Source organism: Struthio camelus, chromosome 5 (assembly GCF_040807025.1).
Source record: "Struthio camelus isolate bStrCam1 chromosome 5, bStrCam1.hap1, whole genome shotgun sequence".
Classification (NCBI taxonomy): Eukaryota; Metazoa; Chordata; class Aves; order Struthioniformes; family Struthionidae; genus Struthio; species Struthio camelus.
In genome coordinates this window covers 3112268-3240770 of record NC_090946.1, presented here as the reverse complement: position 1 = coordinate 3240770, position 128503 = coordinate 3112268, and the positions used below count along the sequence as shown (strand labels likewise).

Below are 128503 nucleotides of genomic sequence, written 5' to 3'. Positions count from 1 at the left end.
CTGTCCCATCTCCAGGCTGGTAGCCCACTCCTTGGCCCTCCCCTGTGTCCCTGCCCCGTCTCCAAGGTCGTGGCCTGATCCTTGGCCCTCCCCTGTGTCCCTGCCCCATCTCCAATCTGGTGGCCCAGTCCTTGGCCCTCACCTATGTCCCATCTCCAGGCTGGTGGCCCGGTCCTTTAGCCTTCCCCTGTGTCCCTGCCCCGTCTCCAATGTCGTGGCCTGGTCCTTGGCCCTCCCCTGTGTTCCTGCCCCATCTCCAGGCTTGTGGCCCGGTCCTTGGCCCTCCCCTGTGTCCCTGCCCCATCTCCAGGCTGGTGGCCCGGTCCTTGGCCCTCCCCTGTGTCCCATCTCCAGGCTGGTGGCCCGGTCCTTGGCCCTCCCCTGTGTCCCTGCCCCGTCTCCAAAGTCGTGGCCCGGTCTTTGTCCTTCTCCTGTGTCCCATTTCGAGACTGGTGGCCCGGTCCTTGGCCCTCCCCTGTGTCCCTGCCCCATCTCCAGGCTGGTGGCCCTGTCCTTGGCCCTCCCCTGTGTCCCTGCCCCATCTCCAGGCTTGTGGCCCATTCCTTGGCCCTCCCCTGTGTCCCTGCCCCATCTCCAGGCTGGTGGCCCGGTCCTTGGCCCTCCCCTGTGTCCCTGCCCCATCTCCAGGCTGGTGGCCCGGTCCTTGGCCCTCCCCTGTGTCCCTGCCCCGTCTCCAAGGTTGTGGCCCGGTCCTTGGCCCTCCCCTGTGTCCCTGCCCCGTCTCCAAGGTCGTGACCCAGTCCTTGGCCCTCCCCTGTGTCCCATCTCCAGGCTGGTGGTCCGGTCCTTGGCCCTCCCCTGTGTCCCTGCCCCATCTCCAGGCTGGTGGCCCGGTCCTTGGCCCTCCCCTGTGTCCCTACCCCGTCTCCAAGGTTGTGGCCTTATCCTTGGCCTCCCCTGTGTCCGGTCTAAAGGTCGTAGCCCTGTCCTTGCCCCTCCCATGTGTCTCTGCTCCGTCTCCAGGCTGGTGGCCCGGTCCTTGGCCCTCCCCTGTGTCCTGTCTCCAAGGTCGTGGCCCGGTCCTTGGTCCTCCCCTGTGTCCCTGTCCCGTCTCCAGGCTGGTCGCCCAGTCCTTGGCCCTCCCCTGTGTCTCTACCCCATCTCCAAGGTTGTGGCCTGGTCCTCGGCCTCCCCTGTGTCCGGTCTAAAAGGTCGTACCCCTGTCCTTTGCCCTCCCCTGTGTCCCGTCTCCAGGCTGGTGGCCCGGTCCTTGGCCCTCCCCTGTGTCCCTGCCCCATCTCCAGGCTGGTGGCCCGGTCCTTGGCCCTCCCCTATGTCCCATCTCCAGGCTGGTGGCCCGGTCCTTGGCCCTCCCCTGTGCCCCTGCCCCATCTCCAGGCTGGTGGCCCTGTCCTTGGCCCTCCCCTGTGTCCCTGTCCCATCTCCAGGCTGGTGGCCCTGTCGTTGGCCCTCCCCTGTGTCCCTGCCCCATCTCCAGGCTGGTGGCCCGGTCCTTGGCCCTCCCCTGTGTCCCTGCCCCATCTCCAGGCTGGTGGCCCGGTCCTTGGCCCTCCCCTGTGTCCCTGCCCCGTCTCCAGGCTGGTGGCCCGGTCCTTGGCCCTCCCCTGTGTCCCTGCCCCATCTCCAGGCTTGTGGCCCGGTCCTTGGCCCTCCCCTGTGTCCCTGGCCCATCTGCAGGCTGGTGGCCCTGTCCTTGGCCCTCCCCTGTTTCCCTGCCCCATCTCCATGCTGGTAGCCCAGTCCTTGGCCCTCCCCTGTGTCCCTGCCCCGTCTCCAGACTGGTGGCCCGGTTGTTGGCCCTCCCCTGTGTCCCTGCCCCATCTCCAGGCTGGTGGCCCTGTCCTTGGCCCTCCCCTGTGTCCCTGCCCCATCTCCAGGCTGGTGACCTGGTCCTTGGCCCTCCCCTATGTCCCTGCCCCGTCTCCAACGACGTCGCCCAGTCCTTGGCCCTCCCCTGTGTCTCTGTCCCGTCTCCAAGGTCGTGGCTCGGTCCTTGGCTCTCCCCTGTGTCCCATCTCCAGGCTGGTGGCCCGGTCCTTGGCCAACCCCTGTATCCCTGCCCCGTCTCCAAGGTCGTGGCCCAGTCCTTGGCCCTCCCCTGTGTCCCTGCCCCGTCTCCAGGCTGGTGGCCCGGTCCTTGGCCCTCCCCTGTGTCCCTGCCCCGTCTCCAGGCTGGTGGCCCGGTCCTTGGCCCTCCCCTGTGTCCCTGCCCGGTCTCCAGGCTGGTGACCCAGTCCTTAGCCCTCCCCTGTGTCCGGTCTCAAAGGTCGTAGCCCTGTCCTTGGCCCTCCCCTGTGTCCCGTCTCCAGGCTGGTGGCCCGGTCCTTGGCCCTCCCCTGTGTCCCTGCCTCATCTGCAGGGGGCACTCCACTATGTCCCATCTCCAGGCTGGTGGCCCAGTCCTTGGCCCTCCCCTGTGTCCCTGCCCCATCTCCAGGCTGGTGACTCAGTCCTTGGCCCTCCCCTGTGTCCCATCTCCAGGCTGGTGGTCCGGTCCTTGGCCCTCCCCTGTGTCCCTGCCCCATCTCCAGGCTGGTGGCCCGGTCCTTGGCCCTCCCCTGTGTCCCTGTCCCATCTCCAGGCTGGTAGCCCACTCCTTGGCCCTCCCCTGTGTCCCTGCCCCGTCTCCAAGGTCGTGGCCTGATCCTTGGCCCTCCCCTGTGTCCCTGCCCCATCTCCAATCTGGTGGCCCAGTCCTTGGCCCTCACCTATGTCCCATCTCCAGGCTGGTGGCCCGGTCCTTTAGACTTCCCCTGTGTCCCTGCCCCGTCTCCAATGTCGCGGCCTGGTCCTTGGCCCTCCCCTGTGTTCCTGCCCCATCTCCAGGCTTGTGGCCCGGTCCTTGGCCCTCCCCTGTGTCCCTGCCCCATCTCCAGGCTGGTGGCCCGGTCCTTGGCCCTCCCCTGTGTCCCATCTCCAGGCTGGTGGCCCGGTCCTTGGCCCTCCCCTGTGTCCCTGCCCCGTCTCCAAAGTCGTGGCCCGGTCTTTGTCCTTCTCCTGTGTCCCATTTCCAGGCTGGTGGCCCGGTCCTTGGCCCTCCCCTGTGTCCCTGCCCCATCTCCAGGCTGGTGGCCCTGTCCTTGGCCCTCCCCTGTGTCCCTGCCCCATCTCCAGGCTTGTGGCCCATTCCTTGGCCCTCCCCTGTGTCCCTGCCCCATCTCCAGGCTGGTGGCCCGGTCCTTGGCCCTCCCCTGTGTCCCTGCCCCATCTCCAGGCTGGTGGCCCGGTCCTTGGCCCTCCCCTGTGTCCCTGCCCCGTCTCCAAGGTTGTGGCCCGGTCCTTGGCCCTCCCCTGTGTCCCTGCCCCGTCTCCAAGGTCGTGACCCAGTCCTTGGCCCTCCCCTGTGTCCCATCTCCAGGCTGGTGGCCCGGTCCTTGGCCCTCCCCTGTGTCCCTGCCCCATCTCCAGGCTGGTGGCCCGGTCCTTGGCCCTCCCCTGTGTCCCTACCCCGTCTCCAAGGTTGTGGCCTTATCCTTGGCCTCCCCTGTGTCCGGTCTAAAGGTCGTAGCCCTGTCCTTGCCCCTCCCATGTGTCTCTGCTCCGTCTCCAGGCTGGTGGCCCGGTCCTTGGCCCTCCCCTGTGTCCTGTCTCCAAGGTCGTGGCCCGGTCCTTGGTCCTCCCCTGTGTCCCTGTCCCGTCTCCAGGCTGGTCGCCCAGTCCTTGGCCCTCCCCTGTGTCTCTACCCCATCTCCAAGGTTGTGGCCTGGTCCTCGGCCTCCCCTGTGTCCGGTCTCAAAGGTCGTACCCCTGTCCTTTGCCCTCCCCTGTGTCCCGTCTCCAGGCTGGTGGCCCGGTCCTTGGCCCTCCCCTGTGTCCCTGCCCCATCTCCAGGCTGGTGGCCCGGTCCTTGGCCCTCCCCTATGTCCCATCTCCAGGCTGGTGGCCCGGTCCTTGGCCCTCCCCTGTGTCCCTGCCCCATCTCCAGGCTGGTGGCCCTGTCCTTGGCCCTCCCCTGTGTCCCTGTCCCATCTCCAGGCTGGTGGCCCTGTCGTTGGCCCTCCCCTGTGTCCCTGCCCCATCTCCAGGCTGGTGGCCCGGTCCTTGGCCCTCCCCTGTGTCCCTGCCCCATCTCCAGGCTGGTGGCCCGGTCCTTGGCCCTCCCCTGTGTCCCTGCCCCGTCTCCAGGCTGGTGGCCCGGTCCTTGGCCCTCCCCTGTGTCCCTGCCCCATCTCCAGGCTTGTGGCCCAGTCCTTGGCCCTCCCCTGTGTCCCTGGCCCATCTGCAGGCTGGTGGCCCTGTCCTTGGCCCTCCCCTGTTTCCCTGCCCCATCTCCAGGCTGGTAGCCCAGTCCTTGGCCCTCCCCTGTGTCCCTGCCCCGTCTCCAGACTGGTGGCCCGGTTGTTGGCCCTCCCCTGTGTCCCTGCCCCATCTCCAGGCTGGTGGCCTTGTCCTTGGCCCTCCCCTGTGTCCCTGCCCCATCTCCAGGCTGGTGACCTGGTCCTTGGCCCTCCCCTATGTCCCTGCCCCGTATCCAAGGTCGTGGCCTGGTCCTTGGCCTTCCCCTGTGTCCCTGCCCCGTCTCCAACGACGTCGCCCAGTCCTTGGCCCTCCCCTGTGTCCCGTCTCCAGGCTGGTGGCCCGGTCCTTGGCCCTCCCCTGTGTCCCTGCCTCATCTGCAGGGGGCACTCCACTATGTCCCATCTCCAGGCTGGTGGCCCAGTCCTTGGCCCTCCCCTGTGTCCCTGCCCCATCTCCAGGCTGGTGACTCAGTCCTTGGCCCTCCCCTGTGTCCCATCTCCAGGCTGGTGGCCCAGTCCTTGGCCCTCCCCTGTGTCCCTGCCCCGTCTCCAGGCTGGTGGCCCGGTCCTTGGCCCTCCCCTGTGTCCCTGTCCCATCTCCAGGCTGGTAGCCCACTCCTTGGCCCTCCCCTGTGTCCCTGCCCCGTCTCCAAGGTCGTGGCCTGATCCTTGGCCCTCCCCTGTGTCCCTGCCCCATCTCCAATCTGGTGGCCCAGTCCTTGGCCCTCACCTATGTCCCATCTCCAGGCTGGTGGCCCGGTCCTTTAGCCTTCCCCTGTGTCCCTGCCCCGTCTCCAATGTCGTGGCCTGGTCCTTGGCCCTCCCCTGTGTTCCTGCCCCATCTCCAGGCTGGTGGCCCGGTCCTTGGCCCTCCCCTGTATCCCTGCCCAGTCTCCCGGCTGGTGGCCCAGTCCTTGGCCCTCACCTATGTCCCATCTCCCGGCTGGTGGCCCGGTCCTTGGCCCTCCCCTGTGTCCCTGCCCCATCTCCAGGCTGGTGGCCCGGTCCTTGGCCCTCCCCTGTGTCCCATCTCCAGGCTGGTGGCCCGGTCCTTGGCCCTCCCCTGTGTCCCTGTCCCATCTCCAGGCTGGTGGCCCGGTCCTTGGCCCTCCCCTGTGTCCCGTCTCCAGGCTGGTGGCCCGGTCCTTGGCCCTCCCCTGTGTCCCTGCCCCATCTCCAGGCTGGTGGCCCGGTCCTTGGCCCTCCCCTGTGTCCCTGCCCCATCTCCAGGCTGGTGGCCCGGTCCTTGGCCCTCCCCTGTGTCCCTGCCCCGTCTCCAAGGTTGTAGCCCGGTCCTTGGCCCTCCCCTGTGTCCCTGCCCCGTCTCCAAGGTCGTGACCCAGTCCTTGGCCCTCCCCTGTGTCCCATCTCCAGGCTGGTGGCCCGGTCCTTGGCCCTCCCCTGTGTCCCTGCCCCATCTCCAGGCTGGTGGCCCGGTCCTTGGCCCTCCCCTGTGTCCCTGCCCCATCTCCAGGCTTGTGGCCCGGTCCTTGGCCCTCCCCTGTGTCCCTGCCCCGTCTCCAGGCTGGTGGCCCAGTCCTTGGCCCTCCCCTGTGTCCCATCTCCAGGCTGGTGGCCCGGTCCTTGGTCCTCCCCTGTGTCCCTGGCCCATCTCCAGGCTGGTGGCCCGGTCCTTGGCCCTCCCCTGTGTCTCTGCTCCGTCTCCAGGCTGGTGGCCCGGTCCTTGGCCCTCCCCTGTGTCCCATCTCCAGGCTGGTGGCCCGGTCCTTGGCCCTCCCCTGTGTCCCTGCCCCATCTCCAGGCTGGTGGCCCGGTCCTTGGCCCTCCCCTGTGTCCCATCTCCAGGCTGGTGGCCCGGTCCTTGGCCCTCCCCTGTGTCCCTGCCCCGTCTCCAGGCTGGTGGCCCGGTCCTTGGCCCTCCCCTGTTTCCCTGCCCCGTCTCCAATGTTGTGACCTGATCCTTGGCCTCCCCTGTGTCTGGTATCAAAGGTCGTAGCCCTGTCCTTGGCCCTCCCATGTGTCTCTGCTCCGTCTCCAGGCTGGTGGCCCGGTCCTTGCCCCTCCCCTGTGTCCTGTCTCCAAGGTCGTGGCCCGGTCCTTGGTCCTCCCCTGTGTCCCTGTCCCGTCTCCAGGCTGGTCGCCCAGTCCTTGGCCCTCCCATGTGTCTCTGCCCCATCTCCAAGGTTGTGGTCTGATCCTCGGCCTCCCCTGTGTCCGGTCTCAAAGGTCGTACCCCTGTCCTTGGCCCTCCCCTGTGTCCCGTCTCCAGGCTGGTGGCCCGGTCCTTGGCCCTCCCCTGTGTCCCTGCCCCATCTCCAGGCTGGTGGCCCGGTCCTTGGCCCTCCCCTGTGTCCCATCTCCAGGCTGGTGGCCCGGTCCTTGGCCCTCCCCTGTGTCCCATCTCCAGGCTGGTGGCCCTGTCGTTGGCCCTCCCCTGTGTCCCTGTCCCGTCTCCAGGCTGGTGGCCCGGTCCTTGGCCCTCCCCTGTGTCCCTGCCCCATCTCCAGGCTGGTGGCCCGGTCCTTGGCCCTCCCCTGTGTCCCTGCCCCATCTCCAGGCTGGTGGCCCGGTCCTTGGCCCTCCCCTGTGTCCCTGCCCCGTCTCCAAGGTTGTAGCCCGGTCCTTGGCCCTCCCCTGTGTCCCTGCCCCGTCTCCAAGGTCGTGACCCAGTCCTTGGCCCTCCCCTGTGTCCCATCTCCAGGCTGGTGGCCCGGTCCTTGGCCCTCCCCTGTGTCCCTGCCCCATCTCCAGGCTGGTGGCCCGGTCCTTGGCCCTCCCCTGTGTCCCTGCCCCATCTCCAGGCTTGTGGCCCGGTCCTTGGCCCTCCCCTGTGTCCCTGCCCCGTCTCCAGGCTGGTGGCCCAGTCCTTGGCCCTCCCCTGTGTCCCATCTCCAGGCTGGTGGCCCGGTCCTTGGTCCTCCCCTGTGTCCCTGGCCCATCTCCAGGCTGGTGGCCCGGTCCTTGGCCCTCCCCTGTGTCTCTGCTCCGTCTCCAGGCTGGTGGCCCGGTCCTTGGCCCTCCCCTGTGTCCCATCTCCAGGCTGGTGGCCCGGTCCTTGGCCCTCCCCTGTGTCCCTGCCCCATCTCCAGGCTGGTGGCCCGGTCCTTGGCCCTCCCCTGTGTCCCATCTCCAGGCTGGTGGCCCGGTCCTTGGCCCTCCCCTGTGTCCCTGCCCCGTCTCCAGGCTGGTGGCCCGGTCCTTGGCCCTCCCCTGTTTCCCTGCCCCGTCTCCAATGTTGTGACCTGATCCTTGGCCTCCCCTGTGTCTGGTATCAAAGGTCGTAGCCCTGTCCTTGGCCCTCCCATGTGTCTCTGCTCCGTCTCCAGGCTGGTGGCCCGGTCCTTGCCCCTCCCCTGTGTCCTGTCTCCAAGGTCGTGGCCCGGTCCTTGGTCCTCCCCTGTGTCCCTGTCCCGTCTCCAGGCTGGTCGCCCAGTCCTTGGCCCTCCCATGTGTCTCTGCCCCATCTCCAAGGTTGTGGTCTGATCCTCGGCCTCCCCTGTGTCCGGTCTCAAAGGTCGTACCCCTGTCCTTGGCCCTCCCCTGTGTCCCGTCTCCAGGCTGGTGGCCCGGTCCTTGGCCCTCCCCTGTGTCCCTGCCCCATCTCCAGGCTGGTGGCCCGGTCCTTGGCCCTCCCCTGTGTCCCATCTCCAGGCTGGTGGCCCGGTCCTTGGCCCTCCCCTGTGTCCCATCTCCAGGCTGGTGGCCCTGTCGTTGGCCCTCCCCTGTGTCCCTGTCCCGTCTCCAGGCTGGTGGCCCGGTCCTTGGCCCTCCCCTGTGTCCCTGCCCCATCTCCAGGGTCGTGGCGCGGTCCTTGGCCCTCCCCTGTGTCCCTGTCCCATCTCCAGGCTGGTGACCCGGTCCTTGGCCTCCCCTGTGTCCCTGCCCCGTCTCCAACGTCGTGACCCAGTCCTTGGCCCTCCCCTGTGTCCATGCCCCGTCTCCAGGCTGGTGGCCCGGTCCTTGGCCCTCCCCTGTGTCCCTGCCCCATCTCCAGGGTCGTGGCGCGGTCCTTGGCCCTCCCCTTTGTCCCTGTCCAATCTCCAGGCTGGTGGCCCGGTCCTTGGCCTCCCCTGTGTCCCTGCCCCGTCTCAAACGTCGTGACCCAGTCCTTGGCCCTCCCCTGTGTCCATGCCCCGTCTCCAGGCTGGTGGCCCGGTCCTTGGCCCTCCCCTGTGTCCCTGCCCCATCTCCAGGCTGGTGGCCCTGTCCTTGCCCCTCCCATGTGTCTCTGCTCCGTCTCCAGGCTGGTGGCCCGGTCCTTGGCCCTCCCCTGTGTCCTGTTTCCAAGGTCGTGGCCCGGTCCTTGGTCCTCCCCTGTGTCCCTGTCCCGTCTCCAGGCTGGTCGCCCAGTCCTTGGCCCTCCCCTGTGTCTCTACCCCATCACCAAGGTTGTGGCCTGATCCTCGGGCTCCCCTGTGTCCGGTCTCAAAGGTCGTACCCCTGTCCTTGGCCCTCCCCTGTGTCCCGTCTCCAGGCTGGTGGCCCGGTCCTTGGCCCTCCCCTGTGTCCCTGCCCCATCTCCAGGCTGGTGGCCCGGTCCTTGGCCCTCCCCTATGTCCCATCTCCAGGCTGGTGGCCCTGTCGTTGGCCCTCCCCTGTGTCCCTGCCCCATCTCCAGGCTGGTGGCCCGGTCCTTGGCCCTCCCCTGTGTCCCTGCCCCATCTCCAGGCTGGTGGCCCGGTCCTTGGCCCTCCCCTGTGTCCCTGCCCCGTCTCCAGGCTGGTGGCCCGGTCCTTGGCCCTCCCCTGTGTCCCTGCCCCATCTCCAGGCTGGTGGCCCAGTCCTTGGCCCTCCCCTGTGTCCCTGGCCCATCTGCAGGCTGGTGGCCCTGTCCTTGGCCCTCCCCTGTGTCCCTGCCCCATCTCCAGGCTGGTAGCCCAGTCCTTGGCCCTCCTCTGTGTCCCTGCCCCGTCTCCAGACTGGTGGCCCGGTCCTTGGCCCTCCCCTGTGTCCCTGTCCCATCTCCAGGATGGTGGCCCGGTCCTTGGCCCTCCCCTGTGTTCCTGCCCCATCTCCAGGCTGGTGACCTGGTCCTTGGCCCTCCCCTATGTCCCTGCCCCGTATCCAAGGTCGTGGCCTGGTCCTTGGCCTTCCCCTGTGTCCCTGCCCCATCTCCAACGACGTCGCCCAGTCCTTGGCCCTCCCCTGTGTCTCTGTCCCGTCTCCAAGGTCGTGGCTCGGTCCTTGGCTCTCCCCTGTGTCCCATCTCCAGGCTGGTGGCCCGGTCCTTGGCCCTCCCCTGTATCCCTGCCCCGTCTCCAAGGTCGTGGCCCGGTCCTTGGCCCTCCCCTGTGTCCCTGCCCCGTCTCCAGGCTGGTGGCCCGGTCCTTGGCCCTCCCCTGTGTCCCTGCCCCGTCTCCAGGCTGGTGGCCCGGTCCTTGGCCCTCCCCTGTGTCCCTGCCCCATCTCCAAGGTTGTGGCCCGGTCCTTGGCCCTCCCCTGTGTCCGGTATCAAAGGTCGTAGCCCTGTCCTTGGCCCTCCCCTGTGTCCCGTCTCCAGGCTGGTGGCCCGGTCCTTGGCCCTCCCCTGTGTCCCTGCCTCATCTGCAGGGGGCACTCCACTATGTCCCATCTCCAGGCTGGTGGCCCAGTCCTTGGCCCTCCCCTGTGTCCCTGCCCCGTCTCCAGGCTGGTGACTCAGTCCTTGACCCTCCCCTGTGTCCCATCTCCAGGCTGGTGGCCCGGTCCTTGGCCCTCCCCTGTGTCCCTGGCCCATCTCCAGGCTGGTGGCCCGGTCCTTGGCCCTCCCCTGTGTCCCTGTCCCATCTCCAGGCTGGTAGCCCACTCCTTGGCCCTCCCCTGTATCCCTGCCCCGTCTCCAAGGTCGTGGCCTGATCCTTGGCCCTCCCCTGTGTCCCTGCCCCATCTCCAATCTGGTGGCCCAGTCCTTGGCCCTCACCTATGTCCCATCTCCAGGCTGGTGGCCCGGTCCTTTAGCCCTCCCCTGTGTCCCTGCCCCGTCTCCAATGTCGTGGCCTGGTCCTTGGCCCTCCCCTGTGTTCCTGCCCCATCTCCAGGCTTGTGGCCCGGTCCTTGGCCCTCCCCTGTGTCCCTGCCCCATCTCCAGGCTGGTGGCCCGGTCCTTGGCCCTCCCCTGTGTCCCATCTCCAGGCTGGTGGCCCGGTCCTTGGCCCTCCCCTGTGTCCCTGCCCCGTCTCCAAAGTCGTGGCCCGGTCTTTGTCCTTCTCCTGTGTCCCATTTCGAGACTGGTGGCCCGGTCCTTGGCCCTCCCCTGTGTCCCTGCCCCATCTCCAGGCTGGTGGCCCTGTCCTTGGCCCTCCCCTGTGTCCCTGCCCCATCTCCAGGCTTGTGGCCCATTCCTTGGCCCTCCCCTGTGTCCCTGCCCCATCTCCAGGCTGGTGGCCCGGTCCTTGGCCCTCCCCTGTGTCCCTGCCCCATCTCCAGGCTGGTGGCCCGGTCCTTGGCCCTCCCCTGTGTCCCTGCCCCGTCTCCAAGGTTGTGGCCCGGTCCTTGGCCCTCCCCTGTGTCCCTGCCCCGTCTCCAAGGTCGTGACCCAGTCCTTGGCCCTCCCCTGTGTCCCATCTCCAGGCTGGTGGCCCGGTCCTTGGCCCTCCCCTGTGTCCCTGCCCCATCTCCAGGCTGGTGGCCCGGTCCTTGGCCCTCCCCTGTGTCCCTACCCCGTCTCCAAGGTTGTGGCCTTATCCTTGGCCTCCCCTGTGTCCGGTCTAAAGGTCGTAGCCCTGTCCTTGCCCCTCCCATGTGTCTCTGCTCCGTCTCCAGGCTGGTGGCCCGGTCCTTGGCCCTCCCCTGTGTCCTGTCTCCAAGGTCGTGGCCCGGTCCTTGGTCCTCCCCTGTGTCCCTGTCCCGTCTCCAGGCTGGTCGCCCAGTCCTTGGCCCTCCCCTGTGTCTCTACCCCATCTCCAAGGTTGTGGCCTGGTCCTCGGCCTCCCCTGTGTCCGGTCTAAAAGGTCGTACCCCTGTCCTTTGCCCTCCCCTGTGTCCCGTCTCCAGGCTGGTGGCCCGGTCCTTGGCCCTCCCCTGTGTCCCTGCCCCATCTCCAGGCTGGTGGCCCGGTCCTTGGCCCTCCCCTATGTCCCATCTCCAGGCTGGTGGCCCGGTCCTTGGCCCTCCCCTGTGTCCCTGCCCCATCTCCAGGCTGGTGGCCCTGTCCTTGGCCCTCCCCTGTGTCCCTGTCCCATCTCCAGGCTGGTGGCCCTGTCGTTGGCCCTCCCCTGTGTCCCTGCCCCATCTCCAGGCTGGTGGCCCGGTCCTTGGCCCTCCCCTGTGTCCCTGCCCCATCTCCAGGCTGGTGGCCCGGTCCTTGGCCCTCCCCTGTGTCCCTGCCCCGTCTCCAGGCTGGTGGCCCGGTCCTTGGCCCTCCCCTGTGTCCCTGCCCCATCTCCAGGCTTGTGGCCCAGTCCTTGGCCCTCCCCTGTGTCCCTGGCCCATCTGCAGGCTGGTGGCCCTGTCCTTGGCCCTCCCCTGTTTCCCTGCCCCATCTCCAGGCTGGTAGCCCAGTCCTTGGCCCTCCCCTGTGTCCCTGCCCCGTCTCCAGACTGGTGGCCCGGTTGTTGGCCCTCCCCTGTGTCCCTGCCCCATCTCCAGGCTGGTGGCCTTGTCCTTGGCCCTCCCCTGTGTCCCTGCCCCATCTCCAGGCTGGTGACCTGGTCCTTGGCCCTCCCCTATGTCCCTGCCCCGTATCCAAGGTCGTGGCCTGGTCCTTGGCCTTCCCCTGTGTCCCTGCCCCGTCTCCAACGACGTCGCCCAGTCCTTGGCCCTCCCCTGTGTCTCTGTCCCGTCTCCAAGGTCGTGGCTCGGTCCTTGGCTCTCCCCTGTGTCCCATCTCCAGGCTGGTGGCCCGGTCCTTGGCCCTCCCCTGTATCCCTGCCCCGTCTCCAAGGTCGTGGCCCAGTCCTTGGCCCTCCCCTGTGTCCCTGCCCCGTCTCCAGGCTGGTGGCCCGGTCCTTGGCCCTCCCCTGTGTCCCTGCCCCGTCTCCAGGCTGGTGGCCCGGTCCTTGGCCCTCCCCTGTGTCCCTGCCCCGTCTCCAGGCTGGTGACCCAGTCCTTGGCCCTCCCCTGTGTCCGGTCTCAAAGGTCGTAGCCCTGTCCTTGGCCCTCCCCTGTGTCCCGTCTCCAGGCTGGTGGCCCGGTCCTTGGCCCTCCCCTGTGTCCCTGCCTCATCTGCAGGGGGCACTCCACTATGTCCCATCTCCAGGCTGGTGGCCCAGTCCTTGGCCCTCCCCTGTGTCCCTGCCCCATCTCCAGGCTGGTGACTCAGTCCTTGGCCCTCCCCTGTGTCCCATCTCCAGGCTGGTGGCCCAGTCCTTGGCCCTCCCCTGTGTCCCTGCCCCATCCCCAGGCTGGTGGCCCGGTCCTTGGCCCTCCCCTGTGTCCCTGTCCCATCTCCAGGCTGGTAGCCCACTCCTTGGCCCTCCCCTGTGTCCCTGCCCCATCTCCAATCTGGTGGCCCAGTCCTTGGCCCTCACCTATGTCCCATCTCCAGGCTGGTGGCCCGGTCCTTTAGCCTTCCCCTGTGTCCCTGCCCCGTCTCCAATGTCGTGGCCTGGTCCTTGGCCCTCCCCTGTGTTCCTGCCCCATCTCCAGGCTGGTGGCCCGGTCCTTGGCCCTCCCCTGTGTCCCTGCCCCATCTCCAGGCTGGTGGCCCGGTCCTTGGCCCTCCCCTGTGTCCCATCTCCAGGCTGGTGGCCCGGTCCTTGGCCCTCCCCTGTGTCCCTGCCCCGTCTCCAAAGTCGTGGCCCGGTCTTTGTCCTTCTCCTGTGTCCCATTTCGAGACTGGTGGCCCGGTCCTTGGCCCTCCCCTGTGTCCCTGCCCCATCTCCAGGCTGGTGGCCCTGTCCTTGGCCCTCCCCTGTGTCCCTGCCCCATCTCCAGGCTTGTGGCCCGGTCCTTGGCCCTCCCCTGTGTCCCTGCCCCATCTCCAGGCTGGTGGCCCGGTCCTTGGCCCTCCCCTGTGTCCCTGCCCCATCTCCAGGCTGGTGGCCCGGTCCTTGGCCCTCCCCTGTGTCCCTGCCCCGTCTCCAAGGTTGTAGCCCGGTCCTTGGCCCTCCCCTGTGTCCCTGCCCCGTCTCCAAGGTCGTGACCCAGTCCTTGGCCCTCCCCTGTGTCCCATCTCCAGGCTGGTGGCCCGGTCCTTGGCCCTCCCCTGTGTCCCTGCCCCATCTCCAGGCTGGTGGCCCGGTCCTTGGCCCTCCCCTGTGTCCCTGCCCCATCTCCAGGCTTGTGGCCCGGTCCTTGGCCCTCCCCTGTGTCCCTGCCCCGTCTCCAGGCTGGTGGCCCGGTCCTTGGCCCTCCCCTGTGTCCCTGCCCCATCTCCAGGCTGGTGGTCCGGTCCTTGGCCCTCCCCTGTGTCCCTGCCCCGTCTCCAAGATCGTGACCCAGTCCTTGGCCCTCCCCTGTGTCCCATCTCCAGGCTGGTGGCCCGGTCCTTGGCCCTCCCCTGTGTCCCTGCCCCATCTCCAGGCTGGTGGCCCGGTCCTTGGCCCTCCCCTGTGTCCCTGCCCCATCTCCAGGCTGGTGGCCCGGTCCTTGGCCCTCCCCTGTGTCCCATCTCCAGGCTGGTGGCCCGGTCCTTGGTCCTCCCCTGTGTCCCTTCCCCATCTCCAGGCTGGTGGCCCGGTCCTTGGCCCTCCCCTGTGTCTCTGCTCCGTCTCCAGGCTGGTGGCCCGGTCCTTGGCCCTCCCCTGTGTCCCATCTCCAGGCTGGTGGCCCGGTCCTTGGCCCTCCCCTGTGTCCCTGCCCCATCTCCAGGCTGGTGGCCCGGTCCTTGGCCCTCCCCTGTGTCCCATCTCCAGGCTGGTGGCCCGGTCCTTGGCCCTCCCCTGTGTCCCTGCCCCGTCTCCAGGCTGGTGGCCCGGTCCTTGGCCCTCCCCTGTTTCCCTGCCCCGTCTCCAATGTTGTGGCCTGATCCTTGGCCTCCCCTGTGTCTGGTATCAAAGGTCGTAGCCCTGTCCTTGGCCCTCCCATGTGTCTCTGCTCCGTCTCCAGGCTGGTGGCCCGGTCCTTGCCCCTCCCCTGTGTCCTGTCTCCAAGGTCGTGGCCCGGTCCTTGGTCCTCCCCTGTGTCCCTGTCCCGTCTCCAGGCTGGTCGCCCAGTCCTTGGCCCTCCCCTGTGTCTCTGCCCCATCTCCAAGGTTGTGGTCTGATCCTCGGCCTCCCCTGTGTCCGGTCTCAAAGGTCGTACCCCTGTCCTTGGCCCTCCCCTGTGTCCCGTCTCCAGGCTGGTGGCCCGGTCCTTGGCCCTCCCCTGTGTCCCTGCCCCATCTCCAGGCTGGTGGCCCGGTCCTTGGCCCTCCCCTGTGTCCCATCTCCAGGCTGGTGGCCCGGTCCTTGGCCCTCCCCTGTGTCCCATCTCCAGGCTGGTGGCCCTGTCGTTGGCCCTCCCCTGTGTCCCTGCCCCGTCTCCAGGCTGGTGGCCCGGTCCTTGGCCCTCCCCTGTGTCCCTGCCCCATCTCCAGGGTCGTGGCCCGGTCCTTGGCCCTCCCCTGTGTCCCTGTCCCATCTCCAGGCTGGTGACCCGGTCCTTGGCCTCCCCTGTGTCCCTGCCCCGTCTCCAACGTCGTGACCCAGTCCTTGGCCCTCCCCTGTGTCCATGCCCCGTCTCCAGGCTGGTGGCCCGGTCCTTGGCCCTCCCCTGTGTCCCTGCCCCATCTCCAGGGTCGTGGCGCGGTCCTTGGCCCTCCCCTTTGTCCCTGTCCAATCTCCAGGCTGGTGGCCCTGTCCTTGGCCTCCCCTGTGTCCCTGCCCCGTCTCAAACGTCGTGACCCAGTCCTTGGCCCTCCCCTGTGTCCATGCCCCGTCTCCAGGCTGGTGGCCCGGTCCTTGGCCCTCCCCTGTGTCCCTGCCCCATCTCCAGGCTGGTGGCCCTGTCCTTGGCCCTCCCCTGTGTCCCTGGCCCATCTGCAGGCTGGTGGCCCTGTCCTTGGCCCTCCCCTGTGTCCCTGCCCCATCTCCAGACTGGTGGCCCGGTCCTTGGCCCTCCCCTGTGTCCCTGTCCCGTCTCCAGGCTGGTGGCCCAGTCCTTGGCCCTCCCCTGTGTCTCTACCCCATCTCCAAGGTTGTGGCCTGATCCTCGGGCTCCCCTGTATCCGGTCTCAAAGGTCGTACCCCTGTCCTTGGCCCTCCCCTGTGTCCCGTCTCCAGGCTGGTGGCCCGGTCCTTGGCCCTCCCCTGTGTCCCTGCCCCATCTCCAGGCTGGTGGCCCGGTCCTTGGCCCTCCCCTATGTCCCATCTCCAGGCTGGTGGCCCTGTCGTTGGCCCTCCCCTGTGTCCCTGCCCCATCTCCAGGCTGGTGGCCCGGTCCTTGGCCCTCCCCTGTGTCCCTGCCCCATCTCCAGGCTGGTGGCCCGGTCCTTGGCCCTCCCCTGTGTCCCTGCCCCGTCTCCAGGCTGGTGGCCCGGTCCTTGGCCCTCCCCTGTGTCCCTGCCCCATCTCCAGGCTGGTGGCCCAGTCCTTGGCCCTCCCCTGTGTCCCTGGCCCATCTGCAGGCTGGTGGCCCTGTCCTTGGCCCTCCCCTGTGTCCCTGCCCCATCTCCAGGCTGGTAGCCCAGTCCTTGGCCCTCCTCTGTGTCCCTGCCCCGTCTCCAGACTGGTGGCCCGGTCCTTGGCCCTCCCCTGTGTCCCTGCCCCATCTCCAGGCTGGTGGCCCGGTCCTTGGCCCTCCCCTGTGTTCCTGCCCCATCTCCAGGCTGGTGACCTGGTCCTTGGCCCTCCCCTATGTCCCTGCCCCGTATCCAAGGTCGTGGCCTGGTCCTTGGCCTTCCCCTGTGTCCCTGCCCCATCTCCAACGACGTCGCCCAGTCCTTGGCCCTCCCCTGTGTCTCTGTCCCGTCTCCAAGGTCGTGGCTCGGTCCTTGGCTCTCCCCTGTGTCCCATCTCCAGGCTGGTGGCCCGGTCCTTGGCCCTCCCCTGTATCCCTGCCCCGTCTCCAAGGTCGTGGCCCGGTCCTTGGCCCTCCCCTGTGTCCCTGCCCCGTCTCCAGGCTGGTGGCCCGGTCCTTGGCCCTCCCCTGTGTCCCTGCCCCGTCTCCAGGCTGGTGGCCCGGTCCTTGGCCCTCCCCTGTGTCCCTGCCCCATCTCCAAGGTTGTGGCCCGGTCCTTGGCCCTCCCCTGTGTCCGGTATCAAAGGTCGTAGCCCTGTCCTTGGCCCTCCCCTGTGTCCCGTCTCCAGGCTGGTGGCCCGGTCCTTGGCCCTCCCCTGTGTCCCTGCCTCATCTGCAGGGGGCACTCCACTATGTCCCATCTCCAGGCTGGTGGCCCAGTCCTTGGCCCTCCCCTGTGTCCCTGCCCCGTCTCCAGGCTGGTGACTCAGTCCTTGGCCCTCCCCTGTGTCCCATCTCCAGGCTGGTGGCCCGGTCCTTGGCCCTCCCCTGTGTCCCTGGCCCATCTCCAGGCTGGTGGCCCGGTCCTTGGCCCTCCCCTGTGTCCCTGTCCCATCTCCAGGCTGGTAGCCCACTCCTTGGCCCTCCCCTGTATCCCTGCCCCGTCTCCAAGGTCGTGGCCTGATCCTTGGCCCTCCCCTGTGTCCCTGCCCCATCTCCAATCTGGTGGCCCAGTCCTTGGCCCTCACCTATGTCCCATCTCCAGGCTGGTGGCCCGGTCCTTTAGCCCTCCCCTGTGTCCCTGCCCCGTCTCCAATGTCGTGGCCCGGTCCTTGGCCCTCCCCTGTGTCCCTGCCCCATCTCCAGGCTGGTGGCCCGGTCCTTGGCCCTCCCCTGTGTCCCTGCCCCATCTCCAGGCTGGTGGCCCGGTCCTTGGCCCTCCCCTGTGTCCCATCTCCAGGCTGGTGGCCCGGTCCTTGGCCCTCCCCTGTGTCCCTGCCCCATCTCCAGGCTGGTGGCCCGGTCCTTGGCCCTCCCCTATGTCCCATCTCCAGGCTGGTGGCCCGGTCCTTGGCCCTCCCCTGTGTCCCTGCCCCATCTCCAGGCTGGTGGCCCTGTCCTTGGCCCTCCCCTGTGTCCCTGCCCCATCTCCAGGCTTGTGGCCCGGTCCTTGGCCCTCCCCTGTGTCCCTGGCCCATCTCCAGGCTGGTGGCCCGGTCCTTGGCCCTCCCCTGTGTCCCTGCCCCATCTCCAGGCTGGTGGCCCATTCCTTGGCCCTCCCCTGTGTCCCTGCCCCGTCTCCAAAGTTGTGGCCCGGTCCTTGGCCCTCCCCTGTGTCCCTGCCCTGTCTCCAAGGTCGTGACCCAGTCCTTGGCCCTCCCCTGTGTCCCATCTCCAGGCTGGTGGCCCGGTCCTTGGCCCTCCCCTGTGTCCCTGCCCCATCTCCAGGCTGGTGGCCCGGTCCTTGGCCCTCCCCTGTGTCCCTGCCCCATCTCCAGGCTTGTGGCCCGGTCCTTGGCCCTCCCCTGTGTCCCTGCCCCATCTCCAGGCTGGTGGCCCAGTCCTTGGCCCTCCCCTGTGTCCCTGCCCCATCTCCAGGCTGGTGGCCCGGTCCTTGGCCCTCCCCTGTGTCCCTGCCCCGTCTCCAAGGTTGTGGCCCGGTCCTTGGCCCTCCCCTGTGTCCCTGCCCCGTCTCCAAGGTCGTGACCCAGTCCTTGGCCCTCCCCTGTGTCCCATCTCCAGGCTGGTGGCCCGGTCCTTGGCCCTCCCCTGTGTCCCTGCCCCATCTCCAGGCTGGTGGCCCGGTCCTTGGCCCTCCCCTGTGTCCCTGCCCCATCTCCAGGCTGGTGGCCCGGTCATTGGCCCTCCCCTGTGTCCCATCTCCAGGCTGGTGGCCCGGTCCTTGGTCCTCCCCTGTTTCCCTTCCCCATCTCCAGGCTGGTGGCCCGGTCCTTGGCCCTCCCCTGTGTCTCTGCTCCGTCTCCAGGCTGGTGGCCCGGTCCTTGGCCCTCCCCTGTGTCCCATCTACAGGCTGGTGGCCCGGTCCTTGGCCCTCCCCTGTGTCCCGTCTCCAGGCTGGTGGCCCGGTCCTTGGCCCTCCCCTGTGTCCCTGCCCCATCTCCAGGCTGGTGGCCCGGTCCTTGGCCCTCCCCTGTGTCCCTGCCCCATCTCCAGGCTGGTGGCCCGGTCCTTGGCCCTCCCCTGTGTCCCATCTCCAGGCTGGTGGCCCGGTCCTTGGCCCTCCCCTGTGTCCCATCTCCAGGCTGGTGGCCCGGTCCTTGGCCCTCCCCTGTGTCCCTGCCCCGTCTCCAGGCTGGTGGCCCGGTCCTTGGCCCTCCCCTGTTTCCCTGCCCCGTCTCCAATGTTGTGGCCTGATCCTTGGCCTCCCCTGTGTCTGGTATCAAAGGTCGTAGCCCTGTCCTTGGCCCTCCCATGTGTCTCTGCTCCGTCTCCAGGCTGGTGGCCCGGTCCTTGCCCCTCCCCTGTGTCCTGTCTCCAAGGCCGTGGCCCGGTCCTTGGTCCTCCCCTGTGTCCCTGTCCCGTCTCCAGGCTGGTCGCCCAGTCCTTGGCCCTCCCATGTGTCTCTGCCCCATCTCCAAGGTTGTGGTCTGATCCTCGGCCTCCCCTGTGTCCGGTCTCAAAGGTCGTACCCCTGTCCTTGGCCCTCCCCTGTGTCCCGTCTCCAGGCTGGTGGCCCGGTCCTTGGCCCTCCCCTGTGTCCCTGCCCCATCTCCAGGCTGGTGGCCCGGTCCTTGGCCCTCCCCTATGTCCCATCTCCAGGCTGGTGGCCTGGTCCTTGGCCCTCCCCTGTGTCCCTGCCCCATCTCCAGGCTGGTGGCCCTGTCGTTGGCCCTCCCCTGTGTCCCTGCCCCATCTCCAAGCTGGTGGCCCAGTCCTTGGCCCTCCCCTGTGTCCCTGCCCCATCTCCAGGCTGGTGGCCCAGTCCTTGGCCCTCCCCTGTGTCCCTGCCCCATCTCCAGGCTGGTGGCCCGGTCCTTGGCCCTCCCCTGTGTCCCATCTCCAGGCTGGTGACCCAGTCCTTGGCCCTCCCCTGTGTCCCATCTCCAGGCTGGTGGCCCTGTCGTTGGCCCTCCCCTGTGTCCCTGCCCCGTCTCCAGGCTGGTGGCCCGGTCCTTGGCCCTCCCCTGTGTCCCTGCCCCATCTCCAGGCTGGTGGCCCGGTCCTTGGCCCTCCCCTGTGTCCCTGTCCCATCTCCAGGCTGGTGACCCGGTCCTTGGCCCTCCCCTGTGTCCCTGCCCCGTCTCCAACGTCGTGACCCAGTCCTTGGCCCTCCCCTGTGTCCCTGCCCCATCTCCAGGGTCGTGGCGCGGTCCTGGGCCCTCCCCTGTGTCCCTGTCCAATCTCCAGGCTGGTGGCCCGGTCCTTGGCCTCCCCTGTGTCCCTGCCCCGTCTCCAACGTCGTGACCCAGTCCTTGGCCCTCCCCTGTGTCCATGCCCCGTCTCCAGGCTGGTGGCCCGGTCCTTGGCCCTCCCCTGTGTCCCTGCCCCATCTCCAGGCTGGTGGCCCTGTCCTTGGCCCTCCCCTGTGTCCCTGGCCCATCTCCAGGCTGGTGGCCCGGTCCTTTGCCCTCCCCTGTGTCCCATCTCCAGGCTGGTGACCCAGTCCTTGGCCCTCCCCTGTGTCCCATCTCCAGGCTGGTGGCCCTGTCGTTGGCCCTCCCCTGTGTCCCTGCCCCATCTCCAGGCTGGTGGTCCGGTCCTTGGCCCTCCCCTGTGTCCCTGCCCCATCTCCAGGCTGGTGGCCCAGTCCTTGGCCCTCCCCTGTGTCCCTGCCCCATCTCCAGGCTGGTGGCCCGGTCCTTGGCCCTCCCCTGTGTCCCATCTCCAGGCTGGTGACCCAGTCCTTGGCCCTCCCCTGTGTCCCATCTCCAGGCTGGTGGCCCTGTCGTTGGCCCTCCCCTGTGTCCCTGCCCCGTCTCCAGGCTGGTGGCCCGGTCCTTGGCCCTCCCCTGTGTCCCTGCCCCATCTCCAGGCTGGTGGCCCGGTCCTTGGCCCTCCCCTGTGTCCCTGTCCCATCTCCAGGCTGGTGACCCGGTCCTTGGCCCTCCCCTGTGTCCCTGCCCCGTCTCCAACGTCGTGACCCAGTCCTTGGCCCTCCCCTGTGTCCCTGCCCCATCTCCAGGGTCGTGGCGCGGTCCTTGGCCCTCCCCTGTGTCCCTGTCCAATCTCCAGGCTGGTGGCCCGGTCCTTGGCCTCCCCTGTGTCCCATCTCCAGGCTGGTGGCCCGGTCCTTGGCCCTCCCCTGTGTCCCTGCCCCATCTCCAGGCTGGTGGCCCGGTCCTTGGCCTCCCCTGTGTCCCATCTACAGGCTGGTGGCCCGGTCCTTGGCCCTCCCCTGTGTCCCTGCCCCATCTCCAGGCTGGTGGCCCGGTCCTTGGCCCTCCCCTGTGTCCCTGCCCCGTCTCCAAGGTCGTGACCCAGTCCTTGGCCCTCCCCTGTGTCCCATCTCCAGGCTGGTGGCCCGGTCCTTGGCCCTCCGCTGTGTCCCTGCCCCATCTCCAGGCTGGTGGCCCGGTCCTTGGCCCTCCCCTGTGTCCCTGCCCCATCTCCAGGCTGGTGGCCCGGTCCTTGGCCCTCCCCTGTGTCCCTGCCCCATCTCCAGGCTGGTGGCCCGGTCCTTGGCCCTCCCCTGTGTCCCTGCCCCATCTCCAGGCTGGTGGCCCGGTCCTTGGCCCTCCCCTGTGTCCCTGCCCCGTCTCCAAGGTTGTGTCCCGGTCCTTGGCCCTCCCCTGTGTCCCTGCCCCGTCTCCAAGGTCGTGACCCAGTCCTTGGCCCTCCCCTGTGTCCCATCTCCAGGCTGGTGGCCCGGTCCTTGGCCCTCCCCTGTGTCCCTGGCCCATCTCCAGGCTGGTGGCCCGGTCCTTGGCCCTCCCCTATGTCCCATCTCCAGGCTGGTGGCCCAGTCCTTGGCCCTCCCCTGTGTCCCTGCCTCGTCTCCAAAGTCGTGGCCCGGTCTTTGTCCTTCCCCTGTGTCCCATTTCGAGACTGGTGGCCCGGTCCTTGGCCCTCCCCTGTGTCCCTGCCCCATTTCCAGGCTGGTGGCCCTGTCCTTGGCCCTCCCCTGTGTCCCTTCCCCATCTCCAGGCTGGTGGCCCGGTCCTTGGCCTCCCCTGTGTCCCATCTCCAGGCTGGTGGCCCGGTCCTTGGTCCTCCCCTGTGTCCCTTCCCCATCTCCAGGCTGGTGGCCCGGTCCTTGGCCCTCCCCTGTGTCTCTGCTCCGTCTCCAGGCTGGTGGCCCGGTCCTTGGCCCTCCCCTGTGTCCCATCTACAGGCTGGTGGCCCGGTCCTTGGCCCTCCCCTGTGTCCCTGCCCCATCTCCAGGCTGGTGGCCCGGTCCTTGGCCCTCCCCTGTGTCCCATCTCCAGGCTGGTGGCCCGGTCCTTGGCCCTCCCCTGTGTCCCTGCCCCATCTCCAGGCTGGTGGCCCGGTCCTTGGCCCTCCCCTGTGTCCCATCTCCAGGCTGGTGGCCCGGTCCTTGGCCCTCCCCTGTGTCCCATCTCCAGGCTGGTGGCCCTGTCGTTGGCCCTCCCCTGTGTCCCTGCCCCATCTCCAGGCTGGTGGCCCGGTCCTTGGCCCTCCCCTGTGTCCCTGCCCCATCTCCAGGGTCGTGGCCCGGTCCTTGGCCCTCCCCTGTGTCCCTGTCCCATCTCCAGGCTGGTGGCCTGGTCCTTGGCCTCCCCTGTGTCCCTGCCCCATCTCCAACGTCGTGACCCAGTCCTTGGCCCTCCCCTGTGTCCATGCCCCGTCTCCAGGCTGGTGGCCCGGTCCTTGGCCCTCCCCTGTGTCCCTGCCCCATCTCCAGGCTGGTGGCCCTGTCCTTGGCCCTCCCCTGTGTCCCTGCCCCATCTCCAGGCTGGTGGCCCTGTCCTTGGCCCTCCCCTGTGTCCCTGCCCCATCTCCAGACTGGTGGCCCGGTCCTTGGCCCTCCCCTGTGTCCCTGCCCCATCTCCAGGCTGGTGGCCCGGTCCTTGGCCCTCCCCTGTGTCCCTGGCCCATCTCCAGGCTGGTGGCCCGGTCCTTTGCCCTCCCCTCTGTCCCATCTCCAAGGTCGTGGCCCGGTCCTTGGCCCTCCCCTGTGTCACATCTCCAGGCTGGTGGCCCTGTCGTTGGCCCTCCCCTGTGTCCCTGTCCCATCTCCAGGCTGGTGGCCCGGTCCTTGGCCCTCCCCTGTGTCCCATCTCCAGGCTGGTGGCCCAGTCCTTGGCCCTCCCCTGTGTCCCTGCCCCATCTCCAGGCTGGTGGCCCGGTCCTTGGCCCTCCCCTGTGTCCCTGCCCCATCTCCAGGGTCGTGGCCCGGTCCTTGGCCCTCCCCTGTGTCCCTGTCCCATCTCCAGGCTGGTGGCCTGGTCCTTGGCCTCCCCTGTGTCCCTGTCCCGTCTCCAACGTCGTGACCCAGTCCTTGGCCCTCCCCTGTGTCCATGCCCCGTCTCCAGGCTGGTGGCCCGGTCCTTGGCCCTCCCCTGTGTCCCTGCCCCATTTCCAGGCTGGTGGCCCTGTCCTTGGCCCTCCCCTGTGTCCCTGGCCCATCTCCAGGCTGGTGGCCCTGTCCTTGGCCCTCCCCTGTGTCCCTGCCCCATCTCCAGACTGGTGGCCCGGTCCTTGGCCCTCCCCTGTGTCCCTGCCCCGTCTCCAGGCTGGTGGCCCAGTCCTTGGCCCTCCCCTGTGTCCCTGGCCCATCTCCAGGCTGGTGGCCCGGTCCTTTGCCCTCCCCTCTGTCCCATCTCCAAGGTCGTGGCCCGGTCCTTGGCCCTCCCCTGTGTCACATCTCCAGGCTGGTGGCCCTGTCGTTGGCCCTCCCCTGTGTCCCTGCCCCATCTCCAGGCTGGTGGCCCGGTCCTTGGCCCTCCCCTGTGTCCCATCTCCAGGCTGGTGGCCCAGTCCTTGGCCCTCCCCTGTGTCCCTGCCCCATCTCCAGGCTGGTGGCCCGGTCCTTGGCCCTCCCCTGTGTCCCTGCCCCGTCTCCAAGGTTGTGGCCCGGTCCTTGGCCCTCCCCTGTGTCCCTGCCCCATCTCCAAGGTCGTGACCCAGTCCTTGGCCCTCCCCTGTGTCCCATCTCCAGGCTGGTGGCCCGGTCCTTGGCCCTCCCCTGTGTCCCTGCCCCATCTCCAGGCTGGTGGCCCTGTCCTTGGCCCTCCCCTGTGTCCCTGTCCCATCTGCAGGCTGGTGGCCCTGTCCTTGGCCCTCCCCTGTGTCCCTGCCCCATCTCCAGACTGGTGGCCCGGTCCTTGGCCCTCCCCTGTGTCCCTGTCCCGTCTCCAGGCTGGTGGCCCAGTCCTTGGCCCTCCCCTGTGTCCCTGCCCCATCTGCAGGCTGGTGGCCCTGTCCTTGGCCCTCCCCTGTGTCCCTGCCCCATCTCCAGGCTGGTAGCCCAGTCCTTGGCCCTCCCCTGTGTCCCTGCCCCGTCTCGAGACTGGTGGCCCGGTTGTTGGCCCTCCCCTGTGTCCCTGCCCCATCTCCAGGCTGGTGGCCTGGTCCTTGGCCCTCCCCTGTGTTCCTGCCCCATCTCCAGGCTGGTGGCCTGGTCCTTGGCCCTCCCCTGTGTCCCTGCCCCGTCTCCAGGCTGGTGGCCTGGTCCTTGGCCTTCCCCTGTGTCCCTGCCCCGTCTCCAACGACGTCGCCCAGTCCTTGGCCCTCCCCTGTGTCTCTGTCCCGTCTCCAAGGTCGTGGCTCGGTCCTTGGCTCTCCCCTGTGTCCCATCTCCAGGCTGGTGGCCCGGTCCTTGGCCCTCCCCTGTGTCCCTGCCCCGTCTCCAATGTTGTGGCCTGATCCTTGGCCTCCCCTGTGTCCGGTATCAAAGGTCGTAGCCCTGTCCTTGGCCCTCCCATGTGTCTCTGCTCCGTCTCCAGGCTGGTGGCCCGGTCCTTGCCCCTCCCCTGTGTCCTGTCTCCAAGGCCGTGGCCCGGTCCTTGGTCCTCCCCTGTGTCCCTGTCCCGTCTCCAGGCTGGTCGCCCAGTCCTTGGCCCTCCCATGTGTCTCTGCCCCATCTCCAAGGTTGTGGTCTGATCCTCGGCCTCCCCTGTGTCCTGTCTCCAAGGTCGTAGCAGTGTCCTTGGCCCTCCCCTGTGTCCTGTCTCCAGGCTGGTGGCCCGGTCCTTGGCCCTCCCCTGTGTCCCTGCCCCATCTCCAGGCTGGTGGCCCGGTCCTTGGCCCTCCCCTATGTCCCATCTCCAGGCTGGTGGCCCGGTCCTTGGCCCTCCCCTGTGTCCCATCTCCAGGCTGGTGGCCCTGTCGTTGGCCCTCCCCTGTGTCCCTGCCCCACCTCCAGGCTGGTGGCCCGGTCCTTGGCCCTCCCCTGTGTCCCTGCCCCATCTCCAGGCTGGTGGCCCGGTCCTTGGCCCTCCCCTGTGTCCCATCTCCAGGCTGGTGGCCCGGTCCTTGGCCCTCCCCTGTGTCCCATCTCCAGGCTGGTGGCCCTGTCGTTGGCCCTCCCCTGTGTCCCTGCCCCATCTCCAGGCTGGTGGCCCGGTCCTTGGCCCTCCCCTGTGTCCCTGTCCCATCTCCAAGGTGGTGGCCCGGTCCTTGGCCTCCCCTGTGTCCCTGCCCCGTCTCCAATGTCGTGACCCAGTCCTTGGCCCTCCCCTGTGTCCATGCCCCGTCTCCAGGCTGGTGGCCCGGTCCTTGGCCCTCCCCTGTGTCCCTGCCCCATCTCCAGGCTGGTGGCCCTTTCCTTGGCCCTCCCCTGTGTCCCTGCCCCATCTCCAGGCTGGTGGCCCGGTCCTTGGCCCTCCCCTGTGTCCCATCTCCAGGCTGGTGGCCCAGTCCTTGGCCCTCCCCTGTGTCCCTGCCCCATCTCCAGGCTGGTGGCCCGGTCCTTGGCCCTCCCCTGTGTCCCTGCCCCGTCTCCAAGGTTGTGGCCCGGTCCTTGGCCCTCCCCTGTGTCCCTGCCCCATCTCCAAGGTCGTGACCCAGTCCTTGGCCCTCCCCTGTGTCCCATCTCCAGGCTGGTGGCCCGGTCCTTGGCCCTCCCCTGTGTCCCTGCCCCCTCTCCAGGCTGGTGGCCCGGTCCTTGGCCCTCCCCTGTGTCCCGTCTCCAGGCTGGTGGCCCGGTCCTTGGCCCTCCCCTGTGTCCCTGCCCCATCTCCAAAGTCGTAGCCCTGTCCTTGGCCCTCCCCTGTGTCCCGTCTCCAGGCTGGTGGCCCGGTCCTTGGCCCTCCCCTGTGTCTCTGCTCCTTCTCCAGGCTGGTGGCCCGGTCCTTGGCCCTCCCCTCTGTCCCATCTCCAGGCTGGTGGCCCTGTCGTTGGCCCTCCCCTGTGTCCCTGCCCCATCTCCAGGCTGGTGGCCCGGTCCTTGGCCCTCCCCTGTGTCCCTGCCCCATCTCCAGGGTCGTGGCCCGGTCCTTGGCCCTCCCCTGTGTCCCATCTCTAGGCTGGTGGCCCGGTCCTTGGCCCTCCCCTATGTCCCATCTCCAGGCTGGTGGCCCGGTCCTTTAGCCCTCCCCTGTGTCCCTGCCCCGTCTCCAAGGTTGTGGCCCGGTCCTTGGCCCTCCCCTGTGTTCCTGCCCCATCTCCAGGCTTGTGGCCCGGTCCTTGGCCCTCCCCTGTGTCCCTGCCCCGTCTCCAGGCTGGTGGCCCGGTCCTTGGCCCTCCCCTGTGTCCCATCTCCAGGCTGGTGGCCCGGTCCTTGGCCCTCCGTTGTGTCCCTTCCCCGTCTCCAAAGTCGTGGCCCGGTCTTTGTCCTTCCCCTGTGTCCCATTTCGAGACTGGTGGCCCGGTCCTTGGCCCTCCCCTGTGTCCCTGCCCCGTCTCCAGGCTGGTGGCCCAGTCCTTGGCCCTCCCCTGTGTCCCTGCCCCATCTCCAGGCTGGTGGCCCGGTCCTTGGCCCTCCCCTGTGTCCCTGCCCCATCTCCAAGGTCGTAGCCCTGTCCTTGGCCCTCCCCTGTGTCCCTGCCCCATCTCCAGGCTGGTGGCCCGATCCTTGGCCCTCCCCTGTGTCCCTGCCCCGTCTCCAGGCTGGTGGCCCGGTCCTTGGCCCTCCCCTGTGTCCCTGCCTCGTCTGCAGGCTGGTGGCCCGGTCCTTGGCCCTCCCCTGTGTCCCTGTCCCATCTCCAACGTCCTGGCCCGGTCCTTGGCCCTCCCCTCTGTCCCATCTCCAAGGTCGTGGCCCGGTCCTTGGCCCTCCCCTGTGTCACATCTCCAGGCTGTTGGTCTGGTCCTTGGCTCTGCCCTGTGTCCGTGCCCCATCTCCAGGCTGGTGGCCCGGTCCTTGGCCCTCCCCTGTGTCCCTGCCCCATCTCCAGGCTGGTGGCCCGGTCCTTGGCCCTCCCCTGTGTCCCTGGCCCATCTCTAGGCTGGTGGCCCGGTCCTTGGCCCTCCCCTGTGTCCCTGCCCTTTCTCCACGGTCGTGGCCCGGTCCTTGGCCCTCCCCTGTGTCCCTGTCCCATCTCCAGGCTGGTGGCCCTGTCCTTGGCCCTCCCCTGTGTCCCTGCCCCATCTCCAGGCTGGTGGCCCGGTCCTTGGCCCTCCCCTGTGTCCCTGGCCCATCTCCAGGCTGGTGGCCCGGTCCTTGGCCCTCCCCTGTGTCCGTGCCCCATCTCCAGGCTGGTGGCCCGGTCCTTGGCCCTCCCCTGTGTCCTGTTTCCAGGCTGGTGGCCTGGTCCTTGGCCCTCCCCTGTGTCCCTGTCCCATCTCCAGGCTGGTGGCCCGGTCCTTGGCCCTCCCCTGTGTCCCTTCCCCATCTCCGGGCTGGTGGCCCGGTCCTTGGCCCTCCCCTGTGTCCCTGTCCCATCTCCAGGCTGGTGGCCCAGTCCTTGGCCCTCCCCTGTGTCCCTGCCCCATCTCCAGGCTGGTGGCCCGGTCCTTGGCCCTCCCCTGTGTCCTGTCTCCAGGATGGTGGCCCGGTCCTTGGCCCTCCCCTGTGTCCCTGCCCCATCTCCAGGCTGGTGGCCCGGTCCTTGGCCCTCCCCTGTGTCCCTTCCCCATCTCCGGGCTGGTGGCCCGGTACTTGGCCCTCCCCTGTGTCCCTGTCCCATCTCCAGGCTGGTGGCCCTGTCCTTGGCCCTCCCCTGTGTCCCTGCCCCATCTCCAGGCTGGTGGCCCGGTCCTTGGCCCTCCCCTGTGTCCCTGCCCCATCTCCGGGCTGGTGGCCCGGTCCTTGGCCCTCCCCTGTGTCCCTGCCCCGTCTCCAAGGTTGTGGCCCTGTCCTTGGCCCTCCCCTGTGTCCCTGGCCCATCTCTAGGCTGGTGGCCCGGTCCTTGGCCCTCGCCTGTGTCCCTGCCCCATCTCCAGGCTTGTGGCCCTGTCCTTGGCCCTCCCCTGTGTCCCTGTCCCATCTCCAAGGTTGTGACCCGGTCCTTGGCCCTCCCCTCTGTCCCATCTCCAAGGTCATGGCCCGGTCCTTGGCCCTCCCCTGTGTCCCATCTCCAGGCTGGTGGCCTGGTCCTTGGCTCTCCCCTGTGTCCCTGCCCCGTCTCCAGGCTGGTGGCCCGGTCCTTGGCCCTCCCCTGTGTCCCTGTCCCATCTCCAGGCTCTTGGCCCGGTCCTTGGCCCTCCCCTGTGTCCCTGTCCCATCTCCAGGCTAGTGGCCCAGTCCTTGGCCCTCCCCTGTGTCCTGTCTCCAAGCTGCTGGCCCGGTCCTTGGCCCTCCCCTGTGTCCCTGTCCCGTCTCCAGGCTGGTGGCCCGGTCCTTGGCCCTCCCCTGTGTCCCTGCCCCATCTCCAGGTTGGTGGCCCGGTCCTTGGCCCTCCCCTGTGTCCCTGCCCCATCTCCAGGCTGGTGGCCCGGTCCTTGGCCCTCCCCTGTGTCCCTGCCCCATCTCCAGGCTGGTGGCCCGGTCCTTGGCCCTCCCCTGTGTCCCTGCCCCATCTCCAGGCTGGTGGCCCGGTCCTTGGCCCTCCCCTGTGTCCCTGCCCCATCTCCAGGCTGGTGGCCCGGTCCTTGGCCCTCCCCTGTGTCCCTGCCCCGTCTCCAGGCTGGTGGCCCGGTCCTTGGCCCTCCCCTGTGTCCCTGCCTCGTCTCCAGGCTGGTGGCCCGGTCCTTGGCCCTCCCCTGTGTCCCTGTCCCATCTCCAACGTACTGGCCCGGTCCTTGGCCCTCCCCTCTGTCCCATCTCCAAGGTCGTGGCCCGGTCCTTGGCCCTCCCCTGTGTCCCATCTCCAGGCTGTTGGCCTGGTCCTTGGCTCTGCCCTGTGTCCGTGCCCCATCTCCAGGCTGTTGGCCCGGTCCTTGGCCCTCCCCTGTGTCCCTGCCCCATCTCCGGGCTGGTGGCCCGGTCCTTGGCCCTCCCCTGTGTCCCTGCCCCATCTCCAGGCTGGTGGCCCGGTCCTTGGCCCTCCCCTGTGTCCCTGCCCTGTCTCCACGGTCGTGGCCCGGTCCTTGGCCCTCCCCTGTGTCCCTGTCCCATCTCCAGGCTGGTGGCCCAGTCCTTGGCCCTCCCCTGTGTCCCTGTCCCATCTCCAGGCTGGTGGCCCGGTCCTTGGCCCTCCCCTGTGTCCCTGTCCCATCTCCAGGCTGGTGGCCCGGTCCTTGGCCCTCCCCTGTGTCCCTGCCCCGTCTCCAGGCTGGTGGCCCGGTCCTTGGCCCTCCCCTGTGTCCCTGCCCCATCTCCATGGTCGTGGCCCAGTCCTTGGTCCTCCCCTGTGTCCCTGTCCCATCTCCAGGCTGGTGCCCCAGTCCTTGGCCCTCCTTTGTGTCCCGTCTCCAAGGTCGTGGCCTGGTCCTTGGCCCTCCATTGTGTCCCTGCCCCATCTCCAGGCTGGTGGCCCGGTCCTTGGCCCTCCCCTTTATCCCTGCCCCATCTCCAGGCTGGTGGCCCGGTCCTTGGCCCTCCCCTGTGTCCCTGCCCCGTCTCCAAGGTCGTGGCCCGGTCCTTGTCCCTCCCCTGTGTCCCTGCCCCGTCTCCAGGCTGGTGGCCCAGTCCTTGGCCCTCCCCTGTGTCCCGTCTCCAAGGTCGTGGCCTGGTCCTTGGCCCTCCGCTGTGTCCCTGCCCCATCTCCAGGCTGGTGGCCCAGTCCTTGGCCCTCCCCTGTGTCCCTGCCCCATCTCCAAGGTCGTACCCCTGTCCTTGGCCCTCCCCTGTGTCCTGTCTCCAGGCTGGTGGCCCGGTCCTTGGCCCTCCCCTGTGTCCCTGCCCCATCTCCAGGCTGGTGGCCCGGTCCTTGGCCCTCCCCTATGTCCCATCTCCAGGCTGGTGGCCTGGTCCTTGGCCCTCCCCTGTGTCCCTGTCCCATCTCCAGGCTGGTGGCCCAGTCCTTGGCCCTCCCCTGTGTCCCTGCCCCATCTCCAGGCTGGTGGCCCGGTCCTTGGCCCTCCCCTGTGTCCCTGCCCCATCTCCAAGGTCGTAGCCCTGTCCTTGGCCCTCCCCTGTGTCCCTGCCCCATCTCCAGGCTGGTGGCCCGATCCTTGGCCCTCCCCTGTGTCCCTGCCCCGTCTCCAGGCTGGTGGCCCGGTCCTTGGCCCTCCCCTGTGTCCCTGCCTCGTCTGCAGGCTGGTGGCCCGGTCCTTGGCCCTCCCCTGTGTCCCTGTCCCATCTCCAACGTCCTGGCCCGGTCCTTGGCCCTCCCCTCTGTCCCATCTCCAAGGTCGTGGCCCGGTCCTTGGCCCTCCCCTGTGTCACATCTCCAGGCTGTTGGTCTGGTCCTTGGCTCTGCCCTGTGTCCGTGCCCCATCTCCAGGCTGGTGGCCCGGTCCTTGGCCCTCCCCTGTGTCCCTGCCCCATCTCCAGGCTGGTGGCCCGGTCCTTGGCCCTCCCCTGTGTCCCTGGCCCATCTCTAGGCTGGTGGCCCGGTCCTTGGCCCTCCCCTGTGTCCCTGCCCTTTCTCCACGGTCGTGGCCCGGTCCTTGGCCCTCCCCTGTGTCCCTGTCCCATCTCCAGGCTGGTGGCCCTGTCCTTGGCCCTCCCCTGTGTCCCTGCCCCATCTCCAGGCTGGTGGCCCGGTCCTTGGCCCTCCCCTGTGTCCCTGGCCCATCTCCAGGCTGGTGGCCCGGTCCTTGGCCCTCCCCTGTGTCCCTGCCCCATCTCCAGGCTGGTGGCCCGGTCCTTGGCCCTCCCCTGTGTCCTGTTTCCAGGCTGGTGGCCTGGTCCTTGGCCCTCCCCTGTGTCCCTGTCCCATCTCCAGGCTGGTGGCCCGGTCCTTGGCCCTCCCCTGTGTCCCTTCCCCATCTCCGGGCTGGTGGCCCGGTCCTTGGCCCTCCCCTGTGTCCCTGTCCCATCTCCAGGCTGGTGGCCCAGTCCTTGGCCCTCCCCTGTGTCCCTGCCCCATCTCCAGGCTGGTGGCCCGGTCCTTGGCCCTCCCCTGTGTCCTGTCTCCAGGATGGTGGCCCGGTCCTTGGCCCTCCCCTGTGTCCCTGCCCCATCTCCAGGCTGGTGGCCCGGTCCTTGGCCCTCCCCTGTGTCCCTTCCCCATCTCCGGGCTGGTGGCCCGGTACTTGGCCCTCCCCTGTGTCCCTGTCCCATCTCCAGGCTGGTGGCCCTGTCCTTGGCCCTCCCCTGTGTCCCTGCCCCATCTCCAGGCTGGTGGCCCGGTCCTTGGCCCTCCCCTGTGTCCCTGCCCCATCTCCGGGCTGGTGGCCCGGTCCTTGGCCCTCCCCTGTGTCCCTGCCCCGTCTCCAAGGTTGTGGCCCTGTCCTTGGCCCTCCCCTGTGTCCCTGGCCCATCTCTAGGCTGGTGGCCCGGTCCTTGGCCCTCGCCTGTGTCCCTGCCCCATCTCCAGGCTTGTGGCCCTGTCCTTGGCCCTCCCCTGTGTCCCTGTCCCATCTCCAAGGTTGTGACCCGGTCCTTGGCCCTCCCCTCTGTCCCATCTCCAAGGTCATGGCCCGGTCCTTGGCCCTCCCCTGTGTCCCATCTCCAGGCTGGTGGCCTGGTCCTTGGCTCTCCCCTGTGTCCCTGCCCCGTCTCCAGGCTGGTGGCCCGGTCCTTGGCCCTCCCCTGTGTCCCTGTCCCATCTCCAGGCTCTTGGCCCGGTCCTTGGCCCTCCCCTGTGTCCCTGTCCCATCTCCAGGCTAGTGGCCCAGTCCTTGGCCCTCCCCTGTGTCCTGTCTCCAAGCTGCTGGCCCGGTCCTTGGCCCTCCCCTGTGTCCCTGTCCCGTCTCCAGGCTGGTGGCCCGGTCCTTGGCCCTCCCCTGTGTCCCTGCCCCATCTCCAGGTTGGTGGCCCGGTCCTTGGCCCTCCCCTGTGTCCCTGCCCCATCTCCAGGCTGGTGGCCCGGTCCTTGGCCCTCCCCTGTGTCCCTGCCCCATCTCCAGGCTGGTGGCCCGGTCCTTGGCCCTCCCCTGTGTCCCTGCCCCATCTCCAGGCTGGTGGCCCGGTCCTTGGCCCTCCCCTGTGTCCCTGCCCCATCTCCAGGCTGGTGGCCCGGTCCTTGGCCCTCCCCTGTGTCCCTGCCCCGTCTCCAGGCTGGTGGCCCGGTCCTTGGCCCTCCCCTGTGTCCCTGCCTCGTCTCCAGGCTGGTGGCCCGGTCCTTGGCCCTCCCCTGTGTCCCTGTCCCATCTCCAACGTACTGGCCCGGTCCTTGGCCCTCCCCTCTGTCCCATCTCCAAGGTCGTGGCCCGGTCCTTGGCCCTCCCCTGTGTCCCATCTCCAGGCTGTTGGCCTGGTCCTTGGCTCTGCCCTGTGTCCGTGCCCCATCTCCAGGCTGTTGGCCCGGTCCTTGGCCCTCCCCTGTGTCCCTGCCCCATCTCCGGGCTGGTGGCCCGGTCCTTGGCCCTCCCCTGTGTCCCTGCCCCATCTCCAGGCTGGTGGCCCGGTCCTTGGCCCTCCCCTGTGTCCCTGCCCTGTCTCCACGGTCGTGGCCCGGTCCTTGGCCCTCCCCTGTGTCCCTGTCCCATCTCCAGGCTGGTGGCCCAGTCCTTGGCCCTCCCCTGTGTCCCTGTCCCATCTCCAGGCTGGTGGCCCGGTCCTTGGCCCTCCCCTGTGTCCCTGTCCCATCTCCAGGCTGGTGGCCCGGTCCTTGGCCCTCCCCTGTGTCCCTGCCCCGTCTCCAGGCTGGTGGCCCGGTCCTTGGCCCTCCCCTGTGTCCCTGCCCCATCTCCATGGTCGTGGCCCAGTCCTTGGTCCTCCCCTGTGTCCCTGTCCCATCTCCAGGCTGGTGCCCCAGTCCTTGGCCCTCCTTTGTGTCCCGTCTCCAAGGTCGTGGCCTGGTCCTTGGCCCTCCATTGTGTCCCTGCCCCATCTCCAGGCTGGTGGCCCGGTCCTTGGCCCTCCCCTTTATCCCTGCCCCATCTCCAGGCTGGTGGCCCGGTCCTTGGCCCTCCCCTGTGTCCCTGCCCCGTCTCCAAGGTTGTGGCCCGGTCCTTGTCCCTCCCCTGTGTCCCTGCCCCGTCTCCAGGCTGGTGGCCCAGTCCTTGGCCCTCCCCTGTGTCCCGTCTCCAAGGTCGTGGCCTGGTCCTTGGCCCTCCGCTGTGTCCCTGCCCCATCTCCAGGCTGGTGGCCCAGTCCTTGGCCCTCCCCTGTGTCCCTGCCCCATCTCCAAGGTCGTACCCCTGTCCTTGGCCCTCCCCTGTGTCCTGTCTCCAGGCTGGTGGCCCGGTCCTTGGCCCTCCCCTGTGTCCCTGCCCCATCTCCAGGCTGGTGGCCCGGTCCTTGGCCCTCCCCTATGTCCCATCTCCAGGCTGGTGGCCTGGTCCTTGGCCCTCCCCTGTGTCCCTGTCCCATCTCCAGGCTGGTGGCCCTGTCCTTGGCCCTCCCCTGTGTCCCTGCCCCATCTCCAGGCTGGTGGTCCGGTCCTTGGTCCTCCCCTGTGTCCCTGCCCCATCTCCAGGCTGGTGGCCCGGTCCTTGGCCCTCCCCTGTGTCCCTGCCCCATCTCCAGGCTGGTGGCCCGGTCCTTGGCCCTCCCCTGTGTCCCATCTCCAGGCTGGTGGCCCGGTCCTTGGCCCTCCCCTGTGTACCATCTCCAGGCTGGTGGCCCTGTCCTTGGCCCTCCCCTGTGTCCCTGCCCCATCTCCAGGCTGGTGCCCCGGTCCTTGGCCCTCCCCTGTGTCCCTGACCCATCTCCAGGGTCGTGGCCCGGTCCTTGGCCCTCCCCTGTGTCCCTGTCCCATCTCCAGGCTGGTGGCCCGGTCCTTGGCCTCCCCTGTGTCCCTGCCCCGTCTCCAACGTCGTGACCCAGTCCTTGGCCCTCCCCTGTGTCCATGCCCCGTCTCCAGGCTGGTGGCCCGGTCCTTGGCCCTCCCCTGTGTCCCTGCCCCATCTCCAGGCTGGTGGCCCAGTCCTTGGCCCTCCCCTGTGTCCCTGCCCCATCTCCAGACTGGTGGCCCGGTCCTTGGCCCTCCCCTGTGTCCCTGTCCCGTCTCCAGGCTGGTGGCCCGGTCCTTGGCCCTCCCCTGTGTCCCTGCCCCATCTCCAGGCTGGTGGCCCGGTCCTTGGCCCTCCCCTCTGTCCCATCTCCAAGGTCGTGGCCCGGTCCTTGGCCCTCCCCTGTGTCCCATCTCCAGGCTGGTGGCCCTGTCGTTGGCCCTCCCCTGTGTCCCTGCCCCATCTCCAGGCTGGTGGCCCGGTCCTTGGCCCTCCCCTGTGTCCCTGTCCCATCTCCAAGGTGGTGGCCCGGTCCTTGGCCTCCCCTGTGTCCCTGCCCCGTCTCCAATGTCGTGACCCAGTCCTTGGCCCTCCCCTGTGTCCATGCCCCGTCTCCAGGCTGGTGGCCCGGTCCTTGGCCCTCCCCTGTGTCCCTGCCCCATCTCCAGGCTGGTGGCCCTTTCCTTGGCCCTCCCCTGTGTCCCTGGCCCATCTCCAGGCTGGTGGCCCTGTCCTTGGCCCTCCCCTGTGTCCCTGCCCCATCTCCAGACTGGTGGCCCGGTCCTTGGCCCTCCCCTGTGTCCCTGTCCCGTCTCCAGGCTGGTGGCCCGGTCCTTGGCCCTCCCCTGTGTCCCTGCCCCATCTCCAGGCTGGTGGCCCGGTCCTTTGCCCTCCCCTCTGTCCCATCTCCAAGGTCGTGGCCCGGTCCTTGGCCCTCCCCTGTGTCACATCTCCAGGCTGGTGGCCCTGTCGTTGGCCCTCCCCTGTGTCCCTGCCCCATCTCCAGGCTGGTGGCCCAGTCCTTGGCCCTCCCCTGTGTCCCTGCCCCATCTCCAGGCTGGTGGCCCGGTCCTTGGCCCTCCCCTGTGTCCCTGCCCCGTCTCCAAGGTTGTGGCCCGGTCCTTGGCCCTCCCCTGTGTCCCTGCCCCATCTCCAAGGTCGTGACCCAGTCCTTGGCCCTCCCCTGTGTCCCATCTCCAGGCTGGTGGCCCGGTCCTTGGCCCTCCCCTGTGTCCCTGCCCCCTCTCCAGGCTGGTGGCCCGGTCCTTGGCCCTCCCCTGTGTCCCGTCTCCAGGCTGGTGGCCCGGTCCTTGGCCCTCCCCTGTGTCCCTGCCCCATCTCCAAAGTCGTAGCCCTGTCCTTGGCCCTCCCCTGTGTCCCGTCTCCAGGCTGGTGGCCCGGTCCTTGGCCCTCCCCTGTGTCTCTGCTCCGTCTCCAGGCTGGTGGCCCGCTCCTTGGCCCTCCCCTCTGTCCCATCTCCAGGCTGGTGGCCCTGTCGTTGGCCCTCCCCTGTGTCCCTGCCCCATCTCCAGGCTGGTGGCCCGGTCCTTGGCCCTCCCCTGTGTCCCTGCCCCATCTCCAGGGTCGTGGCCCGGTCCTTGGCCCTCCCCTGTGTCCCATCTCCAGGCTGGTGGCCCGGTCCTTGGCCCTCCCCTATGTCCCATCTCCAGGCTGGTGGCCCGGTCCTTTAGCCCTCCCCTGTGTCCCTGCCCCGTCTCCAAGGTTGTGGCCCGGTCCTTGGCCCTCCCCTGTGTTCCTGCCCCATCTCCAGGCTTGTGGCCCGGTCCTTGGCCCTCCCCTGTGTCCCTGCCCCATCTCCAGGCTGGTGGCCCGGTCCTTGGCCCTCCCCTGTGTCCCATCTCCAGGCTGGTGGCCCGGTCCTTGGCCCTCCGTTGTGTCCCTGCCCCGTCTCCGAAGTCGTGGCCCGGTCTTTGTCCTTCCCCTGTGTCCCATTTCGAGACTGGTGGCCCGGTCCTTGGCCCTCCCCTGTGTCCCTGCCCCGTCTCCAGGCTGGTGGCCCAGTCCTTGGCCCTCCCCTGTGTCCCTGCCCCATCTCCAGGCTGGTGGCCCGGTCCTTGGCCCTCCCCTGTGTCCCTGCCCCATCTCCAAGGTCGTAGCCCTGTCCTTGGCCCTCCCCTGTGTCCCTGCCCCATCTCCAGGCTGGTGGCCCGATCCTTGGCCCTCCCCTGTGTCCCTGCCCCGTCTCCAGGCTGGTGGCCCGGTCCTTGGCCCTCCCCTGTGTCCCTGCCTCGTCTACAGGCTGGTGGCCCGGTCCTTGGCCCTCCCCTGTGTCCCTGTCCCATCTCCAACGTCCTGGCCCGGTCCTTGGCCCTCCCCTCTGTCCCATCTCCAAGGTCGTGGCCCGGTCCTTGGCCCTCCCCTGTGTCACATCTCCAGGCTGTTGGTCTGGTCCTTGGCTCTGCCCTGTGTCCGTGCCCCATCTCCAGGCTGGTGGCCCGGTCCTTGGCCCTCCCCTGTGTCCCTGCCCCATCTCCAGGCTGGTGGCCCGGTCCTTGGCCCTCCCCTGTGTCCCTGCCCCATCTCCAAGCTGGTGGCCCGGTCCTTGGCCCTCCCCTGTGTCCCTGCCCTTTCTCCACGGTCGTGGCCCGGTCCTTGGCCCTCCCCTGTGTCCCTGTCCCATCTCCAGGCTGGTGGCCCTGTCCTTGGCCCTCCCCTGTGTCCCTGCCCCATCTCCAGGCTGGTGGCCCGGTCCTTGGCCCTCCCCTGTGTCCCTGGCCCATCTCCAGGCTGGTGGCCCGGTCCTTGGCCCTCCCCTGTGTCCCTGCCCCATCTCCAGGCTGGTGGCCCGGTCCTTGGCCCTCCCCTGTGTCCTGTCTCCAGGCTGGTGGCCTGGTCCTTGGCCCTCCCCTGTGTCCCTGTCCCATCTCCAGGCTGGTGGCCCGGTCCTTGGCCCTCCCCTGTGTCCCTTCCCCATCTCCGGGCTGGTGGCCCGGTCCTTGGCCCTCCCCTGTGTCCCTGTCCCATCTCCAGGCTGGTGGCCCAGTCCTTGGCCCTCCCCTGTGTCCCTGCCCCATCTCCAGGCTGGTGGCCCGGTCCTTGGCCCTCCCCTGTGTCCTGTCTCCAGGATGGTGGCCCGGTCCTTGGCCCTCCCCTGTGTCCCTGCCCCATCTCCAGGCTGGTGGCCCGGTCCTTGGCCCTCCCCTGTGTCCCTTCCCCATCTCCGGGCTGGTGGCCCGGTACTTGGCCCTCCCCTGTGTCCCTGTCCCATCTCCAGGCTGGTGGCCCTGTCCTTGGCCCTCCCCTGTGTCCCTGCCCCATCTCCAGGCTGGTGGCCCGGTCCTTGGCCCTCCCCTGTGTCCCTGCCCCATCTCCGGGCTGGTGGCCCGGTCCTTGGCCCTCCCCTGTGTCCCTGCCCCGTCTCCAAGGTTGTGGCCCTGTCCTTGGCCCTCCCCTGTGTCCCTGGCCCATCTCTAGGCTGGTGGCCCGGTCCTTGGCCCTCGCCTGTGTCCCTGCCCCATCTCCAGGCTTGTGGCCCTGTCCTTGGCCCTCCCCTGTGTCCCTGTCCCATCTCCAAGGTTGTGGCCCGGTCCTTGGCCCTCCCCTCTGTCCCATCTCCAAGGTCGTGGCCCGGTCCTTGGCCCTCCCCTGTGTCCCATCTCCAGGCTGGTGGCCTGGTCCTTGGCTCTCCCCTGTGTCCCTGTCCCGTCTCCAGGCTGGTGGCCCGGTCCTTGGCCCTCCCCTGTGTCCCTGTCCCATCTCCAGGCTTGTGGCCCGGTCCTTGGCCCTCCCCTGTGTCCCTGTCCCATCTCCAGGCTAGTGGCCCAGTCCTTGGCCCTCCCCTGTGTCCTGTCTCCAAGCTGCTGGCCCGGTCCTTGGCCCTCCCCTGTGTCCCTGTCCCGTCTCCAGGCTGGTGGCCCGGTCCTTGGCCCTCCCCTGTGTCCCTGCCCCATCTCCAGGTTGGTGGCCCGGTCCTTGGCCCTCCCCTGTGTCCCTGCCCCATCTCCAGGCTGGTGGCCCGGTCCTTGGCCCTCCCCTGTGTCCCTGCCCCATCTCCAGGCTGGTGGCCCTGTCCTTGGCCCTCCCCTGTGTCCCTGCCCCATCTCCAGGCTGGTGGCCCGGTCCTTGGCCCTCCCCTGTGTCCCTGCCCCATCTCCAGGCTGGTGGCCCGGTCCTTGGCCCTCCCCTGTGTCCCTGCCCCGTCTCCAGGCTGGTGGCCCGGTCCTTGGCCCTCCCCTGTGTCCCTGCCTCGTCTCCAGGCTGGTGGCCCGGTCCTTGGCCCTCCCCTGTGTCCCTGTCCCATCTCCAACGTACTGGCCCGGTCCTTGGCCCTCCCCTCTGTCCCATCTCCAAGGTCGTGGCCCGGTCCTTGGCCCTCCCCTGTGTCCCATCTCCAGGCTGTTGGCCTGGTCCTTGGCTCTGCCCTGTGTCCGTGCCCCATCTCCAGGCTGTTGGCCCGGTCCTTGGCCCTCCCCTGTGTCCCTGCCCCATCTCCGGGCTGGTGGCCCGGTCCTTGGCCCTCCCCTGTGTCCCTGCCCCATCTCCAGGCTGGTGGCCCGGTCCTTGGCCCTCCCCTGTGTCCCTGCCCTGTCTCCACGGTCGTGGCCCTGTCCTTGGCCCTCCCCTGTGTCCCTGTCCCATCTCCAGGCTGGTGGCCCGGTCCTTGGCCCTCCCCTGTGTCCCTGTCCCATCTCCAGGCTGGTGGCCCGGTCCTTGGCCCTCCCCTGTGTCCCTGCCCCGTCTCCAGGCTGGTGGCCTGGTCCTTGGCCCTCCCCTGTGTCCCTGCCCCGTCTCCAGGCTGGTGGCCCGGTCCTTGGCCCTCCCCTGTGTCCCTGCCCCATCTCCATGGTCGTGGCCCAGTCCTTGGTCCTCCCCTGTGTCCCTGTCCCATCTCCAGGCTGGTGCCCCAGTCCTTGGCCCTCCTTTGTGTCCCGTCTCCAAGGTCGTGGCCTGGTCCTTGGCCCTCCGTTGTGTCCCTGCCCCATCTCCAGGCTGGTGGCCCGGTCCTTGGCCCTCCCCTTTATCCCTGCCCCATCTCCAGGCTGGTGGCCCGGTCCTTGGCCCTCCCCTGTGTCCCTGCCCCGTCTCCAAGGTCGTGGCCCGGTCCTTGGCCCTCCCCTGTGTCCCTGCCCCGTCTCCAAGGTCGTGGCCCAGTCCTTGGCCCTCCCCTGTGTCCCGTCTCCAAGGTCGTGGCCTGGTCCTTGGCCCTCCGCTGTGTCCCTGCCCCATCTCCAGGCTGGTGGCCCAGTCCTTGGCCCTCCCCTGTGTCCCTGCCCCATCTCCAAGGTCGTACCCCTGTCCTTGGCCCTCCCCTGTGTCCTGTCTCCAGGCTGGTGGCCCGGTCCTTGGCCCTCCCCTGTGTCCCTGCCCCATCTCCAGGCTGGTGGCCCGGTCCTTGGCCCTCCCCTATGTCCCATCTCCAGGCTGGTGGCCTGGTCCTTGGCCCTCCCCTGTGTCCCTGTCCCATCTCCAGGCTGGTGGCCCTGTCCTTGGCCCTCCCCTGTGTCCCTGCCCCATCTCCAGGCTGGTGGTCCGGTCCTTGGTCCTCCCCTGTGTCCCTGCCCCATCTCCAGGCTGGTGGCCCGGTCCTTGGCCCTCCCCTGTGTCCCTGCCCCATCTCCAGGCTGGTGGCCCGGTCCTTGGCCCTCCCCTCTGTCCCATCTCCAGGCTGGTGGCCCGGTCCTTGGCCCTCCCCTGTGTACCATCTCCAGGCTGGTGGCCCTGTCCTTGGCCCTCCCCTGTGTCCCTGCCCCATCTCCAGGCTGGTGCCCCGGTCCTTGGCCCTCCCCTGTGTCCCTGACCCATCTCCAGGGTCGTGGCCCGGTCCTTGGCCCTCCCCTGTGTCCCTGCCCCATCTCCAGGCTGGTGGCCCGGTCCTTGGCCTCCCCTGTGTCCCTGCCCCGTCTCCAACGTCGTGACCCAGTCCTTGGCCCTCCCCTGTGTCCATGCCCCGTCTCCAGGCTGGTGGCCCGGTCCTTGGCCCTCCCCTGTGTCCCTGCCCCATCTCCAGGCTGGTGGCCCAGTCCTTGGCCCTCCCCTGTGTCCCTGCCCCATCTCCAGACTGGTGGCCCGGTCCTTGGCCCTCCCCTGTGTCCCTGTCCCGTCTCCAGGCTGGTGGCCCGGTCCTTGGCCCTCCCCTGTGTCCCTGCCCCATCTCCAGGCTGGTGGCCCGGTCCTTGGCCCTCCCCTCTGTCCCATCTCCAAGGTCGTGGCCCGGTCCTTGGCCCTCCCCTGTGTCACATCTCCAGGCTGGTGGCCCTGTCGTTGGCCCTCCCCTGTGTCCCTGCCCCATCTCCAGGCTGGTGGCCCGGTCCTTGGCCCTCCCCTGTGTCCCATCTCCAGGCTGGTGGCCCAGTCCTTGGCCCTCCCTTGTGTCCCTGCCCCATCTCCAGGCTGGTGGCCCGGTCCTTGGCCCTCCCCTGTGTCCCTGCCCCGTCTCCAAGGTTGTGGCCCGGTCCTTGGCCCTCCCCTGTGTCCCTGCCCCATTTCCAAGGTCTTGACCCAGTCCTTGGCCCTCCCCTGTGTCCCATCTCCAGGCTGGTGGCCCGGTCCTTGGCCCTCCCCTGTGTCCCTGCCCCATCTCCAGGCTGGTGGCCCGGTCCTTGGCCCTCCCCTGTGTCCCGTCTCCAGGCTGGTGGCCCGGTCCTTGGCCCTCCCCTGTGTCCCTGCCCCATCTCCAAAGTCGTAGCCCTGTCCTTGGCCCTCCCCTGTGTCCCGTCTCCAGGCTGGTGGCCCGGTCCTTGGCCCTCCCCTGTGTCTCTGCTCCGTCTCCAGGCTGGTGGCCCGGTCCTTGGCCCTCCCCTCTGTCCCATCTCCAGGCTGGTGGCCCTGTCGTTGGCCCTCCCCTGTGTCCCTGCCCCATCTCCAGGCTGGTGGCCCGGTCCTTGGCCCTCCCCTGTGTCCCTGCCCCATCTCCAGGGTCGTGGCCCGGTCCTTGGCCCTCCCCTGTGTCCCATCTCCAGGCTGGTGGCCCGGTCCTTGGCCCTCCCCTATGTCCCATCTCCAGGCTGGTGGCCCGGTCCTTTAGCCCTCCCCTGTGTCCCTGCCCCGTCTCCAAGGTTGTGGCCCGGTCCTTGGCCCTCCCCTGTGTTCCTGCCCCATCTCCAGGCTTGTGGCCCAGTCCTTGGCCCTCCCCTGTGTCCCTGCCCCATCTCCAGGCTGGTGGCCCGGTCCTTGGCCCTCCCCTGTGTCCCATCTCCAGGCTGGTGGCCCGGTCCTTGGCCCTCCCCTGTGTCCCTGCCCCGTCTCCAAAGTCGTGGCCCGGTCTTTGTCCTTCCCCTGTGTCCCATTTCGAGACTGGTGGCCCGGTCCTTGGCCCTCCCCTGTGTCCCTGCCCCGTCTCCAGGCTGGTGGCCCGGTCCTTGGCCCTCCCCTGTGTCCCTGCCCCATCTCCAGGCTGGTGGCCCGGTCCTTGGCCCTCCCCTGTGTCCCTGTCCCATCTCCAAGGTCGTAGCCCTGTCCTTGGCCCTCCCCTGTGTCCCTGCCCCATCTCCAGGCTGGTGGCCCGATCCTTGGCCCTCCCCTGTGTCCCTGCCCCGTCTCCAGGCTGGTGGCCCAGTCCTTGGCCCTCCCCTGTGTCCCTGCCTCGTCTACAGGCTGGTGGCCCGGTCCTTGGCCCTCCCCTGTGTCCCTGTCCCATCTCCAACGTCCTGGCCCGGTCCTTGGCCCTCCCCTCTGTCCCATCTCCAAGGTCGTGGCCCGGTCCTTGGCCCTCCCCTGTGTCACATCTCCAGGCTGTTGGTCTGGTCCTTGGCTCTGCCCTGTGTCCGTGCCCCATCTCCAGGCTGGTGGCCCGGTCCTTGGCCCTCCCCTGTGTCCCTGCCCCATCTCCAGGCTGGTGGCCCGGTCCTTGGCCCTCCCCTGTGTCCCTGCCCCATCTCCAAGCTGGTGGCCCGGTCCTTGGCTCTCCCCTGTGTCCCTGCCCTTTCTCCACGGTCGTGGCCCGGTCCTTGGCCCTCCCCTGTGTCCCTGTCCCATCTCCAGGCTGGTGGCCCAGTCCTTGGCCCTCCCCTGTGTCCCTGCCCCATCTCCAGGCTGGTGGCCCGGTCCTTGGCCCTCCCCTGTGTCCCTGGCCCATCTCCAGGCTGGTGGCCCGGTCCTTGGCCCTCCCCTGTGTCCCTGCCCCATCTCCAGGCTGGTGGCCCGGTCCTTGGCCCTCCCCTGTGTCCTGTCTCCAGGCTGGTGGCCTGGTCCTTGGCCCTCCCCTGTGTCCCTGTCCCATCTCCAGGCTGGTGGCCCAGTCCTTGGCCCTCCCCTGTGTCCCTTCCCCATCTCCGGGCTGGTGGCCCGGTCCTTGGCCCTCCCCTGTGTCCCTGTCCCATCTCCAGGCTGGTGGCCCAGTCCTTGGCCCTCCCCTGTGTCCCTGCCCCATCTCCAGGCTGGTGGCCCGGTCCTTGGCCCTCCCCTGTGTCCTGTCTCCAGGATGGTGGCCCGGTCCTTGGCCCTCCCCTGTGTCCCTGCCCCATCTCCAGGCTGGTGGCCCGGTCCTTGGCCCTCCCCTGTGTCCCTTCCCCATCTCCGGGCTGGTGGCCCGGTACTTGGCCCTCCCCTGTGTCCCTGTCCCATCTCCAGGCTGGTGGCCCTGTCCTTGGCCCTCCCCTGTGTCCCTGCCCCATCTCCAGGCTGGTGGCCCGGTCCTTGGCCCTCCCCTGTGCCCCTGCCCCATCTCCGGGCTGGTGGCCCGGTCCTTGGCCCTCCCCTGTGTCCCTGCCCCGACTCCAAGGTTGTGGCCCTGTCCTTGGCCCTCCCCTGTGTTCCTGGCCCATCTCTAGGCTGGTGGCCCGGTCCTTGGCCCTCGCCTGTGTCCCTGCCCCATCTCCAGGCTTGTGGCCCTGTCCTTGGCCCTCCCCTGTGTCCCTGTCCCATCTCCAAGGTCCTGGCCCGGTCCTTGGCCCTCCCCTCTGTCCCATCTCCAAGGTCGTGGCCCGGTCCTTGGCCCTCCCCTGTGTCCCATCTCCAGGCTGGTGGCCTGTCCTTGGCTCTCCCCTGTGTCCCTGCCCCATCTCCAGGCTGGTGGCCCGGTCCTTGGCCCTCCCCTGTGTCCCTACCCCATCTCCAGGCTGGTGGCCCGGTCCTTGGCCCTCCCCTGTGTCCCTGTCCCATCTCCAGGCTAGTGGCCCAGTCCTTGGCCCTGCCCTGTGTCCTGTCTCCAAGCTGCTGGCCCGGTCCTTGGCCCTCCCCTGTGTCCCTGTCCCGTCTCCAGGCTGGTGGCCCGGTCCTTGGCCCTCCCCTGTGTCCCTGCCCCATCTCCAGGTTGGTGGCCCGGTCCTTGGCCCTCCCCTGTGTCCCTGCCCCATCTCCAGGCTGGTGGCCCGGTCCTTGGCCCTCCCCTGTGTCCCTGCCCCATCTCCAGGCTGGTGGCCCGGTCCTTGGCCCTCCCCTGTGTCCCTGCCCCATCTCCAGGCTGGTGGCCCGGTCCTTGGCCCTCCCCTGTGTCCCTGCCCCATCTCCAGGCTGGTGGCCCGGTCCTTGGCCCTCCCCTGTGTCCCTGCCCCGTCTCCAGGCTGGTGGCCCGGTCCTTGGCCCTCCCCTGTGTCCCTGCCTCGTCTCCAGGCTGGTGGCCCGGTCCTTGGCCCTCCCCTGTGTCCCTGTCCCATCTCCAGGCTGGTGGCCCGGTCCTTGGCCCTCCCCTGTGTCCCTGTCCCATCTCCAGGCTGGTGGCCCAGTCCTTGGTCCTCCCCTGTGTCCCTGTCCCATCTCCAGGCTGGTGCCCCAGTCCTTGGCCCTCCTTTGTGTCCCGTCTCCAAGGTCGTGGCCTGGTCCTTGGCCCTCCGTTGTGTCCCTGCCCCATCTCCAGGCTGGTGGCCCGGTCCTTGGCCCTCCCCTTTATCCCTGCCCCATCTCCAGGCTGGTGGCCCGGTCCTTGGCCCTCCCCTGTGTCCCTGCCCCGTCTCCAAGGTCGTGGCCCGGTCCTTGGCCCTCCCCTGTGTCCCTGCCCCGTCTCCAAGGTCGTGGCCCAGTCCTTGGCCCTCCCCTGTGTCCCGTCTCCAGGTCGTGGCCTGGTCCTTGGCCCTCCGCTGTGTCCCTGCCCCATCTCCAGGCTGGTGGCCCAGTCCTTGGCCCTCCCCTGTGTCCCTGCCCCATCTCCAAGGTCGTACCCCTGTCCTTGGCCCTCCCCTGTGTCCTGTCTTCAGGCTGGTGGACCGGTCCTTGGCCCTCCCCTGTGTCCCTGCCCCATCTCCAGGCTGGTGGCCCGGTCCTTGGCCCTCCCCTGTGTCCCATCTCCAGGCTGGTGGCCTGGTCCTTGGCCCTCCCCTGTGTCCCTGTCCCATCTCCAGGCTGGTGGCCCTGTCCTTGGCCCTCCCCTGTGTCCCTGCCCCATCTCCAGGCTGGTGGTCCGGTCCTTGGTCCTCCCCTGTGTCCCTGCCCCATCTCCAGGCTGGTGGCCCGGTCCTTGGCCCTCCCCTGTGTCCCTGCCCCATCTCCAGGCTGGTGGCCCGGTCCTTGGCCCTCCCCTGTGTCCCGTCTCCAGGCTGGTGGCCCGGTCCTTGGCCCTCCCCTGTGTCACATCTCCAGGCTGGTGGCCCTGTCGTTGGCCCTCCCCTGTGTCCCTGCCCCATCTCCAGGCTGGTGGCCCGGTCCTTGGCCCTCCCCTGTGTCCCTGACCCATCTCCAGGGTCGTGGCCCGGTCCTTGGCCCTCCCCTGTGTCCCATCTCCAGGCTGGTGGCCCTGTCGTTGGCCCTCCCCTGTGTCCCTGCCCCATCTCCAGGCTGGTGGCCCGGTCCTTGGCCCTCCCCTGTGTCCCTGCCCCATCTCCAGGGTCGTGGCCCGGTCCTTGGCCCTCCCCTGTGTCCCATCTCCAGGCTGGTGGCCCGGTCCTTGGCCCTCCCCTATGTCCCATCTCCAGGCTGGTGGCCCGGTCCTTTAGCCCTCCCCTGTGTCCCTGCCCCGTCTCCAAGGTTGTGGCCCGGTCCTTGGCCCTCCCCTGTGTTCCTGCCCCATCTCCAGGCTGGTGGCCCGGTCCTTGGCCCTCCCCTGTGTCCCTGCCCCATCTCCAGGCTGGTGGCCCGGTCCTTGGCCCTCCCCTGTGTCCCATCTCCAGGCTGGTGGCCCGGTCCTTGGCCCTCCCCTGTGTCCCTGCCCCGTCTCCAAAGTCGTGGCCCGGTCTTTGTCCTTCCCCTGTGTCCCATTTCGAGACTGGTGGCCCGGTCCTTGGCCCTCCCCTGTGTCCCTGCCCCGTCTCCAGGCTGGTGGCCCGGTCCTTGGCCCTCCCCTGTGTCCCTGCCCCATCTCCAGGCTGGTGGCCCGGTCCTTGGCCCTCCCCTGTGTCCCTGCCCCATCTCCAAGGTCGTAGCCCTGTCCTTGGCCCTCCCCTGTGTCCCTGCCCCATCTCCAGGCTGGTGGCCCGATCCTTGGCCCTCCCCTGTGTCCCTGCCCCGTCTCCAGGCTGGTGGCCCAGTCCTTGGCCCTCCCCTGTGTCCCTGCCTCGTCTACAGGCTGGTGGCCCGGTCCTTGGCCCTCCCCTGTGTCCCTGTCCCATCTCCAACGTCCTGGCCCGGTCCTTGGCCCTCCCCTCTGTCCCATCTCCAAGGTCGTGGCCCGGTCCTTGGCCCTCCCCTGTGTCACATCTCCAGGCTGTTGGTCTGGTCCTTGGCTCTGCCCTGTGTCCGTGCCCCATCTCCAGGCTGGTGGCCCGGTCCTTGGCCCTCCCCTGTGTCCCTGCCCCATCTCCAAGGTCGTAGCCCTGTCCTTGGCCCTCCCCTGTGTCCCTGCCCCATCTCCAGGCTGGTGGCCCGATCCTTGGCCCTCCCCTGTGTCCCTGCCCCGTCTCCAGGCTGGTGGCCCAGTCCTTGGCCCTCCCCTGTGTCCCTGCCTCGTCTACAGGCTGGTGGCCCGGTCCTTGGCCCTCCCCTGTGTCCCTGTCCCATCTCCAACGTCCTGGCCCGGTCCTTGGCCCTCCCCTCTGTCCCATCTCCAAGGTCGTGGCCCGGTCCTTGGCCCTCCCCTGTGTCACATCTCCAGGCTGTTGGTCTGGTCCTTGGCTCTGCCCTGTGTCCGTGCCCCATCTCCAGGCTGGTGGCCCGGTCCTTGGCCCTCCCCTGTGTCCCTGCCCCATCTCCAAGCTGGTGGCCCGGTCCTTGGCTCTCCCCTGTGTCCCTGCCCTTTCTCCACGGTCGTGGCCCGGTCCTTGGCCCTCCCCTGTGTCCCTGTCCCATCTCCAGGCTGGTGGCCCAGTCCTTGGCCCTCCCCTGTGTCCCTGCCCCATCTCCAGGCTGGTGGCCCGGTCCTTGGCCCTCCCCTGTGTCCCTGGCCCATCTCCAGGCTGGTGGCCCGGTCCTTGGCCCTCCCCTGTGTCCCTGCCCCATCTCCAGGCTGGTGGCCCTGTCGTTGGCCCTCCCCTGTGTCCTGTCTCCAGGCTGGTGGCCTGGTCCTTGGCCCTCCCCTGTGTCCCTGTCCCATCTCCAGGCTGGTGGCCCGGTCCTTGGCCCTCCCCTGTGTCCCTTCCCCATCTCCAGGCTGGTGGCCCGGTCCTTGGCCCTCCCCTGTGTCCCTGGCCCATCTCCAGGCTGGTGGCCCGGTCCTTGGCCCTCCCCTGTGTCACATCTCCAGGCTGTTGGTCTGGTCCTTGGCTCTGCCCTGTGTCCGTGCCCCATCTCCAGGCTGGTGGCCCAGTCCTTGGCCCTCCCCTGTGTCCCTGTCCCATCTCCAGGCTGGTGGCCCGGTACTTGGCCCTCCCCTGTGTCCCTGCCCCATCTCCAGGCTGGTGGCCCGGTCCTTGGCCCTCCCCTGTGTCCCTGGCCCATCTCCAGGCTGGTGGCCCGGTCCTTGGCCCTCCCCTGTGTCCCTGCCCCATCTCCAGGCTGGTGGCCCTGTCGTTGGCCCTCCCCTGTGTCCTGTCTCCAGGCTGGTGGCCTGGTCCTTGGCCCTCCCCTGTATCCCTGTCCCATCTCCAGGCTGGTGGCCCGGTCCTTGGCCCTCCCCTGTGTCCCTTCCCCATCTCCAGGCTGGTGGCCCGGTCCTTGGCCCTCCCCTGTGTCCCTGTCCCATCTCCAGGCTGGTGGCCCGGTCCTTGGCCCTCCCCTGTGTCCCTGCCCCATCTCCAGGCTGGTGGCCCGGTCCTTGGCCCTCCCCTGTGTCCCTGTCCCATCTCCAGGCTGGTGGCCCGGTCCTTGGCCCTCCCCTGTGTCCCTTCCCCATCTCCGGGCTGGTGGCCCGGTCCTTGGCCCTCCCCTGTGTCCCTTCCCCATCTCCAGGCTGGTGGCCCGGTCCTTGGCCCTCCCCTGTGTCCCTGTCCCATCTCCAGGCTGGTGGCCCGGTCCTTGGCCCTCCCCTGTGTCCCTTCCCCATCTCCAGGCTGGTGGCCCGGTCCTTGGCCCTCCCCTGTGTCCCTGTCCCATCTCCAGGCTGGTGGCCCGGTCCTTGGCCCTCCCCTGTGTCCCTTCCCCATCTCCGGGCTGGTGGCCTGGTACTTGGCCCTCCCCTGTGTCCCTGCCCCATCTCCAGGCTGGTGGCCCGGTCCTTGGCCCTCCCCTGTGTCCCTGCCCCATCTCCGGGCTGGTGGCCCGGTCCTTGGCCCTCCCCTGTGTCCCTGCCCCGACTCCAAGGTTGTGGCCCTGTCCTTGGCCCTCCCCTGTGTCCCTGGGCCATCTCTAGGCTGGTGGCCCGGTCCTTGGCCCTCGCCTGTGTCCCTGCCCCATCTCCAGGCTTGTGGCCCGGTCCTTGGCCCTCCCCTGTGTCCCTGTCCCATCTCCAAGGTCCTGGCCCGGTCCTTGGCCCTCCCCTCTGTCCCATCTCCAAGGTCGTGGCCCGGTCCTTGGCCCTCCCCTGTGTACCATCTCCAGGCTGGTGGCCTGGTCCTTGGCTCTCCCCTGTGTCCCTGCCCCATCTCCAGGCTGGTGGCCCGGTCCTTGGCCCTCCCCTGTGTCCCTACCCCATCTCCAGGCTGGTGGCCCGGTCCTTGGCCCTCCCCTGTGTCCCTGCCCCATCTCCAGGCTAGTGGCCCAGTCCTTGGCCCTCCCCTGTGTCCTGTCTCCAAGCTGCTGGCCCGGTCCTTGGCCCTCCCCTGTGTCCCTGTCCCGTCTCCAGGCTGGTGGCCCGGTCCTTGGCCCTCCCCTGTGTCCCTGCCCCATCTCCAGGTTGGTGGCCCGGTCCTTGGCCCTCCCCTGTGTCCCTGCCCCATCTCCAGGCTGGTGGCCCGGTCCTTGGCCCTCCCCTGTGTCCCTGCCCCATCTCCAGGCTGGTGGCCCGGTCCTTGGCCCTCCCCTGTGTCCCTGCCCCATCTCCAGGCTGGTGGCCCGGTCCTTGGCCCTCCCCTGTGTCCCTGCCCCATCTCCAGGCTGGTGGCCCGGTCCTTGGCCCTCCCCTGTGTCCCTGCCCCGTCTCCAGGCTGGTGGCCCGGTCCTTGGCCCTCCCCTGTGTCCCTGCCTCGTCTCCAGGCTGGTGGCCCTGTCCTTGGCCCTCCCCTGTGTCCCTGTCCCATCTCCAACGTACTGGCCCGGTCCTTGGCCCTCCCCTCTGTCCCATCTCCAAGGTCGTGGCCCGGTCCTTGGCCCTCCCCTGTGTCCCATCTCCAGGCTGTTGGCCTGGTCCTTGGCTCTGCCCTGTGTCCGTTCCCCATCTCCAGGCTGGTGGCCCGGTCCTTGGCCCTCCCCTGTGTCCCTGCCCCATCTCCGGGCTGGTGGCCCGGTCCTTGGCCCTCCCCTGTGTCCCTGCCCCATCTCCAGGCTGGTGGCCCGGTCCTTGGCCCTCCCCTGTGTCCCTGCCCTGTCTCCACGGTCGTGGCCCGGTCCTTGGCCCTCCCCTGTGTCCCTGTCCCATCTCCAGGCTGGTGGCCCAGTCCTTGGCCCTCCCCTGTGTCCCTGTCCCATCTCCAGGCTGGTGGCCCGGTCCTTGGCCCTCCCCTGTGTCCCTGTCCCATCTCCAGGCTGGTGGCCCGGTCCTTGGCCCTCCCCTGTGTCCCTGCCCCGTCTCCAGGCTGGTGGCCCGGTCCTTGGCCCTCCCCTGTGTCCCTGCCCCATCTCCATGGTCGTGGCCCAGTCCTTGGTCCTCCCCTGTGTCCCTGTCCCATCTCCAGGCTGGTGCCCCAGTCCTTGGCCCTCCTTTGTGTCCCGTCTCCAAGGTCGTGGCCTGGTCCTTGGCCCTCCGTTGTGTCCCTGCCCCATCTCCAGGCTGGTGGCCCGGTCCTTGGCCCTCCCCTTTATCCCTGCCCCATCTCCAGGCTGGTGGCCCGGTCCTTGGCCCTCCCCTGTGTCCCTGCCCCGTCTCCAAGGTCGTGGCCCGGTCCTTGGCCCTCCCCTGTGTCCCTTCCCCGTCTCCAAGGTCGTGGCCCAGTCCTTGGCCCTCCCCTGTGTCCCGTCTCCAAGGTCGTGGCCTGGTCCTTGGCCCTCCGCTGTGTCCCTGCCCCATCTCCAGGCTGGTGGCCCAGTCCTTGGCCCTCCCCTGTGTCCCTGCCCCATCTCCAAGGTCGTACCCCTGTCCTTGGCCCTCCCCTGTGTCCTGTCTCCAGGCTGGTGGCCCGGTCCTTGGCCCTCCCCTGTGTCCCTGCCCCATCTCCAGGCTGGTGGCCCGGTCCTTGGCCCTCCCCTATGTCCCATCTCCAGGCTGGTGGCCTGGTCCTTGGCCCTCCCCTGTGTCCCTGTCCCGTCTCCAAGGTTCTGGCCCAGTCCTTGGCCCTCCCCTGTGTCCCTGCCCCATCTCCAGGCTGGTGGTCCGGTCCTTGGCCCTCCCCTGTGTCCCTGCCCCATCTCCAGGCTGGTGGCCCGGTCCTTGGCCCTCCCCTGTGTCCCTGCCCCATCTCCAGGCTGGTGGCCCGGTCCTTGGCCCTCCCCTGTGTCCCATCTCCAGGCTGGTGGCCCGGTCCTTAGCCCTCCCCTGTGTACCATCTCCAGGCTGGTGGCCCTGTCCTTGGCCCTCCCCTGTGTCCCTGCCCCATCTCCAGGCTGGTGGCCCGGTCCTTGGCCCTCCCCTGTGTCCCTGACCCATCTCCAGGGTCGTGGCCCGGTCCTTGGCCCTCCCCTGTGTCCCTGTCCCATCTCCAGGCTGGTGGCCCGGTCCTTGGCCTCCCCTGTGTCCCTGCCCCGTCTCCAACGTCGTGACCCAGTCCTTGGCCCTCCCCTGTGTCCATGCCCCGTCTCCAGGCTGGTGGCCCGGTCCTTGGCCCTCCCCTGTGTCCCTGGCCCATCTGCACTCTGGTGGCCCTGTCCTTGGCCCTCCCCTGTGTCCCTGCCCCATCTCCAGACTGGTGGCCCGGTCCTTGGCCCTCCCCTGTGTCCCTGTCCCGTCTCCAGGCTGGTGGCCCAGTCCTTGGCCCTCCCCTGTGTCCCGTCTCCAAGGTCGTGGCCTGGTCCTTGGCCCTCCGCTGTGTCCCTGCCCCATCTCCAGGCTGGTGGCCCAGTCCTTGGCCCTCCCCTGTGTCCCTGTCCCATCTACAAGGTCGTACCCCTGTCCTTGGCTCTCCCCTGTGTCCCGTCTCCAGGCTGGTGGCCCGGTCCTTGGCCCTCCCCTGTGTCCCTGCCCCATCTCCAGGCTGGTGGCCCGGTCCTTGGCCCTCCCCTATGTCCCATCTCCAGGCTGGTGGCCTGGTCCTTGGCCCTCCCCTGTGTCCCTGTCCCATCTCCAGGCTGGTGGCCCTGTCCTTGGCCTCCCCTGTGTCCCTGCCCCATCTCCAGGCTGGTGGTCCGGTCCTTGGCCCTCCCCTGTGTCCCTGCCCCGTCTCCAGGCTGGTGGCCCGGTCCTTGGCCCTCCCCTGTGTCCCTGCCCCATCTCCAGGCTGGTGGCCCGGTCCTTGGCCCTCCCCTGTGTCCCTGCCCTGTCTCCACGGTCGTGGCCCGGTCCTTGGCCCTCCCCTGTGTCCCTGTCCCATCTCCAGGCTGGTGGCCCAGTCCTTGGCCCTCCCCTGTGTCCCTGTCCCATCTCCAGGCTGGTGGCCCGGTCCTTGGCCCTCCCCTGTGTCCCTGTCCCATCTCCAGGCTGGTGGCCCGGTCCTTGGCCCTCCCCTGTGTCCCTGCCCCGTCTCCAGGCTGGTGGCCCGGTCCTTGGCCCTCCCCTGTGTCCCTGCCCCATTTCCATGGTCGTGGCCCAGTCCTTGGTCCTCCCCTGTGTCCCTGTCCCATCTCCAGGCTGGTGCCCCAGTCCTTGGCCCTCCTTTGTGTCCCGTCTCCAAGGTCGTGGCCTGGTCCTTGGCCCTCCCCTGTGTCCCTGCCCCATCTCCAGGCTGGTGGCCCGGTCCTTGGCCCTCCCCTTTATCCCTGCCCCATCTCCAGGCTGGTGGCCCGGTCCTTGGCCCTCCCCTGTGTCCCTGCCCCGTCTCCAAGCTCGTGGCCCGGTCCTTGGCCCTCCCCTGTGTCCCTGCCCCGTCTCCAAGGTCGTGGCCCAGTCCTTGGCCCTCCCCTGTGTCCCGTCTCCAAGGTCGTGGCCTGGTCCTTGGCCCTCCGCTGTGTCCCTGCCCCATCTCCAGGCTGGTGGCCCAGTCCTTGGCCCTCCCCTGTGTCCCTGCCCCATCTCCAAGGTCGTACCCCTGTCCTTGGCCCTCCCCTGTGTCCTGTCTCCAGGCTGGTGGCCCGGTCCTTGGCCCTCCCCTGTGTCCCTGCCCCATCTCCAGGCTGGTGGCCCGGTCCTTGGCCCTCCCCTATGTCCCATCTCCAGGCTGGTGGCCTGGTCCTTGGCCCTCCCCTGTGTCCCTGTCCCATCTCCAGGCTGGTGGCCCTGTCGTTGGCCCTCCCCTGTGTCCCTGCCCCATCTCCAGGCTGGTGGTCCGGTCCTTGGTCCTCCCCTGTGTCCCTGCCCCATCTCCAGGCTGGTGGCCCGGTCCTTGGCCCTCCCCTGTGTCCCTGCCCCATCTCCAGGCTGGTGGCCCGGTCCTTGGCCCTCCCCTGTGTCCCATCTCCAGGCTGGTGGCCCGGTCCTTAGCCCTCCCCTGTGTACCATCTCCAGGCTGGTGGCCCTGTCGTTGGCCCTCCCCTGTGTCCCTGCCCCATCTCCAGGCTGGTGGCCCGGTCCTTGGCCCTCCCCTGTGTCCCTGACCCATCTCCAGGGTCGTGGCCCGGTCCTTGGCCCTCCCCTGTGTCCCTGTCCCATCTCCAGGCTGGTGGCCCGGTCCTTGGCCTCCCCTGTGTCCCTGCCCCGTCTCCAACGTCGTGACCCAGTCCTTGGCCCTCCCCTGTGTCCATGCCCCGTCTCCAGGCTGGTGGCCCGGTCCTTGGCCCTCCCCTGTGTCCCTGGCCCATCTGCACTCTGGTGGCCCTGTCCTTGGCCCTCCCCTGTGTCCCTGTCCCGTCTCCAGGCTGGTGGCCCAGTCCTTGGCCCTCCCCTGTGTCCCGTCTCCAAGGTCGTGGCCTGGTCCTTGGCCCTCCGCTGTGTCCCTGCCCCATCTCCAGGCTGGTGGCCCAGTCCTTGGCCCTCCCCTGTGTCCCTGCCCCATCTACAAGGTCGTACCCCTGTCCTTGGCTCTCCCCTGTGTCCCGTCTCCAGGCTGGTGGCCCGGTCCTTGGCCCTCCCCTGTGTCCCTGCCCCATCTCCAGGCTGGTGGCCCGGTCCTTGGCCCTCCCCTATGTCCCATCTCCAGGCTGGTGGCCTGGTCCTTGGCCCTCCCCTGTGTCCCTGTCCCATCTCCAGGCTGGTGGCCCTGTCGTTGGCCCTCCCCTGTGTCCCTGCCCCATCTCCAGGCTGGTGGTCCGGTCCTTGGCCCTCCCCTGTGTCCCTGCCCCATCTCCAGGCTGGTAGCCCGGTCCTTGGCCCTCCCCTGTGTCCCTGCCCCGTCTCCGGGCTGGTGGCCCGGTCCTTGGCCCTCCCCTGTGTCCCATCTCCAGGCTGGTGGCCCGGTCCTTGGCCCTCCCCTGTGTCCCTGCCCCGTCTCCAAGGTTGTGGCCCTGTCCTTGGCCCTCCCCTGTGTCCCTGCCCTATCTCCAGGCTGGTGGCCCGGTCCTTGGCCCTCCCCTGTGTCCCTGCCCCATCTCCAGACTGGTGGCCCTGTCGTTGGCCCTCCCCTGTGTCCCTGTCCCATCTCCAAGGTCGTGGCCCGGTCCTTGGCCCTCCCCTCTGTCCCATCTCCAAGGTCGTGGCCCGGTCCTTGGCCCTCCCCTGTGTCACATCTCCAGGCTGGTGGCCTGGTCCTTGGCCCTCCCCTGTGTCCCTGCCCCATCTCCAGGCTGGTGGCCCGGTCCTTGGCCCTCCCCTGTGTCCCTGCCCCATCTCCAGGCTAGTGGCCCAGTCCTTGGCCCTCCCCTGTGTCCCGTCTCCAGGCTGGTGGCCCGGTCCTTGGCCCTCCCCTGTGTCCCTGCCCCATCTCCAGGCTGGTGGCCCTGTCGTTGGCCCTCCCCTGTGTCCCTGTCCCATCTCCAAGGTCGTGGCCCGGTCCTTGGCCCTCCCCTCTGTCCCATCTCCAAGGTCGTGGCCCGGTCCTTGGCCCTCCCCTGTGTCACATCTCCAGGCTGGTGGCCCGGTCCTTGGCCCTCCCCTGTGTCCCTGCCCCGTCTCCAGGCTGGTGGCCCGGTCCTTGGCCCTCCCCTGTGTCCCTGCCCCGTCTCCATGGTCGTGGCCCAGTCCTTGGCCCTCCCCTGTGTCCCTGTCCCATCTCCAGGCTGGTGGCCCAGTCCTTGGCCCTCCTTTGTGTCCCGTCTCCAAGGTCGTGGCCTGGTCCTTGGCCCTCCGTTGTGTCCCTGCCCCATCTCCAGGCTGGTGGCCCGGTCCTTGGCCCTCCCCTGTGTCCCTGCCCCGTCTCCAAGGTCGTGGCCCGGTCCTTGGCCCTCCCCTGTGTCCCTGCCCCGTCTCCAAGGTCGTGGCCCAGTCCTTGGCCCTCCCCTGTGTCCCGTCTCCAGGCTGGTGGCCTGGTCCTTGGCCCTCCGCTGTGTCCCTGCCCCATCTCCAGGCTGGTGGCCCAGTCCTTGGCCCTCCCCTGTGTCCCTGCCCCATCTCCAAGGTCGTGGCCCGGTCCTTGGCCCTCCCCTGTGTCCCATCTCCATGCTGGTGGCCCAGTCCTTGGCCCTCCCCTGTGTCCCTGCCCCAACTCCAGGCTGGTGGCCCGGTCCTTGGCCCTCCCCTGTGTCCCATCTCCAGGCTGGTGGCCCGGTCCTTGGCCCTCCCCTGTGTCCCTGCCCCGTCTCCAAGTTCATGGCCCAGTCCTTGGCCTCCACTGTTTCCCATCTCCAGGCTGGTGGCCCGGTCCTTGGCCCTCCCCTGTGTCCCTTCTCCATCTCCAGGCTGGTGGCCCGGTCCTTGGCCCTCCCCTGTGTCCCTGCCCCGTCTCCAGGCTGGTGGCCCGGTCCTTGGCCCTCCCCTGTGTCCCTGTCTCACCTTCAGGCCCTAGCCCTCCTCTAGTTTCCTGACCCATTTCCAGCTGCATAGCCTGACATCTGGCCCTCCCCTGTGTTCCTGTCCTGTCTCTAGGCTGGTAGCCCCTTCTCTACGTCTTTGTCCTGATCCTCATGTCCTCCAGCCATAAGTGTGCCCTCTTGGTTTTTTCCTCAGTACTCCTCAGCTGTCCCTGTCCTTCCCCAGCATCTCTTTCCTGCTCCTGGCTGCCCATCCTGCCACCAGGCCTCTTTTACGATGTCATCTGTGCCCTGGGATCCCCAGGCTGTCCCCACGTCTCTTCTGGGATCCACATGTCATCCCTTATGTCTTTTGGAGCCCAAAAGACTGCCCCACACTTCCCTGGAGGACCTCAGCCTGCCTCTCCATGCTCCCAGGGGAATGCCCCCTTTCCTGCCTCTTGGATGCACCCTGCTAGGGTTCCAGTTGCCCTGCTCTCCGTAAAGCAGCCATCCCTTCAACCTCCTGCCAACAGCCAGTATTCCTGCCTTTGATTTCCCTCAGGCCACCCTCCATCAGATTTACTCTTTTCTCTTTTTCCCTTCTGGTCCCAAGAGCCCCCTCCCTCGTCCCAGCCTCCCTCCTTCTCCTCCTAAAGCCCTTCCCTGGACCTTTCTTACCCCAGCCCTCCCCCAGGCAGTACCCTGCAAATTTACGTGGTAGGCCCCTTTGTGTTAGTAGCTGGTTTTTATGTAACTGTAGGTACATGGTGCTTGTGCATGGTGCTTTCCAGTGCCCAGTCTTGGCTTGCATTCGTGGAGTTCAAGAAGGGCTTTAGCTTCCCACACGAGGGCGCGCAGTAGCTGGTGGAGCTGTCCCAGCTCCAGGCCCTCTCTGGAGCCAGGTGTTTGGGGGCCCCCCCCTTCCCATTGCCGGCCGGGGCAGCGGCTCCTCCCAGCCCCGGGCCTGCAGCTGCAGCGGGCATCTGTGGTCACTGCTGGTGTCCGCGTGGGTCGGAGGTGCCATGGGGCTCACTGAGCCGTGGTACTGCTGTGCAGCTGCTGCCTGGGAGGATGGCTGAGAGAGCGCTCAGAGGCATAGGGATGCTGGAGAAGAGTTTATAACAGTTAGCGGTCTCTCCGTCCTGCAGGCATTGCCAGGTCTGCTTTGAGCCGCAGCAGAACACGTATATGGAGACCTGGAGGCTCGTACCTGTAGGGTCGGAGCCGCGCCTGAGGCGACCACGGGTATGAAACTAATATCACTAGGTAACTGGTCCTGCTGGGGAGGCTGGGCGGAAGGGGAGCTTAGTAAATTGTTTTTCTCATAATGGGCAGCCAGCCCAGAGCGACTTACTCGCAGGTTGGGGCCTTAAGGGAGGCCAGGGGATCTGGTTGAGAGGAACTCGATTTGTGCTCACGTCAGGGTCCTTGAGCGGGTCCCCGCCTGTGACAGGATCAGGGACTGCCCGAGTCCCTCCTCCTGGGCTCGGTGGCCGTTAAACTGCACGGAAGCCCTTGACGAGAGGCCCCAGCCCACCCCGCGTGCCTGGGTGCGTACGTGCAAGCCTGCAGAGCCGGGTCTGGCACCTGAGCTGTGGCACGCATAAAGCCAGGGGCTGAGAAGGGGAGGCTGAGAGGGGGCCCCCAGTCCCTCTTCTGCAGTCGCCATCCTTCAGTGCGTGGCTGTGGCCTCTCCTCTTTTCCATCTCAGGTTTGCATGCTGATGTTTAGAGCCCTCTTTGAATCCGCCGCGATAGGTGTGGCCTGGACAGCTGTGATATTTCGGCCCTTGCACCCCTGGCTCAGCAGCACGTCCCCTCCAGGTACACAAACTTTTGACCTTTGCCGGGGCCACTCTGCGGGCCAAGCCATGTGCATGTGATTGGGGCTTGGACCACAGACAGGGTGGCTCGGGGGATTTCCAAGGCTGCCTTGGCCTGGGCTCGGGGTCTAGCCCCCTGGGGACAGACTGGGCTCTGGCTCCCTGTGCCCCTGGGGTGAGCCCTGGCTACTGGCCTCTTCTTCCTGGGGGAGAAGGAGGAGGAAGCCCAGATCGTGCGCGAGTGTCCGTTCCAGCTCTTGAACGGCAGCCGGGCTCCTCTGGAGCAGGCGTCCCCAGGAGGGGCTCTGGCCTCGGGGCTCAGCGTTTTATGGGGCTGTGGATACGACGCAGCTGGCTGCAGTCGTGACACACACACCTCGGTGGTGGCCAAAGGCATGTGCACCTCTGCCTCTTCCCTGACGGCCCCGATGCAGTGCTGGCTAGGCACCAGGGAGCAGGCTGGATACGGGCTGGCGGCGGGAGCCTGGCAGCCCTGTGCGAGGACAGGGAGGCTCCAGAGCCCCTGGGCTCAGCCTGCCCCACGTTAAACGCCTCTCCCAGCCTATCCCCCAGTGTCATGGGGACCCTCACCCCTCCTGCTGGAGGGGGGCACAGTTCTGCGCGCTCTGCGCAGCCCCCGCTGCTCTGAGGCTAGATTCTTTGCCCTTCGCACCGTGCGTCCTGGAGCCCCTCGGCTAGCAACCCCCCCTCCTCCCCCGCTGCCCCCTGACGTCCTGCCCCTTTGCCCAGACGCACTAAGGACTGTCTCCCAGCGCCAGTGGCTTCCCGCTCCCCCGAGCGCCCTGCTTCCTTCCTGGCACGGCAGCCAGAGCACATGGCGTTGTGCCTTCGCCCAGCGGTGCGGGGAGACAGACGGCCACAGCTGGGCTCTGCCTTCGCTGCCCGCCGTGCCCGGCAGGGGGGGACAGGCGCCCGCCACCGCTGGGCTGGCCCGCCGCGTCGGGCCACCGCGGAGCCAGGCGTCTGCTCGGTGCTGGGATAAACCTCTTGGCTGAGTCCCAGCAGAGTCGCAGGGGATCCCCTGGGAGACGGGAGGGGATGGTGCCCTGGCTGCCCAGCCTCAAGCCTCCGAGGGGCTCCAGGCAACTTGCGGGGGCTGACAGGGTGAAAACACTCCCCTCGGCAGAGCTTTCTGGGTTTGCCTTGGCCAGCTTGGGCAGTGCTGCTACCCCCAGCTCTGGGAGCACTGAGCGGCCCCTCTTCGCTCCCTCCTGCCTGCAAAGGGCTGATTGCTCCGGAGCGGCAAGGCCGAGGGTGTCAGCGCTGTTCGGGCAGGGAGGACAGTGCAGGATGTAGAGCGAGGGCTGCAGGTAGGAGCGCAGGGGGCCTAAGGCAGGCAGGGGCCGTGGTGAGGCTGGGCCTGGGCAGGCGGCAAGCCGTCCGCTGCAAAGGTCAGCAGTGGGAGGCCGGGCTGGCAATGGCGCCGGTGGAGGGCGAGTGCGCGACTCACGCGGCCCCGGCTGCGCCGAAGGTGAAGTCAGCCGCCCACGGTGCTTCCCGTGACGTAGCCTCGGAGCGGGGTGAGGCAAGAGGGCTTTCTCGGCCGCGAGGGCACGGCAGCCTGCCGGGACCAGCTGGCCTGCTGGAGCCCCTCGCCTGGGAGGGTCTGCTTCCACGCGTGGCTCTCCCGGCCTGGTACTTGGGGACAAGCAGAGTCCCTGGCGCGCCTGCGGCAGAGCTGCTGTGGGTCAGCGCTGCCAAACCTAGCTACAGGCTCTCTGCTGACCCACTGGTACGTTGTGCCGCAGCTCCAGGACATGCTGCTTCTGTTGGGCACGCAGCTGCCCCGGGGCAAGGGGCGCGGCAGGGGCTCTGCCTTGGCGCTGGAAGGGGCTTGCCTGATGCCCTCCAGATGAGGGGAGGGGTGTTGAATCCCTGGGGGAGCCGGGGAGGATGGTACAAGCTGCATGGGGGGGGGAGGTGTCTCACACTCATGTTGCTGCCATCGCTGGGCTGCTGGTTGTTTGCAGGGTTTCCCACGGTGCTCCTGGGTGTTGGGGGCTCAGCTGTGCCTGCCAGCCACGGTTTCCTGTCTCCTTTCCCACCTGCCCCGGCAGCGTTGTCTCTCAGGTGGCGGCCGAGCCTGAGCTGAGCAGCCACGGAGCAGGGAAGCGCACCGGGGCAGCAAGGGTAAACCTGCTGGGGGCTGAGGACGGCCCCGGCTGCCACAGGACAGAGAGCACCCGTCGAGCTCTGCAGACCCCGTGAAGGGACAGCAGGTTTCAAACATGATGTCCTCGCTGTGCTCTGACAGAGGGAGGGATCCTGGCCTCTGTCCCCTGCCACCAGCACTGTCCCCAACCCCCTTCTCCAGGGAGAGGCAGGGCCACCTGCACCCCCTGTGCAAACAGCCCTTTTTATTGAGTCCTCCCTGTCGATGCCGAATGGGTCAGGTTGGTGCTTTCTTAGCAGGCTGGGACCCCGGGCAGCCTGGGCTGGCTGCTGCCGCTCCTGCAGCTCGGCTGCACTGTGTGGCGGGCTCTGGCCGCCAGGAGCCCCCAGGGACTCGAATGTGTTTTTTCCCAACTGCTTGAAACTACTGGGGGGGGGGGGTTGTTTGCTCGGAGGGGAAACCAGATACCCTGCACCGCACTGGGGGAGAGCAGAGTGGAGAGACCGGTCCCACGCTGCATGGGCAGGGGGTCACGGGCAGGCGTGGATGTGGAGACCCCTTCCTCTGCGCCGCCAGCACTGTTGGGGAGCCGAGCTGAGCCGCTGTACCTCCTCAGAGCCGAGGTGGCCTGTCCTCGGGCAAGCTGTCCTGGCGGGAGCTGACCAGGGTGACCACAGCGCCCTGCAAGGGAGGTGGTCTGCATCTTGGGGCTAGACGGGGTTGGGGCAGGGACTCCTGCAAGAGCTGTGATACCGCTCCCCCCCCAAGCTTTCCCCACGAGGGCTGGGGCAGCTCAGTCCTACAGTGGTGACGCGGGGGACGTCCATCTGCTGCTGGACTTCTCTCCTCATTGTGGCCGCTGGCACCCCCAAAACGAGCGCTGTGGAGCTTTCTCATCTCCAGTGGCTCGCTGCACGGGTTTGCAAAGCTCTGGTGGTGGCTTATTACATTGCGTCGTTCGTTCCCACCCGTCGCCTCCCGGCAGTGTAAGAAAGCAAGCGAGCAGTGGCATCGCTTGGGCTGCAGCGAGGCGCCTGCCGCCCAAGTCGCGCTCTCGGGGCACCCAGCTCACCTCCCTGTCCCGTGGCGAGGAGGAAAATCCCCCATCTTAACCAGGCTGTGACCTGCAGGCAGATCCGGAGCAGCCAGCACAGCCCTGGGACAGGATAACGCTTGTGAATGCACGAGACTTACATGCTTAATCGCATGTTTAACAAGAAACCCACTCCTTCAAACCAATAAATTATCCTAGTACTTTTGCACAACTGCCTTTATGTCAGTGCCAGGGCTGTAGCCACAGTTGTGTCTGTGTGGAGGAACGGAGGCTCCCTTAAACCTAGTTTTGGTGGGTTTGGTATGGAGGCTATATCCCCACAGACGCAGGGAAAGGCTGGTCTTAACTTGCACTGGAGAGGGGACTCACTGCTCTGGACCCCGGAGAAAGCCGAAAGGACTCGATTTCTGCCAGTTAAAAAAAAGGAGTCAGGGGGTGGGGGGGTGGTTTCAGACCTGGTCTGGGCGGGGGTGGAAACAAATCCGCCTTTTACCTCCCGGCCCTTCCAGGCACTCTTAAACCGCTGAGCAAAGTCGGCCAGTGAGCGCCTTTGTTTTAAACAAAGCTTTTCGGGGAAGCTTGCAAAAGTGAGGACGGTCCCCTTGCCGCAGAAGGAGCTGCTCTGGCTTCGCCTTCCCGCAGCATGCAAACACTGCTCGCCGTTCTCAGCGGCACCCGCTTACAAATGTGGGTCACAAAGGGAAATGATTTGGGACGGGTTGATTGTGTTTCCCTGGCCGGCAGATCAAACCCAGCCTTCCTGCCCTTGCTGTGGAAAATGTAAATATTTAGCAGTGCGAATAAACAAGAATTTTACGCTGCACTTGGCTCTTCAGGTTTGCCATCGCCCCACATACCAGCTCTAATAATTCTGGCCAGTTCATTTGAAATGCAAAGTTTATTTCCAAAGCCCTCGCAGATAGCGGAGCGCAGTTTGTCCTAATCAGGGGAGGTTAATTGAAAACAAACTGCCTTTCAGCTCTTGCACTGTACGAAGCAAACGCTTGGAGCTTGCGGGGCTTGGAGGAGACGGTGCCGTGCGGGGAGCGGGCACGCCGGGCTCCCTCCCCGTCTCCCAGCGCCCAGAGTCATCGATGCAGGGAAGGGAAGCTGGGGTGGGCGGCGGAGACGGGCAGGACGGCAGTGCCGGGGGGCGCAGCCCGGGGGTAGCAGCAGCCGGCCGAGACGGAGCGATGCCCCGACCCCAGCGGCCTTCAGCAGCCTGGAAATGCCCTCGGGGGCTGCACGGCGGGCTTCCCCTGCTGGCCTCAGGCTCGGGGCTCAGGGGGCAGCGTGTGTCTTTTGGAAGTGTTTCACCTGCTTTAGGAGGGAAGCCTTCCTTTTATTTCGGCGCTTGGACTCGGATAACATTGCCATAAGGCGAGCTTTCAGCGGTGTGCGGGCAGCGAGGTTTCTTCCCCCAGCTCCCGCCGAGCGGATGGGAAGCCCGGGGTCGAGGCTGCGCCGGCGGCAGCGGGAGCTGGGAGCTGAGTCACGACGCGCCGCTGAAAGGGGGCTCTGATGCCTTCTGCTGACAGTGAATCACGCCGGAGCCCCCCACGCGCGGAAGGGAGGCATGAATGAAAAGGGCTGAAAAGCCCCAGAGCTGTGAAGTGCAGCGGGAAGGGGGCAGGGAGCAGGACCCGGCGCCCCCGACGGCGCTGGGCTCGGCGTGCCGCAAGGCTGCACTCACCCCTCCGTCCCGGGTGGCGGTCGCTGGGCGAAATGCTCGGCGGGGTTAGTCACCTGCCAGGAGCCGCTGCCGGCGTCCTGTCCCCCTCCTCCGGAGGCGGCGGCGGCGGCGGGCCGCCCCACGGCCGCCCCACGGCCGCCCCACGGCGCCTTCCCGCCGGGGCGGCAGCGCGGGGACCGGCGGCGGCGCCCCCCAGCCCAGCCCAGCCCAGCCCAGCCCAGCCGCTGGCATCTGGGCTGGGGCAAGGCGCTCGGCTGCCTCGGAGCCGGGGTGGGCTCGCTTTCCCCCCCTGGGAAAACCCCTTTCTTTCCAGTCTGAAATGGGAAGAAGGCAGAAAGGGGGGGAGGGGGCTGGACGTGCCAGAGGAGAGGCTAACACAGCCTCCCTCCGTCCGTCCGTCCGTCCGTCCGTCCGTCTGCCCCGCCACCCTCCTGCCTCGCCTCCCCGCACCAGCTCCGTCCTGCCTCCCCTCCTCTTACTCCCTGTCTTTGCCTGCACGTTTCCATCCCTCCGTCTGCCTCTCTCCGCCTCCCCCCTCCCAGCTCTGCCCCAGCCCCCCCGGCCGGCCGCGGCTGGGAGGCAGGGTGGCACCCCACGCCCCCCTCGCCCCAACCTTGCAGCGGGGCGGCGAGAGGAGCCAATCTGCTCCACCTCGCCCCTCTCCCCCGCCGGACCCCCTCGGGGACCGGGCTCTCGGCTTGTGGTTACGGCTTTACACGTCAGGAGGAAAAAAAGCGAGGGCTAGAGCCTACCCTCACCAAACCCAAGCCCTCACCAAAGCCGAAGTGAGTGGGATTGGCAAATGGGATTATTAATCCTGGCCAAAAGCACAGGACCACAGACTGTGCGCAGCCCCCTCGGAGCGAGGCAGCACTAAGTCCCGCACCTACCTACCGTCCGGGGCGGCTGGTCCTGAGTGTAGCTTGGGCTTCCCCCCATGGACTTCCGAGCAGGTAGGAGACCTCCGCGCCTCTCGCAGCCTCCCTCCTGCCCGCCGCATCCCTCTCCCCCGGCAGCCCCTTCCCCAGCAACGCCGCTGACCAAAGCCCCGCGGGGGCCGGCGTCGGGGGGGGGTGCGAGCGGGGGGGCCTCACCCCCCTCTGCCCCCGGCCGACAGGGCTTGGGGGGATCCCCCCTTCCCTTCGCTTTTTCCCTCTGCCCCAGAGTTTTTAGCCGAGCCGGGAGTTAGCTCAACACCTCCCTACCTTTGCCCAGAGCTGGGGACCCTGGGGGGGGGGGGGGAGGCTGGGGGAGAGGGAGGAAAATGAATGGAGCCTGCCCTTGCGTACAATTGCATCAAATACATTCTTGAAAGCAACCTGGTTCTGCTTAACACTTGAATTTCGGGAAAAAAAAAAAAAAAGGGAGGCAGCAGCTTGGAGAGAGGGTGTATGCGAGCTCGCGTTTTTTTATTCTTGCATTCCTGGACACCAATCAAAAGAGCAAATCAAGGGAGGTGGAAGGGGGAAAGGCAGCGAGCGAGGGAGCCGGAGCGTGGTGCAAACCGTGCACACACTCACACACCAAAAAAACACAGCCCAGACGGCTTTTTCCACCTAACACCCAAGCAAACACAAACCAAAACAAATAGGGAGAGGAAAAAAAACCCCGAGCGAGAGCGCGTGAGCGAGAGCCAGGGCAGAAGAGACCAGGCAGGCTTCGCCGTCCGCTTGGGGCTTGGGGCTTAGAGCGATAACTAACCCCAAGTTTGGGCTCCTCTCGCCCCTTCTGCGCCTGCCTTCCCCCACCCCAACCCCACACCCTGACTCTACTATGCTAAATGTTGCTGGGGAGATTTCAGGTAAGACCAAGCGGCTCGACTCTTTTGGCAGGGGCCGGGGGTAGGGGCGGGGGGCTGGCTGTGCGTGGCGTGGTTTTCTTTTCCGAGCCACTGCTGATTTTAATTTGATTTGATTAAAACGTCTGTCTGGCTTTGGGATTGATTTAAGACTTTCCCCCTGTTTTTTTTTTTTTCCCTTTCTCTCGTTCCCTCTTTTCCATGCATGTTTGTGATTACCAGGGAGGGAAACGCTGCTTAGCACGGAGAATTAAAATCCAGGACTGACAGAGGGGAGGAAAATGAAAGTCACTGGGATTTGGGGGCAGGAAGAGCTATTTTTTCTGCCCACGGTTTGATTTCGGGGCTTGTCTCGGTGCGAGGGGACGCGTTTGCCGAGCGGCAACAGGCTCTTCCCCAGCACGGCGGCTTGATTTTGGGGTGCCGGGGAAATGCCCCTGTGCGGGGAGGGCTGGCTCCCCGCCACGGCGCGTCCCCGCGGTCCGGCTTTGTTAGGCTGGTCCCAGCGGCCGGGGCGGTTGGCAGGGCAGGCTGGCCCCGCGACGCGGAGGGGGACGTGCCGGCAGCGCGGGGTTCGGGGCTGCCTCGCGTGGAAAGGACGGGGAAAATGTTGGAAAACAACCCTTAAAAGGTCAAAGTGTGGGTGCTCCGGGCCAGACACAGCGGAGGATCCCCCGGCCGGCGCAGGGCCGGGCCGAGGAAGGCTCGATAGAGCCGGGGCTTGGAAAAATCACAAAGTTTGTGCTAGTTTTTGTTCCAGCTGCCGAGGTGCTGGAGCGACTCGGGAAGGGGAAAGCGGCGGAGAACCGGAAAAGCGAGGCCGGGAGACCTAACGGCTCCATCTCCTCTCTGCCCCCGGCTCCTTATCCCTGCTGCTCTCCGGCTGCGCGGCCGCCCGGGGGGCCGGGGCACCGCTGCCGCCCGCTCTGCGCCCCGGCCCCGGCCCCGCAGGAGCTGCCCGGCCGGCCGGCCGGCTGCGCGCTCGCGGGCCGTGGCCCGTGCTGCCGTCCAAGGCCCGTCTCCAGCTGGGTTGCGGGGGGAGAGGGAAGAGGGGAGCGGAGCAGCCTGCGGAGGGAGGCAGCAGCTTCGGGAAGGGGCGAGCGCCTGGCGCACCGGCCCGGCCCAGCTCCCCGCTGGAGGGTCGCTGCGGCCCGGCAGCGGCCGAGCCCTTTCGGCTCCCGCGCTGCTCGGGGACGCTCGCTGCAGACGGGAACCGCTCGCTGTCCCCGGCTCCTATTTAGCAGGCTGTGCGAGGGCACGGTCCCCGCGCACATCTGGGCTGCATTAGCCCCAGCTCGAGAGCAGCCTCCAGAGGGAAACGCAGAGGGCTCTGCTTACAGGGCTGGGCTGTGGGAAGATTTATGCCCTGCTAAGTGGCACATTTCTTCATAAATCACCCCCCTTCCCCGCTCGGACCTGCGCCGACCACCGGGCAGGCTGCTTCCCCCCCCCCACCCAAAACGCCCCGGGCCGGCCGCGCAGCGCGGGATGCTCCTGTCCCCGTTGGCCGCGCGGAGCCAGCGCCCCCGTGCCCGCCGGCGCGCGCGTGGCACGGCCGGGCCTGCACCAGCCCCCAGCACCCCGGCTGGCACGGCAGGACGGGCTGGCCGCCCTCCCCGCTTGCGTTGGCGAGCCCCGGGCCCGGTGGGGCCAAGTCTCAGGGTGCGGGGCAGGAGGGTGACACCAGCGGGCCTGCGGGTGACACGTGCCGGGGCGGGGGGAGACAAGGCCCCGGCCAGCAGCGCCCTCCGCGCTCCCCCAGCACCCGTCGCGGCCCGCCGGGGCTGCGCCGCTGGCCTGGGGAAAGATCGCGCGACTCGGGCTGCGCCTGGGCGCCGGGAGTGGACGGCCGGGCAGTGCCGTGCGGGGCCGCGCGTCGGCCTGGGGCCGCGCCGAGGCGGGCGGCTCTGGTTGGGATTAGGGGCCTGCGCCCCCCGTCTCCGGTGGGGGCGTTTGCCTCAGGCCGGATGGGAAATCCAGGCCCAGCTAATTACGGCCGCGCCGGAGTCTCCCGTGCGCGGCTGCATTTATAAACACACGGAGGAGACAGGATGTAAACACTCAGCGCGCGGGCTGCGAGCGCATGCACGGCCCGGGCTGGGGGGGGGGCCGCGGCCCCCCGGCGCGCACCCGCTCGCTGCCCCCCAGTGCCAGCGGCTCGGCGCTCCCCGGCCTCTGCAGGCGGCAGGGAGAGGACAGCGGCGGCAGGGCCGTGGCGGGGCGGCCCCCCCGCCCCGCTCCACCCCGGCCGGCGGTCTGCGACGGGTTAATAACCCCTTGGGCGGCCGGAGTGGGAGCCGGTTCCCGCGCTGGTTTGCTGTTGCATCTGGCTGGGCGTCCGTGTTGTGTTTATGGGGAATCAAAATACGGCGGCCGCCAAAAATAACAGCCGCAGACATATCAAGGGCGTTTCGCACCCCCCACCTCCCAGCCCCGGCCCCGGCCCCGCCGTGGGACGCCAGGGCGGGAGGACCGGGGAGGTGACCTCGGGGCCGGACGCACGACAGGGCTCCATCGGGGAAGCGTCGTCGCCCGCGGCCGGCACCGGCTGCGCTGGGTGCCGCGCGTCAGCAGCTGGGGCCGGCCGGGTGCCCCGAGCCGGGCGGGGGGCGCCGCAGCCGGGGGCAGCTCGGCCGGGGGCCCCGGAGGCGCCGGGCGCGTGCTGGGGCGGCCAGGGCCGCCGGCGGCTCCCTGGGCAGGCGGCAGGGCACCGGGGCGGCCGCGCGGTGCTCAGCCGGGGGCGCCGGGCTGGAAGCGGCCCGGGGAGAGAGGGGGCCCAAGAGACGCCGGGTGGCCCTCCTTGCCCGGCGGCCCCTCGGAGCCCCTGCCCGCCGCAGAGCCGCCCCGGGGCAGCGCGTTCGCCAGCCTTGATGGCTGCGGGCCCGAGGGGTCCGAGCCGGCCCTGCACCGAGGACGTTAGCCGCTGCCTATTGTCTGCAGAGCTGCTCCTTTTATTGCTTGCAGACTTCATGCTTGGCTACTTTCTCTTCGGCGGCGTATTCATGCCTGGCCACAACAGGACATCGCGGGCTCTGTTCTCACACGTTCCCCATACCCGGATGAGCGCTGCGGACGGAGCCGAGCGCTTCTGAGCTCATACCGCGCGGTATTAGGCTATGCTGTCCCTTGGCCCGAGTCCCATCAGATACGGCGGCTGCCTCGCTGCGGTCCCGCGGCTCTGCTCGGAGGTGCTCTGCTCCTTCCGCCGCGCGCCGGGCTGCAGCGGGGCTGCCGGGCTCCCCCCGGCCTCGGCTGAGGTCACCGCCGCCGCCGCCGCTTTCAGTGCAGCCGGGGCAGGGGGGCCGCGTTTCCCGGTCGCCGCCCCGACCCTAGGCGCTGCTTTGCACAAGGCTTTCGGGAAGCCGGCTCTCCGGGGCGTGCGGTCGCGTTGGACCTCGACCGCTCTCTGCCCACAAGCATGCCCGGGGAACAGCTCACCGCCGGCGCGGCGGCCGCCTCCGGCCAGCGCTCACCCCGCTGCCTTTTGGAGCAGGGGGGGATGCCGCGGCCCGAGGCCGCGTCTCCGCCGCTCCCCGCGACAGCCCGGCCATTGTCTGCGGCGGCGCGCGAGCCCTCGTCCTGCCCGGCCCTCGCGCCGTTATGATTGATGTGCATGAGTGCCGCTCCTCGGAGCCAGGCGCGCTGGGCTCCCCCCAACGGTCGCTCGCGAGCTGCCGCGGGGCCGCGGGGCCGCGGCCTCGACAGAGCCACCGCCGCCGCCGCCGCCGCCGCCGCCGCCGCCGCCGCGGCCTCGCACTCCCCGGGGCTGGCCGCCATGCGCCGTCCCCCTCTGCCTGCAGCCCCCTGCCCGCCCGGCTCCCTCCCCGTCTCTGTTTGGGTTGGACGGCGGCGGGGGGCTGGGACGGGGCGTCAATCCCGCGCTGGAAACCCGAGCCGGGAGCGGGCCAGGGTCCGGTCAGCCCCGGCTGCATGCACCGCTCCGGGCCGTGAAGTTTAGCGCCGGGGCTCAGCCGCGGCAGGGCCGGGCCAAAGCAAACACCCGGGGGAGGGTGAGTCACCCGCCGGCGGGCCCCCCCGCCGCCCGGCAGCCCACGCTCGCACGCTTGCTCGCACGCAGGCGCGCGCGGGGCACCAGCCGACCCGGCGCTCAGGTGGCGCCGCGGCGCGGGCGCATCTGCGGCTCGCCGGGCCGCGCGCGGGCTCGCCAGCCTGTGCACGCAGGCGCGCACGAGGGCAGGAAGGAGCCCAAAGGGTGCGTGCGCGGGCACGTACCGTGCATCGCGCACATGCATGGCCTGCTACGCGCCTGCAAGGTGTGTCGCACACCTGCGCGGTGTGTCACCCGCCCACCCGGCCTGTCACACGTGCACATGGTATGTCACAGGTTCGTGAGGCGGATCACACGCCCGCCTGGTGCATCACACTTGTGCACGGCGTGTCACATGTCTGCATGGTGCATCATACTCGTGCACAGCGTGTCACATGCCCAGCTGGTGTATCACACTCGTGCACGGTGTGTCACATGCCTGCATGGCGTATCACACTCGTGCACGGTGTGTCACATGCCCACCTGGTGCATCACACTCGTGCACAGCATGGCACATGTCTGCATGGTGCATCACACTCGTGCACAGTGTGTCACATGCCTGCATGGTGCATCACACTCGTGCACGGTGTGTCACATGCCCAGCTGGTGTATCACACCCGTGCACCGCGTGTCACATGCTTGACTGGCGTATCACACACGCACGAGGTGTTTCGCCTGCTTGCATGATGCGTTGCTCAACGGCAGGATGCGTCACACCGCTGCCCCGGGTGTCACATGCGCACGCAGCGTGTCGCAAGCCTGCGCGGCGTATCACTCGCACTCGGGGCGTCCCACGCCTGCAGCGGGTTGCACACCCGCCCGGTGCAGCTGGCGCACCAGCCGACGGGGGGCTGCCAGTGGGCAGGGGCAGCGCGGGGCACCGCCGGGCTGGGTGCGCCTTGGCGGCGGGGCTGGCCCCGGCCGGGGCCGCGGCCGTGGGCAGGGCGCGTCCGTCCCCAGGGGCCCCCGTGCGTCACTGCAGCTCAGCTCCTCTTCGCTTGCCAAATCTCCTTGCAACTTTTGACGGGGAGGCGTGACGCGCGAGGGCACCGCGGGGCTCCCAGCTGGCCTCGCGCCCCGGGGCGGCCGCAGCCTCGCCGCCGCGGGGGCCGGCCGCCGCGGGGCTGCCCCGGAGGTCCTGCCCGGAGGTGCTGGGAAGCGCGGCCTCCCCCCCGCCCCCCCGGGAGCCGAGCAAGGTGCCAGTTGGATGGGAAGCAGCTTGGAAACGGGCCGTGACCTTTATAAGAAGCGCGGGCTGATGGGGTTGGCTTTCGTAACCCGGCCCTGACGTCAGGGCGGCTGACGGGATCCCGGGCGGCGGTTTCCGGCAGGCCTTGGCAAGGGCCGCCCGGCGCCCCAGCGGCCTCCCCCCCTTCTCACCAGGGTCCCCCCGGCCCCGCGCCTCCCTCCCCGCAGCCCCTGCCCGGCCTGCCCCGGCCCCAGGGCTCCTTCCCCTGCCCCGGGGGCCTGGCGGGGGCTTCGCCTCCCTGCCGCCTCCACTGCGCTCCGGAGACGGGACTCGCCCTCCGCCGTCGCCCCCGGGGGTCCGGCCGGGCTCCCCGCTGCGGGTGCCCCGGGCCAGGGCGCCCAGCCGGCCGCAGTTCGGGAGGCGACCGAGCCTGCTCCAACGTTAATGGTAGGTGACTCGGCATAGCCAAATATAACCCGGGCGTCCCGGCGGGAGCGCTCCGAGCAGTGCTTTCTCGAGACCATATAAAGGATTGTTTCTGCAGCCCGCGGGCGGGAGCGCGGGGAGGAGAGGCTGCGCCGGCCGGCCTCGGCCGAGCTCGGCGGGGTCGGCACCGCGAGCCCCGGGGGCCGCGGCACCCACAGCGGCGGCCCGGGCACGCTCCGGGAGGCGGCGCACGGGTCTCGGGGCAGGCGGGCCGCAGCCGCCCGCTGCCCTCGGCCGTGCCGAAGCGCTCGTCACGCTGCCGGCGGCGCGCGGGGACGCCGCGGCGGGGACGATCTCCAGGCGCCCTCGGCTTTGGCAGCAGGGCCGTGCCCCGGCCTGACCCGCGCCGGCTGCGGGCCGGATGGCGCTGGCTCCGTGCCCTTGGCGCGCCACGGGACGGGGTTGCAGACTGCCTGCCCGCCCACCCCGGCGCCGCTGAGCTGGGCGTCTGCGGGCACCGGCACCTGCTGCGCGTGGGTGCCATCGGACAGCTGTGCCGTGGCGCCCCCGTGCACCCATGTGCATGGGTCCTGCACCCTGGTACACATGTGCATGGGCCCCGCTGTGTGCCGTGGCACCCCCCCCCCCCGTGCACCCCGGCACCCGTGTGCATGGGTCCTGCTGCAAGCTGTGGTGCCCCCGTGCACCCCAGCACCTGTGTGCATGGGTCCTGCACCCCGGCACCCATGTGCATGGACTCCACTGTGTGCCGTGGCACCCCCGTGCACCCCAGCACTCATGTGCGTGGGTCCTGCACCCCATGCACCTGTGTACATGGGCCCCACTGCCTGCCATGGCGCCCCCCCACCCTGTGCACCCTGGCACCCATGTGCATGGGTCCTGCACCCCGGCACCCGTGTGCATGGGTCCTGCTGCGAGCTGTGGTGCCCCTGTGCACCCTGGCACCTGTGTGCATGGGTCCTGCTGCGAGCTGTGGTGCCCCTGTGCACCCCGGCACCTGTGTGCATGGGTCCTGCACCCCGGCACCCGTGTGCGTGGGCCCTGCTGCATGCTGTGGTGCCCCTGTGCACCCCAGCACTCATGTGCGTGGGTCCTGCACCCCGGCACCCGTGTGCGTGGGTCCCACTGCGTGCCGTGGTGCCCCCTGCACCCTGGCCCCCCTGTCCGCGGGCCCCGCCGTGTGGCCCGGTGCTGAGGTGCCCCCCATGTTCCCGCAGGAGATTCTTGGGGGATCTTTGCCTTCCTGTGCGCCGCACTCTGCAACCTGCCGGCAGTGCCCGCCCTGAACGGCACGGACGAGCTGGGCGCTGGCCAGTCCATCCAGAAGACCTACGACCTCACCCGCTACCTGGAGCACCAGCTGCGCACCCTCGCCGGCACTTACGTGAGTAGGGGCCACGGGCCGAGCCCCGCGTCGGTGCCCACCCTGCCCCGCGGCGCCGGGCCCTTGCCCTGTGTTTGTGCTCTGCTGTGCCGCATCTCCCTGGGGTGAGGTGAGGCCCCGCTGTCGGGACTCGTCCGGGAGCCGCCCCGGCCGGGCCGCGCTCCGCCGAGCGGGCGCCGCGCCATGGCCGGGGGCACCGCGCCAGCATCCGGCCGGCGCGCTCGCCCTCTCCCCGGCCGGCCCTGCCGGCTCCCGGCAGCAGCCCCGCTGCAAGGGCAGGGGGGTTGCACGCGAGCGTGCAATAGCATGCGTGCGTTGCCGGCTGCATTCGCGATAGCCCAGCAGCGTGTCCGGGTGTTGTGTGTGCGTGCGTGCGTGCGTGTGCAGTGGGCGTAGCGCCCGGCGTCGGCGCCCTGGCCGGGGCTGCTGTGCGGCGGCGCTGGCAGCTCTCCCGGCCGCCGCGGGTCTTCCCCGCCGCGCCACGTCACGCGGGCAGGCTTCCCTCGCCGTGCCCGCCCCGGGGGCGCCGGAAATGCCTCGGCGGGCCGGGGCGCAGGCGGCTCCCGGGAGCCTGCCCTCTGCCAGGCCCGGGCACGGCCTCCGCCCGGGGCGCAGGGCGCGGGCCGCCACAGCGCCCTGGCTCCCCGCCGCCGGCACGCCCGGCTGCCGGCACGCGCGGAGCTTCCCCCCGTCTCTGCCCTGACGTGCCCCCGGGGCCCCGGCTGCAGGGCACCGAGCGGTTGTGCCGAGGGCAGGGCAGGAGGGATGCCCAGGCCGCCGTGGGCAGGAGGACGTGGCCTCCCGGGATGTGGAGGGCTGGGGGACACGGAGACCTTGGCCATGGAGAGCAGGGGGACATGGAGACGTGGGAGTTGGAGGGCAGGAGGGGATGGCCACCAGGGAAGTGGTGGGGAGGGGGACAGAGCCCCAGGACGTGGTGGGCAGGGAGACATGGAAACATGGGAGTTGGAGGGCAGGAGGGGATGGCCACCAGGGAAGTGGTGGGGAGGGGGACAGAGCCCCAGGACGTGGTGGGGAGGGGGACATGGAAGTGTGGGAGGTGGAGGGCAGAAAGGAATGGCCACCAGGGACATGGTGGGGAGGGGAACAGAGCCCCAGGACATGGTGGGCAGGGGGACATGGAGACGTGGGAGGTGGAGGGCAGGAGGGGATGGCCACCAGGGACATGGTGGGGAGGGGGACATGGAGGTGTGGGAGTTGGAGGGCAGGAGGGGATGGCCACCAGGGACATGGTGGGGACAGAGCCCCAGGACGTGGTGGGCAGGGAGACATGGAAACATGGGAGTTGGAGGGCAGGAGGGGATGGCCACCAGGGAAGTGGTGGGGAGGGGGACAGAGCCCCAGGACGTGGTGGGGAGGGGGACACAGAGGTGTAGGACATGGAGGCTGGGGAGGATGGCCACCAGGGACATTGTGGGTGTGGGCACATGGAGACCTGGGCCGTGGCAGGCAGAGGGACGCCACACGTGGCACAGGGGGCGCCGTGACTGAACTCTGCCACCCCCAGCTCCCCTCAGGCCACCCCGGCGCAGAACCCGGTGCCCGCCTGACACCGTGCCCTTCGCTTGCAGCTGAACTACCTGGGCCCCCCCTTCAATGAGCCCGACTTCAACCCGCCGCGGCTGGCGCGGGCCGAGCGGGTGCCCAGCGCCACAGTGGACTTCGACCTGTGGCGGGGCCTGACCGACAATGCCCGCCTGGCCGCCAACTACCGGGCCTACAGCCGGCTGCTGTGCTACCTGCGGGGCCTGGACGGGCAGGCGGGCACCGCCGAGCTGCGCCACAGCCTCGGCCACTTCTGCTCCAGCCTCCAGGGCCTGGTGGTGAGCATCGCCGGCGTCATGTCCTCCCTGGGCTACCCGCTGCCGGCCGGCGCTGCCGCCGGCCCCCCGGCGCCCGCTGGGGCCCCTGCCTCCCCTAATGACTTCCTCAAGAAGATGGATGACTTCTGGCTGCTCAAGGAGCTGCAGACCTGGCTGTGGCGCTCGGCCAAGGACTTCAACCGCCTCAAGAAGAAGGTGCCGCCTGCTGTGGTCACGCTGCGCCTCGAGGCGCGGGGCTTCTGAGCCCGCCACCCCGCAGCATCTGCAGCCGCGGGGCACCTCCACAGCCACCCCGCGGCCTCCTGTCACCGCGTCGGGCCTTGGGGGACAGAGCTCCTTCCCTGATGTGCCACCACGGTCACCCCACGTTCCCACCAGCCCCGCACTGTGCCTTGAGGGATGGAGATCCTCACTCTAACGTGCCACCACAGCCCCCCCCCCCAAATTCCCATCATCACCACGCTGTGCCTTGAAGGATGGAGCTCCTCACCCAAAGTGTCACCACAGCCACTCCATGTTACCACGCTGCGCCTTGAGGGATGGAGCTCTTCACTGCAACATGCGTCCCCCCACCATCACCACACTGTGCCTTAAGGGCTGGAGCTCCTTACCCCCCCCCCAACCATGTGCCACCACGGCCACCCCACATCCCCCCTGTCACCACACGGTGCCTTGAGGGACAGAGCTCCTCACACTGATGTGCCACCATGGTCACCCACATCACCACACTGGGCCTTGAGGGACGGTGCTCCTCATCCCCATATGCCACCATGGCCAACCCACATCCCCTCTATCCCCATACTGTGCCTTGAGGGACAGCGCGCCTCACCCCATTGTGCCACCACACACCCCCTTGTCACCCTGCTGTGCTTTGGGGGACAGGATGGCTGTCTCTGATGTGCCTCCATAACCGCCCCACATGCCCTGTCACCACTTTGGATGGCCTTGAGGCAAGAGGTTGTGACACCATGGCAGCCACCATGCCGTGTTCATCCTGGCCCCTGCCACCCCGCTGTGCCCCATGCCCACTCTTCTCCTGCCCTACAGCAGCAATAAGCCCCGCCCCCATGGACCCCAGGGTGGGCTTAAGCCCTGCCCACCCTCCAAAGGACCAATCTTGCAGAGCATAGGAATAAACCCTTCCCTACCCAGCAGCAATAAGCCCCGCCCCAAGAGCAATAGGCTCCACCCCTCCACTCCAGATGGCAATAAGCCCCTCCCATGACCCATGTAGCAAGCCCCACCTCCTTTCCCAGCTCCACCCCCAGGTGCCCCAAGCCCCACCTCTCAGCCCCACAGCTGCCTAGTGTCCCCTAAGGGCCCGCCCACATGCCTTGGTGGGAGGGGCCAGGCCTAAACTGGGCAGAGCCTGCCACAGCCTCCAGCCAGAGGAGGCTGCAGTGGGAGGGGCTTGAGGCAGAAGGGTGGGGCCTGGCAGGGGGGGGGGCCCAGCCATTGTAGCCCTGCCCCTGGCAAAACACCTGCCAGTCATGGTAGGGAGTGGGGCCTGGGGAAGGGGCGGGGCCGGGCAGGAGGGGAGGGTCCCCAGGGACCGCTGTTTTGGTGCGTCTAATGCGTGTTTATTTATTGGAGATGTTATTTATTAGGGTATTTATTGCAGAAGATCTATTCTTGTATTAACGAATAAAAGGCTTTCTCCAGCGCCTGCTGCCGCCTGCCACGAGGGCTCCCCCCCCCACTCCCAGCCCCCCACCAGTGCCACCGGGGGGGGGGTGCTGCAGAGCGCCTGAGGGACTAGCAAGTGGGATCAGTAGGGACCAGAGTGAACAGCTATGCTGCTGCCACTCACACCGACAGCTCTGCTCTCAGTGTGTTGGGGTGGGGGGGCTGGATGCCCTGCTTGCCCCTGGTCTCACCCAGATCCCCAGCTCCAAGCACCCGAGCGAATCCCCGCCCCCCCGTCCCCGCCAGGAGCTATTGCTGTGGGGCAGGCGGGGCGCCAGGCGTGACAACCAGCATGTACAGGGTGCCGGGCTGGGGCAGGAAGCCGACGGCGCGGACGGCCCGCTGCGAGGGCGTGTTGTCGGGCAGCACCCCGCAGTAGACGGGGTAGCCCTGGGCGTGCAGCACCCGGCCCAGGGTGGCCAGTGTCAGCCCGCTCAGCCCCCGGCCGCGCCACACCGGCACCGTGTAGCCGTGGCTGAGGCAGCCCAGCGGGTCCACCAGGCTCCAGGAGACGGGGCGCCCGCGGCGGTCCAGCAGGCAGGCGCTGGGGAAGGCCTGCACCAGGGACGCCAGGAACCGCCCGCTCCGGACGTTGCCCCCGAAGCCCCACGTGGCGTTGAGCAGCGGGACGTGGGCCAAGGGCACGGGCGCCAGGCGCAGCCCCGGCGGCACCCTGCGGCATGGGCAGCCCTGACCACTGGGCAGGGGGGCACCCACAGCTGGGGCCCCCAAGGGATGTGCTCAGGGTCCCCCAGGCCCCCCACGGGATGTCCTCAGGGACCCCCTCTGCCACCTGGGGATGTGCTCAGGGCCCCCTGTGCCACCTGGGGATGTGCTCAAGGTCCCCAGTGCCCCCCAAGGGATGTCCTCAGGGACCCCCCTCTGCCACCTGGTGATGTGCTCAGGGTCACCTCTGCCACCCGGGGATGTGCTCAGGGTCCCTAGTGCCCCCCAGGAATGTCCTCAGCGTCCCCCATGCCCCCCAAGGGATGTCCTCAGGGACCCCCTCTGCCACCTGGGCATGTGCTCAGGGTCCCTAGTGCCACCCGGGGATGTGCTCAGGGTCCCCTGTGCCCCGTAAGGGATGTCCTCAGGGACCCCCTCTGCCACCCGGGGATGTGCTCAGGGTCCCTAGTGCCACCCAGGGATGTGCTCAGGGTCCCCTGTGCCACCCGGCGATGTGCTCAGGGTCCCTAGTGCCACCCAGGGATGTGCTCAGGGTCCCCTGTGCCACCCGGCGATGTGCTCAGGGTCCCCTGTGCCACCTGGGGATGTGCTCAGGGACCCCCTCTGCCACCTGGGGATGTGCTCAGGGTCCCCTGTGCCACCTGGGCATGTGCTCAGGGACCCCCTCTGCCACCTGGGGATGTGCTCAGGGTCCCCTGTGCCACCTGGGCATGTGCTCAGGGTCCCTAGTGCCACCCAGGGATGTGCTCAGGGTCCCCAGTGCCCCCCATCCCATTGCTGCCGGCCCGCCGGTGGGCACTCACGGCACCCAGGCCCGTGGTGGTCCGGGGCTCAGCAGCGCCTGGAACCGGTAGGTGCGGAGCAGGAGGCCCTTGGCGGCGGCCACCTCGCGCACGGCCTCGTGCAGCCCCTCCTGCATGCCTGCGGGGCGGCGGGCCGAGCTGGGTGCCGGCTGCCGGGGGGCTGGGGGCCACGCGCTGCCCGCGGTCCGGGCGCTCACCCTTACCATGCAGCTGGAGGCCCCCGCTCCAGTCCAGGGCAGCCGTGCCCCCTAGCAGCGCCCGCCAGGCGCCCGCGTCCCGGTAATGCACCGCCACCTGGTTGGCGTAGATGTCCCCGGGGTCCGCGGGCTCCTGGGGGAACAGCAGGGGAGAGTCTGAGCGGCACCGGCCACCTGGGGCCCCCACCCCAGAGCGCGCGATGCAGCACCTGTGGGCGCCGGCGGCTCAGCACGACGCCAAAGTGGGGCCACGAGTCCACCAGCACCTCGTGGCCAGCCGGGTTGCCCCGGGCCACTGTCATGACGGCACCCAGGACCTGCAGGATGGGGTCAGCACTGGGGAGGAGACGCGGGTGCAGCGTGTGGGGGGGGGGTGTTATGGGTCCCTCCGGCCCCCAGCTGCACCCCAGGGTGCTGCCGACCTCTCTCACACCTGGCCCCAGCCCCAGGACCCTGGTGGCCCTTTCCCCAGCTCTGGGGTCCCCATCAGTGGCAGTGTGTTGGGGTGGCGGGGGGGGTCACGAGGTCCCCGTCACCAGTGGGTCAGGGGTGTCATGGGGATGTCCCCAGGGTCCTTGTCATTGAAAGGGTGGGGGGGAGGTAAGGGTGGCATGGGGGGGGGGTCCCTGGGACCATGTCACCAGCAGGGCAGGGGGTCGGGGCGGCATGGGGATCCCTGGGGCCCCATCACCAGTAGCATGAGGGCCATGGTGGCATGGGGATCCCTGGGGAGGGGCCCCTTCACCAGCAGCGTGGGGGGCTAGGGGTGGCATGGGGGGGTCCCTGGGGCCCATCACCAGCAGCGTGGGGGGCCAGGGGTGGCATGGGGGTCCCCGGGGCCCTGTCACCGGCAGGCTGTGGGGCAGGCTCCTCCGAAGAGCCTCCTCCAGGCGCTGCAGCTGGGCCGGGCAGGTGAGGACCAGCATGGCTCTGCAGCCGTGGGGCAGGCGGCGGCGCGTCCCCCAGCACCGGGCCCCCGGGGCCCCGTGACCGGCGCTGGCGGGACGGACCCTGCTCACCCCCCGCCCCCCCCGGGGCCGCCCCACGGGCAGGGGACACTCGCTCAGCCGTGACGGCTGCCGGCGGCCCGGGGACCCGCTGCTGGCACTGTCCGCCCCACGGCCACAGGGACCCGCCAGCGTCACCACCTGCCCCACAGCTCCCAGGTGTGCATGGGGGGGGGGACCTGGCCCACTGTTATTTGGGGGGTCTCGGGGCCCCCCTGGCCCACTGTAACCGGGGGGGGGGGGTCTCGGCAGGGCCATGCTGATCCTGACGTGCCCGGCCCAGCTGCAGCGCCTGGAGGGAGCCCTGCGGAGGAGCCTGCCCCACAGCCTGCCGGTGACGGGACCCCCTCGTCCCCCTGCCCCACAGCCTGCCACTGACAGGATCCCCACGTCCCCCTGCCCCACAGCCTGCCAGCGACGGGACCCCCTTGTCCACCCTGCCCCACAGCCCCGCCGGTGACGGGACCCCCCATGTCCCCCTGCCCCACAGCCTGCCACTGACAGGACCCCCACGTCCCCCTGCCCCACAGCCTGCCGGTGACAGGACCCCCTCGTCCCCCTGCCCCACAGCCTGCCAGCGACAGGATCCCCACGTCCCCCTGCCCCACAGCCTGCCAGCGACGGGACCCCCTTGTCCACCCTGCCCCACAGCCCCGCCGGTGACGGGACCCCCCATGTCCCCCTGCCCCACAGCCTGCCACTGACAGGACCCCCACGTCCCCCTGCCCCACAGCCTGCCGGTGACAGGACCCCCTCGTCCTCCTGCCCCACAGCCTGCCACAGACAGGATCCCCACGTCCCCCCGCCCCACAGCCCGCCGGCGACGGGACCCCCACGTCCCCCTGCCCCACAGCCTGCCAGCGACAGGACCCCCATGTCCATCCCGCCCCACAGCCCGCCGGCGACGGGACCCCCACGTCCCCCTGCCCCACAGCCTGCCGGTGACGGGACCCCCTCGTCCCCCTGCCCCGCCGGTGACGGGACCCCCACGTCCCCCTGCCCCACAGCCTGCCGGTGACGGGACCCCCACGTCCCCCTGCCCCACAGCCTGCCACTGACAGGATCCCCACGTCCCCCCGCCCCACAGCCCGCCGGCGACGGGACCCCCACGTCCCCCTGCCCCACAGCCTGCCAGCGACAGGACCCCCATGTCCATCCCGCCCCACAGCCCGCCGGCGACGGGACCCCCACGTCCCCCTGCCCCACAGCCTGCCGGTGACGGGACCCCCTCGTCCCCCTGCCCCGCCGGTGATGGGACCCCCACGTCCCCCTGCCCCACAGCCTGCCGGTGACGGGACCCCCACGTCCCCCTGCCCCACAGCCCGCCAGCGACAGGATCCCCACGTCCCCCCGCCCCACAGCCCGCCGGCGACGGGACCCCCACGTCCCCCTGCCCCACAGCCTGCCAGCGACGGGACCCCCACGTCCCCCTGCCCCACACGCCACCGGTGACGAGACCCCCACGTCCCCCCTGCCCCACAGCCTGCCAGCGACGGGACCCCCACATCCCCCTGCCCCACACCCCACCGGTGACGGGACCCCCACGTCCTCCGCCCCACAGCCCGCCAGTGACGGGACCCCCACGTCCCCCCGCCCCACAGCCTGCCAGAGACGGGACCCCCACGTCCCCCTGCCCTACACCCCGCCGGTGACGGGGCCCTTACGTCCCCCCTGCCCCACAGCCTGCCACTGACAGGACCCCCACGTCCCCCTGCCCCACAGCCCGCCAGCGACGGGACCCCCTCGTCCCCCTGCCCCACAGCCTGCCAGCGACAGGACCCCCACGTCCCCCCGCCCCACAGCCCGCCGGCGACAGGACCCCCATGTCCACCCTGCCCCACAGCCCACCGGTGACGGGACCCCCTCGTCCCCCTGCCCCACAGCCCACCGGTGACAGGACCCCCTCGTCCCCCTGCCCCACAGCCTGCCGGTGACGGGACCCCCATGTCCCCCTGCTCCGCCGGTGACGGGACCCCCACGTCCCCCCGCCCCACAGCCTGCCACTGACAGGACCCCCAAGTCCCCCCTGCCCCGCAGCCTGCCGGCGACGGGACCCCCACGTCCCCCTGCCCCACAGCCTGCTGGTGACGGGACCCCCACGTCCCCCTGCCCCGCCGGCGACGGGACCCCCGCGTCTCCCTGCCCCACAGCCTGCCGGTGACGGGACCCCCACGTCCCCCCGCCCCCACAGCCTGCCAGCGATGGGACCCCCACGTCCCCCTGCCCCACACCCCGCCGGTGATGGGGCCCCTACGTCCCCCCGCCCCCACAGCCTGCCACTGACAGGACCACCACGTCCCCCCGCCCCACAGCCCGCCAGCGACAGGACCCCCACGTCCACCCTGCCCCACAGCCCGCTGGCGACGGGACCCCCTCGTCCCCCCTGCCCCACAGCCCGCCGGCGACAGGACCCCCACATCCCCCCACCCCACAGCCCGCCGGTGACGGGACCCCCACGTCCCCCTGCCCCACATCCTGCCACTGATGGGACCCCCACATCCCACCGCCCCCTGCCCTGCGGGCGACAGGACCCCCACGTCCCCCTGCCCCATAGCCTGCCGGTGACGGGACCCCCCCACGTCCCTCCTGCCCCACACCCCACCGGCGATGGGACCCCCACATCCCCCCGCCCCACAGCCTGCTGGTGACGGGACCCCCACATCCCCCTGCCCCACAGCCTGCCACTGACAGGACCCCCATGTCCCCCTACCCCACCGGTGACGGGACCCCCTCGTCCCCCTGCCCCACAGCCTGCCGGTGACAGGACCCCCACGTCCCCCTGCCCCACAGCCTGCCGGTGACGGGAACCCCACGTCCCTCCTGCTCCACCGGCAACGGGGCCCCCACGTCCCCCTGCCCCATAGCCTGCCGGTGACGGGACCCCCCACGTCCCCCCACCCCACCGGTGACGGGACCCCCACCTCCCCCCTGCCCCACAGCCTGCTGGTGACGGAACCCCCCCGTCTCCCTGCCCCACCAGCGATGGGACCCCCACGTCCCCCCCGCCCATGATGGGGACCCCAGTGTCACCCCCCTGCACCATAGCAATGGTGACCCCCCCCCAACCGGCTCAGGCCATTCCCAGGCAGTGCCAGCTGGAGCCAGCCAATCCCAGCCTGGCTTGGTTCTGAGCCAGCCAATCCCCTCCCAGGCCAGGATGGCCCAGCCAATCCCAGCCCAGGAGGGGTGTCACCTGGCCAATCCGACAGGTCCCCTCTGCCCCACTGGGGGGGAGGAGGGGCTTGGAGGAGGGGCTTTCCAAGCCCCGCCCCCTCACGGGCAGCCTGGCTTGTGGCCCCACCCCCTCCACCTTCACCCCAGGCCAGCCCAGGGCAAGGGCAGCCATCTTTAGTGAGGGCAGGGTGGTCCAGCCCGGCCCCCCCAGCGCTGACCCCCTTGGCCCGCAGGTGTATGGGGCCGTGATGAACATGACCCGAGGCAACCCGGGGGACTTCGAGGCCGTAGTGGACGCGTGGCCCGACTTCCGCGCGGTGCTGGCGCGGCGCCGTGGCGAGGTGGCCGCCGTGGGCCGTGGGGAGCCGGGGCCACGCTGGCGCCCGGGCTGGGCCGGCTCAACCCCCCCCTCCCCCAACTCCCCTCCTGCCCCACAGGCGCCGGTGGACGACTGCTACAGGAACACGCACGCGGTTTTCTACCACGACCTGGGCGCCTACCGGGCCCTGCTGGAGACGCCGGGAGCCGTGCGCTGGGACACCGCCTTCCACATCTTTGGTGGCGCTGGGGGCAGCGGTGCTGGGGGGGGGGCTGGGGGTGAGGAATGGGGGGCACTGTGGTTGGGAGGGGCAGAGATCAGTGGTGCTGGGGAGCACTGGGGGGGGGCAAAACGGGTAGTACTGGGAGCGGGGTACAAGGTGGTGGGGCAGCCGGGGAGGGACCCGGGGCTGGTGGCTCCCCGGGGTGGGGGGTCCCGCTGACGGCACCGTCCCGCAGGGCTGCAGGACGGGGTGGTGGCGACGGCGCAGGCCATGGCGGGGGCCAAGGGCATCGAGCTGGAGGTGTCGCAGTACTACACCTACCTGCACCCTGACCCTGCCACCATGCCCGAGCCCCGGTGAGCCCCCCCCCACCCCCTCCAAAATCCTGGTGCCTCCCCCCTGCCCCGGCTCACGGCCCCCCCCCAACCTGCAGGCTGGACCCCGGCATCCAGGTGGGCTCGATGAGCCTAGCGCACGCCGACCTGCTGGACGCCACGTGGGTCTACGGGGGCAACGCGTGGAGCCGCCGCTACCTGGCCGAGCTGGTGGAGCGCTTCCCCAGCCTGTGCCTGCTCGATGGCACCGGGCAGCCCGTCTGCTGGACCCTGCAGAGCCCCTTCGGCAGCGGGGCGCACGGCTACACCCTGCCCGCCCACCGCCGCCGCGGGCTCATGCAGGCGCTCACCGTGCTGCTGGCCCGCCAGACGCAGGCCCGCGGCTTCCTCGTCTTCGGGCACACGGCCCTGGGGAACCTGCCCATGCAGCGGCTGCAGGAGCAGCTGGGCCACCAGCGCCTGCCCGGCCTCTGCCACTTCGTGCTGCACAACCCCAGCCTGGGCCGCCCCGGGCCCTGACCCCCCGCCCCACGGGCAATAAAACCCGGGTGACCCCCCCCCCCCCCCCGGCTCCATGCGGCTGGTCCTTTGGAGCTGGGGGGGGGCAGGACAAACAACACACACACTGTGGAGTCTCTGCTGGCTCATATAGGATTGTGCCCTGGGCGTTTGGGGGGGGGGGGGAGGGGGGCTGTTTTCTCGCTGCTGGCGGTGGTTTCACGCCTGGCTTAGCCCCGGCCGTTACAGCCTGGCAGCCAGGTTGGTGGCGTCACCGTCTGTGGGGCGCAGCGCCGTGCCCGGGGCGCCGTGCTGGGACACGCACTGCGGCCCTGCCCGGTGCTATTCTTGTGCCCCCCCCCGGGGGACGGCAGGAAAGCCTCAAACCCGTGCAGCTGGCACCTGCCCTGTGTGCGTGTGTGCGTGTGCGTGTCCCCTCCCCCGGGGACAGGCCCCCCCACGGCGGCGGGGCACACAGCGGCACAGGCCCCGGTTGGGGGGGGGGCACGGACCGGCCGGCGGCAACCGCACAGCGCGAGCCACCAGTTTGGGGGGGGGACGCGCAGTGGCCGGGGTCCCCCGGACGCCTGGGCCCCAGGCCGGCTCCCGGCGCTCGCTTCCGCCTTCCCGCACGGGCAGGGGGAGGAGCCGGCAGCCCGGACGCCTGGGTCCCTCGGCGCCGCGAGGGGAAAGGGGCGGGGCCGGGCGCTCGGACGCCGGGGCTCCCTCCGGAGCTGTTGACAGCGGGAGGCGGTAAAGCGGGGGGCTCGGCGGGGGGGGCGGGACGGCGGGGTCCGGTGCCGGTGGGGTGCCGGGGGGGGGGGCAGGGTGGCGGGGTCCGGTGCCGGTGGGGTGCCGGGGGGGGGGGCAGGGTGGCGGGGTCTGGTGCCGGGGGGGGGGGCGGCGGGACGGCGGGGTCCGGTGCCGGTGGGGTGCCGGGGGGGGGGCGGGGTGGCGGGGTCCGGTGCCGGTGGGGTGCCGGGGGGGGGGGCAGGGTGGCGGGGTCTGGTGCCGGGGGGGGGGGCGGCGGGACGGCGGGGTCCGGTGCCGGTGGGGTGCCGGGGGGGGGGCGGGGTCCGGTGCCGGGGGGGGGACGGGACGGCGGGGTCAGCCGCGGCGGGGGGGAGGGGGTTCCCGGCCGCCCGGGCCCCGCCTCACCCGCCGCTGTGCTCGCAGGGCCATGGGGCGGAAGCGACTCATCACCGACTCCTTCCCGGTGCTGCGGCGGCCGCCGGGGCGCGCCGGGGCCAAGGGGCGCCGCCGGACTCGGCGCGGTGAGTGCGGGGGCGGGGCCGCCGCGGGAGGGGGCGGGGTCTCGAGGGGGAATGGGGCGGGGCCACGGGCAGGCCCCGCCCCCGGTGCCCAAGCCGTGCCCGTGCTCCGCAGAGGAGGCCCCGGCGCCCGGCGCCCCTTGCCCGGACCCGGCCGTCCTGGACATGCTGCGCCACTTCGACCTCTGCTGGGAGTACGGCCCCTGCACGGGTGAGAGCCCCGGCGCGCCTGCCCCGGCGCTGCCCGTCCGCCCCTCCCCGGGGCATCGCGGCGCCCGCCCGCCCCCACCTCACCCTCTGCCCGCAGGCATCACCCGGCTGCAGCGGTGGGAGCGGGCGCAGGCCCTGGGGCTGAGCCCCCCGGCCCCAGTGCGTGACGCCCTCCTGGAGCACCAGGACGACCCCGCCGTCATGTACAGGTGGGTGCAGCCGGGCTGCGGAGTGGCGGTGCGGCGGGCAGTAGGGGGGCCAGAGGGCACTGAGTGTGGGGCGCCAGGCTGCAGTCACCAGTGCAGCTGGGGGGCACTGAGGAGGGTGCCACGCTGGGCAGGGGGACTCTGGGCATCCCTAGTCACCCCTGCCCCTTTGCTCCCCAGTGGGTGCTATGGGGCGGGGAGGCAGCTCCAGTGCAGGTGCCGTGGGGCAGCCCACGCCATCCCTACCTGGTACATGGGTATCCCCCAGAGCTGATAGCTCTGATGGCCACCAGCCTCCCTCTGCCGAAACACTGGAGTCGAGGAGGAGAGCTGGGCACGTGCCTGGGCCGGGGACCACAGGCCTGGGCCACGGGTACCCGCTGACCTCCCTGCACCTGTGCCCCACAGCCTCTGGCACGAGTACCCGCTCTGAGAGTCTGCACGCTGGCCCCAGAGAGACAGCGCCTGGGGCTGTCCCGCTGCCCCCTGCTACCCCCGCACCAGGCACCCCTGCAGCTGTGCCCGTGTCCCGCAGCGGGCGCTGGGCAGATTAAACGCTGGTGTGAACAAGGTGAGCTGTGGCATGTGCTGTCTATGGCACTGTGCCCCCAGCAGCGGGGCACCCAGGCTCCAGGTGGTGCCCCAAGGCAAGACAGGAAAGGGGCAGAGCCCTGCTGTGGGGCACCAAGGGGTGGGTATGGTCCCCTCCTACCCCCAAGGAGAGAGCCAGGCAGGTTGTCCAGACAGAGGGTTTAATGCCAGCCCCAGGACCACCCATGGCTCTGTGCCACCCCACATGCTGCCCCCATCCCTCTGCCCCACAGAGGCAGGCAGGGATCCCTTTGCCTCACAGAGCTCTTTGCTCTGGGGCAGCCAGGGATCACTCTGCCCCACTGCGCTCCTCACCATAGGGCAGGCGGGGATCCCTCGTCCCCTCCTTGGGGCGCCCTTGCCCAAGAGGGACCCTGTGTCCACCACAGGCAGTGTGGGGAGCCTGGCCTGCTGTAGGGCGGCTTGGCTGTCCTTGTCAGCGCCATGGGGGGCTCAGCTGTCGCTGTGGGGCAGGCGGGACACTGCCTGCAGTGCCTGCTCAGGGAGCCGGGTGGGCTGCGTCAGGATGGACGTGACCTTGCTGAGCTGCAGCAGGGAGCTGGAGATGGCTGCGGGGAGAAGGAGATCAGTACCTACCATGTCCCCATGCCCACCTCTCCCATGGCCAAAGCGGAGCCCCAGGCAGTGCCCACTGGCCCTGGGACATGGGGGCGTCAGGACACCTGGGTCCCTCCCTGCGGCAGAGGGCTGGACGTACCAGGGCGCAGCACAGGCAGGGCGCAGTGCCGCTCCAGCCAGCCTAGCACGGACTGGCAGAAGTCCTCGGTGCTGCTGGTGCTTACGGCTGCGCTGTAGCTCTCAAACAGCGGCTGCATGATGGTACTGAACTGGGAGCGCTGGGCTAAGGACAAGGTGCCGCTTGCCTGCCCTGGGATCTGCCTCCGGCCCCCACCCCCAGCCGCGCGCCCTGTGGGGCGTCCCATCCCCCTGGGCCACCCCACCCGGGACCCGCGCTGGGAGGATACGAGCCAGAAGCGCCAATCCTGCAGCGTCCGCCGGCGCACGTAGTCGGCGAAGAGCTGGGCGGCCGGGTCGGCCTGCGGTGCCGCTGCTGCAGCGGCCGGAGTCCCGCCGGGGGGCAGCTGCCGCTGGAACTCGCTGGGGGCAGGGGGTGAGGTGGGTGTGGCCATGCAGGCCCCGCCCCTGCCCAACACCCTCCAATGGCAGCGCTCAGCACATGAGATTCCCCAGGCCCCGCCCCCTGGCTCACCCAATGGCAGAGGTGAACCCAGGCCCCACCTCCCTCTGGGTGTTGCCCAATGGCAGCACTCGGTCCAGGCCTTCCCCCTCCCCCATCAGCCAATGGCGGAGCTTATCCCAGGCCCTGCCCACCACCTTCCATGCATCACCCAATGGCAGACCTCGGCGTACAAGATCCCAGCCAATGGCAGCCGGGGCCCCGGCCCCGCACTCACCCAATGGCGGCGCTGAGCTCCTGGATCTCCCTGCGGAGGCGCTGGGCCGTGGCCTGGCCCTGCCGCCGCTCCTGCTGCAGCCGCCCCACGTAGGCCGCGCTGCGCTGCAGCAGCCGGGCCTTGCTGAGCTGCAGGCGCTCGTCAGCCTGGCGCCCCGGCCCCGCATGCAGCGGGGACGGCCGCCGGGATGGGCGCAGGGAGAGCCACTGCTGTAGGCACGGGGATGGGCAACGGTCAGAGGTATGGACGGGGGGACAGGGCGCCTACCTTGACAGTGGGCTGGGCAGAGGCGGGCACCACGAGGCTGGCAAGAGTGTTGAAGCTGGCGCTGATGTGCATGCGGCGGGCATGGTCGGCGGTGGGCAGCGTGGCCCGACGGCCGGTCTGCAGGCAACAAGCGGAGGGGGCCACGTCAGCGGTGCCCCCCACCGCCCTGGCACCGCCAGCAGTCCCCCGCACGCCCTTACCTTGGCGCCAGGGAGGCTGCAGGCTTGGTGCGACGCGCGCCCCGTGCCCTCTGGTGCCTTCACGTCTGCAGAAGCTGCAGCTGAGGGTGCAACGGGTGCACATCAGTGGGGGGCTGCCAGCAGGCATGCCCACCGCCACCCGTCCTCTGTTCCTGCTGCCGCCGTGCCTGTCCCCGGTCGTGCCCGCGCCCCCACCCAACACCTGCCCCAAGGCTAGCGGGGCCCACGCTACCGGTGCCACTAGGGGATGTGCTGGAGTGGGGGTGGGAGCTCTTCTCTGCCAGCAGGACACTCGCGGCGAGGTCTGGGGTACCAGAGCCCTGGAGGGGGAGAGATGGCGCCTCAGGACAGTGCCAGGCCCGGTGGCCGGCCACAGCACCAGTAGGTGCAAGGGGCGCTCACCTGCAGGGGGGTTTTGCCTGGCACGCTGGGCAGTGCTGCTGCACCTGGGGAGCGGCAAAACTGTTAGCGAGACCCCCATGCCAGGGTGCCCCCCCATGCCCAGCGGACACCTACCTGATGGGAGGCAGGGGGCAGGGGTGACGGCGGCGGGGGGTGCAGGCGGGCGGGTGCTGCCCGGGGCTGGGGCGATGCGCTGCAAGGGCCAGCGGTGGGGGGCCCCCACAGGCAGGGGCACTGGCGCCAGCACGGCGAAGGTGCCTGCTGCGGGTGCTGGGGCCTCGGCGGCGACAACAGAGAGCACCAGGGGGAGCTGGGGCGGGAGTTGTGGGGCCGGGGGGCCAGGCGAGGGGCTCGCCCGTGGCGGGGACGTGGGGAAGAGGGGCAGGAAGGTCTGCTGCTCCCCCAGGGGCGCCGGGGGCTCCAGCTCCAGGGGGAAGGTGAGTGGCGGCACCTCTGGGCCCCCGACGGGCTCCTCTTTGAGGCTGCCCAGGCTGGCAGGAGGGCTGGGGCTGCCCGGGGGGGCCGGAGCCACGAAGCGGGCAGGAGGCACCGCAGACACCTGGGAAGGGAGAGGGGAGAGGGTGGGCACGGAGCCCTGTAGGGGCAGAGCCTGCACAGCCCGGCCACGCCCTCCCTCGTGGGGGGCGGAGCCTGCCACGGCCCCGCCCCGGGAGGGAAGCTCAGTCCTTTCCAGGGCCGAGGCCAGGGACTCACCAGCGGCGCTGGCGGGGGGCGGCCGGCAGCGAAGAAATCTGTGGGGGCGAGACAGAAGGCGGGGTTAATGCAGGGCGGGGCCGGGGGGGCGGAGCCAGAAGCAGCTCAGGGAGACTCCTTTTCCCAGCAGCGTTGCTCCCCCACCCATGCACCACCACACCACTGGTGGAGCAGGACACCCTGGGAGCTGTAGTCCCCCCTCCCCAGCATAGGCATGGGGCGGTTGACGCCTGCTGGGGGCAAGGGGCATTCGTGCAAAAGGGGCTATGGGTGCTGCGCAGAAGGGGCAGGGGGTGTTTGTGTGGAAGAGGCTACGGGTGCCTTGGGGAGCGGCAAGCAGTGCCCGTGTGGTACCTTTCCTGGCAGCCAGCATGGACACGGCCGGGAGTTTTGGGGAGCCAGAGAAGATGACAGAAGAGAAGCGGGTGAGAAGTTGGTGGCTGGAGGTGACGCTACCCAGGACAGGGATGGCCAGGCTCCCTGGGGTCCCGGTGGGCAAGCAGGCACAGCCAGAGACAGAGAGAGAGAGAGACAGAGCTTCAGGGTAGGCACCTTGGCTTCCCCGGCCCCTACAAGGCCCTGGCAGGGTGGGCAGTTCTGTGGCACACGTCGTTGCTGGCTCTGATGCCCAGCACAAAACGCCAGGCAGAGCCAGCGACCAGAGCCTGGCCCCAAACGGCAGCGGGGCTGCTCACCTTGTGCCTGTCTTGCCCTTTCCTATGCCAGGGGGAAGGACTGGTCATTACCGTAGGGAGAGCGCGAGGGTGATAGGCACTGGGGTGCCCCCAAAGGGGAGCCACAGCTGTGAGGAGAGCTTGTGGGGCGGGAAAGCTTAGGAGAGCAGCAGAGCTTTGCCTCACAGCGAGCGAGACAGAAAGGGGACAGCTGGGGGCCGTGGGCTGCCCCACAGCAGGCTGAAAGCATATAGGATGGAGAGGGGGTCAGGAGAGGGGCCATAGGGCTGTGGGCCAGCACCCAGCAGCACTCACTGCTGAGGGGGTCCAGGGTGTCCATGAAATCCTCGCCAAAGTTGGGATGCAGCTGGCCAAGGGTGGGCTGGATCATGTCCGCGTTGTCCTGGTGAGCTGCGCAGCGGCACGGAGTCAGGCACTGCTGGGGCGCAGGGGCAGGGACTGCCGTGGTGCCTCCAGCAGGTGCAGAGGCGGGCACTGCCCCACTCACCCAGGCTGCGTGGGTTGGGTCCCCCGTAGGGGTGGCGGCTGTAGAAGATGGTGTCGGCCAGGTCCGCAAGGAGCATTTCCAGGTCGTGCAGGGGGTCAAGCTCCATGGGACAGCTGCCCTCTGCCTCGCCACTGGGCACCGGCCCCTGCTGGGCATTGGGCACCCCCTGCCATGCACAGAAGGGGTGAGGGGAGCTGGTGAGCCAGCACTGCTGGGGCTCCCCGTAAGGCCAGTGAGACTGGCCTAGATGGGAAAGGGGAGCCCTTTGGCTCTCCTTGAGCATGGTGGGGGCAGCGGGCACGGGTGTGGGCATGGTGCTGGCACCTGGCAGGGTGAGGCTGCCAGTTCATCTTTCATCTTCTGAACCTGGAGAAAAATCAAACAGGAGCCATGATGCAAGTCCGAGTCCCATTTCAATGTCCCCCCCCCACACACACAGCTGGCACAGAGCAGGCAGTGCCCCCTGCCACCCCTTCCCAGCTGCCTGACCCAATCTGCTCCTACTCCAAGGCAACTTCAGGGACAGAAGGGGTTGGTGGCACCCAGCAGGGCTGGAAAGACAGGCTGAAGGTGACCACAGGCCCCGCTGGCTTGGTGCCCTCTGCTCTGGGGGGGCAGGGGTGCCAGCTGGAGGATGCCAACAGGCAGTTGGTCTAGGTGGCACTGCCAGCCCTGGGCAGGGGTATCGGTGCCTTGTGGGTTGGAGGGCGGCAGCAGAGGGGGAGGCACATGCACAGGGCCTGTCTGTGCACCTGCATGTCTATATGTCTCCACGGCCATGCATGTCCTTACCTGGGTGCATGAGTATATCCTCCACTTGTGGTACTCCCGGGTGACAGCCTGGATGTGGCGCTTCCAGTTCTTGCCCTCCATTACCCCAGCCTGCAGCACAAGGACATGCAGCATCCTCAGGTGTCTGGTGGGCACTGCCACTCACCAGACCAGCAACGCTGCTGAGGATGCCGCGGGTTGAGCATACCACTACACTGCATTAGGCAATGCTCTGTCCCTCCCAGCGAGCGGCTCCTGGTGCGGTGGGCACCATGGGAGCTGTCATTCGGGCCAGAATTTGAGGGTATGGGGCTAGCAGGGGCCCCAGAAGCTCACCTCTGGCTTGCAGTGCTCTTCCCCATCACCAGCCTCCAGTGGCGTCACAAAATTGCACGCAAGGTTTTTCCTTCTCTCCACATCTGTGGGGACAAAGGACCAGAGCTGATTTTGCTGCCATCCTCTCCCATGTCCCAGCCATGCCACTCTGGCAGGCACCAATGTTCTCCAGAGCCTGAGAGAAAGGGGACGAGGAACCCTCTGTCTCCTGGGGAAGACCTCAGGGGCTCCAGCCCACACATAGGTGCTGGAAGGCAGTAAGAAAAAGTCGCCTCATCCCACAGAGGCAACATGCCAGCAGCCAGAGGCCCCATAACTAGCAAAGGCCTCCAGAAGGAACCAGGAGACCATCCAAAGAACAGGTCATGGGCAAGGATGCTGTGGAAGCCATACAAAAAACATACTGCTCTGGTAGGGGAGCTTTGGGCAAGAGCCTAGCAAGGCCACCCATATCTAAGTAACCATATCAGTAAACCCATATAAGCCTGAGATTTCCTAGGTAACAATATCAGAAACACCTCACTGGGGTATGGATGTAGCAGAATGGGAACCAAGGGAGAAAAAGTAAAGTTCTCTGGGCAGAGAAGGGAAGGTGCAAGGGCAGCAAAAAGGTGGGCCCAGAAATGGAAAAAATGGAGAATGAGGTATAAAAATCAGGTAAAGGACACCACAGGGGGGAAATCTTCTGAGAGTACGAGTGTGGGTGGCTGCTGACAGGGGTAAGGCTGACCTGTGGATCCAAGTCTGGTGGGCGCTGCCACCCCCAAGCCCCTCGTGATGCCAGGGGGACCATCTGGACAGCCCACAGGACTCTCCATTGGGCCTGTGTCCAAAAGACTCACGGTGGGAAGACAGAGCAAAGAGGGATAGATTTGCACCTTAATACCAAGTGTTGGGGGCAGAAGAGTAATAAGAGTCGTAATTCAGTAGCAGTCATGTGGGATTCATAAGATTAAGAGCAGTAATTAGTAGCTTTGCTGTTTGTTTACTAGTATCCAAAATGACATAATTTTAAATTAATAATGCTATGTGCTTGTTAATTAGCTAGGTTATTGATTACTTGATATATTAGTTTCTTAGTAGCTTGTTGCTTAATCAATAAGGATTTGCTTAATTAATAAGGATTATGGTCTCTTGAACTAATTATAGCGCCAGCCTGCAATCAAACGGCAGAGTGCCGGACTCTGACCTTACCAAGCTTGAGGGCCAGGAAGGAAGGAAAGGGAGGGGACGGGGAAGGCTGGCCCGTGGCAGGGCCCGCAGCAGTGCCCGTGGCCCCACTCACACTGCAAATGCCAAGCCCTCCAGATAGCGTTGTTCAGCCGGATCTTGTCCCGCTGTAGGAGTTTCAGGCCCTTGAACGTCTTCCACTTGGGTGATATGATTCGCCCGCTGGGAACAGGATGGAGGCATTTAGTGGCCCGTTGGTGGTGGGGGGGGGGAGAGACACTGAAAGGGGGTCTTGGGACCCCCAGGACATCAGCACCCTGCCAGCCCAGCAGTGTACCCAGAGCTCGGAGGGACCCCAGAGTGGCAGCACCCTGCCTGGTGTCCCGAGTCACATGCCAGGAGGAAGAAGGCACTTGGAGAAGACTCCTCTGAGCATGGCTCTCCAGACCATGGCACCGCACTCCGGCCAGCCACATTGCAGAGGCCGCGGCACTGCAAACTATAGGAGCAGTCTTGCCATCTCTGCTTAAACCCCTGGGTCCAGTTTGGTGCCACACTGTCATTGCCATCACTGCAGCAACACTCCCTCCGCCTTGGGCTGCAGAGTGCAGGTCTGTGTGGTTTCTTAGCTGTCTATCTAGGGTTGGGCACAGACAACCCCCTCCTGGCCAGCCTGGCAGTGACTGTGACCAAACTTATTGGGACGTGGTGTGCTGGAGGCCAGGAGCCAGGTTTGTGCGGGGGTGGGGAGAACGAGGGACGTTTCCAGGCTATTCAGGATGGCAGAGGGTTAGGACAGGGTGATAGTAAAACCCACATGAAGAGCCCCAAAGGCATGGGAAGTGATCAAGAAAACCCCAAGCCATGGCATAAGGGAGGAAAAGCTTCAAGAAGAACCAAGATTCATCTCATCTCTGAAAGAGCTCCCGTACGGACAGGAGACAAGCCAGAGCCTCTGCAGGAGCCCACTGCGGTACTGTGGCCCCTCTCTCAATCCCATGGCCCACATCTCACCCCAGCTTATGTCTCCTCATGGGGAAGGGGGTGTGAAGAGGCTGTGGCAGCTGCTTCCCCCTCCCTGCAGATCCCAGGACGCTGCCTTGCCTGCTTCTTCTGGTGCCAGTGCCCTACGCTGCCTCTTCTGCGATGGCAGCTGTGAAACATGACTCATGGAGGGGAGCAATGGTTGGGGCTCAGGGAAAACCCAGGGCTGCAACATCCTTGTTTCAGCCATCTCCTTCCTGGAGAGCCACAGCACAGCGAGGGCTCCGACTATGCTCCAGCAGCTCTCCACATGCTCAGCCACAATCTGGCGGGCACCCAAGGGTGACAGACTCTGTGACTGCTCTCCCACCACCTCCTCCCCTGGCCAGAGAGGTCCTGGGCTGGAGAGAGGGAACAGCCCAGCATGGGGATGGTGAGCACAGCCAGAGCTGATCCCAGCTCCGCACCTCCACCAAGACACAGCCTCAGCTGATAGGGAGTGACCGCCTCAGGTCTCAGTGCAGACTGCAGTCTAGACTTTCCCAGATATGGGCCCTCTCAGTCAGAGGTGATGTGCACCCTTGCAGGGCTCCACGTTTACTCTCCCAGCTTCAAAAGGATCCATGACCTGCGGCTCTGCCTCAGCACATGCCCTCCCAGCCCTGGGTGATCCACGCCCCATGGCTCTGTCCGTGTCCCTACTACACATTCACCTTCCCAACCCAGAGCAGTCCATGCCCTGCGGCTCTGCCCGCACACATGCCCGGCCAAGTGAGGCCAGTCAGTGCCGCGTGGCATGGCTCGCTCTGTGGCTTTGCACCCGCACGTGCCCTCCCGCCCCAGGCTGACCCGCATCGGAGGCTGGGAGGGGCTGCCTGCCCCGCACCGTCACCTGTAGGCCAGCGTCATGCACTCGAAGAGCTTGGTGAGGGAGGCGTCGATGCTGAGGGCGCTGTGGGGGCCGTAGCGGTAGGTCTGGCACGTGCCCTCGTCCACTGTGCTGAAGTCGTAGGCCTCGCCAGGGCCTGCCGCTGCCCGGGCCTGGCCCTTGGCCCTGACCCTGCCTTGGGAGCCTGCCCCTGCCCCCCGCTGCCTCCTGCCCGGCCTGCCAGCTGCACCACCCTCCTCCTCCTCCTCCTGCTTCAGCGCGGCCTCGGCCTCGGGCTCAGCGTGTGGCTCCGACACCATGAAGTGGCCGCTGTGGATGATCTGGGGCCGCGACATGGCCGGTTCCCCTGCAGCACCCGGGGGCCGCGACGACGCCCTGCCTGGGGGGGTCCCTCTCCCCTCCGCTTTCTCTCCTCTTCCTTTCCAGGCCGGGCCCGGCCCCTCAGCGCGGCTCGGCTCGGCTCGGCTAGGCCCGGCCCAGGCCGCGGCAGCGGCTCCCGCTGCGGTTGTACCAGGCCTGCCTCAGGCTCCCATAGCAACCAGGAAGAAGCCCCGCGCGCATGCGCGGAGCCTCGCCCACCCCCCCCACCGCCCCCGCGCAAGGCACGCCGGGAGCTGTAGTCCTCGCCTTCTGCGGAGCACCCGCAGCGCGCCCAGCGCCTCCCCCGCGCACAAGATGGCGCCTGAGTGGCCGGCGCGCCGCCCAGGCGCCGGACTACATTTCCCATGCGGCCGCGCGGGCAGCAACGCCGGACGGCTGTCGGGGTCGGCGGCGCGCAAGCGGCTGGGTAGTGTAGTGCGCAGCCGCTCCCCGGCCTGAGGGGGGCTGCCACCCCCCGCTGCCGAAATCCGCGCGCGCTTGCGGGGAGGGGGCGGCAGGCCGGCTGGCCACACACGGGAGAAGGCTCCCCCCTGCACCCCGCGCGTTCACTCTGGTCACTACTGAGGACACGCGTAGCTCCCCACGTGGCCATGGGCTTGGGGCACTGCGGAAGAGCCCCACCTTGTGTCCCCCCCCCCCCGCACCCCCAAAGCCAGCTGCCCCGGCCACAGCACCCCGCCGCGGTCATCCCAGGACCAGGGGTGGCCGTTTCCACTCTTTATTCTCAGGCTGGTGGGTGCTGGTGCTGGGTGCCCATGGCACAGCAGGGCGGTGTGGGGGGCGGGCGAGGTGGCGCCACCCCTGCCCCCAAAGTGCAGGCAGTGTGTGTGTGTGGAGGGGAGGGGGGGCAGGGACAGCTCCTCTGGCTCCGCCTCCAGTATGCACAGGCTCCGCCCCCCTCCCCTATGGCTCCCCTATGTGGGCAGTGCCCCCGGGGTTAGGGGGAAGGGGGCTGGTGGGGGGCAGGGGCGGGGCAGGGGTGGAGGCGGGGCAGGGGGCGGAGCCAGAGGTGGGGAGCAGGGCAGGGTCAGGGCTGGAGGTGGGGCAGGCGGTGGGACCAGAGGTGGGGAGCAGGGCAGGGTCAGGGCAGGGGGTGGGGCAGGCGGTGGGACCAGAGGTGGGGAGCAGGGCAGGGTCAGGGCAGGGGGCGGGGCCAGATGAAGGGGCGGGGCCAGAGGTAGAGAGCAGGGTGGGGTCAGGACTGGAGGTGCAGCTGGGGGTGGAGCCAGAAGGGGCGGGGTCAGAGGAGGGGAGCGGGGCAGGGGAAGGGGTGGGGTCATGGCTGGGGGCAGGGCCAGAGGAAGGGGCGGGGCCCGGGATGGGGGCGGGGCCAGGGGAAGGGGCGGGGCCCGGGGCAGCACCCCCACAGGGTGTGGCATCAGGGGCGGGGCCGGAGCCGTCCCCGGGGGCGGGGCCCCCATCCAGGCTGGCCTGGCGCACCACGCGCCGAGGCCGGGAGGAGGGCCGGGCTGCCGGGGGGCGCGCTGGGGCAGCGCCCTCGGAGGGGCGCTGGTGCCCCGCCACCGCCGGCTGCTGCTCGCCTCGGCCTCGGCCCCCGGGACCCCCCGCCTCCTCCGTGGGGCACGACGGGGGGCTGCCCCGCGGCGCGGCCTCGAACACCTGCGGGGGGGCGGACAGGCCTCCAGACAGGGCCGCGGCACCCTCGGGCCCACCCCGTCCCCCCCTCCCTGCAGTCCTCGTCCTGCCCCCCCACCACGTCCCCCCCCCCCCGCCCCCCCCCCCCCCCCCCCCCCCCCAGCGCTCACCTCCCCGTCCAGCTCGGGGGGCTCCATCTGGCTGATGCTCCGCATGACGGCGCAGAGGGAGATGCGGGGGCGCCGGGGGGCCTCTGCCGCCCCCAGCCCCGCCAGCCGCCCGCCGCCCTCCTCCGGCCCTGGGGGCGGCGGGGACGGGGAGCCGTCGCCCTCGTCCCCCGGCGCGGCCTCGCGGCCCTCCTCCGGCTCCGCCGCCCGCTCCGCCGCCTTCGGCTCCCACAGGCTGCTGTGCCGGCTGCGCCACACGCCCCGCGGGTCCTCAGCCTCGGCCCCGCCCCCGCCGCAGGGGGCGGGGCTCCCAGCCTCGGCCCCGCCCCCTCACAGGGCACCCCACCCCCTCCCTCCTCTGTCCTGTGCTGAGCCAATGGCCTGCCAGAGTGAGGGCGGGGCTTCTGCCTGTCTCCGCCCTCCCCCAGCCGAGCCCTAGCAGCTGCCTGGGCCCTCCCCATCACCACGCCCCCCTTGACAAGGGGCGTGGCCAGCCCAGGCACCACCCAATAGTCTTTCCAGTAGGTTGGGGGTGTGGCTTTCACTGGGCCCACCCCTCACCCGAAGGGGCATGGCCCCACCAGGCTCCACCCACCCCCAGTGACCCGGGCCCCACCTGGCCTGCAGGATGCCCTGGTAGAAGTCAAGCTGGCGCATGAAGCCGGGGTTGGGCACAACTCCGGGGCGGCAGTGCCGGACGTGCCGCAGCGCCCGCTCCAGGGGCCACCCGAACTCCTTCATGGCGTAGGCCAGCACCGTGGCCGCCGAGCGGCTCAGCCCCATCCGGCAGTGCACCAGCACCCGGCCCTGCTGGGCCCTGCCGCGGCCGTCAGCGCTCCTGGGCTCCCGGGGCCCTGCGGCTCCTGGGCACCCCGGGGCTCCCAGTGTCCCCAGGGACCTCGGCCCCCAGGGCTCCCAGTGCCCTTGGACCCAGGTCCCCCATGCTCCTAGAGTCCCCAGGGAACCCATCTCCCAGGGCTCCCAGCATCCTCAGGATTCAGTCCCTCCATGCTCCCAGTGCCCTTGGACCCAAGAATCCAGAGCTCCCAGTGCCCTTGGACCCAGGTCCCCCATGCTCCTAGTGTCCCCAAGGGACCTCCTCTCCCAGGGCTCCCAGTATCCTTGTGATCCAGTCCCCCAGGGCTCTCAGTGCCCTTGGACCCAGGTCTCCCATGCTCCTAGTGTCCCCAAAGGACTCCATCTCCCAGGAGTCCCAGTGTCCCCAATATCCTCATCTCCCAGGGCTCCCAGCATCCTCAGGATCCAGTCCCTCAGTGCTCCCAGTGCCCTTGGACCCAAGAATCCAGTGCTCCCAGTGCCCTTAGACCCCAGTCCCCAGAGCTCCCAGTGCCCTTAGACCCAGGTCCCCCATGCTCCTAGTGTCCCCAAGGGAACTCCTCTCCCAGGGTTCCCAGTATCCTCAGGATCCAGTCCCTCAGTGCTCCCAGTGCCCTTGGACCCAAGAATCCAGTGCTCCCAGTGTCCTCAGGGATCCCATCCCCCAGGGCTCCCAGTGCCCTTGGACCCACCCAGGTCTCCAGTGCTCCCAGTGTCCTCAGGGCTTCCATCCCCCAGGGCTCTCAGTGCCCTTGGACCCAGGTCTCCCATGCTCCTAGTGTCCCCAAAGGACTCCATCTCCCAGGAGTCCCAGTGTCCCCAGTATCCTCATCCCCTAGGGCTCCCAGTGCCCTTGGACCCAGGTCCCCAGGGCTCCCAGTGCCCACTAGTGCCCTCCTGCCTCCCTGGGCACCATACACCCACCAGTGCCCCCTTCCCACCCCAGTTCTGCCCCCCAGCCCCAGGCCGTGCCCCTTGGTGCCCCTCAGCCCCCTTGTGTCACCTGCTGCCCCCTGCCCCACCATGCCCATCTGCGTCCCCCGCTATGCCTGGCCACGCTCACCGCACGTGAGAGAGGAAGAGGAAGGTGTCATTCCAGTGGGGCAGGAGCTGGGCCGTGTCCTCGTCGTACACCCGCACGTTCATGTACGTGAACAGCGCCGGGAAGAAGTTGTCGATCTCCCGTGCCACGTTGAGGATGTGGGTGACCCTGCAGATGCAGGGGACATAGGCACCCTGGCACGAGGGGCGCAGTGGGCACAGAGGAGTGGGGCTGTGCGAGTGCCCTGCTGGGTGTGCCATGCTGCACCCCTTGATGCCCCATGCCCTCACTGTGGGAGCCCCAGGAGGCCTCCCAAGGGTGCCCTGCAAGGCCTCACACCCACCCTCTGGCTGGTGCATCCCTGGGTGCCCTGCGATGCCCAGTGCCCACCTCACTAGCTGCCCCGTAAACACAACGTGCCCATGCTCCGTGATGCCCTCATGACCACCCCGCTGGGTGCCCCATGACAACCCCACACCCACTGAACCGGGTGCTCCATGATGTCCCCATGCCACCCAGCTGGGTGCCTCATGATGCCCCTGTGCTCACCCAGTTGGGGGCCCCAAGACATCCCCAGGCCCCCCCAGGTGGGTGCCCAATGACATCCCCAGGCCCGCCCCAATGGACACCCCACGACGCCCCGTGCCCCATGGTGGGGCTCCCGTGGCCCCACTCACCGGTTCTGCTGTAGCTCCTCCAGGTTGGCTGCGTTCCACTCGGAGCCCTGCACAGGCGAGAGCGGGTGACGGGACGGGGACAGGCACTGCCCACTGCCTGGCCCCGGGTGCCCGCACCGCAGCCCCACCCTGTGCCACCCCCCGCCATGCCCCAGGGCCCACCAAGTAGAGGTGCGGGAAGATGCGGGAGGGCCGGTCCATCTGCGCCAACACCAGCAGCATCTCGTTGTCAATGAAGTCCTTGTGCTGGGCCAGGCTGTGCCCCGTGCGGCGCTCCAGCTCTGTCCGCACCTGGGCAGTCACCCTCCGCGTGAGGCCCAGGGGGCACCCGTGTGCCCTGCCCTGGCACCAGGGCCACCAAGGCCACCTGCCTGGGGACAGGGCATGGGGCACCCTGGGGGGGCGCTGCCCAGCCCGCACCCACCTCCTTGGAGGTGACGCTCTCCAGGTCCATGGTGGCCATGACGTCCCGGAGCAGGGCCCGCACCGCCTGCTCCGTCAGCTCCGGTGCCGCCGGCCTGGCGCCCACCGCCCGTCAGCAGGCACTTGCCTGCCCCGAGCCCCGCCCCCTGCCAAGGACCACCCCTGGCTCCACCCCTTCAACTCATGGCCCTGCCCTGACTGGAGGCTCTGCCCAACCCCTTTCAGCCCCACCTACCTCTCCTCTATGAGCAGCCTCCACCCTTTCATAAGCCACACCCCCAGCTCCCAGGCCCCACCCTCACCATAAACAGAAGCCCCTCCCCTTTGCCACAAGCCCTGCCCCTTCACTGCAAGCCCCTCCCCCTCTGCCCCACACAACACCAAGCCAGTCCCCAGCCAATGAGCTCCCAGTGCCAGCCCCCTGCCGATTGGCCAGTGGGTGTGGGGGGAGGGCTTGGGGGCGGGGCATACCCAGGGGCAGGCAGCGGGGGTGAGCCGGGCCGCACGGACTCCAGGTCAGCCATTGCCAGCCACTCGTTGATGCAGCTCTGCTCCGAGGCCACGGCCGCCGCGTAGTCCCGGGCCCAGGCCAGCGTCGGGCCCCCGGGGATGTGCCCCCCGCGGGCCGCCTCGCTGCAGGCCCGGTGCAGCTCCTGCAGCACTGCCCTGCGCGACAGGCACCTGGCACCCTGGGCACCCAGCACCGCGGGCACCTGGGACCATGCATACCCACCACCACAGGCACCTAGGACCTTGGGTACCCACGACCACAAGCACCAACCACCATGGACACCCACCATCATGGGCACCCACCACCACAGGCACCTAGGACCATGGGTACCCACGACCACAGGCACCAACCACCAGGGTACCCACCATCATGGGCACCCACCACCACAGGCACCTAGGACCATGGGTACCCACCACCACAGACACCAACCACCAGGGTACCCACCATCATGGACACCCACCATCACAGGCACCTAGGACCATGGGTACCCACCACCACAGGCACCAACCACCAGGGTACCCACCATCATAGGCACCTAGGACCATGGGTACCCACCACCACAAGCACCAACCACCATGGGCACCCACCACCATGGGCACCCACCACCACAGGCACCTAGGACCTTGGGTACCCACCATCATGGGCACCCACCACCACAGGCACCAACCACCATGGGCACCCACCACTTCAGCCACCGGGCACTCTGGGCACCCAGCACCGTGAGCACCTGGGACCATAGGCACCCATGACCACAGGCACCCACGACCATGGGATCCCATCACTATGGGCACCTGGGACCATGGGCACCCACTACCTTGGACATCCGCCACAGCAGATGCCTACCATTGCAGGCACCTGCTACCACAGCCACGTGGCATCATGAGCACCCACCACCGCGGGCACCCATCACTGTGGTCACCTAACAGCTGCATGCATGCCACCCACTGCCAGGCATGACCGTGGCATCTCCCCAGGGCAGTGCCAACACGTCCCTTCTAGCATGCCCCTCCAGGTGCCACCTCCCTTCACCCCAGCTTATGTATCCCGTGGCCGCGACACAGCCCGAATGCTGCTGCTGTTCCCACGGCCCAAGCGCCCACCTGCCCCACGCCCACAGCTGTGCCCGAACGGCCAGGTGCCCGCGCACCCAGACCCACGGCCATGCCCCGTGCCCACGCGGTGCCCACCAGCTGCAGGGCTGGACTCGCTCACCACATGGTCTGGACCGAGATGGGCTTGAAGATGCGGGTCTGCCCCCCGGATGTCACGCTGAAGCCCCTGGGCCCCGCAGGGAGAGACGGGGGTCAGGAGTGGGCGCCCCACCCCACCCCCAGCCCCAGCCCCACGGCGGCCCTTACCCGTCGCCGTCGAGGAAGACCTGGGTGTCGCTCCAGAGGGGCAGCACCATGCCCAGGGTGCAGCTGGCGGCACTGGGAGCAGCAGCAGAGGTTTAGCGGGGCCCCGGCACCCCCGTCCCGGCACCCCGGCGTGCCCCGGCCCCGCTCACCCCTCATGCGGGAAGTCCACACCCAGCAGCGCCGTCTGCCCCTCGGCACCTGCCTCCTCGGGCCGCACCACCAGCAGGTACCGGATCCGCCGGGGCCGTGCCGACTCCAGCCGCACTGCCTGGGGGCGGAGCGTGTCAGGGTGGGCCTGCAGCATGCTCCGCCCACACAGCCCCACCAGGCAGGGGTGGGGCCTGCAGCAAGCCCCACCCATACCACCCCATTGGGCAGGGGCAGGGCCCCACTACAGGCCCCACCCCCTCCAGCACCCCCTCTCCCATTGGCTGTGCTGGTGCCCAGGCCACACCCCCTCTCAGCACCCCATCTCCCATTGGCTGTGCTGGTGCCCAGGCCACACCCCCTCCCAGCACCCCATCTCCCATTGGCCAGGCTGGTGCCCAGGCCACGCCCCCTCCCAGCACCCCATCTCCCATTGGCCAGGCTGGTGCCCAGGCCACACCCCCTCCCAGCACCCCATCTCCCATTGGCCAGGCTGGTGCCCAGGCCCTGCCCCCTCCCAGTACCCCATCTCCCATTGGCCAGGCTGGTGTCCAGGCCCCACCCCCTTCCAGCTCCCCCTCTCCCATTGGCCAGGCTGGTGTACAGGCCCCACCCCCTTCCAGCTCCCCCTCTCCCCTTGGCCATGCTGGTGCCCAGGCCCCGCCCCTCGCCCCCAGGCCCTACCAGCCGGACGGCGTCCTGCGGGCGCAGCAGCTGCATCATGAGCTCCAGGTGCTGCTCCTGCCGTCCGGGCGCCGGGCAGGGGGGCGCTGCCGGGCAGGGGGGCGCTGCTGGGGCTGCCTCGGCCTCGGGCGGCTCCTCCGCAGGCAGCAGCAGCGCAGCCCCCTTGACCACGGCGAAGCTCTGCCTGCGGGGCGGCAGGGCACGGCGCCGTGGGCCCGGGGCGGCCGCTGGCGCGGTGGCGGGGGGCTCGGGGGCAGGGAGCCCCCCAAAGCGCTCGGTGTGGGGGTGGAGGGGGCGGAGCAGCCCAGGAGACTCCAGGAAGCTCTTCCAGGGGTCCCCGGGGCTGTTCCCCACCCCAGCAGCACCCTGGCCACCCCCCCCCAAAGTTTCGGGGCCCGTTCTCACCGCCGCTGCAGCCGGCCACGCCTGGGCACATCTTCCTCCTAAAAAGTGCATTTGGGGGGGGGCGGAAACGTTACCCCGCGGGAAGGGCATTGCCCCTGCCCCTGGCGAGCCCCCAGCACCTCTCCCACCGCCCCCACCCCGGGGACGTCCTGCCTGGCACTGGGGTGAGCACAGCTGGACCAGTGCCCTGCCAAACTCACCCTCCCCCCCAGCAAAATGGGGTCCCCCCCGGCGGGGTGGGGGGGGGCAGTGTGTCCTCCGGGGAGGGGGGGGGCAGGTGCCTGCGGGTGGATCCCGGGGCAGCCTGTCCCGGCCCCCCCAGCCCGGGGGCTGCCCGGCGGAAGTGCCCTGGGCTGTGCGCCCTGATAAGGCCCAGTAGTTAGTTTGGGGGGGGGGGGTACTGGGAGGTCCTGCACCCAGGCGGAGGCCAGCAGGGGCCAGCGCCTGCCGGCACCGCGGGGCGCGGCAGCCCCTCCACGATGCTGGGGACAAGCCGGCCGCCTGCAGGGCGCCGGGGGGGCGGCACACCCCGATGGGGTCCCTCGCACGGGGAGCACCGGCGCACCCGGGACGTCCCAACCCCTCCCCCCCCAAAACCACCTTGGGGAGCAGCCGGGACAGCAACTGGGACAGCCCACACTTCCTACTGGGACCAACTGGGACAGCCCATACCCCCCCCCCCGCCAACCCGGCCGCAGCCAGGCGGCCCCGCCGCCCCGGCCCGGCCCGCACTCACCGCGCCGGGGCCCCCGGCCGAGCCCGCCGCCGCCCGCCGCACGGTCACCAGCGCCATGGGGCACCGCCGACCCAGGAAGCGCCGCCGCCGCCGCCGCCCCGCCCGGCCCGGCCCGGCCCGGCCGGCTCCGCCCCGGCGCCCGCAGCCCGCCCTCGTCCCCGGGCGCCCCGGCCCCGGCCCGGGTGGCCGGTGCTCGGGACCCCGCCAGGACCCCCCGGTGCCTGCGACCCTCTTGGCGCCCTGCGCCGTCTCTGGGGTCCCCCCGACCGGCGCCCGGTGCCCGGTACCCCCCCGCAGCCGCAGCGCCCCGGCCGCCCCCGACGGCTGCCCGGGATATTCCCGGCGCCCGGCGTCCTCTCGGCTCTTCCCCGCGCCGCCTCCCTGCGACGCCCGGCATCTGCCCTGCCGTTCCCGGGACTCACCTGGCACCCCCCCGCCCCCGGATCCACCTCCCCACCCGATCCCCAGCACCCGGGATCCCCCGCGGCCCGGCACCGCGGGGCGCCCTGAGCCGCCACCCCCCGTTTCCCCGGAGCCCCGGGCGCGGCAGGGGCTGAGCCCCCGCGGCGGCTGCAGAGAGAGGCGGAGGCTCGGCTCGGCTTTGCTCTTTCTTTGCTTTCCCTCCGGTGGAGGGCTCCATCCGGCCCCGCGGCCCTCCCTGCCTCGGGGCCACCCCGAGAGATATAAATTAAATAAATTAAGCTGGGGAAGGGGGAGAACGGGGGCGCGGAGCCACACTGGGGCATCCAGAGGAGACGGAAACCCCATGAGATCCCCCCCGGGGCCACCTACAGGCTTGCTGACTCCGCCCCTTATCTAGGCTCCTCCCCCTTATCTAGGCTCCACCCCTTTCCACAGGTCCCGCCTCCTGGTGCTATCTGCTCACCCTCCATATACCTATACATATATATATATATGTACATATATCTGAATATATATGTATATATATGTATACATACACACACACACCAAGCTCCCCCGACCCTGCTGCCACCACCCAGAGACATGGCCTGGGGGTCCCCAAATGTCCGTCTTTGGGCCCCCAGCCCCCCAAATGTCCGGGTTCAAATGGGTGCCTTTAAACAGCGAGGGGAGGTGCATGTTTTAGATGGGTTTCCCCTGCCCCACACGTGGGGGTAAAATACAACACCAAAGGGGTGGGGGGGGTCCCTGGGATAGGGGTGTCCTGGGGGCAGAGGTCCCCGGATCAGAGGTCCCCGGGCTGAGGCTTCCAGCCCAGCATGAGGGGATCCCTGCATCAGGGAGTCCCAGGGGTAGGAGGATCCCTGGATCAGTCCCCCCACGTGGGGGCTGCACCCACTTTGGGGGGGGGCTCCCCACGCAGGGCTGTGCCCCAGTCAGGGCATGCTCACGGGGGGGCTGTGCCTAGATGGAGGCATCCCCGTGCGAGGCCGTGCCCAGTGGGGCTGTCCGTCCTCGCGCGAGGCCGTGCCCGGTAGAGGTGTCCCCATGTGAGGCCGTGCCCAAGTCAAGGCATCCCTGTGAGAGGCCGTGCCCAGCATGGCTGTCCATCCTCGTGCGAGGCCATGCCTGGCGGAGGTTGTCCTCGTGCGAGGCTGTGCCCTGGCACAGGTGCCCCCGTGCGAGGCTGAGCCCAGCAGGGCTGTCCGTCCTCGTGCAAGGCCATGCCTGCCTGTCCTCATGTGAGGCCATGGCTGGCGCGGCAGGCTGTCGCCGTGCGAGGCCGTGCCCGGCGGGGCGGTCTGTCCTCGTGCGAGGCCATGCCCGGCTGGGCGGTCTGTCCCCGTGTGAGGCCGTGCCCGGCGCGGGCGTCCCCGTGCGAGGCCGTGCCCGGCGGGGTGGTCTGTCCCCGTGTGAGGCCGTGCCCGGCGCGGGCGTCCCCGTGCGAGGCCGTGCCCGGCGGGGTGGTCTGTCCTCGTGCGAGGCCGTGCCCGGCGCGGGCGTCCGTCCTCGTGCGAGGCCGTGCCCGGCGGGGTGGTCTGTCCTCGTGCGAGGCCGTGCCCGGCGCGGGCGTCCGTCCTCGTGCGAGGCCGTGCCCGGCAGGGCGGTCTGTCCTCGTGCGAGGCCGTGCCCGGCGCGGGCGTCCCCGTGCGAGACTGGGCGCTACTTGTCGGTGAGCGAGAGGCGGAGGATGCGCTGGAGCTCCTCGTCCTCCTCGCGCCGGCGCCGCTCGCGCTCCTCCTGCTCCCGCTCGGAGAGCGCCATGGCCAGGCGCAGCTGCTCGGCGAAGCTGCCGTAGCCCGGCGGTGCAGGGGGGCTGCCTCCCCCCGGGGGGGGGCCCGCGGCCCCGGGGCCGCCGCCGGCGCTCGGCCCCGCCTGCAGCAGCATGCTCTCCTGCAGGGCCCTGGGGGGAGGGGCAAGCCCCGCCTTCATTTGGGTGGCCACGCCCCCTCCGCCCGGAGGCCACGCCCACCACCAGGCAGGTGGCCCCGCCCCCTGTTCCCTGGGAAAGCCCACCCCCCAGAGCAGAAAGCCCCTCCTCCCCGGAAGCACCACCCTTCTGGCCCCACCCCCTTCTGCAACTCCCTCCCCGTGGCCCCGCCCCGGTGGGCGGGGAAGCCTCAAGCCCCGCCCCTCGGGGCGGCCCCTCACCGCTCCAGCTGCAGGTCCTCGTCGTAGGGGGGCGGGTTGGCGCCGGGGCGGGTGTTGGTCAGGGCCTCCCAGATGGTGACCTGCGGGCGGGGCGGGGCGTGAGGGAGCGGGGGGGGGCCGCGGGGGCGAGGCCGGGCCGCGGGGGCGGGGCCCAACCTGGTCGGCCTCGGTGCCGGCGTCCAGGAGGCTCTGCTGGATGGCGAACTGGAGCAGGTCGTCGTCCTCGTCGCGCAGGGGCTCGCTGCGCCCTGCGCCCAGCACCGTGTAGCCCTGCGGCACCTCGAACACCCCCGGCTCCACCTCGCACGGGAAGGGCCAGCCTGCGGCACCGCCGACCCGCTGGGGCACCGCCCGGCGCCCCACCGCCACAGGCACCCCATGGCAGCCCACCACCACGGGTACCCCATGGCACCTGGCACCTCACCACCATGGGCACCCACCACCACTGCACCCCATGGCACCTGGTGCCCCACCACCATGGGCACCCTGCCGCATCCCACCACCATGGGCACCCCATAGCACCTGGTGCCCCACTGCCACAGGTACCCCATGGCGCCCCCACCACCATGGGCACCCCATGGCACCTGGTTGCCCACTGCCACTGGAACCCCATGGTGCCCCCACCACCACAGGCACCCCGCAGTGCCCAGCACCCCACCACCATGGGCACCCTATGGGGCCTGGTGCCCCACCACCACGGGTACCCCGCAACACCCGGTGCCCCACCACCATGGGCACCCCACGGCATCCCACCACCATGGGCACCCCACATCACCCAGCACCCCACGACCACGGGCACCCCATGGCACCTGCTGCCTCACCACTATGGGCACCCCACAGCACCCAGCACCCCACCACCACAGCAGCCCACGGCGCGCAGCGCCCCACCACCGCAGGCACCCCATGACGTCCAGCACCTGACTGCCATGGACACCCTGCAGCACCCTACCACCACGGGCACCCTATGGCGCCCCACGGCAACCCACCACCACAGACACCCTATGGCACCCAGAGCCCCACTGCCATGGGCACCCTGCAGCGCCCCACCACGACGGGCACCCTATGGTGCCCGGTGCCCCACTGCCATGGGCACCCCACGGCAACCCACCACCATGGACACCCCGCCACGCCCCACCACCACAGGCACTCCACAGTGCCCCACCACCACAGGCACCCTATGGCACCCAGAGCCCCACCGCCATGGGCACCCTGCAGCGCCCCACCACCACGGGCACCCTATGGTGCCCGGTGCCCCACTGCCATGGGCACCCCACGGCAACCCACCACCACGGACACCCCGCCACGCCCCACCACCACAGGCACTCCACAGTGCCCCACCACCACAGGCACCCTATGGCACCCAGAGCCCCACCGCCATGGGCACCCTGCAGCGCCCCACCACCACGGGCACCCCACGGTGCCTGGCGCCCCATACCCGCAGCCATCCATGTGCTGACCCCAGGGTGAACCCTCTCGCCCCCCCACCCCCGACACCCCGCAGCCCTCTCACCTCCGGGGCCGGGGGGCTCGGCGGGGGGCTCGGCGGAGGCGCACACCCGCACGGAGCCCAGCGGCTGGTCGCACCCGCACAGGTTGCTGAAGGTGATGCGGGCGTTGAGCACGTGGAAGAGGGGGATCTCTGTGGGGCAGGCGGGCCGGTGGGGGGGCACAGTGGGTCAGCGGGCCCCGCCCCTTCCCACAGGCCCTGCCCACACCCACCTATTGGTTCCTCCCCCTCCTGTGGCTGGGCCAGGACCCCCCTGCCCCATAAGCCCCGCCCCATAAGCCCCACCCCTCCAACAGGCCCTGCCCTCACCGATCTTGACGGGGAAGCCGGGGGGCAGCTTGAGGTTGATGAAGTCGCGCAGCTTGGCGAAGTGGGCGTTGGAGATGGCCATGAGGTCGATAATAGGCGTCACCTGCTCCGCCAGCGACAGCGGGTGCTGCTCGCACAGCCACAGCGTCGCCTTGAACCTGCCCGCGGCACCGGCGTGGGCACGGGGCGCCCCGGCACGCGCCGCCCGCCCGCCCGCCTGCCGGGGTCCCTGTCGCCCCCGGGGCGGGTCGGCCCTCACCTCTGCACCTTGCTGGACATCTCGATGGGGCGCCCGATGTTGCGGGCCTCCAGGTCGAAGTGGGGGTCGAAGTACTCCTCGGGGGTGATGGCCGTGGGGTTGGTGGGGCTGGCGGCCTGCAGCACGGGCGCCTGCCGGGCCAGGGGCACCTGCGTCGGCCACGGGTGCCCACGGGGTGCCTCGCGGGCCCCCCCTGGCACCCATGCCCCCGTGGGCACTCACCCGGGCCGGGATACTCACCCCGTTGTGGGTGCCGTGCTGCTGCGCGATGCCCAGGAAGGAGTGGAAGGGGGTCTTGGAGCCTGCCGGGGGCAAGAGACCGGGAGAAGTGGGGATGGGCACCTGCTGGGGGGGCGGGCCTTGCACCGGGGGGCGGGCCTTGCACAGGGACATGGGGGCAGCAGCCCCCCCCCTCCCCCCGATTGGCCGACAGGGCTGTCACCTTTGCTGCGCGACTTGTCCTGGTCAGAGAGATGCTCCGTCCTCGTCTTAGTGACCAGCTCCACGTTGCTGGCGCTGTAAACCTGCCGGGGATGGCGGTCAGCACGGCCAGGACGCCTGGGCCCCTCCCCGCGCGGCCCCATCCCCAGCGTGAGGCCTCACCTTGGCCTCGTAGCCGCTGACCACCTCCATCTTCTCCGAGCGCCAGCCCCAGATGCCCGACTTGTTCCTGGGGAGCAGGAGGCAGCTGTGAGCCCCCGGGCGCCACGTGCCCCCCTGGCCTGCAGGGCTTCCTCTTGCACAAGGCGCTTCCTTCCCCACGGCGCCGCTTCCTCCTCACGCGGTGGGGGCCGGCTCCTGCCTTGCACAAGCCCTTGCACGGCGCAGCCCTCCTTGCACAAGGGGCAGCCGCGTGGCCCTCCCAGCACGAGCGCCCATGGCCAGATGCCTCCTCTCCCGGGTCCCGCGTACGCCCGCTCGCCCGGCCCGCCTCTCGCCCGTGGGGCGCACCTTCACCTCGTACACGCCCGGCGCCCGCCACCCGGCCCGTCGCGGCTCACCGCTCAAAGGCGATGTTCCTGGTGTCGAGGTGCGTGGAGACGATGGGTGACGTGAGCCGCCCGGCCACGTGCTCCTCCGAGGGCTGCATGGCTGCCAGCAGCAGGTCAGGCTCGTGCAAGGCCAGGGCCAGCGTCTCCGTGTAAACCACCTGCTTGTCGTGGTCCACCTCCATCACCACCGCCCCCTCATCTGCACACAGGGACGGGGGTCAGGGCCACCCAGGCACCACCACTGTCTTGCCTGTGTGCACCCCCTCCCCTGGCACTGCTGGGCACCCTGATTCCCGCTTCCCCTGGGCAACCGTCACCATCATCACCACCATCCATCCCCCTGTGGGTCATGGGGATGGATCAGCGTCTTGGGGCATCTTGGGGAACCAAGATACGCCCAATCCTAGGGCTCCCTGGGTTGCTGCCCCTCTGGCTTCCCTTGGGGTGTATAGGATGCCTTGGGGGTCCCTACGGGGGATGTCAGGTCCTTATGGGGCATCTCAGGTCCTTAGTGGAGTCTCCATCCCTGGAAATATTCAAACGCCATCTGGACGTGGTCCTGGGCAACTTGCTGTAGGTGACCCAGCTTGAGCAGGGGGGTTGGACTAGATGATCTCCAGAGGTCCCTTCCCACCTCAACCCTTCTGTGGTTCTGTGATTAGGGGGGATTCGAGGTCCTTACGCAGGATCTGAGGTCCCTGATGAGCCTGATGAGGTCCCCAGGGTCCCTGCAGGGGGGACCTGGGCTGCCTAGGGGGGCACCTGGCACCCTCAAGGCAGGTGTGGGGTGTCTGAGGGGTATTTGGGGGTCTGGGGCCACCCCCGCCGGGGGCCGGGGCTGACCTTCTCCCTTGAAGATGTAGCTGCGCCGGCCCCGCTGCCACGTCATGTGCTCAAAGCCCAGCAGCGTGGTGTCGACCCGCAGGCTCTCGCCCCGCTTCCACACGCGGTACACGTCGCTGGGGCACACCTTGGAGACCAGGGGCACTGCGGGCGCCGGGCACCCCCTCAGCGGGCGCCCGGCGGGCACGCGGCCGCCTCGGCCGGCCCCCCACTCACCCCAGCTCGTGAACTCCCACTTCATCTCCACGTAGAAGTCGGAGGCCTGCAGGAGAGACGGGGTCACGGAGCAGCCGCGCAGGGGCTTGCAGGGGGGCGTCCCTGCGGGGGTCTTGGCGGACATGGGGGGGTCTCACAGCGAGGAGGCACTGGGGTCACCGATGGGATCCTGGGGGGGGGGACGCCCTGCTGGGGTCTTGCGGGGCGGGGGGGCTGGGGGCCCGGCAGAGGAAGCTGATCAGGGATCCCTAGGGGAAGTGAGGGTCCTAGGGTGGGTTAGGGGGGTCCTGCTGGGGCCCGGGGGGCTTTGGGGCCCTGGGGGCTCTCCCAGCTGCCTCCGCACACCCGAGCCTCAGGGCTGGGGGATGCTCAGTGCTGGGAAGGGGGTCCCCAGTGCCAGGGAGGGGGCAGTCCCCCCCCACCACCAAGAGCACGGCCGTACCCGGCGCAGCTTGCTGAGCAGCTCGGGGATGCCGGCGAGCCGCCGCGTCGCTCGCTGGTAGTCGCGGTACTGGAGCACCAGCTGCACCATCTCAGGGTCGCCCGTGCTCACCGCCTCCTGCAGCACTGGGGGCACCGGGCACCGTCAGCGCCCGGCCCCGGCGCCGGCCCCGGCGCCCCCCGCAGCCGTGCCGGGCCACCCGCCTACCCGTCCAGCCGCTGGCGTTCTCCCGGCCCACGTTGGCGTTGTGCCGCAGCAGCACCCGCACCGACTCCAGGTGGCCCAGGGACACGGCCAGCTCCAGCGGGGTCCGGCCGCGGGGGTCCGTCAGCTCCACGTCATGCTGCGACCGCCGGCGGGGTCACCGCCGCCGCCGGCCCCCGTCACCCCTGCGGTGCCCTGCTGTCCGCCGTACCCCCCGCCCCAGTGCCGGCTCCCCCAGGGCTCCGGTGGGCCCCAGGCCCCCCATGGCTCCCCAGCTCCCTGGGTCCTTTGCTGGCCCCTGTCCCCCCAGTCCCATCCCTCAGGGCCCCAAGTCCTCCTGGCCCCCAGTCGTACTGTCCCAGTCCCCCCAGCCCCCCCATCCTCCCAGCCCCCCAGCCCCTGTACCCCCAGTGCTCCCACTGCCCCCAAACTCCCAGTCCCTCACTACCCTCAGGGTTTCCAGGCTTCTACTCTCCCAGTGCTGTCCCAGTCCCCCAGTCCCAGTGCTCCCAGTTTCCCAGTCCTCCCAGTCTCCCTGTCCCAGTGCCCCCTGCTCCCCCCAGTGCTCCCAATGCCCCATTCTCCCTGGCCCCTGCTATCCCAGTCCCCCGTCCCAGGGCCCCAGCACCCCCGAGCGCTCCCACTGTCCCCAGCCCCCCAGTCTCCCAGTGCTCCTCGTCTCCCTGACCTCACCACAGGGCCTGCGGCCCCTCTCAGTGCTCCCAGTGCCCCTAATATCCCAGTCCCCCACCCCCGTACCCCCAGTCTCCCCCAGTGCCCCCCGTACTCCATTCCCCCCGAGCTCCCAGTCCCCTACCCCGGTGCTCCCAGTGCTCCCGGCCGCCCGGGCCCCCGGCCCAGTGCCCTCAGCCCCCCCCAGTGCTCCCCGTCCCCGAACACCCCCATGCCCCCAAGCTCCCAGCGCCCCCTCGCCATGCCCGGGGCTCCCGGCCCCCCCGCTGCCCACCCGGCCGGAGCGCAGGGCGCTGTCCAGCGCCTGGTGCCGGTTGTGCCAGACGAGGCGGTGCAGCGGGAAGGTGTCGGCGGAGCGGGCCATCCCGCCGGCATGTCCCCGGGCGGCGGAGCGGGCCGCAGCGCCGGGCCTGCCCGCAATGGCTGCGCGCGGGGGCGGCGGCGGCGGCGGCGGCGGCGCAGCGCGGCGGCGCGGGGCGGCGCGGGGCGGGGCCGCCACCGGGAACCGGCGCCCGCGGCGCTGCGCCGCGATCGCCGCGCTCGGCGGCCCGGGAGGTGCCCCTGGGGGCGCCCGCCCCCCGGCTCGACCCCGGGCCCCGGGCCTGCCCCGCCGAGCGCCGGCTACCGGGACCCCCCGGGCCCCGGCTCTGTCCCCGCCGAGCGCCGGCTACCAGGACCCACTCGGGCCCCGGGCCTGCACCCGCCGAGTACCCGCTACCAGGACCCCCCCGGGCCCCGGGCCTGTCCCCGCCGAGCGCCGGCTCCCGGGACCCCCCCGGGCCCCGGGCCTGTCCCCGCCGAGCGCCGGCTCCCGGGACCCCCCCGGGCCCCGGGCCTGTCCCCGCCGAGCACCCGCTACCGGGACCCCCCCGGGCCCCGGGCCTGTCCCCGCCGAGCGCCGGCTACCAGGACCCCCCCGGGCCCCGGGCCTGTCCCCGCCGAGCGCCGGCTACCGGGACCCCCCCGGGCCCCGGGCCTGTCCCCGCCGAGCGCCGGCTCCCGGGACCCCCCCGGCCCTGGCTCTGTCCCCGCCGAGCGCCGGCTACCAGGACCCACTCGGGCCCCGGGCCTGCACCCGCCGAGTACCCGCTACTGGGACCCCCCCGGGCCCCGGGCCTGTCCCCGCCGAGCGCCGGCTACCGGGACCCCCCCGGGCCTCGGGCCTGTCCCCGCCGAGCGCCGGCTCCCGGGACCCGCCCGGGCCCCGGGCCTGTCCCCGCCGAGTACCCGCTACCGGGACCCCCCCGGGCCCCGGGCCTGTCCCCGCCGAGCGCCGGCTCCCGGGACCCCCCGGGCCCCGGCTCTGTCCCCGCCGAGCGCCAGCTACCAGGACCCACTCGGGCCCCGGGCCTGCACCCGCCGAGTACCCGCTACCGGGACCCCCCCGGGCCCCGGGCCTGTCCCCGCCGAGCGCCGGCTCCCGGGACCCCCCCGGGCCCCGGGCCTGTCCCCGCCGAGCGCCGGCTACCGGGACCCCCCCGGGCCCCGGCTCTGTCCCCGCCGAGCGCCGGCTCCCGGGACCCGCCCGGGCCCCGGGCCTGTCCCCGCCGAGCGCCGGCTCCCGGGACCCCCCCGGGCCCCGGGCCTGTCCCCGCCGAGCGCCGGCTACCGGGACCCCCCCGGGCCCCGGGCCTGTCCCCGCCGAGCGCCGGCTACCGGGACCCCCCCGGGCCCCGGCTCTGTCCCCGCCGAGCGCCGGCTACCGGGACCCCCCCGGGCCCCGGGCCTGTCCCCGCCGAGCGCCGGCTACCGGGACCCCCCCGGGCCCCGGGCCTGTCCCCGCCCAGCGCCGGCTACCGGGACCCCCCCGGGCCCCGGGCCTGTCCCCGCCGAGCACCCGCTACCGGGACCCCCCCGGGCCCCGGGCCTGTCCCCGCCGAGCGCCGGCTACTGGGACCCCCCCGGGCCCCGGGCCTGTCCCCGCCGAGCGCCGGCTCCCGGGACCCCCCCGGGCCCCGGCTCTGTCCCCGCCGAGCACCGGCTCCCGGGACCCCCCCGGGCCCCGGGCCTGTCCCCGCCGAGTACCCGCTACCGGGACCCCCCCGGGCCCCGGGCCTGTCCCCGCCGAGTACCCGCTACCGGGACCCCCCCGGGCCCCGGGCCTGTCCCTGCCGAGCGCCGGCTCCCGGGACCCCCCCGGGCCTGTCCCCGCCGAGCGCCGGCTCCCGGGACCCCCCCGGGCCCCGGGCCTGTCCCCGCCGAGCGCCGGCTACCGGGACCCCCCCGGCCCCGGCTCTGTCCCCGCCGAGCGCCGGCTACCAGGACCCACTCGGGCCCCGGGCCTGTCCCCGCCAAGTACCCGCTACCGGGACCCCCCCGGGCCCCGGGCCTGTCCCCGCCCAGCGCCGGCTCCCGGGACCCCCCCGGGCCCCGGGCCTGTCCCCGCCGAGCGCCGGCTACCGGGACCCCCCCGGCCCCGGGCCTGTCCCCGCCGAGCGCCGGCTCCCGGGACCCACTCGGGCCCCGGGCCTGCACCCGCCGAGTACCCGCTACCGGGACCCCCCCGGGCCCCGGGCCTGTCCCCGCCGAGCGCCGGCTACCAGGACCCACTCGGGCCCCGGGCCTGTCCCCGCCGAGCGCCGGCTACCGGGACCCCCCCGGGCCCCGGGCCTGTCCCCGCCCAGCGCCGGCTACCAGGACCCCCCGGGCCCCGGCTCTGTCCCCGCCGAGCGCCGGCTACCAGGACCCACTCGGGCCCCGGGCCTGTCCCCGCCGAGTACCCGCTACCGGGACCCCCCCGGGCCCCGGGCCTGTCCCCGCCCAGCGCCGGCTCCCGGGACCCCCCCGGGCCCCGGGCCTGTCCCCGCCGAGCACCGGCTACCGGGACCCCCCCGGCCCCGGCTCTGTCCCCGCCGAGCGCCGGCTACCAGGACCCACTCGGGCCCTGGGCCTGCACCCGCCGAGTACCCGCTACCGGGACCCCCCCGGGCCCCGGGCCTGTCCCCGCCCAGCGCCGGCTCCCGGGACCCCCCCGGGCCCCGGGCCTGTCCCCGCCGAGCGCCGGCTCCCGGGACCCCCCCGGGCCCCGGGCCTGTCCCCGCCGAGCGCCGGCTCCCGGGACCCCCCCGGGCCCTGGGCCTGTCCCCGCCGAGCGCCGGCTCCCGGGACCCCCCCGGGCCCCGGGCCTGTCCCCGCCCAGCGCCGGCTACCGGGACCCCCCCGGGCCCCGGGCCTGTCCCCGCCGAGCGCCGGCTCCCGGGACCCCCCCGGGCCCCGGGCCTGTCCCCGCCGAGCGCCGGCTACCGGGACCCCCCCGGGCCCCGGGCCTGTCCCCGCCGAGCGCCGGCTACCGGGACCCCCCCGGGCCCCGGGCCTGTCCCCGCCGAGCGCCGGCTCCCGGGACCCCCCCGGGCCCCGGGCCTGTCCCCGCCGAGCGCCGGCTACCGGGACCCCCCCGGGCCCCGGGCCTGTCCCCGCCGAGCGCCGGCTCCCGGGACCCCCCCGGGCCCCGGGCCTGTCCCCGCCGAGCACCGGCTCCCGGGACCCCCCCGGGCCCCGGGCCTGTCCCCGCCGAGCGCCGGCTACCGGGACCCCCCCGGGCCCCGGGCCTGTCCCCGCCGAGCGCCGGCTACCAGGACCCCCCGGGCCCCGGGCCTGTCCCCGCCGAGCACCGGCTCCCGGGACCCCCCCGGGCCCCGGGCCTGTCCCCGCCGAGTACCCGCTACCGGGACCCCCCCGGGCCCCGGGCCTGTCCCCGCCGAGCGCCGGCTCCCGGGACCCCCCCGGGCCCCGGGCCTGTCCCCGCCGAGCACCCGCTACCGGGACCCCCCCGGGCCCCGGGCCTGTCCCCGCCGAGCGCCGGCTACCGGGACCCCCCCGGGCCCCGGGCCTGTCCCCGCCGAGCGCCGGCTCCCGGGACCCCCCCGGGCCCCGGCTCTGTCCCCGCCGAGCGCCGGCTCCCGGGACCCCCCCGGGCCCCGGCTCTGTCCCCGCCGAGCACCGGCTCCCGGGACCCCCCCGGGCCCCGGGCCTGTCCCCGCCGAGTACCCGCTACCGGGACCCCCCCGGGCCCCGGGCCTGTCCCCGCCGAGTACCCGCTACCGGGACCCCCCCGGGCCCCGGGCCTGTCCCTGCCGAGCGCCGGCTCCCGGGACCCCCCCGGGCCTGTCCCCGCCGAGCGCCGGCTCCCGGGACCCCCCCGGGCCCCGGGCCTGTCCCCGCCGAGCGCCGGCTACCGGGACCCCCCCGGCCCCGGCTCTGTCCCCGCCGAGCGCCGGCTACCAGGACCCACTCGGGCCCCGGGCCTGTCCCCGCCAAGTACCCGCTACCGGGACCCCCCCGGGCCCCGGGCCTGTCCCCGCCCAGCGCCGGCTCCCGGGACCCCCCCGGGCCCCGGGCCTGTCCCCGCCGAGCGCCGGCTACCGGGACCCCCCCGGCCCCGGGCCTGTCCCCGCCGAGCGCCGGCTCCCGGGACCCACTCGGGCCCCGGGCCTGCACCCGCCGAGTACCCGCTACCGGGACCCCCCCGGGCCCCGGGCCTGTCCCCGCCGAGCGCCGGCTACCAGGACCCACTCGGGCCCCGGGCCTGTCCCCGCCGAGCGCCGGCTACCGGGACCCCCCCGGGCCCCGGGCCTGTCCCCGCCCAGCGCCGGCTACCAGGACCCCCCGGGCCCCGGCTCTGTCCCCGCCGAGCGCCGGCTACCAGGACCCACTCGGGCCCCGGGCCTGTCCCCGCCGAGTACCCGCTACCGGGACCCCCCCGGGCCCCGGGCCTGTCCCCGCCCAGCGCCGGCTCCCGGGACCCCCCCGGGCCCCGGGCCTGTCCCCGCCGAGCGCCGGCTACCGGGACCCCCCCGGCCCCGGCTCTGTCCCCGCCGAGCGCCGGCTACCAGGACCCACTCGGGCCCTGGGCCTGCACCCGCCGAGTACCCGCTACCGGGACCCCCCCGGGCCCCGGGCCTGTCCCCGCCCAGCGCCGGCTCCCGGGACCCCCCCGGGCCCCGGGCCTGTCCCCGCCGAGCGCCGGCTCCCGGGACCCCCCCGGGCCCCGGGCCTGTCCCCGCCGAGCGCCGGCTCCCGGGACCCCCCCGGGCCCCGGGCCTGTCCCCGCCGAGCGCCGGCTCCCGGGACCCCCCCGGGCCCCGGGCCTGTCCCCGCCGAGCGCCGGCTCCCGGGACCCCCCCGGGCCCCGGGCCTGTCCCCGCCGAGCGCCGGCTACCGGGACCCCCCCGGGCCCCGGGCCTGTCCCCGCCGAGCGCCGGCTACCGGGACCCCCCCGGGCCCCGGGCCTGTCCCCGCCCAGCGCCGGCTCCCGGGACCCCCCCGGGCCCCGGGCCTGTCCCCGCCGAGCGCCGGCTACCGGGACCCCCCCGGGCCCCGGGCCTGTCCCCGCCGAGCGCCGGCTCCCGGGACCCCCCCGGGCCCCGGGCCTGTCCCCGCCGAGCACCCGCTACCGGGACCCCCCCGGGCCCCGGGCCTGTCCCCGCCGAGCGCCGGCTACCGGGACCCCCCCGGGCCCCGGGCCTGTCCCCGCCCAGCGCCGGCTACCAGGACCCCCCGGGCCCCGGGCCTGTCCCCGCCGAGCACCGGCTCCCGGGACCCCCCCGGGCCCCGGGCCTGTCCCCGCCGAGTACCTGCTACCGGGACCCCCCCGGGCCCCGGGCCTGTCCCCGCCGAGTACCCGCTACCGGGACCCCCCCGGGCCCCGGGCCTGTCCCTGCCGAGCGCCGGCTCCCGGGACCCCCCCGGGCCTGTCCCCGCCGAGCGCCGGCTACCGGGACCCCCCCGGCCCCGGCTCTGTCCCCGCCGAGCGCCGGCTACCAGGACCCACTCGGGCCCCGGGCCTGTCCCCGCCGAGTACCCGCTACCAGGACCCCCCCGGGCCCCGGGCCTGTCCCCGCCGAGCGCCGGCTCCCGGGACCCCCCCGGGCCCCGGGCCTGTCCCCGCCGAGCGCCGGCTACCGGGACCCCCCCGGCCCCGGGCCTGTCCCCGCCGAGCGCCGGCTCCCGGGACCCACTCGGGCCCCGGGCCTGCACCCGCCGAGTACCCGCTACCGGGACCCCCCCGGGCCCCGGGCCTGTCCCCGCCGAGCGCCGGCTACCGGGACCCCCCCGGGCCCCGGGCCTGTCCCCGCCGAGCGCCGGCTACCAGGACCCACTCGGGCCCCGGGCCTGTCCCCGCCGAGCGCCGGCTACCGGGACCCCCCCGGGCCCCGGGCCTGTCCCCGCCCAGCGCCGGCTACCAGGACCCCCCGGGCCCCGGCTCTGTCCCCGCCGAGCGCCGGCTACCAGGACCCACTCGGGCCCCGGGCCTGTCCCCGCCGAGTACCCGCTACCGGGACCCCCCCGGGCCCCGGGCCTGTCCCCGCCGAGCGCCGGCTACCGGGACCCCCCCGGGCCCCGGGCCTGTCCCCGCCGAGCGCCGGCTACCGGGACCCCCCCGGCCCCGGCTCTGTCCCCGCCGAGCGCCGGCTACCAGGACCCACTCGGGCCCTGGGCCTGCACCCGCCGAGTACCCGCTACCGGGACCCCCCCGGGCCCCGGGCCTGTCCCCGCCCAGCGCCGGCTCCCGGGACCCCCCCGGGCCCCGGGCCCCGGGCCTGTCCCCGCCGAGCGCCGGCTCCCGGGACCCCCCCGGGCCCCGGGCCTGTCCCCGCCGAGCGCCGGCTCCCGGGACCCCCCCGGGCCCCGGGCCTGTCCCCGCCGAGCGCCGGCTCCCGGGACCCCCCCGGGCTCGGGCCTGTCCCCGCCGAGCGCCGGCTCCCGGGACCCCCCCGGGCCCCGGCTCTGTCCCCGCCGAGCTCCGGCTCCCGGGACCCCCACAGGCTCGGGCCTGTCCCCGTCGAGCGCCGGCTCCCGGGACCCCCCCTGGGCCCAGAGTCTGTCCCCCATCGAGCACCTGGTACCGGGATTTCCCCCACGAGGGTCCCGGGATCTGACCCCCGTCGAGCACCTGGTAGCTGGGAATCCCCCTGCATTGCGTCCCCAGGGCCCAGGATCTGCCCCTCCATTTCCTTCCTCCTCCCGGTAGTGTCCGGGGATCCCCCCTTGGGGATTGCGTCCCTGAGGCCCCCCAGTCGCCCCCAGCCCAGCCCCCTTCTCTGCCCTCAGCCCAAGGGGCTGACCTGGGCACAGTGGGCAGGGGGACAGTGGGACATGACCCCCACCCCCAAGCTGGGGCTGCTTTCACCCCACTCTGGACGGGGTGGTTGCTTTGTTCCTTGCTGCTGACATCAGAAGGCAAGAACTGCAGGCCTGGCACCTCTGCTAGGAGCGGCGCCAGCACAACCTGCTTATTAGGCATCAGAGAATCCTCCGGGCGGCCGCCTGGGGCACAGGCCGGGTCCTGTCACCACCCAGGCCTGGCGCTCCCTTCCGGCCCGCGACAGGTGAGGTGGCCGCCAGCCTCGGCGTGGGGTGGGAGCAGGTGCAGGAACGCTGCAGCACAGGCCGGGCAGCCAGGCGCGCCGCCCGCGCGGGGACGGCCTCGGTCACCTTTGGGGGACGGCGTAGGCACGGCGGGACCTGACCCCCGGGCCCACCCAAACCTGCTGCGCGCCCTTCCCGAGCCAGGAGCCGACGCAGGCGTCCTACACCCCGTCCCACAGGGCCCCCGTACCCCAGCGGGCCACCGCGTCCCCACTGAGGGACGGGGGGAGGGAACATCGCTGCCACCCCCACAACGAGATGGAGCCGGAGTGGATTTTTCCAGGTTTTTATTATAAAAACTCTTTTTTGTTTTTTGTTTTGCCTTCTCCGCTCATTAAAATCACATTCACAGATGAGGCGCCAGCCCTGGCCCGGGGCCACCCCCTGCCCGCACCCAGCCCACCTGGCGCAGACTGAGCCGAGACCAATATTTACAGACGCTGCTGGGGGCTGGGTGGGGGGCAGAGGCGGGCATGGGGAGGGGGCATCCTGCCCCCCTGCTCACCTGGCACCCGGGGGGCACGGGGGACGTGGGCTCACGCGGGGCCAGTTGGGGGTGCCCACTGCTCTCTCCTCCTTGGCCACCTCCTGCCCCACAGCTGGGCGCTGCCACCCTGCCGGCTTGGGGCCGGCGGGGGCCTGGCCCAGGGTACGGTCAGGCAGGGGGGGCACACGCCGGGCAGGGCTGGCGCACGCGGGAGGCGCAGGGGGCCCGTGGCACAATATTTACAGGCGGGTCCCCCCGGGCACAGACACACACGCACACACACACTCACACGCACAGAGGACATGGCACCCACAAGGCGGGCACAGCCAGGCCGGGGCATGCCCGCTCGCTGGGAGGTGGGCAGAGGCCAGGTGAGACGAGTTGGCCAGGACTCTGCCAGGCCAGAGCTGGGCGTCCACCCAGCCGGTTTGGCACACGCAGTTGCGGCGAAGCGGGCACGGGGGCAGAGGCCGCAAGGGCCGAGCACGGAGAGGGGCGGGCGTGGGGGCTACCTTCATCTTAGCCGGAGAGTTCACAGGGGACAGGGAGAGGTGCCAAGCGGAGCCGCGTGCCCGGCCTCTGTGCCAACGTCCCTTGGGCTGGCGGCTGGGCCGAGACAGCGAGGCTGGGGCTGTGCCCCCTCCGCGCCCAGCCCTGCGGGCGCCTGGCAGCAGGGCAAACGGGCACCGGAGCGCCCCGGGGGCCAGGCTGGCGCAGGGCGTCTCCTGCCAACGCCCGGCGCGGGGATGACGGAAGGTGAGGGGGCACGCGGGAACCCAACCCAATAAATAAGAGGCGGGGTGGGAGCTGGGGACGAGGGCACGCGGGCGGGCGGGCGCGGGGTCAGAGGCCGTTGGCGGAGCGCTGGATGAACGGCACTTTGCTGAGCTCCACCACGGGCGAGCGGGGCTTGTTCTGCATGCGTGGCACCCGCTGCAGCAGCTGCTGGGCCTGGCGCTGAGCGTCGCGCAGCTCCTTCCGCCACTGTGCCAGCTCGGGGTCGCTCTGTGCCAGGGCAGGGTACGGGTTAGTCCAGGGCTCCCCACAGTGCCAGGGCAGGGTACGGGTTAGTTCAGGGCTCCCCACAGTGCCAGGCCAGGGGACAGGTTAGTTCAGGGCTCCCCAAAGTGCCAGGGCTCCCTGCGGTGCCAAGGCAGGGTATGGGTTAGGCTGGGGCTCCCCATGGTGCCAGGCCAGGGGGCAGGTTAGTCCAGGGCTCCTCAAGGTGCCAAGGCAGGGTATGGGTTAGTTCGGGGTTGCCCGCAGTGCCAGGACAGAGGACGGGTTAGTCCAAGGCATCCCACAGTGCCAGGGCGGGGATCGGGTTAGCTCAGGGCTGCCTGCGCTGCCGGGGCAGGGTAGGGGCTAGTTTGGGGCTGCCCATTGTGCCAGGCTCCCTGCGGTGCCAGGGAAGGGGAAGGGCTAGCAGAGGGCACCCTGAGTGCCAGGGCTGTAGGGCACCCCAGCTTTCTGCAGCATGCCTGGGGTGGACTGGAGAGCTCAACATGCAGGGCTAGTGGCCAGCAAGGGGGGACGAGCAGCCAGTAGGAGGTGGCTAATGCCCAGCAGGGAATGGCTAGTGACCCCCTGGAGGTGGCTGGCACACAGCTGAGGGGACAGCTCGCAACTGGCGTGAGGTGGCTAGCAGCTAGCAGGGATGACCGGCAGCCAGCCAGGAAGTAGCTAGTCCCCAGCAGGGTGGGTTAGTGCCCAGCAGAAGCAATGGGAACCCAGCAGGGGATGGCTAGCAAGTGGCAGGAGGTGGCTAGCACCCAGCTGGGGTGACTGGTGACTGGCAGGGAATGGCTAGCACCCAGCAGGAGGTGGCTAGCCCAGCGGGCACACTCACGTCGCACTGCAGCACGAACTGCTTGCCACCGCGGATGCGGAGCAAGATGCACTTCCGCTCCTTCACCTGCGTCTCCTCCACGGAGTCGATCTCCTCCATGGTGAGCAGGGACTGCTGGGGGGACAGGCTCAGCCCAGCCCCTGCCTCCAGGGCCCCCAAGCCCTCCCATGCTCCCCGTGTCCCTTGTACCCCCCACCCCACACCCCTCACGTCCCCTTTGCCCTGTGTGCCCAACACCCGTGTTCCTCCACACCCACGCCTGGGGCATCCAACACCCCTGTGCCCCCGCGTGTGCCCGGCACCCCCTTTCACCTCCTGCGCCCAGCATATCCCCACCGCCGACTTGTGCCCCGCTGCACCCCCGTGTGCCTCCGTGCCCGCCACGCGCCTCGTGCCCGCCTTACCGGCGACTCGCCCTCCCCGCGCCACTCGAGGCGGTTGGGGAAGAGGTAGAAGTAGCGGCGCTGCCACTGCGTGAGGAAGGGGTTGCCCAGCTTCGCCATGTAGCCGTGCATGATGCAGTCCTTGCCCATGGCGTAGTCTGCAGCCGCCGCGCCAGGGGAGAGACAGGGTGAGGCTGGCACAGTGGGGAGCTCGCAGCGCTGGGGGAACGGGGGGCTAGGGCAGCACCAGGCGGCCCGAGGGGCTGGCTGAGGTGCCAGGGGCAGGCATCGGAGGGCTGGGAGGCAGTGCCAGGCAGAGCAATGGCAGTCTGGTGGCCATGCCAGTGGGACCCAGTGGGGACACTGCCAGGGGAGCCCAGGGGGCTGGCAGTGCCCGGGCACTGGGGGGGCTGGCGCAGTGCCACGTGGAGCTGGGGTAGCACCAAGAGGCAGTGCCCGGGGGCTGGGGAGCAGGGGCCCAGGGGCCCGGAAGAGGTACCAGGGCAGCTGTGGAGACGGCTGTACCATAGGCACGAGCCGAGGCAGCGCTGGGAGAGTGAGGGGGCTGCGAGGGGCTGGCAGAGATGCCAGGGGAGTTCAGGGGGCACCCAGCCCTGCTCACCTTCCTCATGACCCAGCTGCTTGTTCTTGGCTTTCTTGCGAGCCTCCAGCTTGTCGGTGTCAGCGTTGACGGCTTCGAAGACAGTCTCTGTCACCTCCTGCTGCCACCGCTCCGAGATGGTGAGCGGGAAGTTGCGGTACAGCTCCTGGTCACTCTCCAGCAGCTGGCACACAGGCGGGCACCGCCGGGTGAGACACAAGCTCACCAGCCCCTGGCCCTGTTCCTGCTGTGCCAGCCCTGCCCCTTTGCCCCCAGTACCTTGATGCCCTTCGTGTCCTCCTCATCGAAGGAGCCAATGTCGAAGGCATCAGCCGCGTTCACCTCTCCTCGGGGCGGGATCAGAGGTGGTGGGTACTGCCGGTAGGAGAGGCGGCATTAGAGCGGTGGCTGCCCGTGCCCCCGTAGCCCTTGCCGTGCCCTGGCACGGTGCCCCTCACCTTCTGAAGGAAAACCATCTGCCAGTCCAGGCCCTTGAAGAACAGCTCTTCCTTCACCTCTTGAGCCCTGGGAAGCGAGCGAGGGCAGTGAGCGCTGGCGGGCTCCCTGCGGTGCCAGGATGGGGTGGCCCAGAGATACCAGGCTGTAGCCTACCCGCACCGCCCTCCCTCCCTGCCAGGCTTCTGCCCCCAGCCCTGTTCTCATGCGCAGACACTGTCCCCGGCACCCGTCCCTATGCCTGCCGGGACTCACCCATGTCCCATGCAGCCCAGCCGCCGGTTGACATCTCGCTGCAGCAGCCCTTCAAGCAAGGAGCGTAGCTCGGGGGAGAAGGAGTCAGGCAGCTCCACGGCCTGCAGGTGAGGGCATGGTTACTGCGTTGACACCGCGCCTGGCAGGGCTCCCCGGCACTGGCGGGGCGGCAGGGAACGTGCACACGTATGGGTTTTTGCATGCGCAGGGATGCACGCAGGGCAGTGCACACATGCACGTGCACAGGCATATGACCACCAAGGCACTTGTGCACATGGGTACAGAGATACACACGGGGTACACACACGTGTGCTCACAAAGACACACTGGCACAAACATGTACACGCACAGGATGCATGCGCTGCCATGCACATAAAGGTGTACACACACACAGATACATGTGCAGAGACCTACACGTGTTTGTGCACTGTAACGCACACACCAATGCACGCACATGCAGTCAGGCATGTGTGCACTGTGTATATGTGCACACTCAAGTCACATGCAAGCACGTACACATGGATCTGCACACACACTCCAGCCACACAAGCGCTCAGAGGCACACACGTGCTAACGTCCACTACACAGATGTGTGCATGGACAGACACACAGACACTGGCAAACACACCTCTGCGTGCAACCTCCCCCATCACGCACACACGCATACGCATACATGTGTGTAAACACCGCCCCATGTGCAGATGCCCAGGCGCCTGCATCCTTCCGTCCACACACAGAAGCGGCAGGAGCACACCCTCCCACACTCGCCACATCCGGGCACTGCCCATCGTCAGGGCCCCCCCTGCCCCAAGCTGTGCCCATTCCCCCGTGCCCTGCAGGCCTCTGCTGGCACCGGGCGGGGGGCAAAGGCACAGTGGCGCAAGGGTGCCCAGGCCGTCTGTGTCTGCCAGCCCCAGCTTGCCCCGGCACTTGTGGGGAGAGGCCGTGGCACGCTGCGCCACTCGTGCCTCCCTGGCATGGTGGGGGCAGATGCCAGGGCAGCGCCAGGCCACCTGCCCTGCACGCCCAGACTCACCATGGTGAGGGTCATACGGTCAATCTCATGCTTGTCCTTCGTCTTGTGCTGCCGGAAGGGGCTGTGCCTGCCGCCGCGAGGGGAGAGGGGAGGTCAGCGGGGTGCTGGCCCCCTGGCCACCCCGTGCCCCGCTGTGCCCGTGCACTCACCCTCGGAGCAGTTTGAAGAGCATGCAGCCCAGCGAGAACCAGTCGGCGCTGCTGTCATACGCCACTCCTTTCTGCAGCACCTCCGGAGCCATGTACCCGTGGGTGCCCCTGTGGGGACACAGGGAGGGTTCAGGGACGACGCCAGCCAGGCAGGGCTGGCCAGGGCAGGCTAGGGGCACACTTACACACTGGCATGGGGCTTCTTCTTGGAGAAATCGCAGGCCAGGCCCAGGTCTGAGATACGGACGTGCCCAAACTCATCCAGAAGGATGTTCGCTGGCTGCCGAGACACCGTGCCATCCCTGAGCCCAAGCACTGCCCGTGGGAATGGTGGGAGCAAGGCAGGAGGTGCCCATGTGGGTTGAGCTGGGGTGCTGGTGCTCTGCGGGATTTGGGGGTGCCCATAGGCCTGAGGTGTATGCGGGGCCTGGAACTGCCTGCAGCGTCTGTGAGTGCCCGTGCGGCCTCGGGACACCTATGGGGTCCATGGGGTGCCCACGAGGCCTGGGGAGTTCCTGCAGGATCGGAGGTGCCTGCGGTGTTTGGGGGTACCTGCATGTTCTGGGGACACCGGGGGATGCCCATGGGGTTCAGGAAGTGCCTGTAGGCTCTGAGAGTTCCTGCAGGCCTGTGGGTGCCCCCAGGGTGCATGGGTACCCACAGGGTCTGGGGGGCTCCTACAGGGTCTGGGAGTGTCAGTAGAGCCTGGGGTTGCCTGCAGGGTCTGTGAATGCCTGTAGCACCTGGGATTACTCATGGGGTCCATGAGTGCCAATAGGGTATGTGGGTACCCGCAGGGTGTCTGGGGATGCCCACAGAGTCCGTGGGTGCCCATGGGGTCACCTTGAGATCACGATACACCACAAAGCGGCTGTGCATGTGCTCCAGGCCCAGGATGATCTCGGCTGCATAGAACCGCATCTCCGCCTCCGAGAAGACGCCGTGCTGAGACAGGTGATAGTGCAGGTCCCCCCCTGCAGCGAGAGGGACCTAGACGTCACCCCAGCGCTGCCCTCCACGACCTGGGCATAGTGCAGGCAGGGGGCTCCGAGCCTGGGGATCAGGTTGGCCACAGCCCTAGGGACCAGGGCAGCCATGGCCCTGGGGACGGGGATCAGCCACGGCAGCAGGGACTAGGGTCAGCCACGGGGTCTCTCAGGACCAGAGCTGGGAGTCTCTCACCGTTCATGAGGTCGAGGATGAAGCTGAGCTTGTCGGGCGTGTGGAAGGCATACGACATGCACACGATGAACGGGCAGTCCTGACACAGGAGAGACGGACTTGCACAGTGCCAACGGTCACCCCAGGAACACCCTTCCCTCACCAGCAGATCCTCCCCGTGCCCATGCCATGGCCTGTGCCCAGGATGCCCGCTCCATCCCCATGCCCAGGGAGCCAGCCCTGCCCAGTGCCTCACCCCGGTGCTGACGAGGGACAACATGATGCGCTCGTTGAGGGCCAGGGTCTCGCCCTGCTTCATCTTGATGCGTTTCTTGTCCAAACACTTCATGGCGTACCTGGGGGCAAAGAGTCCCTGCAGGGTCCCGCTGCTGCCCGTGGTCACAGTGCCATGGCCTGTCACTGCCCTTGGCCACGATGCCCAGGACCACAGTGCCGTGTCCCCCCCTCCACCATGACATGACAGCACGTCCCTCTCCTGCACTCGGCTGCACGCCCATATCCCTCTACCCATGGCCACGGCGCCGTACCTTTTCCCCGCTCACAGCCTGTAGTCCTCTGCTGCCCACAGCTGCAGCCCCACAACCCTCCTCCACCCCCAGGGCCACATCCCTCCAGTGCCCACTGCCACATCGCTGTGTGCTTCCCTGCCCACTGCCATGCCCACGGCAGCCATGCCACCGTGTCCCACCACTACCATCACCAGGGCCACACCACCGCATCCACCTACCGCCCACGGCCCCCATGACGTCCTTGTATCCCCCGGAGAGCCGTAGCCATGGTGACACTTCCATTTCCCCCTGCCACCTGCTGTCATGGCAACACTGCCGCATCCCCCCCGCTCCGTGGCTGCCTGTGGGACCACAGCTCCAGGCCCCAGTGCCCCCTCCTCACAGGCAGATCCCTCCACCCCTCATGACAAAATCTCCCCCCCTCATTACATTTTGCCGGTATCTGCTTTCCGGCAGCCGTAGACCTCCCCGAAGCCACCACGGCCGATGATGCGGTGAACGCTGAAGTCATTCATAGTCAGCTGGAGCAGGCGAGAAAGAGGCAGGCGTTACCCCGGAGGCCTGGGTTGGGTCCCATGGTGTCCACCGTGCTGGGGAAGCTGTGTGAGCGTGCGTGTGGGCCGTGGTGGCGGTGGATGGTGGGGGCCATGGAGGAACATGGAGGCTGCTCTGCGTATCCTCACGAGCACGGGTCGGTGTGGAAGTGCAACTTGCCTCCGTGCGAGTGCGAGAGCCCATGGGTGTGTGTGAGGGTGCCGGGAGGAGCGTAAGGGTGCCTGTGCAAGGCTACCTTGCCAGGAGTGGGGAGTCCCACGGGTGGCAGCCTTGTCCCTGTGCCCGTGTCTCTCTGGGGGACTGGGACCCATGCCTCCCGCCCTGGCAGTGCCCCCAGAGATGCCCTGGGGGTGCCCCCTGGCACAGGGGTCCCTACTCACATGGATGTTCAGCTCCACGTTCTTCCACTGGCAGAACCGCGTGAACTTGTCACTGCAACGAAGCAGAGAAAGGGCAAAAGTGGAGCTCCTGGAAGGACCCTCAAGACCCATCTGGGGACAGACGGATCCTGGGACATGTCTGGAGACAGAGAAACCCCCTGGGGCCCCCATCCCGGGACAGAGAGATCATCCCTGGGGATGACAAGGCCCCCCTGAATCCCTAGTCCGGAGACTCTTGGAATTCCTATCTAGGAAGGTACCCCGGCCCCCTCTCTCGGCTGGGAGACCCTGGCCCCACGGGTGGGCTAGGACACCGCAGCGCCAGCAGGCCTGTCCCCGCACCCCATCTCACCTCTCAATGAATTTCTGGAAGATGCCCCCACGCAGGTTCTGGCAGATCTCCTCAATGTAGGGCTGGGGGAACATGAGGATCAGTGCTGGGTCCCCACTGCCACCCACGATCACCCGTACCCCTTGGGTCCCCCTCATTATTTGGGGTCTCCTCTACCCTTGGGAATTCCCATATTCCCACTGTCACCCTTTAGGGACTCCCTGCCAGTGCCAGCCCCCAGGCAACCCTACTGCCACCCAGGGTCACCTTTATCTCTTGGGACCCCAATATCATCATCTCTGGGCATCTCCATCACACCCAGCACTCCAAGGACCCCATCACCATCCCCAGAGACTCCCTGCCACTGCGAACCCCCTGGGGACCCCACTGCCAGCCCAGGTCACCTGCATCTCTGGGGTCTCAATCACCACTCATTGAGGACTCCCACAGCCCTGAGGTCCCCTACTCACTGCCCGTCCCCAGGGACCTGATTACTACCCCATGCAGACCCCCAGCAATCCCCCCTCACTGCCAACCTCCTGGGGATCCCATCACCATCCTTTGGGGCCCCCACATCCTCTGGGAGCCCTCAACCCCCACCCTGGGGCCCCTGTCCCTGCAAGGCCCCCAACACCCTCTCGCCAGCCTCTTGAAAGGATTAACCCCCTGAGTACCAGAAGTGGCAGGGACCCCAGGTCTGTCCTGGGCGATGCCCACCTGGAAGAGGTCTGGGGGCACCTGCTTCTTGCTCAGGCGGCTCTGGACATGCTCCGTGGCACTCTTGGAGAAGGGCTGCAAGGCAAGATGGGATCAGGTCACTCCTGGGCAGAGAGGATGGGGGCACCGGGGACAGGCATTCCCACAGGGGCCAGAGAGGGCTGCACAAATGGGGGAACCTGTGGAAAACATGCACCTACCCATGGCATTGGGTCTGTGGTGGTTTCAGCACCCCCCGCAACAGAGCTGATGGTGGTTTTGAAACCCTTCCTGAAGACACTGGGTACCACATACCCCCCAAGCGCTCTGGGTACCCCACCCTGGGCACAGCGCCTGGTGGCATGGCACTCACGTGGGAGCAGGCCAGCAGCTCCTTCATAATGTAATGGTCAAAGATGTGGCGGCTCCGGGCAGCTCGCTCCTCCTCGGAGTCCAGCTTCTCATACTTCTTGATCTGGCAAGGGCACAGCTCCTGTTGGCACGGGGGTACAACAGCTCCCCACGCCCTCCGCGGGCCACAGACGTCACCCCCCATGGGGCAGGCGCAGCCCTGGGCGAGACAGCTCCCCGGCACCTGGTACTCTGGCAACCACATCCCCAGGCCCTCCGCGTACCACATCTGGGACACCCTTTGGTTAGCTCATCTCCTGGGTATCCCATCCCAGGCACCCTGCCCCTTGGGCACTTTGGGCACCCTGGGTACCACGTTCCCTGTGTACCCTGGCTATCACTTCCCAGGCACCCTGGGTACCACGTCCCCGGGGCATGGTGCCTACTACATGTGCTGGGCACAGCGGGAACGACATTCCTGGGCACTGCAGTTACCAAATCCCTGCCTCGTGCCCGCGAGACGCCGGGGTCCGTCCAGCAACGTCCCCCCATCTCACCTCCTCATAAAACTCCATGAGGGGTTTGGCCTCCTCTGCCTGGTTGAGGGCGAAGTCGCGGAAGAGCAGGTACCCTGGCAGGGGCACACGACCGGCTGTGAGAGCTGCCGTCCCGCAGCAGAGCCCGGCGCCCCCAGACTGGGGCGCTCGGGGACCCCCTCCCTGGGCCTGCCTGTCCCTCGCGCCAGGCTCGGGGATGGGCCGAGTGGTCAAACCAGCCCCAGGACTGTCGGCAGGGCGATGCAGTGAGGCGAGGACACCCGGCCGGCAGAGCCAGCAGCCAGGGGCCGGGGCGCCCCGGAGCAGGCTGCAGCGGGGCGGACGGGCCCGGAAACCACCAGCGCCAGGCGGGAGGAAGTGAGAGGCGCTTCCTGCCCCGGACAGTTAGCGCTGGCGCTGGGGGGAAGTGACGGGGCGGGGGGGGACAGGCCACGCAGACCCCCCCGGCCCACCCCCCCGGCTGTGCCTCACAGCCCCCTCGTTTCTGCCAGGCCGCAGAAGGGACACGGTCAAGCGTCCCGGCCGCCCCGACCTGCCTCCAGCCCACCCAGGCGGCCCCGAGTTGGCACGGGGGAGCCCACCAGGTGGATGCTGAGCTGCCCCCCCCCCAAGCCCCCTGGGCCCCCCAGCTCACCGATCTTCTGCGCAAAGATCTTGTCGAAGGTCACCTCCCCCCGGTCCTCCAGGTACTTCTGCATGACGCTGCGGATGCTGGGGAGACGCCAGATGGGCTCAGTCCTGCCCCCACCCCAGGCCCCTGCTGCGTCTCCCGTGCCCCCGTCCCCCCAGGGCATCTCCCACGGCTCCAGGGGCAGGATACATCCCCTCGCCGGCCACCCCACCTGCACGCTTGTCCCCAGGGACCCCGGTGCACCTGACCCCTGTTCTGTCCCCGCCATGACACCCTGCTGGGCCTTGGTAAGGGGTAGCCACAGGGTGCCCCACGCAGGGAGGGCCAGGGAAGAGGGGCCCAGGCATCCGAGGGCCCAGCAGAGGCCCCCTCCACCTCCCCAGGGAAACTGAGGCAGGCAGGGCTGCAGGGTGGGAGCTGAACGCCAGGCACGGGCGCCACGGTCGGCCCAGGACACCCGGGTCTGCGAACGCCGGAGGGAAAGCGGGGCCCAGCAGCGGGAGCGTGGCGGGCTGGGACATTGGGCTGCCACGCACAGCAGGCTGTGCACTGTGCTGCGCGGGATGCGTGCGCCCGACGCCCCGCACGCTGGGCTTTGCTGCCGGCCGGGCCGTGCATGTGGCGCGCGCCAGGCTGTGCATGGCTGTGTGCGCCTGCCCGGCTGGGCGCCGGTGCCTGGGCAGGCCGGGCGTGAGAAGGGAAGTTGCAAAGCGGGTTGTGTGGGCAGAAGTGGGGTGTGTGTGTGTGTGAGATCGACACGCGTGCGGGGGCGGTGTGCACAGCAGAGAGCATCACAACTCTGCGTGCGTGTGAAGGACAGGGGGCTGGGGAAGTGTTTCAGCAGAACCAACGTGTGAGTCTGCACGTGCACCGGCTGTGCACTCTGTGTGTGTGTGTGTGCAAGTGTGTATGTGCATGCATGTGTGTGCAGCCCAGCCCTGGTGCACTCTGCACAGGTGTGCACGTGTGTGTGCATGTGCACAAGTACATGCTTGTTCAGGAGATGCAAGGCTCCAGGACTGTATGCGTGCGTCCAGGCGCTGCAGTTTGCATGTCTGGCCAGGGACACGTGTGTTGGGACAGTGTGTTTGGGTGTATGAGCAAGAGGGGCATGCACACGCATGCACGGCTGAGTGACATTGCACATGCACATGCACATGTGTTTTTGTGTGCAAGAGGTGAGTGTGCTTATGTGGATGTGCCCGGAAGGAGGCAGGGTGTGTGCACGTGTGCAGAAGGTGTGAGCGTGGGTGTGCTTACACGCGTGCAGGTGTGCTCAGGTGGTGCTTGTGTGGGAGCACAGGTGTGAGCACACGCATGTGCGTGCCCCCAGCTGCACCTGTGTGTGTACACATGTGCGTGCCTGGGAGGATGCGTACCAGAGAGGTGTGTCTGTGTGTGCGCAGGAGAGGTGTGTACCCGGAAGGATGCATACCGGAGAGGTGCGTCTGTGTGTGCACAGGAGAGGTGTGTACCCAGAAGATGTGTACCAGAGAGGTGTGCCAGCATGCGCGCCTGTGCGGGCGCGCGGACGGTGCAGCCGTGCCCGTGCACGGCGAGGACAGAAAGGGGAACTGCAGGAGCAGGAAAGTCTGGGGGCCAGACAGGCTGCGGCAGCGCAGACCGGCGCCCCGCGCCCCGTCTCCCTCGCCCCACCGGCGCTGGGCCCCGCTCGCACGTACCGCGCCAAGCTCAGGCTTGCACATGCCGCACTGAGCTCGCACACACCAGGACACCCTTGCACATGCTGTGACACCCTCGCATGAGGAGCCCTGCTTGCACAATGCCAGCGTGTGCTCTGCCACACTCGTGTGTGCCTTGCTGCCCTGGTGCATACTGTCCCCGCGCGCTGGGCTCTGCTTGCATGTGCCAGGCCATGCTTGCACGCGCTGCGCCACACTTGCACACGCTGCAGCCTGCTTGCATGCGCCAGGCCCTGCCTGCACAGGCTGCGCTTGCAGGGGTGGCATGCTGCCTGCACACCCTGTGCCACACTTGCACGTGCCAGGCCCTGCTTGTGCACACTGTGCACTGTCTGCTTGGGCCAGCCCCGCTTGCCCATGCCACACGCCTTCTGCGCTGGGCCGCACTTGTGCAGGCCAGCCCTGCTTGCATGCACCAGGGCACGCTTGCAGGCCAGGTCACCTTACACACACCAGGGCCACAGTTGCAGGCCAGCTCTGCTTGCATACACCAGGGCACGCGTGCATGCACTAGGGCACGCGTGCATGCACCAGAGCACGCTTACAGGCCAGGCCAGCTTACACGCACCAGGGCACTCTTGCACACACCAGGGCACGCTTGCAAGCCAGCCCTGCCTGGGCACGCCAGGACACTTGCACACGCCAGCTGCGCTTGCACAGGCCGGGGCACACTTGCCCACCAGCCCTGCTTGCCCACCAGTCCTGATTGCACACGCCAGGGCACTCTTGCGTGCACCAGGGCACTCTTGCAGGCCAGCCCTGCTTGCACATGCCAGGGCACTCTTGTGCGCACCAGGGCACGCTTGCCCACCAGCCCTGCCTGCACACACCAGGGCACTCTTGCAGGCCAGCCCTGCCTGCACACGCCAGGGCACTCTTGCACGCACCAGGGCACTCTTGCCCACCAGAACTGCCTGCACACGCCAGGGCACTCTTGCACGCACCAGGGCACTCTTGCCCACCAGCCCTGCCTGCACACGCCAGGGCACTCTTGCACACGCAGCTGCACTTGCACAGGCCGGGGCGCGCCTGCCCACCAGCCCCGCTTGCCCGCGCCAGGGCAGGCCGGCGCCCGGGCCCCGCTGGCACCTGCCCGCCCTGCTCGGACGCGCGTGGGGCGCCCCGGCCGCGCCGGGCCCGGTGGCCTCACCTGGGCTCGGGCAGCAGGATCTTCTTGCTGGCGCGGGCGGCCGGCGTGGCCTTGCTCTTCTCCATGGCCATCAGGTAGCTCACGTCGGCCAGCACCGCCTCCAGGTCCGCCATCTTGCCGCGGCCCCCGCCCCGCCGCCGCCGCCGCCGACCCGGCCCGGCCCCGCGGGCGGCCTGGCCCGGCCCGGCTCGGCCCGGCCCTGGCGGCGGGCGGGGGGCGGCCCGGGGCGGCGGGGCGGCGCGGCCCTCAGCGGCGAGGCCCCCGGCGGCGGCGGCGGCGGCCCTGGGCGGCCCTCAGCGGCGCGGGGCCATGGCGGGGCGGGCGGCTGCGAGCGCGAGTGTGAGTGTGAGTGAGCGCGAGCGAGTGTGAGTGAGCGCGAGCGCGGTGCGTGAGCGCGCCGGCGGGCCGGGTGCCGGTGCGGCGGCGCGGGCGGCAGGCGGGGCCCGGGGCGGCCCTGCCCCGCCGCCGCCGCCTTCCGCCTTCCGCCTTCCGCCGCCTTCCGCCGCCGCCGCCGCCCGGGACCGCGGGAGGGAGCGGGGGGGCGGGGGGGGACGGACAGCGGGGGCGCGTGTGCGTGTGAGTGTGCGTGTGAGTGTGCGTGTGAGTGTGCGTGTGTGAGAGTGCGAGAGAATGTGTGTGTGAGACTGAGTGTGTGTGAGAGAGTTTGAGTGTGAGAGTGTGTGAGTGTGTGTGAGAGTGAGAGAGTGTGAGTGTGTGAGTGTGCGTGTGAGTGTGTGTGTGTGAGAGTGTGAGAGAATGTGTGTGTGAGACTGTGTGTGTGAGAGTGTGAGTGTGTGTGAGAGT

At 69.9% G+C, this 128503-nt stretch overlaps 8 protein-coding genes across 21 annotated transcripts; 3 read left to right on the top strand and 5 right to left on the bottom strand.

Moving 5' to 3' along the window:
• The first annotated feature begins 60352 nt into the window (after positions 1-60352).
• On the top strand, positions 60353-72173 carry CLCF1 (cardiotrophin like cytokine factor 1). 2 transcript variants are annotated; one of them, XM_068944149.1, is made up of 3 exons: positions 60353-60752; positions 68499-68665; positions 70258-70767. In XM_068944149.1, exons 1-3 carry the CDS (start codon positions 60737-60739, stop codon positions 70750-70752), a joined length of 678 nt encoding a protein of 225 aa, XP_068800250.1. In that variant the 5' UTR covers positions 60353-60736; the 3' UTR covers positions 70753-70767. The 2 variants fall into 2 exon arrangements, with proteins under 2 accessions (XP_068800250.1, XP_068800249.1); XM_068944148.1 differs by lacking the exon at positions 60353-60752 and adding an exon at positions 61181-61600 and having other exon boundaries at positions 70258-72173.
• Positions 72099-80717, bottom strand: LOC138067358 (glycine N-acyltransferase-like protein 3). 3 transcript variants are annotated; one of them, XM_068944145.1, is made up of 5 exons: positions 80597-80711; positions 74092-74199; positions 73889-74015; positions 73686-73803; positions 72099-72868 (listed from the first exon to the last, which is right to left on the bottom strand). In XM_068944145.1, exons 1-5 carry the CDS (start codon positions 80636-80638, stop codon positions 72445-72447), a joined length of 819 nt encoding a protein of 272 aa, XP_068800246.1. In that variant the 5' UTR covers positions 80639-80711; the 3' UTR covers positions 72099-72444. The 3 variants fall into 3 exon arrangements, with proteins under 3 accessions (XP_068800246.1, XP_068800247.1, XP_068800248.1); XM_068944146.1 differs by having other exon boundaries at positions 74092-74218; positions 80597-80706; XM_068944147.1 differs by lacking the exon at positions 74092-74199 and having other exon boundaries at positions 80597-80717.
• LOC138067357 (glycine N-acyltransferase-like protein 3) lies at positions 74818-79610 on the top strand. Its single transcript, XM_068944144.1, has 6 exons — positions 74818-75048; positions 75142-75223; positions 78297-78404; positions 78501-78621; positions 78841-78961; positions 79039-79610. Exons 2-6 carry the CDS (start codon positions 75146-75148, stop codon positions 79457-79459), a joined length of 849 nt encoding a protein of 282 aa, XP_068800245.1. The 5' UTR covers positions 74818-75048; positions 75142-75145; the 3' UTR covers positions 79460-79610.
• On the top strand, positions 80156-81700 carry POLD4 (DNA polymerase delta 4, accessory subunit). The gene is made up of 5 exons (XM_068944150.1): positions 80156-80191; positions 80615-80712; positions 80825-80920; positions 81017-81128; positions 81534-81700. Exons 2-5 carry the CDS (start codon positions 80619-80621, stop codon positions 81556-81558), a joined length of 327 nt encoding a protein of 108 aa, XP_068800251.1. The 5' UTR covers positions 80156-80191; positions 80615-80618; the 3' UTR covers positions 81559-81700.
• Positions 81701-81779: 79 nt separating this feature from the next.
• LOC104140376 (MLX-interacting protein-like) lies at positions 81780-90615 on the bottom strand. Of its 4 annotated transcripts, none has more exons than XM_068944138.1 (18): positions 90071-90602; positions 88310-88416; positions 87025-87107; positions 86710-86799; positions 86242-86283; positions 85918-86083; positions 85725-85820; positions 85090-85215; positions 84736-84773; positions 84136-84580; positions 84022-84065; positions 83852-83939; positions 83620-83699; positions 83420-83536; positions 83153-83280; positions 82703-82835; positions 82435-82564; positions 81780-82285 (listed from the first exon to the last, which is right to left on the bottom strand). In XM_068944138.1, exons 1-18 carry the CDS (start codon positions 90400-90402, stop codon positions 82170-82172), a joined length of 2361 nt encoding a protein of 786 aa, XP_068800239.1. In that variant the 5' UTR covers positions 90403-90602; the 3' UTR covers positions 81780-82169. The 4 variants fall into 4 exon arrangements, 3 of the variants coding, with proteins under 3 accessions (XP_068800239.1, XP_068800241.1, XP_068800240.1); XM_068944140.1 differs by lacking the exon at positions 90071-90602 and adding an exon at positions 89209-90060; XR_011141209.1 differs by lacking the exon at positions 83153-83280.
• Positions 90616-91146: 531 nt separating this feature from the next.
• SSH3 (slingshot protein phosphatase 3) lies at positions 91147-99137 on the bottom strand. 2 transcript variants are annotated; one of them, XM_068944141.1, is made up of 14 exons: positions 99032-99137; positions 98296-98333; positions 97891-98074; positions 97209-97327; positions 97060-97131; positions 96914-96979; positions 95662-95856; positions 95192-95285; positions 94930-95058; positions 94768-94814; positions 94112-94258; positions 92828-93028; positions 92215-92458; positions 91151-92068 (listed from the first exon to the last, which is right to left on the bottom strand). In XM_068944141.1, exons 1-14 carry the CDS (start codon positions 99086-99088, stop codon positions 91352-91354), a joined length of 2310 nt encoding a protein of 769 aa, XP_068800242.1. In that variant the 5' UTR covers positions 99089-99137; the 3' UTR covers positions 91151-91351. The 2 variants fall into 2 exon arrangements, with proteins under 2 accessions (XP_068800243.1, XP_068800242.1); XM_068944142.1 differs by lacking the exon at positions 92828-93028 and having other exon boundaries at positions 91147-92068.
• Positions 99138-99626: 489 nt separating this feature from the next.
• Positions 99627-107501, bottom strand: ANKRD13D (ankyrin repeat domain 13D). 5 transcript variants are annotated; one of them, XM_068944133.1, is made up of 15 exons: positions 107345-107501; positions 106381-106516; positions 106174-106298; positions 105732-105777; positions 105516-105659; positions 104682-104871; positions 104284-104350; positions 104123-104204; positions 103921-103982; positions 103681-103829; positions 103422-103579; positions 103116-103244; positions 101762-101905; positions 101606-101685; positions 99627-101357 (listed from the first exon to the last, which is right to left on the bottom strand). In XM_068944133.1, exons 1-15 carry the CDS (start codon positions 107432-107434, stop codon positions 100692-100694), a joined length of 2268 nt encoding a protein of 755 aa, XP_068800234.1. In that variant the 5' UTR covers positions 107435-107501; the 3' UTR covers positions 99627-100691. The 5 variants fall into 5 exon arrangements, 4 of the variants coding, with proteins under 4 accessions (XP_068800234.1, XP_068800236.1, XP_068800237.1 ...); XM_068944135.1 differs by having other exon boundaries at positions 103681-103811; XM_068944136.1 differs by having other exon boundaries at positions 100987-101357; positions 101762-101925.
• A 7207-nt stretch (positions 107502-114708) lies between these two features.
• Positions 114709-127858, bottom strand: GRK2 (G protein-coupled receptor kinase 2). 3 transcript variants are annotated; one of them, XM_068944130.1, is made up of 21 exons: positions 127700-127858; positions 124850-124926; positions 124216-124289; positions 123681-123782; positions 123329-123403; positions 122633-122694; positions 122281-122332; positions 121775-121866; positions 121072-121171; positions 120837-120915; positions 120498-120628; positions 119840-119934; positions 119655-119762; positions 119506-119572; positions 118470-118570; positions 118217-118283; positions 118038-118133; positions 117780-117942; positions 117179-117315; positions 116775-116888; positions 114709-115930 (listed from the first exon to the last, which is right to left on the bottom strand). In XM_068944130.1, the coding sequence occupies exons 1-21, from the start codon at positions 127810-127812 to the stop codon at positions 115769-115771; spliced, it is 2067 nt and encodes a 688-aa protein (XP_068800231.1). In that variant the 5' UTR covers positions 127813-127858; the 3' UTR covers positions 114709-115768. The 3 variants fall into 3 exon arrangements, with proteins under 3 accessions (XP_068800231.1, XP_068800232.1, XP_068800233.1); XM_068944131.1 differs by having other exon boundaries at positions 116775-116885; XM_068944132.1 differs by lacking the exons at positions 124216-124289; positions 127700-127858.
• Positions 127859-128503: the final 645 nt, after the last annotated feature.

Coding starts and splice junctions, on each gene's coding strand:
- CLCF1 (XM_068944148.1), top strand. CDS start 61,573: ATGCTAAATGTTGCTGGGGAGATTTCAG. Junction 61,601..68,498: donor TGTTGCTGGGGAGATTTCAG/GTAAGACCAAGC, acceptor ATGTTCCCGCAG/GAGATTCTTGGGGGATCTTT. Junction 68,666..70,257: donor GCACCCTCGCCGGCACTTAC/GTGAGTAGGGGC, acceptor CTTCGCTTGCAG/CTGAACTACCTGGGCCCCCC.
- LOC138067357 (XM_068944144.1), top strand. CDS start 75,146: ATGCTGATCCTGACGTGCCCGGCCCAGCTGCAGCGCCTGGAGGGAGCC. Junction 78,622..78,840: donor CACCGCCTTCCACATCTTTG/GTGGCGCTGGGG, acceptor ACCGTCCCGCAG/GGCTGCAGGACGGGGTGGTG. Junction 78,962..79,038: donor GCCACCATGCCCGAGCCCCG/GTGAGCCCCCCC, acceptor CCCAACCTGCAG/GCTGGACCCCGGCATCCAGG.
- POLD4 (XM_068944150.1), top strand. CDS start 80,619: ATGGGGCGGAAGCGACTCATCACCGACTCCTTCCCGGTGCTGCGGCGG. Junction 80,713..80,824: donor GCGCCGCCGGACTCGGCGCG/GTGAGTGCGGGG, acceptor CGTGCTCCGCAG/AGGAGGCCCCGGCGCCCGGC. Junction 81,129..81,533: donor GACCCCGCCGTCATGTACAG/GTGGGTGCAGCC, acceptor TGTGCCCCACAG/CCTCTGGCACGAGTACCCGC.
- LOC138067358 (XM_068944145.1), bottom strand. CDS start 80,638: ATGAGTCGCTTCCGCCCCATGGCCCTGCGAGCACAGCGGCGG. Junction 74,200..80,596: donor CCCTGCGAGCACAGCGGCGG/GTGAGGCGGGGC, acceptor CCCATCCTGCAG/GTCCTGGGTGCCGTCATGAC. Junction 73,804..73,888: donor CGGGGGCCTCCAGCTGCATG/GTAAGGGTGAGC, acceptor GCCGCCCCGCAG/GCATGCAGGAGGGGCTGCAC.
- LOC104140376 (XM_068944138.1), bottom strand. CDS start 90,402: ATGTCGCGGCCCCAGATCATCCACAGCGGCCACTTCATGGTGTCGGAG. Junction 83,940..84,021: donor CAGGCAAAACCCCCCTGCAG/GTGAGCGCCCCT, acceptor CTCCCCCTCCAG/GGCTCTGGTACCCCAGACCT. Junction 82,565..82,702: donor AGGATTGGCGCTTCTGGCTC/GTATCCTCCCAG, acceptor CAGCGCTCCCAG/TTCAGTACCATCATGCAGCC.
- SSH3 (XM_068944141.1), bottom strand. CDS start 99,088: ATGGCGCTGGTGACCGTGCGGCGGGCGGCGGCGGGCTCGGCCGGGGGC. Junction 95,059..95,191: donor AGAGCGTCACCTCCAAGGAG/GTGGGTGCGGGC, acceptor GTGACTGCCCAG/GTGCGGACAGAGCTGGAGCG. Junction 92,459..92,827: donor CAGGGCATCCTGCAGGCCAG/GTGGGGCCCGGG, acceptor CGTGTGGCGCAG/CCGGCACAGCAGCCTGTGGG.
- ANKRD13D (XM_068944133.1), bottom strand. CDS start 107,434: ATGGCCCGCTCCGCCGACACCTTCCCGCTGCACCGCCTCGTCTGGCAC. Junction 104,872..105,515: donor CTACATCTTCAAGGGAGAAG/GTCAGCCCCGGC, acceptor CCCTGTGTGCAG/ATGAGGGGGCGGTGGTGATG. Junction 103,983..104,122: donor GGACAAGTCGCGCAGCAAAG/GTGACAGCCCTG, acceptor TGCCCCCGGCAG/GCTCCAAGACCCCCTTCCAC.
- GRK2 (XM_068944130.1), bottom strand. CDS start 127,812: ATGGCGGACCTGGAGGCGGTGCTGGCCGACGTGAGCTACCTGATGGCC. Junction 122,695..123,328: donor TGCCCCCAGACCTCTTCCAG/GTGGGCATCGCC, acceptor ATGTTCCCCCAG/CCCTACATTGAGGAGATCTG. Junction 117,943..118,037: donor AGGACACGAAGGGCATCAAG/GTACTGGGGGCA, acceptor CCTGTGTGCCAG/CTGCTGGAGAGTGACCAGGA.